Genomic DNA, 144,179 nt, shown 5'->3' on the forward strand with positions numbered 1-144,179 from the left:
GTGCTTGGCCGAGTGTCTGAGATCCCGTTTTGCTCCAATCTTCAAGCTGCTGCATTTCAGCGACATCACTGCATCTCAGCAGTAAACAATCTGCAAATATTGCTGCCTTCAGACAGGTCACTCGGCACATTTTAAAGCAGGCTCCTTGTTTACTGCTCAGATTAACTGCAGTGTGCTTTTCTGCTCCTCACAGTGTCAGGACCTTATACACAGTTTGCAAATATTATGCAACAGAAATAATTCACAAAGGCAAACAATTACTACCGAGCATAGAACAAGAGAGTGGCTGGTGTTGGGAGAGCAGGGCAGAGGTTTGGTGTCTGTGTCTGTGTGTCTATAAAGGGTTGGAGGGGGGAGGAATGGGGAGTAAGGAAAAGCAACTGTATAAAAGAGCATTTTTACCAGACAATGTCATAGCCTCAGTGACATGTAATGATGTTTAAATACCTTTGCCATTTTCCCCTGGTGACTGCTGCACTGGGTGTGTTCTGTGGGCCTATAGAGATATGTTTTTCAAAAATCAGGATGGAGTGAATGCCGTTCGTTGTTCTGGCTGCAAAATGTCAAACTGCAGTGGAAAGAAATACAGCATTGCAGTGGTGGTGCACTGAGGCCCCCGGTAGGAAAGCAGGAGCTATTAAGTGGAAAATTCCTGCAGAGGACGTGTTTCCATTTCTAATGCGAAGAAAGAGGGTGTTGTTTGAGGCTGGCAGGTCTGTGGAAAATACAGAAAACACAGGGAAGATGAGAAAATGACCTCATTGAACTCTGAGAACTTAAGCAAACAAACAGCTTCGGCCAACATACCACATTCTTCTGCCCAAACAACAAATTGACCTGTAAGTTATATAATCCCCCACAAGCCCCCGTGCCTCATGTAAATGTGGGGAGGGAGAAGGGGGCTGTTCACTGCAGGGGCGGGGAGGACAAGCAGTAAAACCTGCTGCAGTAGTAAAGACTCTTGGGGTGAGCAGCCTGTCCTCCCCACAGCACCACCTTCCACCCCAAATGGAGTCCTCACATGAGGTTCAGGTTAAATTGCGCTCTGAATACCAGCAGAATGATGGCACTAGTTGTTTATTATAGTATGAACTATTTCAGTACAGCATAAATTTTCCATTTCAAAGGATCCTGAATGCCTTCAGGGAAGGGACTAAGTTTTGTGAGCAGAGGGTGGCCTCTGTAAAAGTTGGTGGGGGGTTCGTCTTAGGGATGGTTAAAACCGCATTGTTGGAACCTGATGGGGGGGACTCTGGAAGGCTGTTTAGGGGCTGTGTTTTCCCCTATAGAGGCCCCCTGTAGTGTTGACTTGGACTGCCTGCGTTACCATTTTATATCAACTGAACAAATCCTAGTGTAAAAATGCAGGGGCTAACCAAAGGCCATGGTTCTGCTGGAGTTGTTGTTGTTCTGTTGGCAAAAAAGGCAGATGTGTGCCAGCATCCCCAGCATCTGACTGTGCTGAAAGGTTTGATTCATTGTACAACTGCTGGCCTTGGTGATTTTCCAATAACTAATTAATTGAACATAATAGAAAATTATTAATAGGTAGAATAGCAGATAAACCATAATTCAGAGTTTACAATAGTAGTATTTACAAATCAGCAAGAGCTTTTCTGTTTGTTAATAGTACATTTTCTGTGGAAACTTGTTCTCAGCTACCATGTAATTCCAATGTACCCTTTTAATGGATAGACTCTTTTTTTCTTGTTTACATTGTTAAAATCCTGTTGTCTCCCACTTGCAGTTGCTTTTGAGCACAACCAGAACCTGCTCTACCATCCAGCATTTTGCATGGACTCAGCCTCTGATAGATAAAGTTAGCTTTGAGTGGTCCTTGCAGCTTTAAAGTCTACATGCTTTAAGGACAAACATAAGTGTAAACAGATAAAGGGTTTGATCTTGCATCTTTAAAACATATGCATAGAAATGTGGGAATATGCAAGGTTCAAATATTAGCAGCAAAGAAGCAGCTGACACAAGATTCACAAATTACAGGTGCACATTCAAATTTCATGTAAGCTGCTTTTTAAGACTAATGGTTTGATCCATTCTGTCATTAGGCACCAGTGCCATGAATGCACTGAGGGAGAATTAAGAAAACCCCAGCAGCTCTAAGGAGCTGATTAGATTCAGTGCTCACGTTCCCTCACCAAAACATTTTAGAGCAAGATAAAGTGAATTACAAGATAAGTGCTGAAGAGAAAGTGAGACCATCCCAAACTCAATTCAAAAATGCAACTCTTCCCTCTTGCAGGCTTTGAGAAATGTAAATAAGCATTCTTTTTTTTCCAGTTTGACATCTCCCTGCATGTGGAGAAGACAAGGCAAAAAATGACAGAATTATATACTAACAAAAAAATCTTTACATACAAGACTTTCAGCATTATTTTGTAGATATTATAAGTTGCTTGAAGAAAGATCAAAAAAGGTGGCTGAAGATGGGGGCATGTGTCCATATCAAATTTAATTCTCACACAGCTGTTGCGTATTGCTTTTCAAGGCTCCAGTTGCCACTTATTTCAGGTATGGAGGAGATAGTGTTATGGTAATATGAAAAAGAAATCATTCTGATCTGTGCAGCTCAGATCTGAAAACCAATTTGCCCAGAATCCAGCACCATTTCAGTTTAACCCTAAATGCCTTCACCTCTGCAGCACAAGGGCCAAAAGACATTCAGGAGCTCCGCAGCGTTGTGTTATTCCCTTTCTGGAAATGTTTAACCAGGGCAAACTATATAGTGCAGCATTTCTGCATGGTGCCATGGATTCTGTTTCTCTTTTCCTTGTGCTGTGTAACTAAGGGGCACTGTAAGGGGTGCATAACTTACAGACTAGAGCAGCTTTCTCCTCCACACTCTGACAGGAAATAAAAAGTGCCCAAAAAATGAAGAGAAAAACAAACTCTATGAATGAAAAAAAGAAACACTGCCAAAACAAAAGTTTCCTGCACCTAATAAAAGGGAAAAGTCAGATTTTTGCTCATCCTCACCTTGTGGTTGCAAATGGCAAAGGAAGAGAGGTAAGGAGTGCCCCATCTTTAGAGCTCTGGAGTTTAGCACCCATTGCAGGATTAACTCTTCTGAGGAGTGCAGGGCTTTGGTTACATTGCTTTTAATAGGGTTTTTAATAGGCTCTTTGTCTTTTACATACTGAACTCAGCTCATCTCGTAGCTTCTGTTTTGCATTCAGTTTACAAGACCTGAGAATACCTAAAGAGACTTCTAAGAGACTATTTTAAATAAAAACATAGGCATATCTGGGTGATGAAGTACAAACCTGAGCCAACAAGATTGTAGGCAAACCACATTCAGCTCCTGCCAATGCACCTCAGTGCTGCCCTACATAAAACTTTCAGAAATGTGCAGAAGTGCCTGGTCAAACTAATTTGTGCAGGAGGTTCAGAAAGCAAAAAATAGATAGTAGAATAAACAAAAAAAAAAAAATGCTTGTGAGTTGTCCCTCTTAGCATCACAATATTAGAAGTCATGGAGTTAAAGAGACACAGAAATCACTTATCAAGCTTTGGCTTTTATTTCTTCATTCTTTTATTTTAAATCATAAGATTTCATCCCAGCTGGGAAATGTGTGGTGCCAGCATTCCCAAGCTTTAGCGCTGTCCTCTTGTTCTAATCCTAATGGAAACAGGACACTTGGCCTCTGAGCACTGAGGAAAGCATTGACTCCCCAGGATTCTGCTATCACTGTGTCCACTTTCCTAACTTTTATAAATCTAAGATCTTGAAAGAAGTTTTGAAATCAACTGGTAGAAGACCTGATTGTGAACCAGTCTTCCTCAATGTTTTGCAGTTCAGGTGACTCCTAGTGTGGACAACTGGAGGATGAGGACCCCAAGTCATGACAAAGACTAAGCTCACTGTTTTATCTGGAAGCAGAAGGAAAGGCCCCTTGGCCTGTAGATCAATGATTTCATACTGAGAAAAGGACAACAAAAAAGGAAACATCACAAGAATATGTGTACACAGGACTTTTGTGGATAAAAGGTGTGTAATCTGCCCCAACACTGACCAGCTGGAGACCTTCCTCTGTCTCAGGATTTCTGCACCTCAGGATGTGGGTCCTGCTTAGGAGGCAATAAGAATTATCAGGTGTTCAGAAAATGTGCCTTGAGATTTTGCACTTGAGGGGCAGCTGCAAGGAGAAGGAAATCTGTGCTTTCCACATCTATTGCAACTACACTTGGTTCAAAGAATATTAAGACAGAATTATTAAAAATCTTATGTTGAGTGATAGGAGTACAAGCTAAAAGTGAAAACATTTCCCTAAATGCAAATCCTCCCACATACCAGAAGAAATACATAAATCAGCCAAAGTGTGGGTCAGTTTGTGCTTGGCAAAATGTTTGACTCAAGAAGAGATGGCATGCTGCTCACCTACTTTTGACTCAACTGAGTGCTGCCAACCAGCTATGAAAAAGCCATGGTGGTAGAATAGGCTAAACATTTGGGAGTCATGGCCCAGTGGAAGGCTTTGGAAGAGTTGTTCCCAGGTTCTTGAAATATCTATGGCACAGCTAATCTCTACAGATATATTTAGGTATTTTTCTTACAGCAATTATCTGGCAATAAGAAGTGCTTGATTAGACTTTCTGCAGACTGATGTGTTGCAGTGCAAGAGCCTGGCCTTTACATGGAAACAAGGTTAAAATTTGGCTCTTCTGTTGAAATGGTCATTTGCAACAAAGGCTCCTCCTGCTTTACACCAGTGAAGAAAATGAAATGCCATGTGAGACAAAACAATACCAATACTAAAGATCTGAGTCAAGATCAATCAATGTCATGATTTCTCTTACCAAACTCTTAAGGAGATCTCCATGGAGATCATTAATTTCTATAATATGCATAAAAGAAATCCACAGGGTTCAGGGAGAAGCAAGAAGGGAGACTTTTAATATACCCCTTTTTTCTGCTTTTGGTTGTGATTCTCCTAAGTGATAAGTATGATGTTAGAGTCACTTTGTCCAGCCTGGTGGGAATGTTACCCAGTGTCACTACAAGTATTTAGTCTGATCTGCCCCATAAGCCCCCCTCCACCACACAGAAATGAGTTGTGAGGATTAGGGCACACCAAGACACTCAAGCTCCACTCCTGTGGGTTTGGGGAGAAACAACACATTTAAACATTCCAGCTACAGTTCCCTTGGCAACGTACATAACAACAACTCAGTAACACTATGGGTTTCTGTTTTCTTAACCCTTCAGGACATTGACTGAATGAATACTTCCTTGAGGAAACTGTTCAGTCAACCAGATATACTCAAACACACTTAAATCCAGCAGGTCTTTTCTCTTTAAAGAAACAACAGCTGTTGAATTCCATGTCAAACTGATCTCCTCCCCTAGCATTAAAGGGTTTAATTCAAAGACACACATATACCATTAGCAAATCCTCCATGGAAGTCTGTATGAAAAAAAGACAGTAAAAACCAATCCCCAAATGTCAATGTTTCATATCATTATGAAGTTACTGTGGAGCAGAGGACACAGAGAACAATACACGACATTTTATAAAGCACATAAGTACTCTTAAGAAACAAAACAATATTAGCATCTGTGTAGATTATAAAACACAATATTGTTCCTGACAGTAATAGGAATAATAATGTCTATAACAACTTCATAATTATTTCTCTGGGAATTTAAAATACTTTGTAAATATTACCTAATACTATCAAATAATAAGATTTACACCATCTTTGTGAAATACATGAGATATGCCCCTGAGTTTGTTCCCCAGCTCAATGAACTGGAGCTTTCTGTGATGTTAAACACATCTGCTCCTTAGCAGTGACCATTCCTGTTGTGCAAAGGTTTGGAAGAGGAACCACCTGCTGAATACTTGTGCAAGGTCACCAGAACTCACCTGCCCTCACAAAGAGCTGCTGTAGGCTTTGGGCAGTCATTAGTAGACAGAATTAATGAACATGCTTGCAAGGCCTCAGTTAAAAGCTGCAACTGTTATGGTACTCTGCAGATTTCTTTAAGAGACTTATCTGTGCACTGTTGTCTTCCTCAGAAGTTTAGATTTATGAAAGCATGAAAACCTTTACCTTGCAGACCTTTGCCACAGGCTGAGATCAACAAATGATGTGTAGCAATTGTCTGAAAAGAACTTACCTTTCTTTCTCAGTATACAAGAAGGGACCTGACCTAGCTTTTTAGGAGAGCAAAAAAAACATCAGTACCTATGTCAAAATTGTAACTATTCCTTAACTAGTAGTGTACTGATGCACTTACACAAAGGAAGAGATTGAAGCTACAAAAGTAAATCAGGGATCAAGCATATGTTAGTGCAGCCCAAACCAATTGCAGTCCATGACCCAGGTTTTTCATCCTTTCTCTCTGCAAGCTTTAATTTTTGTTATTTTCAAAAGGGGCCTGTGTAATCTTCCCTTGGATCTGTTCTGTGATGATGAGGCACCTTGTCACATTTGTAGCTTCAAGCAGACAGAAGAAAGAGTTAAGTACAGCTGCAAAATGAAGGCTCTTTAGCCTTAAACATCTAAGGTTCCATTGTTCCAGCACCGCTTTCTATGGAGAGTGCTTACCTTCTCTGCAGCAGCTCCTGTGTAAATCTCTGGGAAGCAGACCTCCCTCCTCAGCACACCCCCACCCCTAGCCTTAGCTCACAACCATTTGTTAAAAGTTATGCAGCATCCTCACTAACAAACATGTGGTTGCCAGGGCATCCTTGTTCCCCAGCCAACTACTATACTAAGGCTTCACTGGCAGCCATCCAGCTGTGCCTCATTTAGGAACCTCTGCAGCAGTAAGGGATGTGTTTTTCCTGTTTACCAGAGAAATAAGTCAGTTTGTTGATTGTCTCCTAAAGACCTGAATCATTTGGGGAAGCAGTAATTTTTCACAGCAGACTGTGAGACAGAACATTCCTCTATATTCTCTACAAACCAGAATTTAAATCTTACTGCAGAGAGCTGGGATTTTTGCACAAGCCCAGCTAGAGTAGGTCCCAGAAAGGTTGGTGTGGCACTGTGAGCAGCACAGCGCAGCACAGAGCCTTGCATGGCAGTGCCCCACACAGCTGGGCTGGTAACTCAGCACAAGTTCTGCAGTGGGTGGTGCTGTCTTGCCTGGGAGGAGAGAGTGAGTATTAGCAGCTACAAACCCCATTTCACTAAAGCTTTTACAGCATCACAGCAACATCAGTCCCAGAGAATCTTCCTCTCAATGTCAAGTTTTCTTGGGCCAACTGCATTAAAGAAGAAAGGATAGCTATGGAAGGGCCTTGCTCACTATTTCATTTAGTGCAGGTGACACCTAAAGATGCAGCAGTGCTATGGCTGATTCCAGGCTGGACTTCTGCCTGCCCAGCAGCCTGAGTGGGCATTGGTCACAGAAGCTGATGGCAGGGGCCATGGTGCCAGCAGTGGGCATGAGCTGCTGCCATGATGGGAGCTCATGTCCTGGGGAGAACAGCACCCAGGGTGAATGAAATGTCACAGGAGGGTTGCACCAAGAGGATTGACAGATTTTGTTGCTCATGCCATGATTCTTCTGTCCTTAATGCCTCCAGGGTGTCACTGCTCCTTCATTTCTCATTCCTAGAACAATTAATGAGCTGCATTTGTGCCCTTAGCACTGTCTCATGGTACCTTTACGGTAGCATTCATGTAATAAGAGCTGGATGAAGAAAGGAGGGGAACATTCAGATGGAGAAGGGATGTTTTGGATTACATATTCCTGCTGTCCCTAGAGGAGAGCAAGGTTCCATACACTAAGGAAAGTTTAGATCAAAAAATCACTGCAGATGTCACTCATAACTGGTGCTTACATACCAGACCTTTTATCTGAGAATTAATTAAATCTAAACTAAATGAACCCTAGAGTAGGCAAGTGGAAAGGGCAATGAACATTTTCAAGCTCTGTATTTTGAAAAGGCAAGAAGTAGATCCCTGTGCTTAAGACCATCAGAGCTTTACAAATTCAACTTTTGGAGGTCTCTTTACAACACTGGGCAATTTGTTTTAATAGTAACTATACCATTGTGCTAATTTGGGCAGCAGTTTACAGTCAGATCCTGGCACCCATTTTATCCATACTCCTTATGTGTCAGCTTACACTCTGGCTTTAGCCTGGGAGAAGCCAACAGGAAAAGTCAAGACAAATTAAACACTGGGTTATATTTAAGGTTTCTCCCTGCAGGATGGATGAACCTCACTGAAATCACTGTTCTGAGACTGCAGGCACAGCTATTGAGGACAGCCCAGATGCAAGCCAGGTCTCATTTCCAAAGCACAGAGTGGATTAAAAGGTATGATTGCAGTTCTAGTTAGTAAAACTTTAACATAGCTTGTCAGAAATGAGCTAAGAAAAATATTCATTAATAGTACAAGACTTCTGCACTCTAAGGCTGCCTTTGCTATTGCTTCTGTGTGCTGTGTAATAGAAGTGGCTGATGCCAAAAACACATGCCCAACTTGTTAATAGGCTAAGTTAGGACATGGTCAATGTTCTACAGCTTATATATCTATAAAAATACATACACATATAAAAATACATCAAGAATTACATATGTGTAGTGCTCCTGGTTGATAGCAACTGAACTATTTATGCTGTAGTCTTGTTGGGGGAAAGGACATTGTGTTTGCAATTCACTATGTCCCCAAAGAAGTAGTAAACATTGTATCTATGCTATGAAATAAATATATAACAGGTCAGAAAAGCAATGTAATTGCAAGAGAAGAGATGGCAGATGAATCACAGACCTGCATCAAGCCTTACCCTGATACCACCCAAGAAGGTCTGAGCATCAGAATTCAGGCCTCAGGACTGCACTTACAGTTTTAGCATTTCAGACCTAAGGAAAAGAAAGAAAATAAAAGAAGGCAAGAATGTAGCTTTTGTTCACTGTGTGAAAGGGAAGTGTGTAGCTCCTCACTCAGTCCCACAGGACACACAGAATGCAGTGACTGCTCTATACAACCTTTCACTGGAAGAATGTGCAGGCAGCAAAAGTATTTGTGATACTAATTACAGATTAGAAAATACTCATTTAGGAAAATGTCCCTTGGCAGGGTATTTCAAAATAAACTAAACATACTCCTCTCCAAACTGATGGAAAGGGCTGTATTCCTCTATTTAGTTAGAGAAAGGGGAATTAAAAATGCACCTCATTTGGGATGAAATGGGTTATAAAAATGAAACATAAAGCACTTTACATCAGTGCTGACAAAAGCCCAAATTAAAGAATTGTCCTTTAGTTCAAAGACTGAAAAATATCAGACATCTAGATGGAATAAAGGTTCATTTAACATAATAATCTAGTCCAAAAATTGGTATTCATCTTCCTAAAATACAGCAAAGAAAAAAAGTCACTCTTTTTGTCACAATTAAAAAATAAAAGAAATTAAAATGTTATAACTAATATTATGGCTCAGTGGAATGCCACACACAGTTGCAGCACAGATTTTGCCACAAGATAGACTTTTAAAATCGAGGCAATATTTTGAGACCATATTGCATCCAAGCCTAAAACTTGGAGCATTTTGACTGAATTTCATTTTGCATGGGCCATATCAGAGTAGCAAAAAACATCAAAGGTAAATTAATATCTGGAAATTCCTGTGTAACTTACAGTTTTGCTGAGGAAAATCCATGCACACTGCATGAACTGGTATTAATAAGTGTACAAAAGAATGCATTATCCCTTGCAGTGTATATATATAAATGTTGGCTATACCTATGGGTTTTTTGGAAGTAGTGTTGTCATGGTTACCATTCAGCTGTCTTTATGTTTTAATATGCCTTGTTTTGTAAGGTTGAGGTTCATTTCAAGTTCATGTGAAGCAAATCAACTGAAGTTTTCAGACATGGTCCCTAACTTAATGTGCCTTGTTTTCTGAGAGGCCAACTTGCAATACTTTTGGCATGACTTTAAGAGATGTCAAGCACCTTCAGATGCAGCAGAAGCCAATGCTCTGTATGCAGTGACTGAGTCATGAATAATCTGCCAAGCTGCACAATCCGTGACAGTGTTCTTTTCCAAGGCTATAAACCTGCTTCAGGTGGTACAAGAATGTTACTGTTCTCCTACAGGCTGAACCTACCACTGTTAGACACTAACTGAACAGTGTGTCATTCTCTCAGCAGCCTTTATTTATTTGTCTGAAGCTACAGGAATGCTTGACTGTAATGTAAAACATAAGCTCAATTCCCATGTGTAACATCAATATTCCAGTACCTTTGGTCCATTGAAACAGAAAACTCCATTTCCCCTTTCCCTTTGCAAATTTCCTCATGTTCAAATGTTGGGGATGGAAGGGTGTAATATGCCATTTGCCTTTGGTAGTTCATTAAAAAGCTGGAGTTTCAGCTCCAGCTGCAAGAGAGACTCAGCAATAAACTAAAAAAAAAAAAAAAAAGAAAACTAAAAAGTAAAACAAACAAACCCCCAAACAAAAATAAATAAACAAACCAAACAAACCCAAAACAAACAAAACCAAAACAAACAAAAAACCACCTCCTGGCCAGGGTAATTGAGCATAATCTCAGCTCTATGGGGTTTGATTGTCTTCTGCAGGAAATCCCAAAGAGGCAAACTGACTGGTATATGTAGTTTTTTGCTTTTCTATGGAAACAGAAGAACCTGCTCTTCAAAGTAGCCATTTTACCTTATTAGCTTTAAGAAAAACCTTTTTACAGCCTGCCACCTGGATTTGCAGAAGAAATCCAGAAATGGCTCTTATTTTTTCTCAATTTACCTTTAGCTGAACAACCTGGCAAGGACATGTTGATCATTTCTGTGGTGCAGTGCACAGAAGTGGAGGCTGCTCATAGGGAGCTTTGTGGTAACACTCCAGTATAGCTGACTTGCCTACAAGATACTATACCCAATTTAAAACTAATTTAAATATTGTCTACTTTTGTCTTTGGTATAAAATTGGGAAAGAAAGGGGCAGGGGAGAAAAAGTTCTAGAGCAGTGCTTCTGTGTTCTAGGTTCATCTCATACATAGTCTTTCAGCTTTTAGTATTTTTAGATTTTGACTCCTGCTCTCTCAGGAGTGGGCACAGGCAAGCTAGCTGCACACACTGTGTTCCCCATGGCAAGTTTTCCTCTCTCTTGAGCACTCACAGAGTGCTAGGAGTACTCAAAGACTGGTTTATTTTGCTCTTGATTGCTTGGCTGGTGGTGTCTTTGATTTGCTTTGTTTCTTTGGGGACATCCCTCTGCAGTGGGGTGCAGAACCATCTCTTTTCAGATTGTCTCTATGCATTCACACATCTCACAAGTGCATAGGAGGCTAAAAAGCTCTGCCCTTTCCAAGAGCTCCAGAAGATTTCTGAGGCACCAATTTAGCTAAAAAATGTTCAACATGTAAGGTACAAAATGCAGCATAAACCACAAAGACACCCAGGTCTACACGTGTGTTGTACAAATCTGTGCCCGGTCCCCACACACCTGTGTGTACACAGACATTTGGGTATGTAGGAGTCACATGTGATGGCAATGCCACAGAGGGACATAATGAATGTTATCATGGGCTGTGAAAACACACTCCCACCCTCTCACCTGTGTTTATTCAATTTATTCATTTTTCATTCTTCTAGCTTTCAGGGAGCTATTCAGACAAATAACTAGTTGATATGTCATTATATGAGTGTATTTGTTATTAGAGATATGCAATCATATTCTTTTTTTATCAGACATCTCAACCTTTTTTCATTATTTGATTTCACAGTGTGAATTCATTCTGGTTTTTCACCTGTTCTGATACTAAATGGTCTAGTAAATGATAAGCTTTATCTCCTAAACCCTACAGTTAAGCATCATCAGAGAGTTGAAGATGAGTTGTAAGCAAATTGGACTGAAGGAGGCCTCCCTGGCCCCTGTTTCCAATTCCAGGGTATGTTCAGGTGAGTGGAAAATGTTTGCTGCTAACCCCAGTGCAGAGCTTCCAGTTCATTGCACAAGAGATCCACTTCCATACACTTGATGCTGTGGTCTGTGGTCTGTGGGAGGAGGAAGAGAGCTCTGAGGAGCATCTATTTGTTATGCTGTGGGCTCTGGGGCCTGGAGCTGTGCAAAATAGCATTTGAAATGTCACTTTCTAGGTCATAGCAAGAGATGGTAGTGCTGACATCTCTAACCAGGCTGCCTTTGAGGAGCAAGCTCACCTGCATTGCACTGTGTTAAACTCTGAAGTGATCAAGGGCTGGCACTGCAGGGTCAGCCTTCTCCTCCAGTGAGTAAGTTCAGGTCTCCATGTGTGAGAATGTTTTTTATCACAAACCCTAGCTTTTTAACAGGTTATTAGCAAAGCACCAGCAGGGGGTCTGAAATAATGAAAACTACTTTTTGATTTGTTCATTAAAATCAAATAATTATTTATAGTTGAACTGATCAAACTCTATAGTTAAAAAAAAAAAAAGGTCCTTATTCTGCCTGCTTGATATTAAATGGTAAAGCAGCACAGGAGTGAAAATACCCTGGAGCCCTTTATCATCTTCATTATCTTCACTGGTGAAGTGAGTGAGTGAGTGGAGAGGTGTGAAATTCCAGCAGAGAGGAACATGCTGTTTTAAGAGGAAGTGCTGACATGCAGGCTACAATTAGACAAAAAATGACTGCTGACATTTAAAAATCATTACAGAGAGGAAATTGTGAGTGTAATTATGTCATCATTGACACTGTTCAAGTGTGCTGATGCATTTTTGCTGATCAAAATCAAGTGTTTATATTTGTAAATAGAATGCACTTAGCAACTCTATCAATGGAAATGTTCTAGCCAAGAACTACAGAAAATGAAGCCAAGTTGCTCTCACAAAACTTATTTTTTCCTTTTTATTGATTTTCAGTATTTTGATCTGAGAATCATATCTTGGTAATAGAATTGTTTCTTGTTATTTAGTATTTTGGATGACTGTTTGATTGAACCTTCTTTGTAGGGTTGTTTTGGTATGGTTTTTTGCACAGAACAATAGGAATGGCCATTCTGGAGCAAGTCAAAGGTCCATTTTGCAAATGTGTGTCCTGTACCAAACAGTGGCCATCACTGGAGGCCTACAGGAGGCTTTAAGACAACAGTAAATATATAATTATATTAGGTATACCAATGTCACAGTTTCCAAAATCTGCTGGTCACAGACTTCAGAGACTACTCCAAAAAATCAGAATAATGAAGTCTCTCTGACTTTAGAAATAGTGATACTGGAGTCAGTGCAAAGGGAGACATGATGTCAGCAGGTGGCAAAAATGTAAATGTTATCATTTACTTGGAGGAGTTTGTTGACTGTGCAAATACTGGATTTTTGGCACTGCATTATTTAACACAGTTCTGCCTTGAGCCCTGTCACAAGACCTTTACCTATGACATATGTCACTCAATGACAGGGAAAAGTGACCAATCTATGATAGATACAAATGCTCAGTGCAGAATGGGCAAAATATGTGAAGGAGTATGTTTCTGGCTGATTCCAAAACTGCATTTTTTTTTTTAATCTTGGAGATTTTGAATATTATATATAAATACACTTTATAAATGTGCAAGCAGAACTGCTTACAAAGGCTCTTGATGGAAGAAAAGGTCTTGGCTTCTAAATTGAAATGTCCCCCCAAAAAATGTCTAAAATTGCTAGTTCTCCTGTGGATGGCATTTTGTTCACAGTATTCTGGAACATATTTATGATGGAAATTAAGGAAAAGACAAAAAGTGTGAACAAGATAAAGGATGCTTAATAAGGAGGTTTTCTACAGTATCAACACAGTTATTTTTGAAGGCTGTGGCAGAAACAAAAATATGAACATTGAATGTCAACTACTCAGGTTCAAATTAACTATTTCTCAGCCTGCATCTACCTAGCTCCAAAACACCCCTCAGTAGGTCTTTGCTATTTTTATAGGATTTGGTTTGTCTGTGCATTTTCTTTCAGTTTTTGGGGGGGCTTATTCAGTCCTCACTTTATTGCCTTTACCTTTTAGGAAAGGGGTTTTGCAATCCACCTATTAATTTTCTGGGTGTCCTCCTGCATCCAGCTTTTCTTCTTTTGACATTGGGTCCATCAGTTTCCATCAGTGTCCCTGTTGTCTGGATGTCAAAACACATATCCAGTCAAACTGTGTTAGCAGAATAACGTCAAGTAACTCTATAGTCACCACATCAGCGAAAGAGCTGCTTTCATGATGTCACTTTATGATTGGCTGAATACTTAATTCATTTTTAGAGTTATAAGGATTTCCCTGTCAAAACACAGAATCCTTTGTGCCATTGAAATGGTAGAAATCAGTAGTTAGGGAACAATCCACACTGTGTGTCTTGGGAGAGACCAGTCCCACAGGTATTTCAGATGGCTGCTTATTGCAGCAGGAAAGACTGAAGAGCTCATCAAAGAGGGGGCCACAGAAATATGTAATAGGGCTTCATTAGAGCATAAAAATATGACAGAAAGGACAGTGTTATGTTACTGTGATTTCTATTATAACATTTATTTATAGGCTACTTTCATCTTTATCTCCCTTTTCACTAATTCAGGCCTTTCTAGATTTATTTTTTTCTTTGGAATCATTGTTTTCCATATGTCACCTTAGTGGAAAGCTTATTTAATTACAGATTTTAACAAGCTAAAGAAAATATAGTTTCCCCATTTTCTGCTTGTTTTTGAAAGACAGAAATCAAAAAATTCATCTTTCTCTGCGCAGTAAACTGGTGCCACATAACTTATCTCTTTAAAAACATCTTTCCAGAATGGCTGAACTCTGAAACTCAGCCATATCTTATAATTAGTGGTTTTAATTTATCTCTAAGCATATTTTAAAAACATCACTTTGTCTGAAATTTTGATAAACATAGGATTGACAGAGCATTGTTGAGTATCAGGACTGTCAAGTAGTTAGATCCCCACTCCTACCAAAGGGAGGCAAACACAAATCAGTACCAGTGAACCATGCTGAGCCCACCCAAAAGTGGGGAATTCAGCAGCAGTTCAATATCTGACCCCAAAAGCAGTAGTGGAAGGGCCTGCAGGAGACCCTCTGGATTCTCATCAGTGAATCAAATTTGCATGGTACCTTTGCTTTTAACTTAATGATGGTGGGGTTTTGTAGGATATTTTATTTTATTTATTATTCTTAATTTTAGGTTTTTGTTAAGACCAGGATGGGTATTCCATAACATCCAGATAAAATGTATCCACCCGCACTTCTGGAGACCTAAAGTCTAACCTGAATCTTCCTTGACATTACCTCTTTGAACACTTAGAATCTTTCAGTCTCTGATGTTAGCCCCTACAAAAGCTCCAGGCCTCTATAACACAGCAGTCCGGGCTCCCTTTGCATCACCTGACAAACAAAAGTGGTGTTGGGCTCAGAGTCTTGATGGGTGCTTTGCATGAGGCAGAAGGGAAAATAATCCCACTTCCCAAATAAGACAGATATCAGACATATATCAGCACAGATATTAGAAAAAATATGGTAAGCAATAACAAAATGCAAGTCCTTGGAGACTGGAGGGTGTCTCCTTATATTGGCTGCCTTGCACAATATTCTGTATAGTTTATGCTTTCATTGCAAAATAATTTGTCAGCGTCTTATTTGCCAAGACATTGTCAATATAACATAATGCAAGTCATGAGCTGCTGTCTGACAGCCCAGTCCTGTAAGCTGTGTCCTTTTATGCATTAAGGACTCCTTCAACAACAAAAGTAAGAAGAACTATTTTTCCAGCAGTTCCTCAGACCACTCACACAGTGAGGTGTGACCTGCAGAAGTTCCATGACAATGAGTAAATGTCAACATTGAAAGACACCTGCAGTGCTGTTTTCTTGCATTAACAACAAAGTCAGTGCAAAGCAGTAACAGTGCTCAGAAGAGTGATTCTACTGAAGGACTTTGGGTTCAGCAGTAGGAGAGACCATGGAGCAGTTACAATAATCACTGCCATCTCTTATCTGTTTTGATTACATAGAAGGATCTACCCTGTCATCTATCAGACAGGGACCAAATTTTAAGCCCTTTAATCTCCTTTGTGAGTAAGTATCTATCAAAGCTGTCTTCTTTCATCACAACATCAAGGTAGATATCTTCCAATACACTTAAATAAGACTGGAAAATCATTAAAACAATGGAGCTCTACTGCTTCATGCTATTGCTACATGTTCAGTAATAGTAACAGAAAAGGGTGTTGCCTGGTTTTAGTAAAACATACTCTAATAAGAATTATTGTTTGATCCATTCCATTTTGAAAAGCTTCAGCTGAGCCTCCAACTAAGTTACACAGTCATAAATGAGACTACAGCAGTCTCCAAAACTGTTCAATCTTACAAATCCATGCATGTAACATGCTCTTCCTACTATACAATGACTTAAATTAATATACGACCAAGGTGTAGATAAGAACATGCAGCAGCAAGTACAATGGCCACTGTGGGTAAAAGAGAAACAATTTAAAATGGAACAATATGGTTTATCAGCAAAAGATCTGCAATTTTTAAAAACTTCATTCTTTTCCCCTACAGTAAAGTACAACCAAAAAGAAGATCTGGAAATCTGAAAATATGGAAGCAGAATAACAATCCAGCAAAGAATGGTAAGAAAAGAAAAAGATATTATCCAAATTTCATTGTTGAAACATTTTTGATTCTGAAACTACTGGTAATTAGCACACTTAAGTTTTATTAATTAAACTTCAATTGTTATACATGTGAAATGAATTATGCAACCTGTAAATCTTAATTACATTGCTAATTGCAAGAACATTATGATCATTTTGTGATGCCTTAAATCAATCAAACATGTTTCTCAATTTTGGAGTTGATCAGAGCTGATCGCATTTTGAATATAACACACTGCTTGTACATTTTAACAGAATTTATATAATTAATTATAATATTTTGATTAGAGTTTTAAACACTAGTATCCATAAACCAGAAAAACACAGTAGTATTTGGATGCAATATGATATTAACACTTCATGCAGCAAATGCTTCTGGTTAAACAATTGGTATTAATTATGCAAACACGCATCATTCATGCACTGGGGGTTTATGTCCATCACAGCAGTGAAGCAGCTTCAGATTGAGACACGGATGCAGTTGGCAGAAGCAGCACCTGTACTGAAACAGCTCAGGAGACTCAGGTGTTGTCATGCCAGGGCATTTGTAAACCTGCTCACTGTGCTCACATAATGTAAGTCAGTATTATTGAGAGACATTGAGACACTGCATCAATTTTATGCCAGATGAGTGTCTGGCTTCTCTTACCATCAGTTCAGCCTCAAGTAATTAATTTAATTATATCAAGTAATTCATTTAATTATAAGTAGCCTCAGCTACTTACAATTAAATGTTGAAAGCAGTCATTGGCATGTCTGGTGAAAGCTGCCCTGCAAGAGGGACTGAAAGAGCCATCGGTGGCCCAGGGTAAGGCTTCATCTAAAGTACCAGGGTCCAGGTTGAGCACATGAATTCCAGAAAGTTGTTAAATGACAGGACAGATTGCTGTTAGAGCTCTGAGAAGAACCAATAATCTAGAAAACACAGCTTAAAAGGTAAAATTGAATAATTAGAGATAATTAGGGTGAAGAAGGGATACTTGGGATAACAGTCTGCATACACAGAAAAGGCTGGTATAAAATGAAGTCATTAGCTTGGCAGAAAAGAAGTGAAAACAGCATCACTGGCAACAAGAAAGAATTGTACTGGACATTATTAGGAAAAGCTTTGTAATGCTAAGAACCAGCCCTTTGCTCTTTGTGAAGCTATGAAGGTGCTCTGTCACCAGGGTTTAACAACAGACTGGACTAACATCAATCTGAAATGAAGCAGATATGGCTGGGCCTATGCTGGGGCAGTCCTTAAATGACATTTTACCTCCTCAGCACGTTAAGTTTTGTGGGATGCAGAAAGTGCTTCATATGCTGCTAATCCAGAAATTCTTGCAAGAACTGGCTTTCTGTAATGCTCTGCACTATAGATGGTTTTCCTGTTGGGACAATCCCCAGCTCCTTAAGGATTCTGCTGAATTGTGGCACTTCCCTGGGCAGTGGCTGCTGCCATCAATCTCATACCTACATCCAGCATCCAGCTCTGGATTATATTATTAAACAAGGGTGTAGTACAAACCTTACAAACACCTCAATCTGAGTCAGACCTTACCATGAAGTGTGAGCCACAACTTACAAATACAAAATGTTATTTTCCATCAGCTTTAGTGGTATCCATTGAAGTTTGAATAGTTTTCCAACTGACTAAGGCATGAAAAGGTCGGATTGTCCACTCCTCACAGAAAGATAACTCATAAGTGACTCCACACAAAAGTGTGCAGTCTTAGACAGAGACAAAGCTGGTGTAGGTGGGTGACCTTCACCAGAGCCTGTTTGCTGCTGTGAAAGGGTGGAACACAGCAGATCCTTTGCAGCTCTGGTTATGGTGAAAGATTTCATTGTGCTCTTCAGGTTTGCCACTCCACAAGGCAAAGTTCAGGTTGTGCTTCAGTGAGATCTGGGAAGCCAATTTATGCACTGTGCTTTGTGTCTATTTTAAGATCTCTTCCCTAGCCTGCCTTACAGCACTGAGCCAAATTCCCTTCAAAGCTGCATTCAAATGTACCTCTTAGGCTAAAGGGTCTAGTAAGCAAAATAAATTAAAAAATAAAAAAAAAAAGCAAAGACAAATTAATAAGAAAGCTTCAAAATAAAAAATGTCTTTGTTTTGGTTTGTTTCTTTTTCCATCTGCATTCAATTCAGTATTTCAGGAGACAGATTTAGGGTAGAAAGTTTATAGGTAGTGCAAACAATTCCCTGGCACTTCTCTTTTTTCTTCATTGAGAGAATGTCTAACTTCCTGCTTAGTAAAACAACTCCAGAGCTGATCACAGGAAAGATCCACCAACCTACTCCTGTTGCTGGTTGGGTGATCCCATGCTTTATTTCCCTGCAGCTGAACAACTCCATCTTCCTCAGATGCTTCTCAGCAGCCTCTTTGTACATGAGTTTATAGAAAAGCTTTTCAAATAATTCAAAAGCAAAGTAGGAATATGCCATGAGTGTACTTGTAGGTAAAATTAAGAAATATTCTGGTTTGATTTCTGAAGGTTGGCTACAAGCCCTGCAGCTGAAGTTCTCTAAATATGCTTTCAAAATAAAAAATACTCACTAAATGCCTCTTGAAAGAGTAAATAGTCAAAGCAGCTTTGAGCTTCATTTTGTGCTTCACTTGCAAATAGTTATGTGACCCAGCCTCACACCTCAGTCTCTAACTCTGCAACAGGTCACCCCAGCATAGTGTTACAGGCTTTAACCTTGCCCTGCCATTCATGCTTAATGCGGTCACGGCTTGATTTCTCATGGCATGCTAGGACTCCTGGCCAAATTTCATTGCTAACAGGGAAAAAAGTCATGCTGACAAACTGAACATTTCCAGTGCAATTACAGGAAGACAGAGTGGCTTTTCACTCCAAAAACACATATATCCACACACATATACATGTGTATATAGACAGACACACTCATATATGTGTATAATACCTTGCCTTTTTGGTGCATATAAGAGTTACAGTGCTCTTCGGAGAGAAAAGCAGCCATTCCCCTTGTCAGAGAGCTGCAACTTTGCCAGTCAGTTCAGTCTGAGAACGCCAAGTGAGCCATTTGAGACGTGTGATCTTTCAGCTGCACAGCATCCCATTCATCAAACGCTTCAGCAATGTAATATGTAAAGCTGGAAAAAACAGAAGCTGCAGATGCAAGAAAAATCAATTAGCAGGAACGCCCATGTAAGAAAAAAGGCCTGCACAGAGCCACCACATTGCCATTCTGAATTTCCTAAAGCTACCTCCTCTCTTCTTTTGGGTGATCTTGGAACACATTCTGTAATTAGGATGAGAGGATAGGAGTGTTCTAATCCCCTAATTAGGCACTGATAATTTAATAGAACACTGCAGAATTTAATGTCACTAGGTAGCACTAAGCACAAAGTTGGTATTATATCCTTTTCTCCACTCCCCTGCCCCACCAAAAATTTCAGATATGGCAAGCCTCAACATTAGGAAAGAGGCTGTTATAGTTTGCAAATAGTTTCCATCTGGAAGAAGGCGCACCCAACAGAATTCAAAGAATGCACACTGCAATCTCAGTTACAGTGGCATAAATTAGGATCAATTCCACTGAGGTCAGAACAGTTATATCTGGGAGACACGTGAGGATTGAGGCTAACTAACTGCAGGAGAGTCAGTTCTCATCTCCTCTCCCATAAGTCAGGCTGGCCCTAGTTTCCAGTTGGACTCTGTCCACATAGTGGGCCCAACCTGGCTTTAAATTTCAAGAGAATAAATGTGGAGATACTGATTTTACTGGAGCTATTCCCGATTACAGTAGTGCAAAGTTTGACCCAGAGATTATTTTTATAGATCCAGGCACTGAGCAGTGGCCAGCAGTTGATGTCCCATTGCACTCTGGCCTTGCTGGACTGGAACATTCAGAGTACAAAGACATTTCTGGGTGATCTGGAGCACCACGTTTCAGAGACCCATGTTTGATCACAATTATTTCTCACTTGGATGAAGGCAGCAATTCCCAAAATAAAGTGCACATGTGGAACACACTTACCTACCCAGTTCCTCTCCTCCCCAGGAATATTTTTCAACTTGTTAACTACTGGAACCTGATCCTCATGTAATACAGGAAATGTGTAAGGGTGATACCACCAACCTTAGCAAAGTGCAAGCTGTGAATAGCACTGCTGAAGCTGAGCAGCCAGAAAAGATAAAAATGTTGGTATGCCAGCTGTTGACTGCTACTGCAGGTGAATGGCTTTTAGAAACATTTAAACCAGTTGGAGTAAAAACAGGCCAACCCTCACTAATGGTGAAAAGGTGAGAGAGAAGGTTATAAAGCATAAGAAGTGCAGTGGCCACATATAGTGACGTGAATAGCAAAGAGTCTGCCTTTGATGGGAGGAAGGCAGAGCTTAGCAAGAGGCTACAGAACACTGGTGTGAGCTGTAAGGCTCATATGGGTACTCCAGGAGGAGGACTCCCCCAGGTGTCCTCTCCCCTTGGAGAGGAGGAAGCAGCTCAGAGGCCTGAGGTCTGTCTTGCCACCTCTTCTCCCAGAGGGGTAAATGTGGCTCTGCACAGCTGAGTGCCCCTTAGGGCAGCAATTATGAGGGGAGTGAGAATGGTAGCTGTATATGAACAAGGCCCTATTAAGAATTCTCTCCCATTATTTAAGGTTGAACTGATGCAGAGTTTAATGAACCACTGCTGTCTGACAAATAATAAATACACCACACAAATGAATTTCAGGGTGAGTGAGACTCTTCATGAATTTGAATGGAATTTAGCAAATAGTCCCGGATGAAACAATGCAGAAAAAAATCTAAAATGTCAAAGCACTTCATTTTAGTATTCTCAAAATGGAGTGGTTCATTTTAGAACTGCCAAAACATTTTCAAAAACTTTCAAAACAAGCTTTTAATCTGTCCATTTTTAAATTGCTCTAAATTTTAAAAGGAAAGAGAAAAAGCTTTTAAACACATGAAACAGCTCAAAACCAAAAATGAAGCCTTTCTTTTGAAGTACAACTAAATATTTTGGACTGAAAAAAATAATACTTTTCTTGATTTTTTTTTTTTACTTTGCCAGTTGTATTTCAAAACTCAGTTTGACCAAAACTAAAATGCAATTCTAAAAAAAATAAAAATAGTTGTTAGAACCATTAACAAATATCTATAGACTCAGAGAGTGGTTTGGGCTTGGAGGGACCTTTAAGGGCCATCTATTCCAACTCCCCTGCAATACACAGAGACTTCTCCCACAAACCAGGCTGCTCAGAACCCTGTCCAACTTGGCCTTGAGTTTTCCCAGGGATGAGGCACCTCTTTGGGCGACCCATACCAGTGTTTTACCACCTTTGTTGTAAAAAACTTCTTTCTAATCTAAATTCAAGCATTACCAAGCTTCTGTTCTTGGTCATCTACTGCCTAATTAATGTCTCTGAGTTTAATGGAGCAGAGTGAGTCCCATTACTTTCCAAAAACTATTTAAGCTTATTGATCTCTTTTAAATTGGAAAATCAGAAAATATTTGTTTTTATAACAGTAAAATAACAAAGGTTCCATCTGAAAACTCACAGTAAAAAACATTAACCATGCAAATAGTAGGTTTGGGTGCTTGAAAATATGACTGTTCTCTGCATCAGAATCTGTATCTGCTTAACCTGATCCTGGAGCTTTTTTCCAGCCCAAGGTCCTTGAGCATCCCCAGTGCCCTGGCTTGCTTGCAGGCAGATCCTACTCTTGCAGAAGGAGTGGAGTGGGATATCAGCTCCCACCCAAAATTCTGTTCCACAGCAGCGCTGCTGTCACATGTGCTCCTGTCCCGCTCAAGCTCAGCCACGCAAGACATTGAAAATGTGGCACTTGCGAGCCCCTCACAAAGAGCATGGAAATGAAGCACCAAACTCCCATCCCCCTGAGAGGATCAATACTTTCAGCCAGAAATATTTGGCTTGCAGGTGTTTGGCTGTCTGATGAATAGCTCTAATTTTCTACAGAAAGCAGATACTTTTTTTTGTGGAAAAAATATGCTCACAAAACTCAACTTTTCCTTTAAGGAACAGATGGAGATGAAAACGTTTAACCTATACAATGTAGCAACATGTGTGGTTTCCACACACCCCTCAATCTTTTCTGCATGTCCACTGACTTGCCTTGCTATAGGGAATTGCACTAAGGGTGATTGGCTTTGAACCGAAAACATTGCCCAGTTTCTCAAGCTCTATCAATGGATCTATCAATGTTTCCATGTGTGGACCTTGACTTTTCTCAAATACCAGTCCTGTTAGAGGCAGAACAACATGCTACTGTACTGCGTGTCACTGGATATTATGATCACATTCCTATGCTGGCCAAAGGGAAGAAAAGGGTGTTTGCAAGGCCTGTAGGCACAAAGAACCCAGAACAGTTCCCCAGGAAAGGGGAGTCAGGTTTTGTAGCTATCTCAGAGGCATGAAATGTTTTATTACCAACACACATATGCAGACATTCTAGACTTTATTTGCTTCCAAAATAAAAAGACATATTATTGCAATAGCAAAAGAAATTCATCTGTGTTTGAGGTTTGTTATGATTTGAGCAAAAGGAAGGAAATCCAGGGTCAGAGATCACTCCTTCCCTACTGTCTATCACAACAGGTTACCATCCTTAATTTTCCCCAACTTTGTTATATTGGAGGCTTGATCCTTAACTTTGAAGTTTTTCCCTTTTCTGGAATTAAGCCAGAACCACAAAATATTTGAAAACACAGGCTTAATGGAATTGAATATAGTTTTTCTCTGTGAAAGTAAAACCAAACTGAAAGTGTTTGCCCTTTCAAAAGATGCCTTTAAAATTGACATGTTTCCTTCATATTTATATTGGCTCTGGTTATTTGATAAAAACTGTAGGAAATGTATTGCAAAATATTATTTTTAAAAGACAAATAAGGAAACTTTAATTTTTAAATTTTTTTCAGATATATCCTACATTATTTTATAAATGCTTTCCAGATTTGGCTTGACACTATTACGCATTTCAGGATTATCTGAGAGTTAATTCAATGATACTTTACTTTGGCTCTCCTTTTTAGCATTTTGATGTACCATTGTTAATTGATTTTAGTGTTCTCTTCGGGAATATTTGATATAAAATCACAGGTTTGAAGATAAAAATTAAAAATACATATATACACAAAGGTAAAAATCTATATGCATATATACACTTATACATACATATACCTGTGCATACATATGGACACATATATATGGAGCCCACAGAAATTACTCATAAAAATGCAATGTGTTCAAGCAGCCAACTACAATAAGCACATCATTCATTACTTTAGAGTTCTATTGACTTTAGCGATAACTTTTCCTGAATAATGAATGTACATTCTAGACAGAGTAAAACTTAAGGAGTTTAACAAAATATTTTAAGAGAGCTATGCTGGAAATAAAGAGAATTTCACAGAGGGAGGTTTCAGTGGCTGATATGGAGGGAGGAAATTTTCATATCAATAAATATGGTGGCATCTGCCAGGTAAAATGTTGTAATAATCCTCTGGGTGCTACTTCCCTCCCACTAATGTGTTGGACAGTTTAGATCAACACCATATGCCTGTACATAGAAGGAGCTGGAAACCAATGTATACACAGAGAGAGATCATTTTGCAGCCCTGTTTTCCCTGTACTCCTGCTATCTCTGGGATAGGGGTTGGTGGTATGCACAGAATAATGGAAGAGGAGGAAAACAGCCCCAGGAACAGGTCAAAGCATAGAGGGAGAAAGCACTGGGGGGAGGAAGAGAGAAGGCAGGGAAATATTTACAGAGAAGCTCTTGCAGCTTCTTTCTGATAGACTGAGGTTTTCATTCTCGTCTGTATCCTCTTCATGTCCTCTTCCCAACTTCTGACCTTGCCTTGCTTTGACCTCAGGTGGGAATTGTGCTCCTAAGGCTGAGCCAGACTGCTCACCCACACCTCACCCTGTCCACTGTGCTTCTCTAATATGGGCTAGCAGCAGTCCATGGCAATGATTTATTATAAACTATGTGCAATTGAAGTTCTCTTGTCCTTTGGGAAATATTTGTAGATAGAGATCGTTATGTAGCATCTGTAGTTTCCAAGTATCCATATGCAGGATAAATTAGATGAAAAATTATTCCCTGACTCTGCATTTACACTGGAGTCTTCTTGGCAGAAAAGATTGTTTACTTATTTGTGGCAGTATAGCAAGACCTTTCCCCTATTGTTTGCAAGCTTTGGCCAGCAGATGAGAAATATAAGTGACTTCAAATTAATATTTGTATCAAGCTCATTTATGAGTGAATTAAATTACTGCTTCCAAAATGAATGTCAGAATTAGCTTGCACTGTGCTTCACTGGCACTGTTGTATTAACATTTATGGTGTCAGGCCTATTCATTTTGACATACAGAGCTCTCCTCTGCTGTCACCAGACAAGTTACTGTCTGTAATACTACAAGGCATGTGGACACGTAGTGAGATTCAGGTGGAACTCCAGAAAATTAGCTCCAAACAATTTCTATGGATTACTTCTTCAGATAATGGGCAGTACTGAATGATGCATTATAGCAGAGGCAAACGTGTTTCTGTGAAAAAATACTAAACCACATGAATTGTCTTTTTTCTGCATGGACAGCTGTATAAAGTCTCCTTGCATTGTTTTTTAAGAAGAGCTCTGGGCTGGTCTGTCATTTGTGAAAATGGTTCCATGTTTTTTCCTCATAGCCTTAGGACTAATACCATTATGTTTTTCACCCTTTAGTGAAGAAGTATGTTCCTACCAGAGGAGAATTCTGGAGTAAATAGAATAAAAATAAGCAAAACATTCGCAGGTCATCACATCGGTTATGTTTTTTTTAAAAAAACTTGGGTCAGAAACATTGTGGTCAGATTTATTGCAATACATCCCTAGTAAAATAATGAAAAAATAATCACTCAATTAAAAGTGCCAGAATTCAAACTAAGTGTTATTCATAAAAAATGGTTCAGTTAGCTGAATCCATGGTGTGACAGTGACAGCTATAATAGAACTCAGCCATGCTGTGCTTTTTTTCCTCTCAAAGAATTGACAATGTGTTTTTAATTAGAGGGAATCCAGTTTTCAAAACCCATGACAGGTTTCTGTGCCACCCGTCTGCCATACCTGGTCCAGTAATGCCAGCATGATTTAAAAATTACAGGTGGCCATGAGACCCAGGGCTTCAAACCCCAAGCCAGGGATAGTTTCTACTCCACCATTTCAGGTTTTCCTGCAGGAAAGGTATCCTCAAATTAAAAATAGTTGACTAGACAGTAAATGAGAAGGTCTAAATAATGCCCAACTACTACAACCACAGAAAGTTGCCAGGCTCAGAGCTGAACTGTGTGGCTTTTATGCTAAAATTGTAAATTTTTTCCCCCTCAAAACCGAAAGAGGGCAGGGATTCAATATTTTCCCTTATATTTTTCCGAAATAAAGGAGATTTCCAAGAGTTTAACTTCAGTTCTAAGTAGACAAAAGGAAGTGGGAAGCATTTTCTAACCAAACTGTGCAGTGACATCGTGAGGTACATGGTAAAGTTAAGCAGTTGAGTCAATTTCTTGGTGCAAGATTCCCATCTGAGGGCAACTTACCTTATTTTGGTGTTTCTGAAGCCAGCAGGACTGTTTCCTAAGACAATGAATGGGGTAAGGCCTTGTTCATGAGAGATTCACAGAGTGTAGAGGCTTCTCTGACAACAGAAATAGCAGCTGAAAAAATTATTTACATTTAAACAAACAGTATTTCAAGAAATGCTGAGAGATTTGCACAATAATACATAAAGTAATTTACAATAGGTAAAAACAAAGAAGGCTTGATTCTAAATTTTAATCTGTTTACTCTTCCTTACAGCTAAACTCTTCTTGCTCCACAACCACAAGTCCTCAATGTCTATGTTTTTACAAAAGGAAGCATTAGACTTTAGACAGGTGTTGGACTCTGGGCTGATGGTTCCCAAGCAAAGAAAGTTCCAAAGTCAAATGAGGGTTTCTATCTCTGTTTTTAGAAAGTGCAGAAATAACATTTCTAATTTCTCATAAAGTGAGAATTTATAGCCTAGAGTCCTACATAGTGTCTGTAACTGCAGTACTGTTAGGCTATGACAGAGTTTGTCCCATGGATAATGTTATTGAATTACAGATGTATAGACATACATAAACACACACAAAGCAACAAAACTGTATTCAACAGATAACTTCAAAAATGGAAGAATTGGATAATATAACTGAGATCTTTTACACAGGACTAATCCCATTTACGTCAATGGAATAATTTGCTATGACAAGGGTTTAGAGGGTCAGGTCTGTGTAACAACCATCTGTGCTCCTTAGGTTCTATCCTCAGATAACATTATTCTCCAGCAACAGAAAGAAAATGCCATGCTGACAGGTAACCCAACCTATTTCCAAACACCATGCCAGGCCCCTTAGTGCTTGGATGTGACATTTGACTGCAGTTGCTTTCACACTTTGATTTATTCTGTGCTCTCACCATTGCCCTGTTCCCCCTGTGCAAATTCCTGCAGACATTAGCATGGACACTGTCACCCTGCTTGTCCCCTTGTCACAGCTGAGCTCTGAGCTCTCCAGCCAACACCCTGAGACTGACCCCAGCCAAGGTGGGGGCACTTCATGGTGCCCTGTGCATGGAAAATGGGGACTGAGACACTCAGGGCTGTGGCAGCTACTGCAGCAGGCACCACAAACCCTAATTGTTACTGGGAACATACTTCTGTGTTAAGGCACCAAATGTTGAGCCTTCTGCAAATGTTTTAAAGTTATGCAAAATAACCTTCACTACAGTATAATATTGCTGCTATTATTATACTTAAGAAATTAATCAATTTTATGTATTTTCCCTAACAAATGTTCAAAGGAAGACTAGGACCAGACTGCAGGAATTGGCATTACCCGCTACCATAAGTTAACAGTGTCTTTTTTAGGCAATATTCTGTCTGTAAAACAGACAGATGTAAGAATTTATAACTTAATTCTGATAAAAGTATTGCAAAATCGTGATATAGTTAAGAGTTTTTTTAAGACACTATGTATCAAGCTTTTAGTTTTATTTTTAATAGTTTAACTTGCAAACCAGAGAGGCGTTTTCTTAAAACCAAAGAGAAAACATGTCCCTTTTGCAATGAGCAGTACCGAGAGAGGATAAGAAAGCTTATCAGCAATATTTGCAAAAACTGATTTAGGGTCAGCATCAGAAACTCTGGATCATTAAATGTCTTTGCCAAAGGCAGGTTTCCCCAAGAACATGAGAGGATTAGATTTCTAGAAAAGGATACCAAAGAGAGTAGAAAAAAAATGAGATGTCAGTGGATGGAGAAGGGCTTTAGGGACATCAGTATTTTTTCTGAGAAGCTTCTCAGATGTGAACTTTCCCAAGGAGTAACAAATCTGCTGCAATGGGAGAGGATTTCAGAAAGACTGGCAGATTCTTCTCAGTCAGAGCAAGAACATCCTCACCAGCTGAGTGCCCAGAGCCCCTGGCAACTGGCAGTCCTGGACAGGGAACCAAGCTCTCCACCTGCCAGAGCATCTCAGCCTGCTCCGAATAGCAAAACAATCCCTGAACCAGACAAAAGAGTACTGCAAACCTATTTGGTAGGGGCTAGGGCACTCTCTGGCATCTGGGAAATTGTGATCCAAATGCCTGTTCCAAAGTGGAGTACAGAATGTGTAGGGCACAGAAAATGAGAGTGTAGTAAAGGCATGAGAAACCAACTCAGCCACTCAGGAGCTTCAGACTTGAGTCAGAGCACCTAGAAATGAGAGCTGATGGTCACCTTTGAAGCCTGATCCACAGGCACCACATAATTAAAAAAAAGGACAGTGTTACCTGTGTTGATGTACTGTGAATCCTCAGCAGTGTCATCCTGACATGAATCCTCATCTCTTGCAGGAGGATTCCTGCTGCTTCCCAGTAGTGCTGCTCCTAAAGTGACTTAAAGGAAAAGATTCATCAAGGAGGGGAAGCAACCGAGGTGAGTCTAGAGGAAGACATCTTCATCACCTAGTAAAATCTGTTCAGTCAACTCCAGCTAATGTGCCTCCCAAGCTGTAAAACAAAAATGGATTATGTGTAGTAGTACTATAAGATCAGCATGATACTCCAAGTAGTTTCCAATTAGCATAAATATAAGGTTATCATAGAAAAATGTTGCTGTAAATCTTCACAATCTAGCATTTTAACATTCTTCCTAATGCTTCCTATGAACAAAGTGATGAAGGGAAGAGATAACTCCCATGCTGTGCATGCACACTGCAGCTAAGCTTTCACTGTCAGATCTCTATGGCACACAAGAAGAAAATAAACCACCAGGAAGTATCAACAGTGACTTTCAGAGGAAGAAATGCAGCATGAAGCCATGCAGTTTTGCTGGAATCGGGTGAGCTGGACACAGAGTTATGTGAAGCTCAGAACTTTAGTTTGGTTTTGCTTCAGCAAATTGTGCTAGGAGGCTGGTTTGCTTTGCTCAATTTTCCAACAATGAATTTTAAATTTTTGTGTGCTGGAAAATCAGAGATAGTGCTAAACCTAGGCAAATTCTGCCATGTTCTCTCTTCCCTTGCATGTTATCAGCTCAGAGTTGATATGCTCTCTGATAATGTGGAGGTACAGTAGTACCATGTATGTTCAGAATCATCACACAAAATGTTTCAAGAGCAAACAGAAGAAAAGGCCTAGTGCTGGCTTGATATCACCCATTGCCACAGTCCTTCCAAGATCACTTACTATCCCTAGAAAGAGAACATAATTATTTTTCTGGGTCAAGGACATGCATGGCTGGTGTGATCTTGAAAGCTGCAGATCCATGCCTGCCAGCCATCAGCTTTGTTTTGTAAATACATTCCTTCCCTCTATGAAACAGCAAGCCCAAATTTTCAGGTTGGGTGGGACAGAATCACCTGGACACAGGGCTGTGCCAGGGTAACAGAAGGTGCAATACTGTGTGCTTAGTGAAATTGGTTTTTGCATGGGAATTCATGTAATGATTTAAACCAGAGTTATGGTGGTTCACACTGGGCTGGACCAGGTGAGATTATCATCAGTGCCAACTCACACCACTGCACTGTTGTAACAGAGTTGTTTCAAGTTAATTCCTCACAGTTTCTGTGGATAGAGAATTGTCCCAGAAACTTCTAGTCTGGCTCTTCTGGCCAAAAATATGATTCAGGGCTGTCAAAGTGAGACAGAGTGGCTGGTGTAACACAGTGTTCTGACAGGAGCAGCACTCCATGTTCAGGGATTAGCACAGTATAGCCTGAAGTGCAGGCTTTGGTTTCCCAGCAGAGACTTTTGATCCACCCCTTCTTCATGTGCCACACTCCCAGCCCTATATGACCAAGAAGGTGCTTTTGGAAGAACATTCTGTGTCCCAGTGGTTGCCTGTGCACAAGGACTGTGGTTACCAGCCTTTACAGCAGCTTCAGTAATTAATGGCATTTCAAATCTTCATGCTACTTTTTGACAAATTACTATATCATGCATTTGGCTTGTGTAAAAAGTACAGTTCAGTCAGAGATCTAACCACAGAAAAGAACATTTTTAAAAGAGTGTTTATATTTTGTAAGGATTAAAGAAACTATATGACATTTTCCTGGATCTATAAACAACACGAAGTAGAATGAAGCATTGGGCCAATAACAATGTCAAAATCTTGTAGAAAAATGAACATGAAAGCTCAACTTTACCAAATAATTCATATTTCAATTTTTCTGGCTTTGTGATATATCATTTATGCAAGAGAATAGTTGTTATTAACTGCTTTTTCTGAAAATTAAAAGCCAAAAGATGTTCACAGGTAAGCAAATTTTTCTACATCTTTGCTGTCAGAATTGAATCCACTGATTATATTAAATGCATTTTCCTGGCTACTCTCCCAATTCAATTGGAGAACAATTCAAATCATGTTTCTTTGAACATTTAGCAGCTGGCAATTGCTGGCTGCAGAGTACCTGCCAAGAAGACACCATGCTACAAACAAAATTATACACCTACTTACATGTACACACAGAACAGGTCGTGTTTATCCTGCACTAATACCAGCTTCCACAGTGCTGGAATGAAGCACCTTCACTAGGCAATTGCTTCAGCAATAAATTTGCCTCTATTATTGCTTTGCAGGATACATTTCTTGGAGAATGAGCAGTAGCTGCCAGTATCTTTGTCTACTGTGAGTACAGCAATAAAAAGAATTGATCAGATGAGTACTGAAAATGCAGTTCAAATGTAGAATAAGTTTCTACCTTGACCATTCAAGCAATATAGACAGGATAGATGCATTCTGTCTGTCTGATCACCCTCAGGATATGGATCTCCTACTGGCATTCTTCTGGTGGGAGCAAGAAATAATTACAATTGCATTTGTTCTGCAGTGGCATTTTCTTTCCTTATTGCTCCTTTTTACCCCACACTGAGAATGGAGATTGCAAGATCACTGCAAAGCAATGCTGTGGCACAGTAGGCATTAAAAGGCCATAAATGTATACAGGGAATTATCATTTAATGCAGTGAATACAAAAGTGAGCAGCTATGAGTCGGAGGATGCCTAAGGTAACATCATTGAATTCTGGTTACTGGAAAACAACAGCTAGGAAAACCTGCCAGATGGCTGAGGAGCTGACAAATACAGGAAAGTCCCAAGATTTGGAAAAAGGGTTTGGAAAAGGGGAGAAATCTAAAACTTATCCCTTGAGCTTAGCTAGCTTTTGGAGACAGTGTCAGGTCCCTCCTTTCATGGGGGCCCCACTCGCAGAGGGATCTTCCTCACAATATTAACACCATGGCTTTGTGGTGGAGACAGCCTAGTCCAGAGCCACATCTAACCAAAATTCTTTTTAGTGTTCTGACCACTCTCACTTTGGAGTATTCAGGACCCTGGGTCAAGGCTAAATGGTGGTGGGAAATGTGGCCTGCTCCAGAAGTGGTGGTGGAAGTCACTGCACCTGAGTACCTGCCTGTCCTGGCTGCTGCTCCAGACACTCCAGGGTGAGTGTATTTGACTGTCAGGCTTCTCTGTGCCCTTAGAAGCTGCAGTTTGCAGTGTGCCCAGTGCTGCAGTGCCCTGCTCTGGCACAGCTGGCAGGGGCTCTGCCCTGCCGGACCCAGAGCAGCAGGGCTGGCTCCCACAGCCAGCTGTGGCACATCATGGAGACCAAACTATCTGCAAAGTCCTTGGTGTCCTTGGTACCCTCCCCAGCACCTTGACATGTGCTAGCCAGGGAAGCTGTGATTTGGACATGGCTTGGTACTTCAAACTGCAACAAATTGCTGCCAATAATAATTAAAAAAGGAGTTAGTTAAATGCACGGTATGAATGGGAAATAAGATTAGAGATGACACTCAGACCAGGAGGCCGTTTTCAGGCTGTGGAAAAAAATAGACCACAGTTATTTTTCCCACAGCCTGGAGAAGGCCTCATGTCCTAAATGTCATCTCTAATCTTGCTTTCTATTTCTAGTGTATATTACACTGCTCTGCCAGTGCTGCCATAGTTAAAGTGGTGTCAGTGTTTCCATTGTAAACCCCTATTTTCAGAGGTTTGTAACTCAACCATAAAAATTTTGCTCTGGGCTGAAACTTAGAAAACAAGTTCTAGAACTAAAACATATTTAATTTTTTTTTCTTCCTGTTATTAAAAAAATCATATTTTAAACACAAAATTTTGTAAGCCATTAGCCTATAAGAGAAACACAATTTGTGAACTTTGAAATTACTCCAAAAGTAATATTAACAGTTTTTTGAGGTAATCGTGAACTTTTTTTTTCTTTTTTTTTAAGAATGAATAGCCATACAAACAGGTCAAATAATTGGAGTTTTAAAACATTGAGTAAATATTTATAGGACTGGATCAATAATCTGCATTTTATAAAGGCTCCTAAGTACGTATTTATATAATAAAATATAGAAACAATGCATCACAAATAGTCAATAACATGCTTTTAGAAAACTTCATAAATGTAGTTACACAGGCCAATAGTCTGCAAGGGATTTTTTCCACATGAAAAGGGCGTCTATTTAGCTAAGAAAACCTTACTCTTGCAGAAATACTCAGATGGTGTTCATCCATCTTTCCCTTTTCCTTGTGCTGCTGCAGTGACAGAGCTGCATATCCAGTTTGGGTCAGGCAGGAAAGGTGCCACACACACTGCTGAGGTTTGCAGAGCACCCCAGGAGGCTGCACAAGAATCATTTGAAGTGAGACAAAGGGGTTCTGGCAAGGATTTTAGTAATATCATTGACTTCTGGTTACTGGAAAACAACAGCTAGGAAAACCTGCCAGATGACTGAGGAGTTGACAAATACAGGAAAGTCCCATGATTTGGAACATAAGAAATACTGAAACAAATAATAGAAATATATATTTGACAGGGAAGTACCACTAGAAGCATGGCTTCAATCATTACATGCACTCTGCCCTTATTTTGTGTGCTGAAAGACATCACTATATTAACAGACAAAGACTTTGATTTTGCAATTGGATTTTCACCAGTGAATCCTATTGGAAAGTTTTTGGGAAAGGAATATCTGACTCAGAATGTACATTTGAAGAGCAAAAGATTGCTGTAATTTTCCTCACTGAGATCTAAATAAAACCCGTGGATGGCAATCACATTGGGAGTTTTGCAAAATTAGTTCAAAGGACAATCCAGAAGTACTAATAAAATCAGATCATAACTTTCTGTTCACACCAAACTAGATATATCTGGGTTAAGGCATCCTTAACCCAGATATATCTAACCATCTGTATATTCCATTGACCTCTAACACATAGATAAATACAATACCATTTAATAACAAGGAAGACAATTATCAGTATTCTTATTCATAGTCTGGCCTGAATTTTGTTGTAAATACTAGTATTAGTCTTGCTTCAGGTATTGTACCTAATTTATTTATTACAGATGACATTTTTCTAATAATGCTTCAGTTCAGTTCCTACCTTTATTTTATAACCCCAATTTAAACATTACAAGGCTTGATTTTATAATCCCTAGAATAAAGTCCATTAAAGTCACTAAATCACTTGAAACCTGGTCCAAATCCTGCTGAGGTGAATGGCTCTCTTGCAGTCAATTAATTTGGAATGATGTTTTACTCCCCCTAAAACTCCAATAAAATCTCTGTTAATGTTTATGGGAATTGAAAGCATACATTCCCTTTACTTAAATGGCTAAATCATCTTTCCTATCTTATAATTTAAGATATACATGCTTCATATATAGGTAGATCTTGTGATAAGTTTTATTCAGCATAAAGATTCCAATGTCCTGGCAATGACAGTAGGACTTTGTTGTCCATCTCCTTATTCCCCAAGGTGTCAAATTAATTTTAGTGAAGCTACTGAAGTAAGGTACAACATGGAGAACAATATTAGAGCCTGATCATCAATTGTAATTTAAAAAAAATTGATATTCTTCTATCATTATATTAAGGGAATACTTATTTAGTGTTGGCTAAATTTCTGACTCTTACAGGAAATGTTGCATCTATTTCATAATTGACCTGACTTGTAAAGTTATAAGTGGGTAGCTACTAAAAGACCAGAGAGGCTATTTTGGAAAATGTGACTGGAAGCATATTTTCTTTGAGAAAAGGGGAATGGAAGACTCTAATCCAAATATAGTACAGAGAAAGAAAAAAATAAAAAAAATCTGGGAGATTTCAATGTTTTAATATGCTAAAACACAGGAAAGTATGCACACTGTGGCCTAAATTCCCATTACCTTTCTCATGCAAGAAACATTACTGGGTTCATAGGGACCAAATTTTTTTATCCTTTCATCTTTTTTTTATATCTTATTCACAGTTGCAGTGTCAGCACTCTGCAGGATTCACTTTAAGCACTGGAGCTTTCAAATGGAACTTCTCAGTCTTTCAACATTTAAGCAATTATTTGTCTAAATTTATGATTGTTTCTTTGCCAAGAGAGGAGCTTAGAAAGAGGATGGACTCCTCCAAACACACAGTAAACACTCAGCAAATGAAAAGGCTCCTGACACCATGTTTTGTTAAGAAATTTACAGCAGGTGACCTGCCCGTTTTCATGGTGGCAGCAACTGTGTTATTCACTCCACGTAATGAATTGGGAGGTTATGCTAATCTGAAGAGGGAAGCTATCAATTGTATATGTCCAGACCATCTCTCCCATTGATTTTGTAATTAATGATGAATGTACATTTTGGGAGGGAGAGATTGCTGAGGAGGGAACTTCACATGCAGAATAAAAATGTTACAGTAGCCTAATCAATTAGGTATGGCTGACAAATGGGTGAAGGATGACACAACAAAGCACTGTGCTTTAGCAGTGGTCACAGAGAAGGTGTCATATGATATCTGTATTAATCTTTCCACAGGTTAAATGTGATCCCTTGCATCAGCAGGACCATGAAAAAAACTATTTGGTATCTCAAAATCATGTGTCTTTGATGCTGACTTGAAATCTGCTTGCTTTGTTTACAGACAAAAACATTGTAATAATGCACTAGGTGCCAAGATCATTTGTAATTTGAAGCCTGGCAACAGGCTTAAAAGCCACTTAGAATATAATTTTAGGTAATTATTAGCACACTTGGACATGGGCTTCACCAGTCTGAAGTGTCAGGAAAAGAAGGTATGCCCTTAGAAGTGGGCAGTACATGCTCTGTTGGATGCAGCCTGTGCAGAGGTTCATCCCTGCATCCCCAGCAAAGGCCTCCCAGCCTCTCACTGCAGCAGCAGCTGCCACAGGATGAAGTGACAGTACATGTAACCCACTTAAATATGTTTGGAAATACAAGGCAAAACAAGACTGACTTTGGAGTGAATAAGAAACATGTAGGTCAGTTCCTAATTCAGCAAGTGCTGGTTTTTATACAAAACAGCACTTCCTTTCCTGTAATGGTTCAGGAAATTCAGTTTTGTGACAAAAGCTCAAAAGCTAAAACATATTCTCTTCAAGGCAAGACTGGCTTACTGAACAAGTCCAGTAAGCCAGTCTTGCCTTGAAGAAAATATGACTCTTCAAGTCTTCAAGACTTTTACCTCACTGCAAATTAAATTCAAGCTCAGCACACTATTAAGAGGAGAAATCACTTCTTTCTGCATAAATCAGGGTTAACTTGCCTGATATGTATAGTATCCTAAAAAGATCCATCCTCATGTAATTCACAGGGCCCTTCAGAGAACTTGCATTGAAGGTAAAACTGAAGGAGCTGCACAACAATCCTCTGCCACTGCACTGTCCACCTCTGTATGTCACAAGTACACCAGAAAGAGTCATCTCTCAAGGTTTGGTGCTGGAGGGGTTTGGGTGGATGGAAGGGCTGGTGTTTGTTTGAGAGGCATGGCCATAGCAGCCATTCCCTGTGCCACACAGGGAGCAGAGCAGTGATGTGCACACACAGCACCCCACAGACCCTCACCAGTGAGCTCCTGCAGGAGCCCTCCCACCCAGGAACACTCAGCTAGGAGATCAGATCTGTGGGAGCCCCAGCTTTGCTTAACTCACCTTTCAGGGTGCACAGGGATGATGACTGCTCTCAGATATTGCTTACACACACCTTGGACCAAGAAGCTCTGTACAATTTATAACGACTGCAACAAGCTGCAGGCACAATATAAAAATCTGGATTTCAGTAACTGGAAACGTTAGGAACATTAGTAATATCTTCTAAAGAGAATTTGTGCTCCTTAAATTAGAGCTCCCCCTCACTTCAATGCAAAACAGGAGTAAGCCATTTCAGCATAGTGCTGTACCCTCATTAACAATAAGCATGAAAAGGAGCTTTGCCACTCCATCACAGTTTAAGTTCTTGTCACATAGCCTCAGTTCAGCACAACATAACATGTCATTATTCTACTTACTATCTCCACCTTGGACACCAGCAATCTTTTCTAATTATAGGCAGGTAGATTCCTGAAATGGTGTTTCTTTCTCCTAGGAGAACATAAAAATGGTATGTGTGGTTTTTTTATCAGTGAAGATGGCTGGAAAGGTTATTAATTTTGGTAGTTAAGAGTAGGTTTTCCAGTGTGTAAAGGTCAAAGAGAGTAAGTTGTATTCACTTGAGGACTTGCATTGAGCTATGTGTTTGTGGGCTGGAGCTGAATGGGAACTGAAATGTTTTGTGGTTTCCACTGTCCTAGTTCTGTAAAAAAATTACTGGTTTCATTGGATACAGATAGCTCGGGGAATGTGGGGTTTTTTTTAGTTTTTCCAAGTACTTTGTTCACATAGTAATACCCCTGTGTCCTAGTAGGTATTGCAAAGTAAGTTAGAGTGGGTACTAGGGCAGGGAAAGAAGGAGAGGAAGCAAGGCTAAATGTCATACTGAAGTTTAGGAGCCTGGAAGGCAAGAGATGGACCATTACAGGACCAAACTCTAGAAAAATCTTTACCTGTTGTTCAAAAGTGCAAAGCACAGCGTACAACAAAGACATTTAAGATGATTTGTCTTTATTTGCATGAATGTCTGTTCTGTGAGGTGTATAAGAACAGCTACAGGATTTTCCTAAAGGAAATAATAATCCAAATATCCAAATTCAACTTTATAGGGGAAGAAATCATAAAACAGACAAGATAAATACCATAATAAGGAAGAAGGAACTGTATTGGTGCACCTTTTCACATGGAAATTTGGGTATGGGTGGAAGGAGTTCATCATTCGTTTTACAGTTTTGTCTCTTGAGCCATTTCATAAACAAACTCCTATAAGATTACAGTACCCACCTTAGTTCTGTCTCTGGAGAAAGTTTGTAAACCTTTGTTTAAGTGTTTCATAAGAGCTCTGTGCTATTTCAGTTTCCTTAACTCTATTAAGTTATTCAAATCCATTTTGACTTCTGAATTAAGCACAGGAGTGAACTTGTTGGGAGTCCCAGCTTTCCCTACAACTGATTTCAGGTTTGGGATGCATTGTCTGAGGTACATTCTCCAGGGGGTCCCTGCACTTAAAAAAAGGAAGTAAGCACATTTCAAAGGGTAAAAGGTGCCAGGGCCAAGACAACTCCAGGTAATATATCATGGAGGTGGAGGAAATGGGGGGTAAGAAAATTTTGGGAAGATGCTTGTAATGTTCCCTGTATTTTTCTTGTATGGTAATACTTTATTGACATCAACTACAGCCATCTGACACCACCATTAAAAAAGAAAGACCAAAACCACAAGAATAGATTGGGCCTCTTCAAGACCTTTTAGCCTCTCCTTAACAGTCTCTCCTCAAATATAAGTGTCAAATATTGTCCAGACATTATTTTATTGGTATTTTGAGACACTTTATTTTTCAGGACTGGGCACTTTTCCAAAAGCCACACTTCAGCTTGTGGCTTAAATAATTTTGTGAATTTCTATGGCCCATTTTATTTATAGGGTCAGAGAAAATGATTATAGTCACCTCTTCTGTCTCAAAAGCAGAACAACCTTAAACTAGCCAAGAAATCAATGTTTCAAGTGACAGAATTCTTTTTAATGAAATATCTCAATAATCTAATTTTTTTAACACAATGACAATCAGAACCTAATGGAAGTTCCCTTTGTCTTTTCTTAAGGAACACCCCCTCCAATAATGTGTTTTGTATCATGGCAGATATGTCTTCCCTGAAGACAGACATTTTGCAACTGGAGTGCCATAAGTCAAGTTGCTTTTCTTTATTTTGTATAATTTAATTATTTTTGTTATTTGGGTTTTTTTCTTCAACTGGGTAAGTTTTGGACATTTTTCATTTCTGTCTTCAAGATGTAAGGAATCACACTTAGAAATTCAAATAATTTCATTCTACTTGATTGTGGGGTTTTATAATTCAAGTGTCCATTTTTTTTCAAAACATTTCTCAACACACCCCATGAAAACCAGCATCTCTTACCATAAGCCTTTCCTTATTTCTATCTCTGGACTTTATATTTACAACACAACTAAAATTGCTGAAGTTGAGATTTTAAACCAGTAAAAATGAAGAATTTAACAAACATGAATTCTGTATTACCTGGTCCAAAACACCAAAGCTACCCAAATCTTCCAAACTGATTTAATGATGAAATAGAACATAACAGCTGTATTTTTCATGTTATTTCACACCAGGTTAAAACTCTTTTAGAATCCAGAATGTTAATTTGCTGCTAATGTGCTGGTTTCTCTGAGCCCCAAGAGCAACACTGCTCCCACCACTGCCTGCACAGGTCCTGCACCATTGGTACAGTTTACACACTGTCCTTTCTTTGGACTTGTGCTTTAAAGGTACAAATTCACTAAGGTACATTTTCATTCTGCAATAGCAGTATATTGCTGTAAATTAGGAACGAGCAATCAGAGCTCATCTGATTTTGTTCAACTTGTTTTATAATATCATTTCTGCAAAAGCCAGATTTTTATCCTGCTTTGGTCTATCTATGAAATATGAGAAATAAATTCACAATGAAGGAAATACTATCACAGTTTCTAATAGCTTTTCCTCATGGGCAATATGAAAGACTTTTTTATTTGTTCTGGGGTATCTAATAAGACTCTGGGTCTCTCAGGTCTGTCAACTGTTACATCTACTTGCTGCAGCTTTGCCCCATACAGCAGAGGTGTCTCATTTTTAGAGCATAGTTTAAAATTGTGCTTTTTCTGGCACAGCAGGTTTGGTCAGTTAAGGACCAGGTGATCATCTGCTGGCTAAACAACAGATTATGTATCACAGCATGCAATAATGGGAAAGAAAAAAGTGTCTCATTACCCCCCAGCCCTTCATACACAGCCCAAACCTCTTCTGACACCAGTAAGGCACAAGAGCAGTGGTGTTAGAATATTGAGATCCACAGTGGATCATCTCAAATGCCCACTAACCCCAGGGTTTATCTCCAGCAGGGTTTCCAAGGAGCTGAGCTGGGAAAAGCAGAAAGAGGGCATGTATGTATGGCACACAGGTTGTCCCACAGAACAACTATTTTTACCTGCTGGGATTTTCTGAGTGGTTTCAGTTTCTGCAATGTAATAGTTCTTACTTAATTTCTCATCCAGAAGGTTGTGCAGTCTTTCCTTGAATCCATGTAAAGTTAGAGCAGCCCCTACATCCTTTGAAAAAAGGTACACATCTACTGCCTGCTGCATGAAGAAACCAAACTTTATTTGATTTCCTTTGAACTTGGCTCCTACAGCCTTCATTCAATGGTTCTTTTGCATCTTTTGCATTAGAAGAGACAGCAAAGACCCAGCTTTGCCCATTGTGCTCTTCAGTAAGTCTGTCACAGTTTTAAACTGAACAGTCCAAGCATCCACAGATCATTCTTATGAAGTAATTCCACCCTGCTTGGACTTGTTTGAGCATGTCCCAGTTGTATCACATTCTGTTTGAGGTGAAAGGACTGGAATTATGTGCACTCTTCAGCACGTGGATGAGCACTGATTCTTAGAGCTGCTCTCTAGTTTTTCCCTCATTTAACACTTGGTTAACATTTTGGCTGCCTCACATCATAGAGACAATGTTTTAATAGAACAAACTATTATAATTCCAGGATTGTGATCCTGAGTTGTAAAGGTCAGATCAGAGTCTATAATTTTGTATGTGAATTTAGGATTGCTTTTTCCCACATGCATCGGTTCAGATTTGTGCATATTAAATTTCATTTGCCCACATGGTGTCCTAAGGTACTTCTGTGCTTCCTGATAGGTGGCCTTCATATTCTCTACCCTGAATAGCTGATTTCCTGTTGTCTCCAAACTGTCTCACCTGTCTGTTCACCTTCTTGTCCCAGCAGTTTATGGCGTTTTTACCAGGACAGATCCCAGCACAGGTTATGCAGAACTCCATTATTGAGTTTCATTCCAATTTCTCTTTATTTCCTTTAAAATTCTTTGGCAGAGGACTTCATGAAAAGCCTTTCAGAAGTACAAGTGTAACAAGCAGCTCACCCTTATTCACTTTCTTATTGGCCTCTTCAAAGACCTCTGATAGATTTGCAAAGCACAGCTCATGTTCCATCAAAGTCTGCCCTGGTATGAAGAGTTTTCCTTTTTATTTCAGTCATATCCAGAGAACAGTCAATAGATCACAACCAGACTAACTGGAAGCCTCTCTGCTTAACAGATTTGGCTTATTTTAACCAAGGCAAGACTGGGCCACTGAAGTGCCAGCTGCTGGTGGGTTTCTTCTGAGTCTGATTTGCTCACTTGGGATGCTGAGAGCCACTGCACACTGTGCAACAGTGACTGCCCTTGGAAATGAGAGCAAGGGGGCTGAAAAAGACCTAAAGAGGGTTAGAAGCTCATCAGCAGCCCCTAATTCTTTAGATTTCTTTAGAAATCTCAGCCAAACTAGTTATCAATAGGAGATACTAAATTAGGATCCCACTGACAGGGAGGACTGGGGAGTGCTGAATTTCCTGTATCCATCATGTCCTTGTTTCAGGGAGATGTCACATCCTGCTGCTCAGGACAAGCACACCAGCCAGGGAAAAATGACAGAACAACCCATATTTCTGTTATTCAGAGAATATTTGCCACTGTCTTCTCTGTAGGTTCTGTAAATGTCCAGCTATGACAGCAGAAAAGAAAATTATCTACAGCCTTCATAGCTGCCAAAGCTCTCAGTCACAATTGGGCAATTCTGTATATCCCTTTCTCTATGCAGAATTAAATGCCAAAAAAATTAGCTTTCTCTAGCCCTTCCCCCTACCCACCATGCAATAAGCTGTGTGTAATAACATAATATATAACATATATTTATTATTATTTTATAATAAATAACAATTTATGATAACATGGAAGGACATGGATGCATAAGTTTTGAGTGAAACAGGAGAACAGATTTTGCAGAACTGGAGCTTGGTGAACAGGAATGTGATCTCCGTTCTGAGAACATAACCATCAAATGAGAAAAATACTTCCAGGAATAAGGCAGAGGCTGTGCTGGTATCAATCATGTTGCTGTGCAGCACAGGTACAATGCAAAGAGCACTGCAGAGAGCAGTAAACAGATGGGCTTCCATTCCACCACGTGCTTTACTGAGTATTTGGACACTTATATTAACAAAAAGGAGAATAAAAGGTCTTTTGCTCTATTTTTTACTAACGTAAATACCTTTTATAGAACATGAGTTTGCCTCTCTTTGCCCTTCTGTTTAAAGGGAGAAACATTAAATTATAGATTCTGAAAAGGAATAAACAAAGAGTATGAAAGCAAATGTGGCTAAGTACCCCAATTTTCTAAGATTTAATTATTATCAGTAAATAGCTCCCTTTTAAGAGTAGCCCTAATTGGCTATTAACAACAGTAGCTACCAATTTCAAGGCAATTAATATTTTAAAATAATGAGATGGCTAATATATTACATTAGAGCATACAGTAAGCAGAAGTCGTGCTAATTATATATATTATTCTCCCTACTTTACTTAATGAAGGTGTCTGGCTTGTAGATTAATTCATTCTTGCTCTGGTTTTTATTTTTTTTAATCAGCGTAACTAATCCTCCTACACACTATTGTAGCATTAAAGCAGAAAGATGTGGATGAAGTAGTGAAAGAAGCACAAAAAAGAACATTAAAATGAAGATTTAGTTTCAAGTTTCAGAAGCAGTTGCCCAAAGTAAAGAATTAAGATGTGGGAAATTAGAGAGAAAAGGCAGAAGCCTGAGTCAACACTTATTTAACACCTTCTACCTAATGCTGAAAACATAAACCTCTTCACAGAGGTAATCACACCCAGATCAGTTTGATTTTCAGAACATAGCAATTCTTCTGACAAAGATATTACCTAGCTTAAATAACTGCTTTTCCTGTTTTCTCCAATGCAGAGGCAGGAGGGTGCCTTGGATAAATGGAGATTTCTTCCAAATTGAGAGCTAATCTCCAGGAAAGAATAGCAATGAATGATTTGTTTACAGTGAAAATCTTCTTTTGTATTAGTCTATAACTACATTTCACTCTCAAATATTTGTGTGTCTTTATGCTCAGCAACTGTTTGCTGCTCTGATTGCACAGGAGAATTGCCTCAGACAAAACCTGGAATAGACAAGTTTTCCTGTGCTGGGTACCAGAAACACACTGCACTTTTACCTCTAGGCTCTAGAAACAAGTCCAAACTCCCTGGGAAAATGATGCCTGCTTTGAAGAGAGGGAAGTGGAGAAAGCCCTTCCTTTGGTGTACCCCAGGGAGGGTCAGGGCACTACCATGTCCCAATCTCAGCCCTGCACAGCCAATGCACTCACATCATCAGCCAACCCCACAGATACAGCCCAGGGTCTCTGCCTAGCTCTCAGAACAGCCTTCTCCAGTTTCTCAGTGAAGCCCAAGCAGTACTCACTGGCTAAAATATTTTAACACTTTGAGGAAATGTGAGGTCAACCTCCACTTAATCACCCTACTGCATCTCCTACTGCTCTTCTAGTGTGTGCAATTCTCTTTAGGACCCAATAGGAGCTGATAGCACACAGCAAACAGGGCAAAACCAGAAGAGAAACTCTTTCAGTGTGGCAAGTGTCTGTCAAGCATCAGACCAAGGTTGTGTTTTAACTGGGAGCTTGCTGGTAACTTCTGTACCATATGATAAAAGTCACCTGTACTATGGGATATAAAATGGAGCCTTAACATCAACAATGCCTCATTAGATTTGTCTATTTGAGACACAAAGCAGCACAGTAAATGATGATGTCTGTTAAATAAGTAAACATTTGTAGACATTCAGAAGACATGTAAGCTTATCCCCAAAGCAGCACACCCCTAAATTAAGCATAGAGCAGCAGGTATGGGGTCCCAGGCAAGCACACAGCAATAGTTCACACACTCACAGCTTGCAAATTGTACACACTCAGTGTCTTTTGTCCTGGATCCCACCCATCAGGGGAAGCATTCTTTTTCCAACTGAGACTTGTCTCAGTTATAATACTGTTCTACCACTCTTGTTTTTCACATTGTAACCATGACAGTGGATGTTGGCTCTTGGGAAACAAGACTCAAGCAGGGCCATATGAGGCAGGTTTAATAATACATGAATACATCATGTGCATCCCAACTCTCTGAACATTATTTTATAGTTTTGTTTCTGTGGTTGCCAGTGCACATCGATACAACCTATTGAAGTTCTCTCACTTTTGGGAAAACTTTGTGCACTCAGGTCTTGAGTTGTTCAAAGTATTTTTTCCTGTAGTGCTGTGTAGCAGATGACCAATTATTTTTCTCATCAGAAATATAAGGGATAGTAAATAATATTGTAAAAGGCATTTAAAAGGAATATTTAGTAGCAAATTCCCTTCTAGCATCTGTAACAGTTTCTCTTGGGTACTAATTTGTCTAAGATCTTTTTCTTATTTCAAGTCACTGGAGTAGACAAGACTAACATGAGACATTTAAAATACACACCTACTTATCAAAAAATAAATATATTACCAGTTTGTTGGAACCTGTTGCAGTACATATCCTGCAGCAGAGATAAAGACTAACCTTGGCCCACGAATCATGTGATAGCTCAACAAACCACTGCTTTGTGCTTTATCTATCTTTAGTACCCACACATGGGTCCTGAGCTTCAAGTCAGCTCCCTAACTTTTCCACCATTACAGGAAATAAATTTTAAAAGAGCAGTAGAGGGTTCAGGCAATTCAGGGTTCAATGGCCATTGAGTAAGTGAGCAGCAGCTTCCTCAAGTCAAAAAAAAAAAACACCTGCTTTAATATCCAGTCTCATTAGGGTCCTTTGAGGGTTGCTGTGACAATGGGAGAGGGGATAAAAGTGCTCAGATATACAACTGAAGATTTATTATATACACACGCCTATGTATAGGATATCAGTCTGTCTTTATATCCTACTCCCACCCAGAATGAGCAGGAATCCAGTGAAGACAATAAAAGATGGATAAAATGATGATGTCTCCCATCACTTGGCAAATGCTCATTATGGAGCTGCCAGTAGAGAGCAGAGACCTCATTCCCACACCAGCCTCAAGGACTGACACGGGCCAGTGAGATATTACCAGCTTCTCTTTAAGCAAAACCTGAGAGAAGGATTTTATTCTTCTACCCCTGAGTAAAAGGCACCAGGGCAGGAACACAGACTTTCTTGTGGGCACAGAGGGCTCTTTTCAAACCACGCAGAGGAAATGTCAGGTTTGGTGTTGCCAAGTACCTGATTTCAGGGTTCATTCTGTTACTGCATAGAAATGTCTCTGGTGTGTGTTTGGCACGACATGTTATCCTAGACTGATCATATGTTCACAGATTGTGGAGAGTGTGTGAAAGCCTTTTTTGCTGTAGTTATTGGGCGAAGTCACGTCTGTTACCTGGTACTCATGCAGAGAAATCTGTAATCTGGGAACAGATGGTCGGAGTGAGCGAGAGAAAGAGAGACAGAGAGAGACGCTGTCTGGAAGACTGCAGAGTTTTTCACTCAGAGGAGATGAAAGAGGAATGAACAAACCCACCACAGCATGCCAAAATCATGAAAATATAGAAGAATGTCAGTCCTGAAGGTCATTCCCTTAGAATTCACCAACTGTCTCTGTACCATATGTGCATATCAACACACCAAAGAGAGCCCACCATCCTGTTGCACAGAGCTGGAGGTGGCTTACACAGCCAAAAATTGTGGAATCATAGACTTCCCATTTAGAAAAGTGACACACTGTAGTCTAAGCATACAGTCTGAGCAGAATCTGAAAAAATGTATAGCAACTCCTGCTCTGGATTCATTACAAAATTTGATTGTAATCGGCCAGAACTGGAAAATTCACATCCTGTTCTTCAAGCACTTCCTTTGTGGGATATGTTTGGATCTGAGACTTTCTCAGCAACTTGAGGCATGTAGTCCAAGCCTCTGGAACTGGTGACACCTGCCATCAGGACAAGTCCATCCTTCCCAAGAGTTACATGAAACTGACTATTGCTACCAAAAGGCAGCATTGCATTACTCCCAAATAAAATGAATTGGATCTAACCTGTCTAAAAATCTTATTCAGCCTTCTTGACAGAGGGGTTTTGGTAATTAGCAACCTATCCAAAGGTACTGGGTGCTGCCCTGCCCGTGTGAGTACCCACCTTGCTGGTCTGGGAGCCCACATCTCCAGGTGGGAGCTCTGATGGCCTGAGGTGCTGTAGTTCTCCCAGGAGCAGGAGCACATCCAGCCAAGGCAGGCACGTATCACACTGTAGCTGTGACAGCACACAAGCTAAGGTGAGAAAGCCCTGGCTGAGGGACTAAGAGTCCCACATTAGCAGAATCCCAGTGATCCCTGTGTGCCCAGGCAGTTTAGTGCAGCTCTGTTCCATCCCCTCAGCTGCCATCCCATCTTTAGCCACAGAGGACACACACCCCAAAAAACAGACCTCAAATGAAAAGCCATGACCACACCAAGCCCCATGTTCCCAAAGACATTGCTCAGGACATTTCATCCAGAATGCAAATGAAAAATCTCCTGAATGGGAAGGCAGGACCCCAGAGATGCAGTGACAGCACAGCCACAGCCCTTTGGCATGGCAGGGCCGTGTGGAGCAGGGCAGAAAGGGCAGCAGAGGCATCAGCCAGTGACATTTTGCTCCCAGAATGACACTGTGCAACAGGTATTTCAGTGGTATTTTCCTCACATAAAAGTGATTTGAAAAGATAATCAAGTCCTAATCGAACAGGATGGTTTCACCAGAAAGGTGAGGAGTTGCAATCTCACCAAGTGATTGTAGGAATGAGTCTGAACTTCTAGCCCTTTCAGCCTACAGCCAAAATCAGATGAAGCTGATTTTAAGAACACTTCAGTTTTTAGCCAGGACAAGATTTTACATTTGGGTGCTATCCAGTACTTCAATTTTTCACAAGAAATCTACATTGTCAGATATAGACAAGCAACCCTGTATTTTACTATTTATTCTTCCAGCAATGTGTCAGTCAATTTGCAGAACTAATTTCCAAATAGGACCAAACATTTTTTGCCTCTCAATAAAAATGAGTGACTTCAGCAGAGCATTCAAAGGCAAAATTCCTCTTCCCTCTCCTCTTTCTATCCTGGCAAATGGCATCAGAGGCAGAGCAGAATAACAAGATCCAGAATTAAGCATGTTGCCAATGGAATAAAAAAATCCATTCTTTGACAGTAACAAAGTGAGCTATCATACCTCATGCCTAAACTACAGAAGAAGACAACATCCTTTTGGTCAGTCTCAGTTATTAAAACTATTTGCTTTGAGCCAGAAAAAGCTGGCTAAGGCACTCTGGAATAGTATAAAGCATCTTACAGGAGAAATGAAATACAATATCTCATTGTGCAATACAAAACAAAGGCTTTGACTACAGCTTTATGCATTTGCCAATTCAATTATGCAGATGGTGATCCTGCAAACATGCAAAAAGGGCAAATATCAACTTAAAAGCCCAGAACAAGCATCTTTGCTCTTCTCTCACTCGCAATTTTTTACCCTTCTGAGGCAGGATGAATTCATATTGCATGGGTATTACAAAGGCTATGTACCTTTCTTTTCCTTCTCCATATTGTAGAAGTTGTTCCTTCTCCTAGTTCTGTCTTTAAGGAAGATGTTTCCTAGAGTCTAGAAGGTTAGTAAGGGTACAGGGAAGTTTTATTTTACACACAGTGCAACAGATCTCTTGCAAGAAGTTTAAAGCCCTGCACAGCCTCACTGAATACACCACACGGTGCTCAGTGTAAAAAAATGTATTTGTTGTCTTCTGCCTGGGAGAACAGAGATTCTGAAGCTTCACAGAAGCTGCAGCTTCCAGAAAATAAGAAAATTACTTTGAGTTTACATCTTAAGGGTATTTACATACCTCTGTAGTGTCTTCCACTATTTCCTAAACTCTTTAGGCCCTTAATTCAGACAACTGAGTGATGTTCACCCTCCACCTGCAAGCGATGGGTGTCTGCAAAGAGAAACCAGTCACACAACAGAACAATGCAGAGAAAGGGTTGATTCAGAAGCACTGCAATGTTCTTGGTATTTTGTTGTTAATTAGGCAGTGGGATTGCAGCCATCTGAGTATTGCATACTCAGAAATGAAACAACAACAAGCTCTAATAAACAAAGCTCTAAATAAACAAAAAGCACAAGGAAGCAGAAGAGCCATTCTCAGCTAAAGCTGAGCAGCAAGATCCAGTGTGTTTTGGGATGAGCAGATGACTTGGATCCAGGAAAAGAACTTAGAGAGAAAGCACAAAAGGACCTCACAATAAGTCTTTACATGCTATTTTAATTTGACAGACACTTGTCCTGCAGCCTGAGTGAAAGCCATGAAGAGTGGACATGACTGTGTCACCAAGGATGTGACAGGAGTCCTTAAGGAATACACAGGACTGAGGGGAATGAGGACAGCCCTCCAAGCAGCCTGCAGGTGCAAACACAAACACAGGCCAAGGCCAGGCCTCTTCTGTGCCACTTGCAAAGAGTTTGTACCTGCCAGCACAGACACAGGACCAGGGGACAGCTCTGCTACAGAAGATGAATGTGCTATCAGCCTGAAAGCAGATGGGGCATTTAATATTTTTAAGTTGGCCACTGGTACAAAAGCCAACAGATTTCAATTATGTGAATGAAAAAAAAAAATCACTAGGAGTAGATAAGAAAAAGGCAGACTTTTTATGGTGTGGCTTAGGTGTATCGTCCATCCTCACAGGGAAACTAAAGGTGTCTCATCATCTCAAACCACTGTTGTGAGGCAGGTGGAACATATTTTGGAATAGCATGAGAATTGAAAAATGGCCGAGGAAGTCCACCATAGGATCACAGAAATTTAGTGAGATTACAAGATGGAGTTGAATGAGCTCAAACTGCAGTAGGGACTGTGTTGCATATAGGTAAAACCTTATTTTATAAGGTCCTTGATACCTTTGTAAAATCAAGGCTATAGTTCCCTTCACACTCAAATCTTCTGATGTAAAGGCAATTCTTCTAAGGGTTACAGTAGCACGACAAAACACAGTGTACATAGAGGCCAAAAAAATACAATTAAAACTCTTAGTGCTTTCACAACCCTTAAGCTAAAATACAACTTAATAGATATAAATTGTGCAGGAATTAATAGATCACACCTGAGTAACCTCTCAGACACTGCATGATTTTATCTGCCAGAGCAACTGGCAGATAAAATCATGCAGTAGTGGTGGTAGTGATTCTGATAGATACCAATGAAGGAATAACAACAGCAAGTGAAGCTCTTCATCTGTGGTGCCAGTTCAGCACACACAAACATCCTGCAAGAACAGACACACTTGCTGAGATCAATAGTCATTGTTTATAAGTTACTTGGCTCTGAGCATGCCAGCTCTTGGAAAGGTCCTAGTGAGCCTGGAATCTGTAAATGGTTTTTTTTATTGGTGCTGATGATAGGGATGAGCTCAATTACATAAGTTGGAATTGCTTTTAATATTATTCAAGGGGAATGTTTCCAAAGAGCCCAGTGTTGCAAAAGCCAACAGTAATTTATGCCTCTTCCAAAACATTTGCCATTTCAGAGAACTCCAAGCTGCCTCTGTTCAAAGTGCAACCATTTCTTTTAAGAGAAAAGAATTTGTGTTCAGTGTTGAGCAATATCTGGAGTTCCCAGAGGGGCTCAGCACCTTACAAGGTCAAGCCCTAAGCAGGTTTTTTGGACACATTTGGAAATTAACAGTAAGACCAAAGAACCAAACTTCTGCCCAGATTTCATTTAGTGTATGTTTGCACTGAAAGCCACACTAAATCCATCAACAGAACAATTTCTTTCTTTACTGCACCCTCTTTTTTCAATGGCACAAGCTTCTCAGAGGCCCAGCCACAAAACAAGTGTTCTGGTTGCTGTATAAACATGGGACACTGTGGCCATCCCAGCTAAAAGAAATATTTTGTACACACCTCCAAGAAGAATCAAAACAGATCATCATAAGCAAACAGGTGATCACAGATTCATGTCCTCAGCAGTCACACACTGCTGAGTTAAAGGGCAAAGTGTCATGAGTAGGTGCTGGATTTCATGGGGTGCTACAAGGGGTTTCAAACCTTTATGGAACAAGTAAAGTCCTATACGTTTTACCTAAATTCATGTAATTTAAGTCAATATAATCCATAAGAGATTTCATTCTCCACACTGCTGTGGAAAAAATTCAAGTATAAATACACATCTCAGCAACAGGAATTGCCTCATACTTAGCAAAAGCCACCATTTGTAACAGTTTGAACAAATATGCATTTCTCAAATTTCCTGATTTTACATATTCCCAAAAGATGACCATAATAATCTCTTACTCAGACACAATCCATTACTCCCCAGATTACAACTGTTCTTATCAATAGTGCATGGTATCTGTTTGCTGAAACATGCCAAACTGATCACGATAATTTATTTAATGTGCAAGATCTGAGCTGCTCAAGAATATATTTATCAAAGTGAGAACTTAAAAACAAAGGCAATTTTCTTACCTGCTACACTGTTCCCTCTGGCGCTATTCCTGTTCCATGAGTATTGTGAAATTGCTTCTGCTACAGCCAGGACAGCTCACCACTTGCCTTGATGAAAAGTATGCCACAGACATTGCTCCAATCTCTAAAGTCACACCTCAGAATCTTCTACTTATGAACAGTGCCAGCTTCTCCCCTAGGCCAAAGTTTTGGGGGTTTCCATTTATGGGTTAAGTTTTATTCCCATCCCCTTTCTGAAAGCTCTCAAAGGCACACCTTAAAATGCAGTGGGTGAAGAGATCTGCCTGTTCATGTCTCAGGGCAGAAAAGAACATCTCCTGCTCACAGCCCAAAAGGATGGTCTCATGCTTGGTTGCCACTCTGCACAGCAGCAGCAGTACAAGTGAGTACCAGCAGGGCTGACTTCAGAGGGCCTGTGAAAGCAATCACATGTAGGGCAGCATTTGAAAAGTTGAGAGGCATATGGACAAAGCCATTTAGAACACAGTTAAGCACATTGAGTCTTTCTAGGAATATTCCACTGACTTTATTTGTATTCATAAAATTGCCACGAGTATCTTTGATCCTAAAAACCTCTTATCTGTAGCCAATCTAACAGTGTGACATCTAGTTTATCTCCACCCCCTTTACATTCCCATGCAAAGGGAGTGGGATTCCTCTTGTGCTCAGAGGAGAACTGGGTGAGACCCAGGGTAATTCAGTGTCTGAGCACACCCAGCCCATGCCAGCCCTGCAGAGCCAGCAAATGCCATGGCTCTGAAAAGAGGTGTTTAACCCAAGGGATGTGACCAGCCACAGTCACTCGGTATCTTGCAGAGACTGTGGCTCCCATTCAAATCATGACAATCTCTATCCCAAAACTGACTCAGCCCAAAGAAAGGAAAAGTTTTTATAACCCAAATGGTGCCAGGATTGCACAGAAGGCTCCAACTAATTCTTTGTTATGATTATTTTATTTCTATAGCTCAACAATGCCCACTGTGGGAATACACAGAGACCCATTCTGAGTTCCCCTACACTACAAGAGTCAAAGAAGCAAACTGCCAGTGCAACATGAACTGGCATAACTGATAACTGTACTAACATGACAATCATTTATACCCAGGTAGCACGTCAAAGGTCCAGCCTAGACTGGAGCCCTGTCAGCTTGGCATTATACAAACATCACCAGAGACAATCCTTGTCCAGGCAAGCTTACAAACCAAACAGACAAAACAGGCTATGTGTAATAGGGAAAACAAAACCACAGGGGAATTAAATGTCTGGCCAAGGGTTACACCAGCCAGTCAATGGCAAAGACAGAAATAGAATCCAAGTTTCTTAGTCTACTACTTGTGGCAATGGGAACTCTGTGGCCCATCAGGAGCCTGATTAGTCCACAGTATTTGGCAAGACCTACTACAAGTCCTTCATTAATATTTAGAGACATCATTTGTTCTCTGCTCTATTTTGCTTGCTTTCTTTCTCCTCAAAATAGAAACTTTTTCTTTGGAGGAAACTGGAAGGAGCTCCTTTGTATGAATGGGGGAAGTAATGACTGCCACGGGATGTAGCAGATGGATAAATAACTCCCCCCAAAGCAATAAAGAAAAACTTCTTTATTGCAAAATATTATTCCTCTCAATGTTCATAATTGTAACTGTCAGTTACCAAAATTAGGATGGAAGCTACTGTATTTTTAATTGCACACTGGAAGCATGTAGAGCTAAACAGTGCCTATTAGTCCACTCAAACAGATGTTATCTAAGTCAATACATAGTTTTGAAAACAAGAGCCCATATTTAGACTCCAATTTTCTTTTTTTAGGCACTTGCTTGATTCCCAGGTGGTGGCTTAGGGTAGGGAGGACCATGGATAATGAGCATCGATTTGCCAGCTGAACATTAAACACCTAGGTTAGAGCCCACCCACATGCACACAACTCCCATTAGGGGCCCATATGTGGGCTTTGAAAAGCACTCACCATCCATTTAACTCTTCCTCTCTTCCCACTGGGCTTCTGTAACTTGAGGTTTCAGACCAGCACTGAGCCCTTCTGCAATCACACCTGAAAGGGATTGCCAAATGACACAGAAGCAACAACGTGAGCTCTGTATCCACTACTTGAGAACATGTCAAATCTCACAGTATTGCCTTCAAATATTATGCACATTTCCCAATTAGTATCTGACAAGTATTTCCTTTATTTACAGCTAAATTCTTGAATAAACCCATCTGCATTACACAGGAATTGAAAAATCAGCCCCTTTCCCCTATAGTCTATTAAGGATGTTAGAAAAACCTTCTACATCTTCTGGTTTCCAGTCATTTGCGGTAAATGAGATTTGAATTCCAGACTCTGGAGTGCAGCCATTTAGGATATGCAGCTTTGCAAAACATTTTCCACAATGAAATCTCCAATGATTTGAAGGTACTTCACATTAACCTGAAGTAATTTATTAGTGCAAAACCCTCTAAACTACTGACATATCTGGTCAAATTAAAACATGATAAATCTGATGCTGGGATTATAGTTATTATGCTGTGGTGAGAACTACATTTGGAGAAGATGTTGTTTTTCATAGCAGCAATGTTCCTTACTGTGCAAAAATGAAATTACAAATGCTTTCAAAAGAAAGATGCGCCAGCTCATTGCACAGCTTTTGTCAGTACAGGGTTGAGATTTGGAGTAGCATTTTTTGTGTGGAAGAACACAATAAGAAATGTCAATGAGCTATCTTGGAAAAGAGCTAACAGAACATGATTTGCAGAATTGGGTCCTTTTAAGCTGAAAGTATACGTGATACTTCTACAGCTGTATCTTTATAAACCAAAATCTCCATGAAGGAATATCACATTCTATCTTTTGTAGAGAGGAGTACAGATATACCATTAGTCTGTGAAAATTGAGATATCTGTGATTTGTGCAGCCAACAGCTTCCTGCTACCCAAAACAAAAAGTTACACATGCCAGATGATGCAAGGAATTCAAGCTACTGCAAATTGGCTGAGCCACAGTAACTGTGGATATATTCACCAGCCTACTGAAAGTTTAATTCAATCTAACTTAGCCTGCTATTAAAGAGGGTTATCCAAATTTTTATTCTCTTGCCTTTGCTGCTTCTACTTAAAACATACAGAAATAAATATGGTAACTTGGATGATGCATGGTATCTTGTCAATCTGCAGAATCTAAATTCATTTTTAGTTCCATTTCTTATCCTGTGTTTATGTATAGGTGTCACACGTTAACAACAAGTTGATAGAAGTCCCTAGTTACAACCTCTCTGGATTTTTTTTTGAAATCCAAATACAGAAATGCAAACAGATTCTACTGTAGCTTCAGCTCATATCTGATGTTTAACAAGCCTTCTATTTCCCACAGAGCTGAAAGCAAATCCCTTATTACTTGAAAGAACTTAAACAGATTTCACTTTCTCAGAAGCTATCTATTTTCTGTCACTATTTCTGACATTGCTGCCTTTGCTAGCTAATGCATTCTGTGATGGTACTTTAGAGAAGATTGCTTACTTAATTTTTTTAGGGGCTTCACTCACAAAGAAACATCCTTGTGTCTTTCAGAGCCGAGGCTGTTCTGATTTACCTTTGCAACTTGTAAATACCTTTGCAACTGTGACAAAACCAGGCATTTTTCAGTGCAGAACTCAGGATTACAGTAGGTGCAGCACAGGATGTGCCTACAGGGAGCACATGAACATACCAGCCCCACTTCTTTTTGATCATGCCCATGTTCTCATGCTATCAGAGGCTCAAAAGGAGGCAGTAGCTGAAAATCAATCCTTAAGATTGGCATTGTTCTCAATTCTCAACACAGCAGGGTAGGAGGTTCACAGGGTTTGTTGTACAGAGAGTATGCCCATACACACTTGAAATTTTGTAGTGTTTTCCAAATGTTTCATAAGTCACAAGCTATGAAACAACTTTTAGCCTTCTGGCAAATCCATTTATTCAAATTTCTACCAGTCCATTGAAGGCTTCAAGTCCTCTTTCAGGACTTCTCAGTGGGGGAAGAAAGGTGCAGACCTTATTAGCTATGTCTCAAAAGTTTTACCTTCTCTCTGTTCTTTAGTCAAGTATGTCAGGCCCTGATAGACATGGATCTTTCCATGTCTATCAGAACTGAATTCTGCACATAACAGGCAAAGGAGTTTTGAATGAAACATCACTGAAACCAACAGCATATCAGCATAAGAGAGTCAAAATGAAATCTTACTGTGCAAGAGCTCATTCCTGCTCATGAAGTCTAATATGAATGGCTGCTTGGACTTAAAGACACCTTTCTGTGGGCCAGCCTCAGTACATGGCCACAGAGAGGTCGTGTGACTTTCTTCTTGTAGTACAGCTGCTGTGGTACAGCAACTCATCCCAAAGTCAGCATCAACATTGCCAAGATACTTCCAGACCCTAAATCAAAATTTTAACTCCTGAAGCCTGAGGGGAAGAAGTCTCAAGCCATAGCCATGGCCAAAATCAAAGGAATGAACTCTTGATTGAAAGGAACATAGAACAAAGCACTGCATAGTCATGCATTTTTTGTATCCCACTAAATTAACAACCCACTGTAATGGGGTTAACCAATGCTCAGAAAAATTCTGCAGTTCTTCAGCTCAACCAATCTCTTCTGAAACCAAAAGGACTTTTTGCTTAATGCCCATCCAGTTTCCCTGCTCTTTGAGAGGAAAGAAAAAGCAAGGTTTCCTCAGAACTACAAAAGGAGAGCAAATCATCTGAGGGACCCCGGTCTTTAGATAGAGCCTCAAAAATGCCAGAGGACACTTACCCTAACTAGGTTTTCTTTTTTTCTTGGTATCTCTTGACCATTATAAGCAGGGGAGAAAATAATTACTCCTCTCCACATTATCAGACTTGTCCAGATAAAACAAATATTTTGTGTGATGCCCTATTGCAAACTCAGTCATGCTATAATTAGCAGCTGTGAAGAATCAACTCAACAGCTGCCAGCAGATCCATCTCTACTTTCCAAAGGGGTTTGTTATATGACTTGGAAAAATATGGACACATAGGAATTCTGACCAAGTTATTTCAGCTCAATAGGAAATAGTCATCTGATGAGAATACCACAGTTCAGACCTTTGCAATACTTAGCTGTAGCAGGCCCAGTTTACAGCATCTAAGTATTAATTCTAAAAAAAATCCTTATTGCTTTAAAAGTTTCACTCCATCTTTTACTGATGTCTTACCATGATTTTGACTGAACATAATCACTGAATTTTTTTCTTAAAAGTATTTTGAAAAACTAATGTAGAGTGTTAAATCTTACCCAGAAATACATTAAGTGATGGATAGAGCATTACTGGATTGAGCTGATCTCACTGGTAAGAAAGTTAAAGGTATGAATTAGTTTGAATTCCAGGTGTTATTTCTTTGTTGTTAGAGCAGTTGCTGTCCTCTGAGAAATAATCTGCTCCTAAATGTGTTATTCTGCATTACCAGTAGAACACCAGAAGTATACACGGTACCTTACAGGCAAGCATGAGAAATGGACTGTGGCAGAGGCAGCTATGGTTTAAATTAGATTTGAAACAGAATATTGGGGGCGTACAATGGTGGCAAAAGCAGGAAGAAGAGTTACATTTCATCAATAATGAGGCAGGCAACTAGACTGAGTCTTGGACTGGATCTCACTGCACATCATCCTCAGGCCTTACTTACTCTTCTTGAAGGTCTGTGAACACTACAGAGGTATTCTGTGATTCACATAGCCTGTGACTGCAGTGAGACAGACCCAGCATGGCTGTGGGACAGATACCAGTGAGGGCTCACCCAGATTTCTACATGGAAACACTTGTTTGTGTGCAGAGTATGTGTGCCATACCAAAACCTTGAGGCTCCAGCAGCATCTGCACTTTGGTGCTCTAAGTGCCCTGGAAAGATAAATGCTCAGTGCCTGTGATCCCTGCAGTTATCTTTGTGAGCTGCATTTCCAGTCTGGCTCAGCCTCTTGCCAGCCCAAAGAAAATGTGGCAAACAAGCAGTTAAGAACACTCAACTTTAGACCAAAATCCCCAGCTCCACAATGTCTGAATCAGAGCTTTTTCCAAGCTTATAAATTTCAATCATTCATTTCACCCAGGAATTGACAGTGTGTTAGGGAAGTTATAAGACCAAATAAAGGGAGAAGGAAAAATAGGAGCACAAAACACCTGTCTTTGCAGCTGGTCACCAGGCAGACCTTTAATGTGCTGCCTGCTGGGAAACAGGGATGGTCTCATGTTACACTGAGGCTTCAGCAAAGGACGGAGTTTGCAGAAAGGAATCCTGCAACTAGAAGATGTGAGGCTTGGGCTCCAGCCAAAAACAATGGAGAGCAACATTAAATGAAAAGTTCCATAAATTCAAATGCATTCAATCACTGAACAACACACAGCTTTATGGTTTGAAAGAATTTAAAAAAGAAATTTAAATCATCACTGTAGAGCTACCAGTTGTTTCTAATTTTGAAGAACAATCAGTATTTTACCCTTAACTACCACCAAATGCATCCCAGAGTGACCATAGTCACCCATAAAAAGACTGAATGTCTTCATTTAGGAAGAGCAGACCAAACCTGATAAAAGCCTATATGCTACTTTGAAAATTGCTTTACTGCCTGAAGCAGAATTTCATCTTTCATAGGCTAAATCGACCCTAATAAGTGGCACCAGTTTTGCTTTAAGTCACATCCTTAGAAGCTCATCGACTACAATTGAGAAGTCATTGAAGAAGAGTGATTCCAAAAGATTAGTAGAAAAATATACATAATGGTATTAAAGTAGACATTTAGAGGGTATAATCTCAAGAATATAAATGCTGTAACAGAGAGCAGTAGAATACAATCTAAAAAACCTAGAAGTTGGACTGAAAATCTTGAAGCTCTGAAATCTGCATAGTTTTATTCCTGAAGTGAAACAGTGACAAAGTGAGGACAGGACTACAAAATATCTAACAAAAAATGATCAAAGCACTACATAACCATGGACTAAAATACACATTACAAGCCAAAATGCCCATTTTTATATAGTCGCAATAATTCTGAATGCTATAAAGGGATAAAGGCATTAACAGGTGCTTAAGGAGCAGATCTGTAGTGACCTGCATTTTCAGCAGTGACCTCTAATTTCAGTTTCATAGCACAAGACAAAGAAGAATCTCTTTCTGAGGGATCTAAAATATCTTAAACTCTTCCTGATTTTGGTAGGAAATGAGAGGACAGTAACCTTCCCTGATGGGGAAGTGAGAAGGGCGTATATTGCCTGCAAAATGTTGCTGAGAAATGAACTGCTGGAATCACAATTTCAGGGACATAACATTAAGGATTGATGAAAGAGCTATTTAAATGCTACAATATTTGAAAATTAACTTCTTGAATGAAGCAGAGTTTGAAAAAATAGTAAATATTCTAGAATCATACACAGATACAGTTTATACTGGTCCTTCAAGTGAGGGGTGGGGTTCACATTAACAAGGGTATTTGATTTGGGTGTTTTTTTTAATCTTCTGGCAGCTAACAAACCTCTGCAAAACAAAAGAATCCATAAATTGTATTTCAGCTCTTTGTTCTTAGGTTCATTACTAGAGGTTTAATGACATAAGATTCCTTTAATCTCTAATTTTATTATTCTAATAAACAAATTATAAATAAAAATTTCCTCTAGACATACAGAGGGAGGGAAAAATCACCAAAATATTGGAAAAGGATCCAGGTTTTCAGTCAGTTGAAACATCCCTAATTGGCTGGCATGGTTTTTGCACTTATTACAGTGAATGCTGCCATCTGTTTCTTACTTCAAAAGAAATAGTCAAAACGATTAGCAAGCCAACAGAGAAGAAAGTCTTATCATGCATATAGAATATTTTAAAAAACATAGTATCCACTGGCTCCCCGTGGATAGAATATTTCTAGCCCTGACATGATGATTACTGGTAGAATAATATTCGACCATCTTCAATTTGTGATAATGGGACATGTGGAGATGAGAGAATTTTGACTTCAGGTTTTCCATTTCCCACTTTAGGAATTGCTTTTTAAAGATCCTGGTGAGGGTGTTTGTGGTGAGCCAGGCTGTGCTCTGGATCACAGTTTGGTGGCTGAAGATAATGAAACATTTGCCGGTGTAAAATATCATCTTTAACAGCCCAAAGAGAGGCCTACAAACAAGCAAAGAGCACGAAGGAAAGCATGCACAATGTTAGGGGAAAGAAAAGGACACAAAAGAGACAGAATTCCCTTGCACTAGACTGGTAATGTATCATCAACAGTGCCATCATCCCAACTGTTCCAATATACATCCCATGGGCTATTTTCCTAATTGTTAAGCATCATATTGAATTGCTGATATTTCTGCACTTCACCATTTAATTTCATCAACTGCTGATTAACCTGATGACTGCAAAATTCATGCTTGCAAAACCAGTAATGTTTTTACAGATACCTTACCTATACATTAATGTAGGACATTTACTTCCTTGAGTGATTTCAGATTATTCAATCCATTATGGGAATGCTGTAAAGGCAAAATTCCCTTTCAACCTGCATGGTCACAATCTGGAAAGCCAGGGAAAGGGAACTATAGCAAGAGGATGTGCAATAAACCAGGGTAGCTGCTACAGTCAAGAAGCGACAATAGAATAAGTATGAAATACAGGAGAGGATTCACTCCCATGAAGCCTGTTAGGTATGTTTTCACTCTATCAGTGCAGTGGAGAGTAGCAAGATTCATAACTTCTCTCCATCCTGTTATTTTCCTATCTAACCAAAAGGAATCCAAATCTGGGTCTCTCTGAGATAGGAGAAATAAGAGCTTTTTGCTTTCTGCCTTTCCCTCTGCTACAGGGAACAATAATAATTTCCAACAAAACCGCTCTTGTATCATCTATTTCTTTGCTTAGCACTTCACAAAAAACTTCATTAATTCACTTTTAGGCTTTGCTTTTTCTTCTTATGTCAATGACAGTACCAATAGTATTTCCATTTAATTTGGAATGTATTTGTATTTGATTTTACAACTGCCTGAGTAATAGAAGCATGAGACACACAGGCCAGGGCTGAGGCACACCACCAGTGACCCCTGCCTTCACTCTTGTCTGTAGTCCACAGAAAGAAATAGGCAATTATTAGCAGGAACAGCATGCCAACACATTTTTTTTAATATGGAATGTCCAGGCTGTAGAGGCACCTGCTCAGAGGTGAATACAGCAAGCAGGCAAAAAGAACAGAAGACAACATGGACAGGGGTAGATGGCAATATAGGGAGGAGAAAACCCCAAAACAACAAACAAACCACAAAAAACAAGAGATTAACAAGTCATCCGTGAACAGTTGCTCTCAGCACCTGTGAACCAACCACAAATAAGAAAGAACATACAAACTTCAGACCAGAACAATGATTCTATCTCAGCTGATAAATGTGACTGGTGACTGGAGTTTGTTTATCTTCTATTTTCTTAGAAAAAAACTAAAAAAAAATTTAAAAAGGAAGGTATCCACACACAGAGTGTGGGAAACAGGAGAATGGCCATGAGCTGATGTGATAGCTGCTGGCTCTTGAAAGGGAAGTGTGAGAAAGTGCAAGAACAGCAGCACTTTCATCACACAGGCAAAGGAGCTGTCTGTGCTCTCACACTGGAGGTTCTGCTGCAGCCAGGGACTCAGCACAGTTCTCAGGCAGAGGGATCCTTGGAAACACAGATAACTTCAGGGGAGATATATGAGCCTCTAAAAAGGATGTAAAAAAGTACAGGAATTCAACCAACTCCTCTGTGAGCATTGGTGACTTCTACAGGCTTGATTTGTTTTAGAGAACTGTGCATTGGGATGTTTCTTAACCTAAAAAACCCCCCAAAACAAAAACAAAACAAAACCCCAAAAAACCAAACAAAACAAAACCATAGCTTGGATGGAGGGATATTTTTCTTCACCATCCTCCTGCCAAAAGGGAACATTTAACTGTTATCAATAGGCAAATTTGAAGTTGGACAGAGCTCCCTAAATCCACTTGTCACATACATGTCTACTGTGTTACTAGGACTGTTTTTTGACAAATGAATTGGAAACCAGCCTATTCATCCTGTATACTAAACAGCAAGTGCTGGAGGGTATTTAACATGCAAAGGGTACACACCACAGATTGCCGTGCTCACTGTATGACAGCCACTGAGGAAACTCGTTGGACACAGACTCCACATTCCTCATGGAAGGGAAGAAATGTCATTTAAGGTAATGTGTACAACTGGTCAAATCAGTGCTGACAAATACATTTGCTGACAACTTCAGCCCTTTTTCCAATTACCAGCTGTTTGCAAACAGACTACTGCTGTGTTTGTTATTGTAATTGTAGGACAGACAATTGAAGTGCCTGAGCCAAAGCCCCAGACTCTCATTGACTTCACTGGGCTATGGGAAAGGGCTGTAGATGAACAAACTTTATGCAAAGAATTTGTGAAATATTCACTTGGATGCTTTCCCACTTTTTATTTATGCTCTGTAACTGGTCATTCATATCATCCAGTTTTTTGGGGTTTTTTTCATCCAGGCTACATATCTGAAATCTTTTAATTAATAATTTAATAGCAAATAATTTTTACATCTGAATGAATAACCTTATTCACACGAGACTAAAAAATTGTGAAGAGCAGTCATCATCCAAATGTTTGTGGCAGTGCAAACATCCATGAGTGGCTGATACCAAAAGGCTGCAGTAAGCCTGGGATGAGCCAGGGCAGCACTTGCCAGCAGAGTTTTAGTCCATTCATGAAGCTACTGATGGATTATTAGTCTGAAGCAGGAGCAGTCTCAGAACAAACTGCACTGCAAGCTGATGCAGTCACTCAAGGCTGAAATCACCAACTAATAATCTGTCCTTCCACAAATAAAGAGGAGCTCAAACATGGGAATTAAACATGTACCTGCTTCATTTTTTAGGATCTGGAATTATACTGCCTGCCTCTACAGGGGGAAGTAGTTTTCTTTATAATTCAGCCTTACTTTGTCTGGGTATAGTGAACAATAGTAATAACATATCTGTTCCAAAGTACTCCAGAAAAAATTCTTCAGAGGATTTATCATTTAATGGTGAGATTATGATACACTTACCTTTACAGAATAACATCCTCTTTTTGTAATCCAACTGGATTTTAATAGCTTTGTTAGAAGACTCATGGGATGTGTCAGGTACAGCAGGATATCATAATCTGATCCTTCACTTCTTCTAAATGTGGTAAGCAGTATGGATCCTCTCAATTGAACATATCAGAAAGTTTCTCCTTGATATTCAGGTATGTCTTTATATGTTCCCTTCCTCACCTCTTTATAGAGCAATTTTTGTCCACCTTGGCCTTCTCCTATCAAATAGTGGGTGCTGAGCCTAGTTTCTTCTAAACAAGTCATCATGAAGCTATCAATCTTTTTAATGGGGCACTGAACAGAACAGCATAACCTGCAGAACGTACAGTGCAGAATCACCACCTCCCAGCGCTACGTGCATGTGGACATTTTGGACTAAGTCTCTTTTTTCCCCCTGAAATTCCTTCTCCTGGAACATGCCCAGTTCAGATATTCTGATTATTTATATGTTGTCTTGCATTGAAATTCCTTTTCAAGAAACACCCCCCCAAAGGCACTTTAACAGCCCAGAAATTCATGAGTGATTGGCTGAAGCTCTGAGCAACAAGACAACAGCTTGTGGCATATCACAAAGATGTTTTCCATCTTTTGATTACCTTATTTATTTTCCAAGTATTGATTTATAATGTTTACTACAAGGAGCATATAAACACAATAAAACCTGCCATCTTTTAACACAATAAAGAAATTCAAGCTATATATGTGCCATTTAATTTACAATAATTTGTTCCTTCTTGATAGCAGCAATTAATGAATGTGGAGAAGATAACATTGGTTTGAGTGTTCAATGTGACACACAGAAACATTGCTGTAAATGATTCTAAAAGCTCATGGAAAAGGAACTGGCAAATAACATAGGGTATGATGAGCTGAGCCAAGAATGTGATTTTGGACTGTTTCCATTGCGGTTTTCACTTCAGAGTAATTTGTATGATTTGGAAAGCCAGCAATATAACTCTGTGTAAGGATGGGTTATTTGAGGTAACCTCTATGTTTTAAGGAGGGGGTATTTTTATAGCCATGGACCAAAAATTAGGTCACATGCTACAGCTACCTAGAGCTAGGAAGACAGAGAATCCACTGTTTTTAATTCCTCACATTATCTTGTACCATACAGAGACATGTATTTTACTGTTCTTAAAATACATAGCTATTAATATGCTAATGGCACAATGAGCAAAACAGCACAGCCTAAGAAAACATCCTTTTAGCAGAAATATTAACTTTTCACATTCTTAAAGGCTACTTTTCACAATAAATTCCTCGGGAAATGCAGTGAAGTAGAAGGATAAGAGTGTAATATATGAAACTTCTAGATTATACTGTATTTTAGTGTATTCCAAGTCTATGTGAAAGCACAATCTCTTTAGTGCTAGATTTTCTGTGATAAATTTTGAGCTAATTTTTAGAAAAAAGCTGCATTTTTTAAGCTGCTAAAAGTTAAAAGTTGCAGTTTGTGACTAAAAACACAGCAATGGTGGGCTCAACAGAGTACATAAAGACAACACTACCATAACTGAACATATTTAGATGTGGGAAATATTTTCTCTTGCACAGAACATATGTAAAAGATTAAAAAAACCTTCAAATTCAAAAAACCCCTTTGAAATCAGCCACAAATTAAAATTTTACAGTGAGGCCTTTTAAAACCTTAGGTTCAGATCCCCCTTTGTAGTGAAGTTTCAATGGGGAAATTGAAAATACCTAATTTACATCAATGAAAAATTATGAAATCAGTATATAATGCCAGCTAAACTCTCAATTTACTCCCCACTGCATTGCTTGCAAAGAGTAAAACACTTCCAAGATTTCTACAGGACCAATCTAACATCAGTTCTTGAAATTATCTTCACTTACAGGGTGAGTTAGAGAAATATTCATAAGGTGAATGTCTTGAAACATCCTGATGTACTTGGCCAGAAGTCATGTGAATAAGAATAACCCAAAAAATGCAATTCTGAAGCATTGTAAAGGAAAATTTAAAGAATTATTGAACAGTACAAACTAAATAAAATCACTGACACTTAATAAACAAGGGATGTTATTCTTTCTCCCTTATTTTTTCAGAAAGGTTGAAATGGTATGTATATGATTGTTGTTTAAAAATATCTTCTCATTTATTGGCATGATCTAAGTGAGAACTGTGACCATCTTCTACTCATTCCAAGTTGTGAAAGCTCAGAAATATGGAAGAAAGTCCTGAAACTCACAGCCCCTCTACAAAAGAAATCTCTAGCATGGATGTTGGGCTTCTCTCTGACCCTGCTCCTCACAAGCCCACCCATGACAGAACTCCTGGGGGGAGAAGCAGCCTGCTGGGGCTGGTGGGACATTGGGCTGTCACACCATCAAGACCTGAGTACAGATTGTCCCCCCAGGAGCGTCCCAGGCTGGGCTATTGCAGATCCCAGAGCTAGCTGAGGTAATACAAGAAAAAAATCAACTAAAGAATGAGTTGAGGATTAGAATGTGAATGCACCAACACACACATCTTGGAGTCACCACATCATCTCCCTCCATCTGGTAATGGGCTAAGGCTGTGCTCTGGTCAAGCATGGGCTTGAATCTTGACATGACATCCCAAATCTGTGGTACTGCTGCAGAAGCAGTGGCTGCTTTGGCTAAAGCTTGACAATCTGTCTGCACTGCATGGACATTCTCTCCAGAGTATTCCTCCATGTCATTTCACTCCTAAGATACTAGACACCCATGACCACCCAGCAATTTCTCCTTGCTTCCTTTTATTTCTCACACATTTACTATTCATTAATGCTTTTCTCAAGTACTCACACCTATTTTGGCTCATGTTCCACATTGAACATGCTCAGTTGTCTTTCATGTGGTGTTGTGGATCTCCAAGACTGTTTCTACTTTTTCTCATATCCACTTGCAGAGACTAAATGGATTCTGGTCTGGACAAAAATATGTAGTTATGGTGACAGGACACTTTTATTATCAGACACTTATTAAAGCTTGATAAAGGTTTTATGAAGAGAAGAAAATCTTATTTTTACAGAGGCAAGCCAAAGTCTACTGGGTATTAAAGGTATTATGTTGTTCCAGAGGATGTTCAATGCAATTGCCACAGCTTTTGCTTGATGAAGATTTTACCACCTTGATCTGGACTGCTTAACTGACACTTAAAGCTGGAGACTTTCCTCTGGAAGACAAGCTTGGTGTACTTTTATAAAAATTATTGAAATTGGTTTTTATAGGTAAAGAAAGAGTTTGGCCAACAAAAAGATCAGCTGACAAATTTTGTGCCCATGGAGTGTTACCTAAGATAAGTAAAAGCACCACAGTGAGACAGAAAGGCCAGAGCATGTGCTGTGCCAGGCACAGCAGCTTCCTTTATCCCTCCTGCCATAGAGCAGTGCCACATGGTCAGCAGTCAGCACAGGAGACAGATCAAAGTCCTTGTAATCCTGTTAGGAGGCTCTTGATATCACCTGAGACAAGGGGAAATGAGATTTGTGGATAATCTCAGCTCATCCTCACTGCAAATGCCTACAAGGAAAACATGACAGTAACCTGCCACATTTTACACACACAAAAGTCCCCTTGTCTCTTGCTCTTTTCTGGTACAATGTAACTCAGACAAGTGGAAATACAGTGGTGGTTTCTAGTTCACTGGATTTTTTACAAGTGCAACAGTACAAATAAATCCAGTTTTTCCCCCTGACTGACCCCACTGGTGGGCTGTGCAGAGGTGTGCTACTAAACCAGAAAAACCACAATTCTGTTGTGATTAGAAATCTTTGGGATGTCAAAATGTAGCAACATATTTGCACTTCAGCTGTTTGCCCTAAAGGTTTACCTTTCATTTGCAAAGCTGGTGCAGGAGCAACCAGAAAATAAACCCAAACTGTCCAAAAATGGGCAGGACTGTGAAACAACACAGCACAAAAGAGGTATGCTGCTTTCTCTTCATTTTATTTCCCATGGAGCCAATAAATAAGAAGGAAAAAGCACAGGCTGTAAAACCTGGACAGAAGAGCTGATTCAGTAGGCAAGCTCTGATCTCCAGCATGTTCACTGAAAGTTCTGGTTTTTTAAGGAAAGTTGCCTTGTTCTTACATAACCTTCGACAGTTCGCTACAGCAGGGTAAGTGAGGGAACAAGATTAACAGATACGAGATATTTTTACTGCTTCACCCAAAGATTCACAGAATTTTCTGGGAATTTTAACACTTTTTCAAAACAATGTGTGATTCTTCATGTTGCTATCAGTGCTAGGAGAGACTTTTATTAGCCTCCAAGTGATTTGTACTGAGCAGTCTAAGAAAATTATTTAACATCCTTCTTCAAACTAATAAATCTGCTAAATTTAATTTTGATAGGAACCAAAATTCTGTTATTAAATATACATGCACTGTCACTGCATTATCAAAGTGGAAATCAGGAGGCTGCTACTCCTACCAACTGTTGTGTGTTACCATGAACTTAGCCATGACAAATGCTTTCTGAGTTAACTTACAGGAAATATATTTGTGTCAATTAGCACAGATTGCATGATCAAGGAGCAAGGTCAGTGAAGCATAATAAATGTAAGTCAATATCTGCCCTAAAATATGACATCTGTTTATCTAAGTGAAATATCTTGGCTTCATTTACTGTATCACTTCCTGCTTCCCTCCTTTTGCTAAGCACTTATTTTAAAAGAGACTGGTGTAAACAAAGCACATAACAATTTCAAATGAACTTACATTGCAATGCTGTTCCATCAGTAGCATTTGTTTGCCTCCCTACCATGAAGATCCACTCCTGATATTTTTACCAGCAAGTTCTCCAAACAATCACTGACTTCAGGTCACAAAAGATCCACCACAGATGCAAAATCCAGAACTATTTCCCCATATTCTGCAGCTCCACCAAAGTAGAAGCTGAAGGTATGATCACATCTCAACAGTCAGAGGAAGCACCAGCTGTGCAAACACATGGCCCAGCCGGTGATAAAATCCTTTTTCCTTTCTACAACAGCTGCAACAAAGTCAGGGCTCCTTGGATACAGAAAATCACTGTAATTTCTCCAGTGGCAGAAAACCAGTGAAAGCCCCATAACAAAGAGCATCCCAGGCTATTAGTTAGTCTGGGATTCAAGAACATCAGCATTTCAAAGTCTTCTGCCATGCAATAGGCACCAAAATCAGATCTTCAGCCACATCTCCCTAACTTCACCAATAGCCTTGAAGATCTGAGACTCTCCTGCTCAGTGCTGAGACCTTGAGCAGAGCTTTGCATCCAGCCAGGCCAGCAGGGCTCTGGGGGGAAATTCTCTCTGCAGAGGGAAACAGAAAAGCTCTTGTGCAACTCTGCCAGCAATGCTCCCCCATCTTGAGCTTAACACCAGAGCATCTGCTCTCACTGCCTTTAGCAGGGCCAGGGCTTTTACACAGGCAACTGAATCTGAGGGGTGAAGGACAAGATAACCCTGAAGATGGGCCTTGGGATAGGAGGAACTTTGCCTTAGAGACAGGACCAAACTCTAAATGATAAGAAAATGTGAGTCCCAGAGTTCTTCTGCTTTCAAGCCAATTCTCTAAGCATGCTGCTTTATTTTTTATTCTTCTGTTATCATAGCATTAAAAAGCGTCTTCCTTTGAGCACACCTTTTGAGATGTGGGCCTGATTTTTGAAGGGGGAATGCTCAGCACCTTGCAGGACAATCAGGGAAAGGATTTAGACATAAACTAAATGGACATACCCCTAATCACCAAAAACTTGAACATTTCTCCAGGGCCATCAGCTTCCATGGAGATATGAAAAGATAAATTAACTTGGCATCTGTTCTGCAGATTTTGAAGAGATGATCACTGAGCCTTTCTTTTCAGTTTTGGTCTACTTGATTTTTAGCCATTTTTAACTGATTCCCTGAATGAGTTCCAGGAACAAATATTCTACAATGCAGCATAGAGATGAACAGTTTTCACTTCACTTCTAGTGAGCTAAGAACCTTATATCTGAGCAGAACCCTCAACATCTTTAACAGATAAAGATATCATCAAAGCAGCAGCAGCTGCTGAATATTTTCCATCAGGATTCTTTGAGACATTAAACTACAGAAGTGCTTGGAGATGACCAAAAGGTTTTGGTAAAACCAATAAATGTTGCTCAAACTCAACACAGAGTTTCAGACCACAATTGATTAAACCAAGTGTTCATCTGATTCCATTTTCATAGAGATTAGGAATTAGAAACTGAATTCAGATCAGCCAAGATTTTTGAGCTTTTACAAATGTTTCCCTGAGCAGATTGTGTAAAAGACTTACAACATCAAACTCTTTAACTGAAATACTTTTCATTTCTTTCTTATATTTAATCCTCAAACAGAAGTACTTAGTTTGGGTCAATCAGAACATTTGCACTTCAAGTTTGAAAACACTTCATTTAAGTATTGAAGGTGTGAGGGTTTTTCATTATTGTTTTGACTGCTATTAGCTTCAATTTCAAAGGCAACAGTGGTTCCAAACACTACAAAGAGATTTTATTTTTTGCAAACTTTTTTCAACTTTCAAAAAATTCACCCACTGTGGAAAAAAAAAGGATGTCTTTGCCTTTCCTCTGAAACCTGTTAAGTCAAGAAATTTACGTCCAATCAGATTAAAGACAGTTAGAACTTCCACATAGAACATCTTAAAAATATTATAACTATTATGAATCACCAAGCAAAATATTGATAGATATTTTTCTACATTATTACAACCCACTTCCCTTCATAGCCATTAGAATCAGTAGAAGCAGGCTACAGATTGCATTTTCTCAATTACGAGCTGCACAGAAGAATTTTATTCTAAGACAAAGTCTTTTGTAAGACCCCTAAACATGCACTACTTAATCTTTTCCTGGAGGTAGTCAGGTTTGGGACTAAAAAGGTAATGAGCCAGACAACAGCACTCTCAAGTAATAAGGATGTGCCTTTTAGTAAGTCTAAAAATTCAGTTCAAGTTTCAGAACCTAATATATTCTACTCATCTACCACCTCATCCTGAAAGCACCTAATTTTCTTGTGAACACTAACTGCCTCTATCCATAATCCAAGCCTTGTAGTTTTGACATGGCTGAAACTGTTCCTTTCTTATTTACCAGCATCACTACTTTTGACTTCAGAGTCCATATGCTCAGGCAGGATCCAGATGACAAATAGAAAAGTGTTCTGCAAGAGAACTGAAAATTTCATCTTTCCCCATCATGTCAAGACAAGGCTCTCCTCACAGGACCCTAGCCAGGGCAGGGTACTCTCGGGCCTTCCTGATGGAACTTACATCCAGTGTTCAATTCATCCCATTTATTAGCTGCAATGTACCATTTACTATAAAATATTTTAAATGCAACTCCCTTTTTGTAACCAGTTCAGCAGGTTTTTTCAACACAAAATTGCAAACACAAGTAAACCCTGAGTGCTCTTGATTCTAGACACAGGATTGGCAGGGGCTCAGACAAAGCCTAGGTTATATTATGTGTACATGGAGGAAGAAGGGGTCAGAATTATTTTGCACTGTATGCTAAGGAGTGAATGCTTTATGCAGAGTGTGTTCCCTTGTCAGAAGACAACTCCTGTGACAACAGAGTTTGTTCCTCCTAGCACGAATATGATACTTAGGCTTTAGGAATAGTTTAAAAGTATCCCTTAACTACTCCCTAAGAAAAAGAAAGCAAGCTCAGGGAAGTGCAATATTGCCACTACTCAACCACCCCTGGAGAAATGTTGTTACAGAATCATTTACCACTAATAGGAAGAATGAGTTCAGACAGGATGTCCAGGCTTGTTACAAGCCTCTCAACATCGTTTAAGAGCAGGGATAGGCAGCAAACTGCTGTCCTAATCATAGTGGAAAACTATTGGATTTTCTTCACCAGCTTTTGCAGGGTTTGCTAGAGGTATCACACCATCTTTAATGCTGCAGCAGAAAAGAGAAATTGTCTACATGGATTTGACGGCCTTGTTTCTTCTAACCAAACAACCAAGAAATGCTCTTAAGAAAACTCTCTTGTCTTGCAAAAATATGCACCCACACATGCATTTTCTGCAGCAAAAGAAGTTTTCATGGTTGCTTAGTGCTGCACACAGATTGCATTTCAGAGATAACTGAAATGACAGCCCTATGCCCCCCTCCAGAGCTTCAGTGGACACCATTGTGTCTTCCTTCAGTTTTTCAAAATAGTTCCACAGTTCTTTCTATGAGAGTTATGCTATTTGTAGCTTTGAATGTGGAGGCATGGTGATGAAATTTCACCCTCTATAACAGCACAAATACCAGCAAAGAATTTTACATATACAATATTACCAGCTGACCAAGTGCACAGCATCCTTGCATGCTTTGACTTTACACCAAGATATCAGAAGTCATAAGAACAGGCTGGGTAAAAAAGCTCTGATGAATTGAAAACTGATCTTAAAAAAATTCAATTCAGGTTGTGAATCTAAGGGACAGTTACACAGTTAATTTCAGAAAACAGGTGGGGACTCTCCTGTTTCTATGTACATTACAGGTCTATTAACACTTCTCAAACAAACCTTAGCAAACACATATCTGACAAACTCCTATATACAAACACCTAAACGTTCACCACATCCTTTCTGATGCACAACTTTCCAGTCTTCTCTGGGTTAAGTGTCACAGATCAAGCTGTTAGCTGGGAAGCTATTTAGAACACTCAGAGATTTCCCAGTTATCTCAAAAGAGCTTAACTGTGTTCCTATTTTTCCATGGAAACCAAACTCCAAAAACCAGACACAATTCAGGGTATCCAGTCCCTACTGCACCCTCCTGTTCAAAGAGTCAATTCTCAGAATGCTTCTTCCTAATTTCTAGAGGCCTTTTCTATACCTTTTTTTCCCAGATGCCTTCCTCACATACCTTCCTCAGCATAACAGCTATACCTGAGAGTGTCCTCCTCAGTATATTGGCAAAGTAAAATTCATATTGACTTTTACAACACCCATTTATTTCCTGCAGAGCTGGGTACAATTCTGAGGTCTGATAGTCAGCTTAGAACTATATATTTGATAAACTGTCATGTCAAGGGTCCCTGTGCATGTCAGCCATCACAGATGGAAAGGGTAGCAAAAAGGAGCATCACAACTGATTGAAATATTTAGTTCTGTATGCACAAACTCACCCTGCAGACCAAAGCTCCATCCAGCACTCCTCACACAGATGAATTGTGTGCAGGTGCATTCCCAAGGCCTGCAAACTGCAGAGCAGAAGTCACCACTGCCTGGGGGGCATCCTATGCTTGTGCAAAGCTCCCAGTGGAAATCAAGGTAGTACCAGTTAATTGCTATGTGTATTTTATAGGAAGCCAGGATAATTTTTCTCTGGCTAACAGATGGTGCATTCTGCTATGACATGGTAGCTAGACTGCCACAAATCTTGTTCCAGTCTTGGGCAGGCGGGTTGGGAACCTGGGGACAGTGAAAGATGGGAGTTTGTATTTGACACAAACGTGTCATTTGTTGGTTTTAGGCATGCCTGTTCCCCAGAGATCATCCACAATCCTTCTGAGGGTCACCACTTCCATTGTCTTCACACACCACATCTCACAAGTCTTCTCACAAAACCAGAAATTTACCTTTTATGGACAATTACATTTTCTTGCCCCACAAAAGTACTCGAGCATGCATACAAATATTTTTTCTCATTTGCAGCCTAAATGCATTTATGATCAATCCATATACTTATTCCTGTGCCAGTGATGTCTTTTAGATTAAGCAGTTCCTTCTTGTCTCTGATTCTATGGCAAGCTGCCTTGGTGACTTATTCTCTTGTTACAAGGAGGTGGAGACCACCAAAGATAATTAATACCTTAACACAGAACCAAGCTCTTCTAATGTGCATTTTATATAAGCATTTTCCATTGAACTGTGAAAAGTGAAAATTGGAAATTTTGCCAATTTCAAAATTAAAATTAAATTATTACCTGTGAGAAGTCATAAAAGAGAGGGAGAGGGAAATGAATCTGTAAAGGAGAGCAATATGTTTTTGAAAAAGTATTTCATTAAGTATCTTTAGGCTCAGTTTTCTGCCACTGTGATCTCTGTGCCAATGCCGCTTATTATTTCCATTTTTCTGTGTTTAAATTCAGTGTTAATTGATTTGGGTTGAGATTTACTCCAAGTGCAGTCAGAGAACCCCATGCAGAAAAGGTACAGGATGGACCAACCCAGTCATCACAGCCATATTCTCAACACATTCCTGTTGGGCCATTTCACAAGATGTGACCCAGATGGGGACTGGCTTGGACAAGGGGTGATGATGCTCAGAGCTGGTTCCAGCTCTGGTGTCATTTCCCAGCCCCAGTGAGCCACAGAGGAGCTCTGCAGCAGGTCTGCTCCAAGTTCAGTTTATGGAATATGGATTTCACCCCCCATCTCCTTCTTTACACCATTTAAAGAGAAGTGTTGTCTCACTGTGTGTTTGTCTTTTCTTCCTACCACACCATTAATGCTATCCTGGATTAACTGTTCAGGAACTTGTTCACTGTTTTGACAGCACAAGTGCCACCTCTAATGAATACAGACATCTCTGTACATTGATATAATGCATCACCTTCACGTACTGGATTTCATCAGTGTTTCCTTAAATAATTAGAAGTTACCTAAACAAATCCAATTAGTTGATTTTTTTCTGCTAAGGCTAATTAATTTATTGCCACCAAGAAAAAGAAGCTTAAGTCTTTTTGAGACCTCAGATCATAGACACTTCAGCTCTCCACAGAGTTGTCATAAACAGTAAATATTTCTTGCTCAGGAGAGGTTTTTCACAGGACAAGTACCTCGAAATCCCATGCAAATTGCTAGGCCTAATACACCTGATCCAAAGTGAGCAAGTGAATGAGAGAAATAGTGAGAAGACATGTCAGAACCAAACTTGAGTGTATGAAGGTCAGAATATGGAATTAGAGCATGAAAGAGCTAAGTTTCTTCCCTTGCCTTTTCCTCAAGGGTCTGGTTAATAGTACTTCTAAAATTACTTGAATAAAATCCATTTTTACTCAAACTTTTCATTTTAATGGAACTTTATGTTTGCAGTTCCTTATTTAGCACTACTGAAAAAACCATCAAGCATATGTACCTGCAGTAGACACTGTACCTACCAGTAGAAATCTTGTGAGCCCTCAGCCTTTTTGGCAGGTAGCAGTCAAGGAGCAGATAAAAGAGGACACAATGAAGGCAACTAATCAAAGAGATCAACTGAAAACTCAAATCAACAGTGCAATAAAATATCTCACCAGTGCATACTTCACTTCCTTAGAACAAACAGCAAAAGAAAACTAAAATACCAAAGTGCTCTATGATCTTAGTCCTCCAGTTTACAGCTGAAGTCACATTCACAACACATTCTCCCAGTACATGGAAAGTTCAAATCAATGCTATGGCTGAAGAGCACATTGCAGACTGATAGATTTACAGGTTCACCAGAATGTACTGGGGAGCAGCTCTGGCTCTGCACTGCCAGGAGAATGTGGGGATCAGAGCAGGAAGCTGAAGACTTGGCCATTGCCCAGCCTGTAGAAGATGTTTGCATCCCAGTTGTACCTCCAAAGCCAGAGAACTTGCAGCTCAAAAGGGCAAGTTTAATGCAGAGGCATCTTGTAGGTGCTTTTCTCTTTTAACCTGGTGTAAAAACAGCCTGGAACACCAGCTTTTAGATAGTTAAAGGTGAGGAAGAGAAATCCCACCTTCAGAACCTTCTAAAGATCTTATTTTCAGCAACACTGCTACAGGTTCATGGGTTTCATCCATTTACTTATTAGCATTTTATTCTCCCCCAGACATACTGACTACAATAAAACTGCATCCTAAACCTCACTTAATTGAGATCAAGCATATAATGAACAGCATAGCATAAGAAATGCTGTTTCTTAATATTGAGAACCACTTTTTATGGCCTTTGACCAGCAGGAGCAGTTTTCCTTGCATTGGATGGACACACACTTCGAAGGACCTGAGGGTTTTGGTGTTACTGGGGATTTTTGGTGTCAGGGTATTTTGTTGGTTTCTTCTTAAAAATCTATACACAGCTTGAAACTCTATTTTGTTTCGTGCACTCCAGTGCTCGAAGAAAAATACAAAGGAAATTTAATGGAAAAAAGTTCTTACAGGCTTTAAGGCTTATTTTTCAGATACATCTGTTCTAGTGCATTGCTCCAGAAACAGAGTAGGGAAAGAATAAGAAATAGAAAAGTCATTTGCAGAATTCTAATTCACCTATGAGGATGATCCTATTAATCAGCTTTCATATTGTTCCCAGTGACCTTTTCCTTCCTGTCATACTATTATTACCCTCCTGCTGGTTTTAAATCTTCCTTCCTGCATCACTGAATAAGAAGAAAGTTAGTTTAGAGCAGTCCATGACCCCAAGTACATGAGAGACAAGTGCTGACTAATGATTCATTTTCTCTGAATCATGTTAACATTACTCTCCAGATCCCATCACTTCAAACACAACTGATAAAAAATACTAGAGTGTAAATTCAGGACTTTTGCAATAGCAGTTTTTCTTAAACCAAAGCAGCACATGCTTCCCCTTCCATTCGTGCCATAAAGGTGTTTCCTGGCAGACCTGTCAAGAAGACTACAGATTATTACTATGAATATGAGCTTGAATAAGTTCTGAAAACTGAAACAAAAATATCTTGCTAAGAGGGAAGAGATAATTTTTTATTTCCTCTAGCTTTACAATATGTTTAACTGCAGAGGGAATTTTTTTTTTCCAGTATCAGGTGCTGAAATATCCCTCAACAGGACCAGCAATTAGTTTTTCTTGGTATACTTTTAAAAGACTAAGCTGGAGAGTCTACACGAGATTTCTTTTATGTCCTGCTGGACTACACTTATAACTTTACATTATAAGTTTTCAGCACATGAACCAATTTTTCTTTGCAGAGGTGAGCAAAATATTTCTTCTAAAAGTGATAAACTCTTACATTTGACTCACAACAGAGGTATTACAAATTCAAGTGCTTAAGGTTGTGACTGGAATTGAATTGACTATTTCCAGTGCCTCAAGTCCCTAGGAGGTAAAATAACTCAGAAAATCCAGTAAAAAAAGGAGTTTACCCTTAATAATTCTAACTTCTATCACTTTAATGAATTGGTTGATTTTGTCTAGGTCTTCTTCCTTGCCTAGTTTTGTAACCAGATGTAGAGCAGTTTAATTTGGAAATGCAAGAACTAAAAATAAAATGGAAAAGAAGAATGAAGAATCTTGGTTTAGAGACCACATAGACTTCTATTCCATGGGGTCCATTGTCATGAAGAAAAATTCAGTAGACTAGAAGGTATTATTGTTTCCAAGATTATATCATGTGTTTTAAATGGGCATCACTGACAGAATAATAGACTGGCAATTGTGAGGAAAAGTGCCAGCATGGGATCTTCAGATTCCAAATAAACTTGAAAAAAACTCAGAGTTTCAACAATGCAATGAGATTAAGTTGCCATTACCATTATTTCCTCGTGGTCACATTTCTAATAACAGATCTAGGAGCCCAAGCCTGAAAAACAATTTTTCCCTGAGCAAATGCACTTCACACAGCCTCAGCTAATTAGATTGAGCAGGATAAACTGCATATCAATAACTTGTGGGTTTCTGAGCTCTCTGAACCATGTGTAGAGTGCTGTAGCTGGATGGATATTTGGGAGGTGTGACTTGACTAAACCTGCTGTAAAAGCATTGGATTCTAAGCAAACTCAACAGGAATTCTTGCCTCCCAAATCTGGATGTGAGGTGCATCTGTTCCTCACATCAGCCTTTTCTTTATCACTTGCCAGCCTCTCTGACACAAGCTCGAGTGCTGATCCCATGCCAGGGCACTGAGTGGCTGCAGCACAAAGGCTGTGCCAGAACTCCCACACCAGACTAGCACTGTCTGTGCTCAGGCTTTTGCTTATTTCCAAATTACATTATCCAAGTGAGCACACACTCCCTGTCCTACAGAAATTCATGATTCCAAGGGGTGTCTCTAAAAAGAAGTATAAGAAGGTTAGATAGGTGATCAATTACAGCTTCCACAGTTATGCTGCATGAATGCAAATAGCTAAAATATTAATAAAACCCCTAACATTTTATATCAGAGGTGTGAGCCTGTGGGCCTGCAATGCAGCTATAATAATGTGTCAGGGTGTGTATGTGAAGGGCTGGAACTGACAGTAGCAATCAATGCCTCCATGTCAGTTGTCACCCCTTACCTTTCAGACCCTAGTCCAAAATTCAATCAAGTCTGCTGCACAGGGCACTTACAGTCCCTAAACTGTGCAGGGAAGAAGTGAGAAAATGACAAAATAATCCCCTGCACTAATTAGGATACAACTGTTCCTTTCAAAAGCTGATGCACTTGATTCTAGACTAGAAAGGAAACAATTGTCTTTTACCAGGATCCCCAGACTGAAGATTTGCTCTCGGGTGCTAACATTAGTCCTTACACATAACTTATGAGAAAATTGTGGTCCTACTTAAACACAATCTTTAGAAGAAGTTGTGCCTCCTTTATTCAGAACCTTCTCTCTACCACTGCCTTCTCCCATTCAAATCAGGGCAAGGACAGAGAAACCCATATTTGCTACCACACAACAGAGTGCTCAGGCCAACAGGTTTTAAGTGAAGATGCACATGCAGAGAGGCACATGCACTGAAGAGCCCATACAATGAAAATGGATCACAATGCTGAAAGTTGTGAGTCCTAAGCCAGTCTGGGGCAGTTCTGGGCAAGCAAAACAGCAACTTAAGAATATTAGGAATGTTAAAATCTCCCTTACCATCTCTATTATTCAGAGATCTTGATGATTATCAGACATCTTCCTCATAATCCCATTAATGTCATCAGGCAGCAAACACATGTGAATCCCAAACTGATACACACTGCAGATCATTTTCAAACTTTAGGGCTGCTGTTGTTAAACACCCACATCTCTGTTTAGTCACTGAAGTAAAAGATATGTTAAGTACCAGTTCATTTGGAGATCCCATTACATTTGGTGTGAACTGACACTGCTGCTTACCTCTGAAAATCAGATTACTTGGTTAGACTCAGACCTTGCAAATTAGCTGTGCAGATTTCAAAACACCACTCATCATGCTTCTCATCAGGTTCAGTCTTATTCCCACTGAGTTTCATGATAAACAGCTCAGAATCAATTAACTCTATGATCCTGAACAACTGATGATATACCAGATCTTTCTAATCCTGTTATTTGATAGAGAAACCTCTTACACAAACAAAGAGCACTATCACATACAACAGAGCATGGCTGTGTGTCTCTTTTGCTCCTTTGTATTTAGCTTGTTAAACCTCAAAAGGCTTCATCCAGTTCAGAAACATGTACAAGCCAATTATACAGACTCATCCAGGAACACAAGAGAAAAATTACACCTTACATCTGAACCATTGTCCAAAAAGCTACCACTTTGCATTTCATGCAAAAATAAATGTGTCCATAGATACGTGGTTTTATATTTCAATGATTATATACATATAAATATATATGCTCATATGTGAATAAAAGCATAAATATATGAAGCATAAGGTAATACCTCCAGAAATCTGACTACACCTTATGCTTATAAAAACACAGGGAAGCCCTTCTGATAGCAGCCATGGTACAATATTTTACATGTAACAACTTCACAAAACCAAAGTGATGCAGTACCAGGGGTAGCTTAATAGCAGTCAGATTCCAAATAAAATACAGCTATTTTACAATAATATCATGAAACACAAGCATGACTTTCAAATGAAAAAAAGCCACCTTGTCAAAAAGAGATATGTAAAAATATGTTCTAGACAAGGCCCTTTGATAAAGAAAAGCTCATATAGACCAGAAGTAACTGCTACTTTTTTAATTCTCTGCCTTTAGTTGTCTGCACTCTCCACTTGAGCTGTTGTAGCTGGTTTACACCATACGTCTCAGGCCCAGTTGAAGGCAGCCCCACTTCTGACCTTGGGAGGGTGAAATCCTTTTGAAACTCTTCTTTTTAATCAGCTATTGATCATCACCAGGAACTTGAGTTCACCTGTATATCTGGTACCACACAAACACTAGCACAGTATTTTCAGCTTCAGCTAAATAAATCAGAGTTCTCAGTCATGTCTGTTTTTTACAGGTACTTCATATGCCTTTCTTAAATCTTCCAGCTGTGAAAAGGTAGCAAATAAACACTTCTAGTGATAGAAGCATATTCTTTTCTGCAGCCTGTATGATGAAAAGAAATGTGTTTGCAAGCATATGCTTCTGTATCTGTTGGTATGCAATTGGGTCCCTGGTAAAGGAGGAAGCATTTGGCAACACCCAAACATTTTCCATGCACTTCCAGAAACCAAAACAACTCAGTTTGAGTGTGTGTGTGCCCAGGGATGGCAGGTACAATCCCACAGATGTGGGCTCAAGCGCAATGACAAATCCTGGCTCAAGCCACAGTGCTGGGTAAGCTGAGCACTGCAATCTACACTCATTATCACCCAGGTGCAGCCCACACCCAGCTGATGCTGCCACGTTCTGAGAGGCACACACTGAGGTATTCCTAAGTCTCAATATGAACTTCCTGGTGTCCATTAATCCACCCATTCCCTCTCTACACAACATCCCCTTTTTCTTTGCCTTGGGCAGGGGTGTTCCCTCAGCTTGGGCCAGCAGTTTATAACACAGGGAGCTCTTTGGTGCGCTTTGTCACATCCACACCTCCAGGGCATGATCCCCTCACTGCTCACAACTGAAAAGCTCCTGCTGACTAAAGCAGATCTGGATCCTAACCTCCACCTTCAAGGAAGAACCTGTGTGACCACCATAAGATTGAGACTTTCTAACCAAACTCTTCACACCTGCTTTTGATTGAAATGGTAACACATTTTTCAAAGAATAGACTTTTTGATACAGTCCTCCATCATTTCCTCTTTATTATAAAGAGTGTGCGTGCATACCTTGTATCATGAATGGGAAAACCTTCCTTTGGTGAAGGCTATCAGACACATAAAAGAGTGAAATTAGATGACTAAACCTAAATTACCAAGATGCAAACCAGTAAATATAAATGTGACTAAAGCCAGTCCTAGCACACTAGAGGCAGCTATTGTGCCTCCTGTTCAGCCCATCCTGTTTCCAGGAAGAATTGCAACCTTTCCCAGCCATGCAGGAAATAACACCTGAATTCTAGTCCAGGGGCACAGCTGCAGCATGACATTCTAGCCATCAGATTTTGTTCCTTTCAGTCAGCCCTACAGTCCTCTCAGAGCTTTTTGTTTGCATTTAATCTCTTCCTTTTATTGCTACTTTCATAATAAGAAAAAGTTGGGATTGCTGACACATCCATAGCAGTTTCTTTGGGCTTAGCATATCAATGTAAACAACTTTTTGTTGTTATTTACAGAACAAATTCTGCTCCAAGTGTCACAAAATCACTCTAAGTTTTGCTTGTCAGCATGCCCCAGTCAGGTTTCTGAGGATCACCAACATGTACCTCAAAGCAGACTTCAAATTTACTACACACATATCAACAGTAGTTCCTGAATATTTGAATCATTAAAGAGCATATTAAAGCCTGGGGGTTTTGTCTATTGATTTGGGGGCAGGGGTATTTATTGCCTTGTGAGGGGTTTTGTTTGTTTGTTTGGGGTTTTTTAAGACAGTGCATCGCTTATTTTAATTGCAAAGGGCATATGGCAGATCTTCCACTGAAAATTTTGATAGAAACCAATGTAAGTAAAAGACTATTCCAAGATGACTAGTGTGGTTATTTTGGCAAACAGTATACTGCAAAAAAAAAGTTTTTAAATGCAAACCCAATTTAGCAAATTTTTCCAACTGTAAAAAAGGGAATACAAAATAAACCATTTAGGCTTTTTGTTTCAAATGACCTTTCTAACAAAAAAAAAAAATTAAAGGGCAAAGCAATAGGAAGATGGAATGAAACATTTAGTTTCATGACAAATTAAATGTTTCAAGTCAACCCAGAAATATTTCCAGGCCAGAAACCAAACAGAAATATCCTGTAATCCCATAAAACTTATGAATAATACCAAAATAGGTATTGGTTATAAAGATTAATAAATTTCTAAAATGTGACACCATACTATCCTGCATCCATTATCTTGATTTACAAACTGCAAACCTGCATTTGTGCTCTATCCAGATTGCAATTTGGCTCGAGTCTAAGGCAACTTTCCATTGAAGTATTTGAAAACCTTATTATAGCATAACACAAAAAGCAAAGAGCCAAACCTGAGTTTCAGAAAATTATTTTTAAAGCAAAATAAGACTAATGGTTATGATGGCTTAAACAACTGACTGCTTGTTATTGCTCTACTCTGGACTACTGGTGAGAAGTGTTACTACTACCAGCTAGTCAGAAGGCAAAATACTGCTAGTATTAGGAGTACTTTATATCCCAGAAGCTATCACTGCACTTGGAAAAGCTGTGACCATGGAAGGGTATGAAAGAGAATCAAATCCACTCAAAACCTTTGTGCTGCTGTTCAATACAAAGAGATGAAAAATTCTGGGAATCTTTGAGGGAAAGCACCAAGGTGTCAGTAGTGGCTGCAAGACCCCAGAGCAAGAGAGGGACTGATTGGAGGCACAGGATAGAGCATGGACAGCTGGGAGGTGTAAGCACAGGAGGAGACATCTCCACCTGTGCCCCTGAGAAGGGAGATTTATTTCACAATATTGAAGAAGCAAGCTCCTGTGATAAGAAAGAAAAGACACATATAAAGGGTTCTAGTTTAGCAATACCTAGCTAAATTACAAAGTCATAGAAACTTTAGGTTGGAAAACACATTAAGATCAAGTCCAACTGTCAACCTAGCACTGCCAAGTCCACCACTAAAGCCTATCCCCAAGCACCACATCCATGGACAGCCTGTTCTGATGCCTGATCACATTTCAGTGAGGAAATTTTTACTAATATCCAATCTAAACCTCCCCTGGTGCAACTTAGGGCCATTTCCTCTTGTCCTGTCATTTGTTACCTGGGAGAAGAGCCCAACTCCCACCTAGCTACAGCCTCCTCTCAGGGAGCTGTAGGGAGCAATAAGGTCTCCCCTGAGCCTCCTTTTCTCCAGACTAAATACCCCCAGTTCCCTCAGCTGCTCCTCAGCACACTTGTGCTCCAGACCCTTCCCCAATTCCTTTCCCAGCACCTCAATTTCTTTCTTGTGCTGTGGAGCCCTGAACTGGACACAGGATTTGAGGAGTGGCCTCACTGGTGCCCAGTACAGGAGGACAGTCACTGCCCTGACCCCACTGGCCACACCACTGCTGCTACAGGCCAGGATGCCATTGGCCTCCTTGACTAACCTTAGCTGACAGGCCAATATAGAGCTGGCAAACAGACAAATGGTTCTGGAAAATTCAGCCTCCATCCGTGTGCAAGCTCCAATGGCGTAACAGAATTACTATAAGGATGGCATAAGACAAAAAGGAGCTTAATGCAAAATTTATTTTTTATTATGTATTTTATTTTTATTATTTTTATGTATTATTATTTATTTAAATTTTTATTATTTTATTTATTATTATTTATTTTCTAACAGCTTAATGCTGTTAGAAAATAAATAAACTATCTAGGGAAGAGCAGTTTGGACTTCACTGCATTGAATTGTGATACACATGAAGTAGATGAAGTAGCACGAAGTTGATATTAGAAGAACTCCAGACCCATGAAACACTGATCACTTTTAAAAGTATGGAAAAGAAAAATCTTTAACTATAACAACTGTAATGAAATACCGTAAGTATATTCCAAGTGTAGCATACATGGCAGGAGGAAATGTAGACTTGAAAGACAGAAATCTGTGAATAAAATTTCACATCAGAACCACTACAGAATTATTCAGGGAAAGTGAAATCCTGCCTGGGTGTTCTCAAGTCCACCACCCACTTCCCAAGGATTGAGTGAATCCTTCCCTCTGACTCAGCTCAGAGCATGAGATTGCTGCCAGTCCAGTTTGTCTCTGTAGTAGAATAAGGTAAGCAAGGGTTTCATCTGCCATGTTCCTTCCAGAAAATCTTCAGATCCCTGTCATGTTTATGCAAACCTACCCAGAGCTGCTGTGACACTTAGTTCCACATTAGGAGGGAGTAGAGGCTCCTCATTTCATGTCTTTCCTAGCTACATCCAAAGCAGTTGTGTTGGACCCACCTTGCTGAAAACAACAGCCATTTTGTCAGAAAGCAAACGTCATTCTCCAAAATAAATTCAGTCCTGTAAAATGCAGTAGTGCACACTCTGCCATTGGATGTTTGCTGAAGACATTTGTCAGAAACTCTATGCCTAACACAGCAATCTGATTTCACCCCTGAGAAGCTCATTAGAGATAAAAAAGAAAATTCAAATGGTTTGGTCTTTTCCCCGAGACAAGTCCATAATAGCTCTGCCTTCCTGGGAATGAGGAGACCAAGAAAAACAAATACCAAAGGTAGCCTGGAAACTGAGGAGCCTCAGGGGAGGTGCTGAGGTGGAGTGTTATCTGACAAGGCAGCAGGAGAGCTCAGGGGCTGGAAGTACACACCAGAAAAGATGGGAAGCAATTGAACTGGATTCTGGGCATCCACTGAGAGTGTGAAGTAATGGGAACCTCAGAAGGTTATCAGCTAGGAATGGCAAACAGCAGCAAAACAGAGCTATGGCAACAGAGCCCAAGGGCTGAGCTGGGGGCTCACCAGGAATGTCACACTGGAGGACATACACAGTCCAACAGCTTTGTCCAAAATGAGTTATTGCATACAGGGGGTAGAATGACTCTGTGGGTTCTGCCAGTGAAATCCAGGCTCACAGTTTCACTCTCATCTCTTAGGACATGTCTACCTTGTACATTTGGCCTGAAGCCTGAGCTCAGGGGCCTGGCCAGTCTCCTCTGGTTGCTGCTCAAGTCCAAATTAGAGCCAGCATGCCTCCCTGCTGAGAGAAGGCACCTGAGAGCCCAGAGGCAGAAAAGGGAAACTTCTCAACCCCTCCTCAGCTGGGTTTGCAGCCCAGCAGTATGACTGCTCCTCCTCTGCTCCAGAGCAGTCAGTATGAGGTAGCCCAAAGCCCTGTGGCCCATGGCAGGACAGAGGGAGTGCTTCCCTTCCTTCCACTGCCTAAGAGCTCAGAGGCACTGAGGAGCTGGGCTGTGCCACCTCTCAGCTGCTGCTCTCTGCTATTAAAGCAGATTCTTGTGTTGACATTGCATCAAAGCATCTGAGCACACCTCAAGTCCAGGAAAGCTGGATCTTTGCTTCTCAGAAGAGAAACCCCAGTGTCACTGACCAGGCTGAGGTCAATGACACTGTTTATTTAACAGGGGGGATGGTTGGTAAATGGCGACATAAACATTGATTCAGGCCCAAGTCAAACACAAAATGCAAACCTGGCCTGAGTGGGGCCCAGCTTACCAGTTACTTCATTCTGCCAAGAAAGCAGAGCAGAAATTCAAGAGGGATGAACGGACAGTGGAAAACCACAGGTAAACAAAAGGAGATGTCTGCAACACACCATTACTGCCTCAATGGAGGCAGCACTGAGGCAGCCTACAAAAACCCCTCAAATCATGAAACACTGCTTGGGTGCAGAGATGCCATGTCAGGATATAGCAGAGCTGGATTTGCACTGCCTGGTTCCACAAACTATTTAATAGGGATGGTACCCAGTAGAAAAACTGCAGATCTCACAGCCTTCCAAAACAAACCTCTCCAGCTTCTTTCTTCATTTGTCTTGTGCCTTTTGATGTGCTACCAAACAAGTTAGCAGGCAAGAATGTTCCAAATAAATAAAAAAAACAAACAATAGCTAAATGTTGGGAGAACACTGATACAAAGTAAATATCACATTAGTGATTATAACCATAAAAAAACCTGAAAAAAAAAACACAACAACATCAAAACCAGAACTTCAAGGAACACACTATTAAAAAAGGGGGGTGACAAGTAACATGCTCATTTGATTCTGGCCAAAATGCAATTTATTTCAGTCTTCAAAGGTTGTGATCAACTGTGTGTTGGGTACTGATGAAGAGTAACTCATTGAATAACAGTAAAATAAAAAGCCAATTTCAGAAAACCCTTATTTTTGTACAGGATTAATTAATAGGAAAAAGGCAAAAGTCATCAAGTTTTTTTTAGAAATTGTTCACTCATCCCTAGCAATAATAATTAATTACAAAATTAGCAGGCATAGGACAATAGACTGATTAGTTTATAGTGTGTCTACCCTAAAATGCAATTAATTAAGAAAAGACAAGTAGCTAAGTTACACAATGAAATTAGATCTTGTCTTTTAATTGTAACTAATTGTATCATCACCTGTCTGTCCAACCAGTATCTAAGCCAATCACTGGCCTGCAAAAGAAGAGACAGCACATTAGCTAAAAAGGATATAGAAAATAGTGATCCTTATCAAAAGAAACATACACTAAATCTAGAAAGAGTGCATGTTGGACTCTGCAGTGCATGTTAGAAGTCTTTTCCAACATAAACAATTATATAATTCCATGGCTTCTTCAATTCCCCCAGTGACTGTTACATACATTATGGATCAATAGCATTTTAAAATAAGAACAAAAATCCTATAGCTGAGGCCAGCAATTGTGTTAAGAATCCCTACCCCCAGAGCAGACTGCAAGGAAGGATGACAGTTGAAAGACCTGTATCTGGTTGAAATTTGGTCAGCTGTTATTAGCAATGTGCCATTTATCTTGCCTCACACCTGTTGAGCTCATTGACATGAAACAAGTTATACCACGATGCTTTCTCTTGCCAGGCTGACTCTACTTTAAGATTGATCATCTACTCAGTGAAAACTTTCTCTGCAGGTGAGGGACAAAGGGAAAATGCAAACAGTACCATGACATTAGAACTACTAAAATCAGGATCCTGCAAACTCTGGCAGAAGATTTTTCAGAGTTTTGGGTAGTTATAAAGTACTCCTTCCATGTACACAGCAGTGCCAAATAATGTGTGAACTCAGCATGTAGCCTTCTACATTGGTAGAAAATGTACAGGACAGAATTATGGGATCTTCTTTATATATACTCCTCTCATTTATTACACAAAGTTTTGAGAGAATAACATTTTTCTGATAACTCATCCCTTTAAAACTGAAATTAACCACAAAGTACAATATGCAAGCCATATTTCCTTAGGAAATCAGATGACAAAGAACTGTCTTGATCCACTTGCTTCTGATATTCTTACTCCATTCATGTGTCAGGCTTCTCAGTTCACTCCTGACAACATAGGCATGGGAATGTTCACCTCAAAACCAGGGGTTTGGGGTTCTGATCACATCACTAACAAACTTCAGAGTTTCATGAATACCAATGCAAACACAGCACTGTGAAACAAAGCAAATATTTGAAATGATTGCACTAAAAACTCCTCGACCAAAATACTCAATAAATTTCTGGATTGGTGCCATTCCTACATTGCAAATTCACAACTATTTTAGATTTGTGCCTTTTTTTTTCTTCAAGGCTATCAACTCAATAGTTTTGCTTCAGGATTTGCTCATTTTGACTTTTTTTTAAAATGTATTTGCCTTTATACAAATGTTGGATATCTCAGTTTTGCTTACACATTCAGTGCTCAGATGATTTGCTCCAATGGTGCCGGTAATCTGTGAAACTGAAATACGTGACAGAAAAGCTCATGCAAAAGCCATTCAGAAATAAATCTGAGAACTAGAACCAAGGCAAGGGATGATGACATGTTTGTATCCATGCCACATAAACAAAGAAAGCTTTGGGGGTCTTTAGTTCATCAGCACTCACATGTTCAAATATGGGAACCAGTTTCTAATCTAACCTCATGCAACTGCCCCAGAAGCCTCTAAAGATCAAAGGGGATCCAAAGTTAGAAAGAAGGAAGATAAAGATACTGGAAGTTTTACAGCAGCACTAGAACATCTGGTGCAATGAGCTACTACATCTCAAATTATCATAAAAAAAAAATACTGCCTTCTTTTCTGTGTTTACAGAAGGAGGAGGATGGGGAATAAAATCAAACTCACTCAAAGAAATGTTCATTAATAAAAACAAAATATAATGCAAAAATATAAAAAATTCAGAGAGCTGGCTTTCTGGAGAGCCATGGCCTTCTGAAATAATACCTGCATATTTGGGGTTTGGGGACTGTGATTTTCACCTTAAACACCATTAAAAAGAGAAATTGGTCACATAGGCACTGATCAATGGACATGACATCGATGAAATAGTGCAGCTCATTTTTCTGTTCAACATTAAGAGTCTCGTGATAAGCATGTAGGAGACAGGGTGCACTCTATAAATATTATGTGATGATGATGATTCTCTTTTGATAAATGTATGAACTGTGAGATTTGTGTATTTCCATAGCAACTTTAAGTCTTTGTTTGTCTAGTAAAGAAAAATACCATCAGTAATATCTCTGGCAGTCAGCTTTCTTTACTTGCATGTAGAAAGAAAAAGGGATGGAGAGAGAGTAATAAATATGAAGGCTGGCATACTTGAGATTGTTTCAGTACTGTAAATTGCTTTCTAACTATTTAAGTACAACAGTTACATGCTCTCTGTTGTACTCAACTTAAAAGTTCCATCCATTTGCTGATGTAAAAATTAAACATGTGTAACTTTTCCTCCATCTTGATTTGCTAATACACATTCAAATACAGTTTCAAGACTCAAAACCCTACGCGCTTAAGAAAAAAGAATTAAGATATCATTAGCTGCATCCCAGGTCCCTGAAAACCCCTCCTGTCATGGTCCATTAACTGCAGCACTGAAGATACAGATTACTGGCTTCACTGTACACTGTGCTACAGGTAAATAAACATTATCTACAAGGAAGGTGCAAGATTTTTGAGATTCAGAATAAGTGAAATATGAATGATCAGGAATAGGAGAGCATTCAGTCTCTGCTTTAGCAAGGTCTAATTTTCACTTGGAGTGAATTTCTAATAAATAAGTATATAATGGTACAATGGGTCTGGAGTGACTGGGACCAGGGACATTCATGTCCCAGGTATTAAAGTGGATTATGCCCCACAGTACAAACTTCCCCCTTGCCATGTACAGATCCTGCTGCTTTGGCTGGCTGTAAAGGAATGCCTTGCCATAAGCAAAGCAATGTCTTTAGCAGCTGAAATGTTCTAGAATTTATCATTCCTGCTGTGGTAACATTCTGCATGTGTACATTTCTATTGGTGATTTTTTTTCTGCAGAAAGGATCTTAGCAAATATAAATAATTTCCTGTGCTGTGTGATGAGCATGTTCATATTATTCCATCAAGAGTTCTGTCTCCTGCTTGCTAAAGGATCCATACACCTGTTATATATTTTTTGTAATGATATTTTCTACAGTTTGCCATATGAGCAGTTGTCAGCTTAGAGTAAGATCTGTTTCCTGCCAGATTTTCTGTTCTGCTCCACCTCTCACTTGTTTATGAACCTGATTTGTTATGGGTAGACTCCTCAAGGATATGCACTACGTCTCTTGTTAATTTATTTTTCAGCAAGTGTAAAAATTTTTTTTGAATACTTTAAAAAGTCAAATAGGTCCAAGTTGTTCAATGGTTTACACTAGCATCATTGTGCCAGGCTTAACAGAATAGTGATTATTTAAACCAGCTGTTTATTTAGCCCATAAAAGAACTGAACAGCAGGTAAAAGTATTAATTACTCATTGTGAAAAATTAAAACAAAGTTCAGGAGCTCAGATTCTGCCCTTTAAAACCAATAAAAACAAAAGCCTACTTTAGGTACATTTTATTAATAATGACTGAGCTGACTGAGGTACTACTTGCACCATTGTAGATGATCACAAAACCATATTATCCCTGAAAAGGAAACCAGCACAATATCACAGTCTGTCTGTGGCTCAAGAGAGGGAAGGAGCACACTACAGTAAGCAGCCTCTGGTTTGGCGGAATCCCCACATTTCAGTTCATGGTTTAAATGGTATTTTTTGTATTCTGCAAATAATTTTCTGTATTTTTTGTGCAAAAATGCCCAAATTGATTTTGGAGCAACAAATCTCCTGCTTCCTATATAAGTACACAAAATATCTGGAGGAGAGTAAGAGACATTCTTTCTCTCTGACCTAAGGAGTATGAAGCAGGAGAGTTCTGAAAAGAGAGGAGGAAAGAAACTGCTGATCCTCAGCCTCTCTGTACCAAAATAGGTTTGAGCCTGCTGGACAGAGCAGCTGAGCCAACACACTTTGAACCCTCCTGGGATCCAATTTCAGAGTTTGCAACACAGGGCAAGGGCTCCATCCAGGACAGATTTACACGGAAAACTGAACAGGTGATCTCCTTATTGCCACTTTCCTCTCTTGCCCCTGGAGCTTGCAGCAGCTGTGCAGTTTGTTTCCCCTCACATGAGTCACTGAGGATGCATCTTTCCCATTGCTATTCCAAGGGTAGCTGTTTGCAGAGCAGGATTTGCAGATCCACTGTGGTTTGTGCAGAGCCTTCAGTTTGCTGAATTTTCAGCAGGCAGGTGAGCTGGGCTCTTGCACATCATCAGATGTTTCACTTCTGTCAAAGTACAAGCACCAGACAAATTTCTGGTACCTGGCAGCAGCAGAGCTTGATTGTGGTGGCATAGAACAGTGAGTGTCAGAGATGCTTCTGAACATCAGAGAGAGAAGAGAGTTATACACCTCCCTGATGCACTGGAACTAGCATGGAGTTTGGAGAATTGCATTTTGTGGTTTAACAACTTAAACTGATGTTCAAAGGGATGCCTCACCTTTAAGCTAGTGGAAGCTTAGGCCCTGACTTTGTGAAATAGTCCCAAACAAACCAGAAGTAGCCACTATACTACACTTGTTCCACCTGAGCCAATTTGCATCTTATCTCAAGAAGATTTCACACCCATACATTTGTCCTGGCAGGCAGGCATCTTTACCACCAGGCTATAACTGTTTGTTGTGTCTCTTCCACCTCCTTTTCCTGAAGCTGCTGTGTAAGCATTTCCACCCACCACTCAGACTAAATTAGACACATCATGCTCTGTGACAGAAGGCAAAGTACCTTGCTGTGATCCCAAAAGCTCTGCTCCAATTCCTGCTAAAGGTTTGCTCACCTGAAAAGCTAATCCCAATTGATACCTGGTTATTACAGGTGACCACATACCATTGCTCTGGGTGGTGTTAACCAGGATGGGCCATGTGTTCTAGGGTGGTTCTTTGAACTCTGGAAAACCCCACTTGCAGCTGCTCCTCACCCCTTCATGGGGTTACAGACTTTTTTAATCCTTTTGCAGAGTTTTGTCCTTAGGGAGCTACATTTTGTCTGAAACATCTGTATTGCCGTGTTTATTGCACAGTCAATTGAAAATACTGCCTGTTGTTCCAGAGAATAACTTGGATTCAGACAGTAGGCTCCATAGGTCTATGATACCCAGGGGGATGAGCTGAGATAAGCAAAGAAACCATTTTATCTGAAATTGGTGAAGTGAATGCTGTTCACATGTTTCTGTGTCACTCATAAAGAGTTACATATCTGCATTTGTTAATTATTCATGAAATGACATGGACTGTTGCAGGGGAATCTCTTCATACCATCACACTGCTGATACAGACACATCACTGTAACAGCTATGAAGTCAGGGCTCTAACTGAAAATTTCCATCAGCTCAATTAAGTGCTGTTCATGGTCTCTGCAGATGATCAGCAGTTTCTGCTGGACACACAGGACAGTTCATGCGCTTATAGATCTGTTAGAGCCAAACACAAACACCAGCAGTCAGTTGAATCCAGCAGATTGCAGATGTTCTTGGAAAAAAAAAGCCTTTAAGATGCTATGCAGTGATGGCTACTTACTACAGAAATGAACCAATGTGTGCATGGTGCTCATATATGAGGCTGCAGGAACATGTCCTCATATTCCTTACTCAGAGAAGTCTGACAATCATGTCTCAGCCTGAAAACCTCTTAGAAACACTGATGAAAATTACTTTCCATCATCAAAAAAGTATTCACACCTCAGCAAGAAGCCAAATAAGGACACTGTTTTGGGAGTGTCCCAGACACTGAACTATTGTTTTTAATCCTCTTACTTAAATACGCACAAGCACAGAAATCTCCTAAGGTGCTTAGCACTGTATTTGACAGAAACAATCCATGCCTGTGCAAAGGTAAGGGAAAGGGAGCTGGAGCAGACATGCCTGCAGCCCTGAGCAGGGAAAGTTCATGGCCTGGGTCAGCAGACTGCAGGCACAGAGCAGATCAGCACAGGGTCACAGGCATCCTGCCTGCTCCTGACAGGAGGGTTGCCCATGGAGGCTCTCACACAGCCCAGATTTCAGATCCCCAGGGTACTGGGTCTCATGTGCAGTGCTAGGCTGGCCCTTCCCACCAAACCCACTCAAGAGCCACAATGTGGAAGGAGATCATCCTATGAAGTAGATTCCAGACTAACAGGAAGCTTTCCTTTGTTTTGTTTCTCAAAAGGGTTGTCTGAACCCAGCAGAATTTCTGTTTGCAGTCCCTGCTACATAAAGCAGCTGGATTCACCCAGAGCAACTTAAACAGCAGCCTAGGCAAGGACAAAAACACTGTTCTGTACCTCTGGTTCCTTCTCTCCCATTCTTTTTGTTTTCTTGTCTCTTTTGTTCTCCTTTTTTCTTTCACCCTCATTCCTTACCCATTATTTTTTTCTTCCTTTTTGCAATTTCACTTCCACTGCCATCTGTAACTCCTCTTCCCTAACAGTGCAACTCAAGAATAGTTCATGCACACTACAGATCTGTGTGTTGTTGGTGCCACATGAATTGGAGGCTCTTAGCTGATAGAATCTGCTTGTACTTGCACTGAAAGAGTATTCAGGATTGCTGAGTTATAATAGGAGGAAAAAGTGAGACCAAACCTGTCTGTAAGACTTCAGATAATAAATATGGTTTGTTTGTTGGCTTTGGATTTTGGTTTGGGGTTCTGTTTTGCAGGGAGGGGTTGGGTTTAATATTACTGAAAGCAAGTGAATACACATCCATGAGAACTTAGAGTTAGGAAGATACAACTTAGGCAAAATAGGACATGCAAGACTAAGACTAAATGTCTATAAAAAATTCACTACACAATATTGTGAAACCTTGGGGGTGGAGGGCAGGACTGGCTGGTTTTAATATCAGATTTTTTTTGTTTCTAGGCCAAATTCTCATTATGAACATCAGAAACAACAGAAGTGCATACAACTAGGCACCATGAACATTTGTACAACTTTGAAAAATGTCAGAAATGGGGAGAAAAGTTGTGTGTGATGAGACCTAGAAAATCTGTTTGTTCCTGGTAGCTACTCCTTAGCAGCCATCAGCTCTGCTGTTAAAACAAACATCAAAGGTCTGAAATTCCACAATGACTTTTGATGTCTGCACAAGTTCAGTAGTTAAAGTTGAAGACTTGTCACATGAGGAGTTTATGCCAATTATAAAGCATAAAAAAGAAATCACACACATGCAGGCATATGTTCATTATTAAAACAACAAGTCCACCAACTCTCCTTCTCCACTGAATGTTTGGCCTATTTTATGAGAAAATAAAAATGAGAAATAGCTCCACTTTTCAAGGTAAAATACTTGAAAGAAACAAATAAATGTCAGTAGTAGCTTTCCCTGCATGCCTTCCTTTTTCTACTGAACTGTGCTGGTACATTCTTCAGCTTAACCCTCACATGCCCTTGTTATTTTTCTGTAATGGATTCCTTTTCCCTGTTCCAATACAGGAGTCTGGATTGCTACTTTTTACACCATTGGCCAATAGACAAGTTGGTTCTCAATGTCACCCAATAGGATAAAATAATTTTCCCTATTCATTTAAAAAAAGAAATTCGATTACAGGTTGTCTAAATTTTGTTTATCATGCTTGCTTTAGCTGCCCCTTAACACTGCCAAAACTTCACAAGGCTGTATTTATCCCCTAAAAATGAGTAAACAGACCCCAAATAGGTGCAAACTGGCATAGCTTTTTAAAAATCCTGTTCCAAATGTTTTCACAAGCACAAGCTAATAATATCTAAAAGCTTCTGGGTATATCAAGTGAGAGTGGGAATATAATCTACAAAGTAAAACCACAAACCAAATCGAGCCAAATTGCTCATTTCCCTGTCAGGTAATGGGGCAGGGAAGGGAAGACTGCTTACCTGAAATGATTTTTAATGGAGTCATTTTTAACTTCAAGTGAAATTCTCCAAAAGACTGTAACAATTTGATATCCAAACCTCATTGTCTTTCCAACAGGTGAATTCCACGGTGAAACAGCTTATGGAAGATAGTGATGTATGAATATCTCTCAGAAAGGGTGTGACATCTACCCAAGACAAGCAGATTCCTGTTGGAAGCACAACTGTGTTTCCTTCCCTTAGCCTGATTCACTGCTGCAAACCCACCTTCCCAGATCCTGCACTGGACAACAACCTTGCCACAATGACTGCCAGAGCAAATGAGAAGGATAATGCTTGGAAACCCTCCAATTATAGCTGACATATTCAGGGCTTCCTGATTTCCTCCACTGGTTTTGGAGCCTGACAGCCACCATAGCACCAACCTGAGCAACCCTTGGTACTTCAGGGAGCTTCCCCAGCTGCTTCTAACAGGTTGGGAGCTTCCCAGAGTGCCCCAAAGAAGCATGGCAGAGCCAGGAGTCAGAAGTTATGACACCTCTTTCATTTAGGAAAACTTAAACCATGTTTTCCCATTTTCCTTTGAGTGGAAAATTTTGAAATGTCGCTTTTTGTTCCAATTCAGTACAAAAACATACTGGAATTCATGTCTCCTCAAGCACAGTTCTCCATCATAAAACTTCTGAGTCTCAGCTACTTCTTCTGTCTTCAGTGCCTTTGAAAATTACCCCCTGAGCTCTCTCTGATGAAATCATAAAAGCAAATGCATGCTTCTACTTTATATTCAGTCAAATACCAGATGTTTAAATATTCTCATCATATTCAACACACAAATATCTGTTCAAAAGTTTTGTTTCACAATATTGTGGGAATTACTCTCCTTCATACAAATGCTAATATTAGAATGCTAGAGAGACAATTCATGCATAAATAATAGCATTTATGGCTATTCATTGTTACTGGGTGTTTGTGTAGGTGTTGGTGAGGAAGGGAAGAGCGACTGGCATGGTCTGGCTAGACATGTGCAGAGCGTTTGACATTGTTCCACACAACACCCTTGTCTCTAAACTGGAAACACAGATTTAGTGGATGGATCACTGGTAGTGGGTATGCAATTGGCTGGGCAGTCACACCCACAGTGTGACCCCACCTTGAGTATTGCACTCAGCCCTGGGGTCCCCAGCATAAGAGGGATGTGGATCTGCTGAAGCAAGTCGAGAGGAGGCCATGAAAATCCTCAGAGGGCTGCAGCTCCTCTCCTATGAAGACAGGGTGAGAGAGTTGGGGTTGCTCAGGCTGGAGAAGATATGGCTCGGGGGACATCTTACAGCACCTTAAAGTACGTAAAGGGGAGCTACAAAAATGTTGGAGTGGGACTCTTCACAAGGAGAGAATAGGGGATAATGGCCTTAAACTGAAAAATGGTAGGTTTAGATTAGATTCTTTACTGTGAGGGTGGTGACACCTTGGCACAGGCTGTCCACAGAAACTGTGGATGCCCCAACTCTGGAAGTATTCAGGGCCAGGCTGGATGGGGCACCGTGTAACCTGGTCTAGTGGGAGCTGTCTCTGCCCATAGCAGAGGGGTTGGAATGAGATGATCTTTAAGGTCTTTTCCAACCCAAGCCAGTCTATCATTATTCTTCTTGTAAAACAATTCTATCAAGCAAACAGTCTAGGATTTCTGTGACCAACATACAGTACACACAATGAACAGGGAATGAAACCAATGTAAGCAACAATCTGGGAACTTATTTCCCAAAATTGATTTGTAAACAGTTAAACAACAAAGTTACAAAAATAGTTGGCTGTACTCTTAGCGAGTACATACAAAATAGTGAAAGCTATCTTCTAAACACACTACTGCCATTTCTTCATCCACCTTGGTAAAAAGAGCATGCAGCACAAAGCAATTAGCTCTGCCATCTCTTCCCACTACCAGGGCATGCCCTGCTGCCTCAGCTGAGGAGGGGCTTTTCCTCAGCTGCCTCTGGTCTACTGCTGCTGCCTGGCCTGTGGGAGCTGCAGGACTGCTGAGGAACATGCCATTTGTGCTGGAAAGCGTCCTAAAGCTTTCGAAATCCTAGCTGCCACAAGCTGCTCTTGAAAACAGGAATCCATAACATCTTGGTGCAAAACTGTGTCACTGCAAAGTAACACAAAAGGGTTTTGTGCCATGGTAATCTGATCCCATCTACAGCATTCACTTTAAGACAAATAGGAAGTGATGAATGAGACTCAAATTCTTTTTGGTATGCAGCAGCAGCCAAGATTTCGTTAAGACCAGAGACATGGTTAAGGAATGCAGTGGCCACACTTTCTTTTCCTGTGAGCTGTTCTGAGTGGTCCTCTCTACAGTATTTCTTTAGCAATGAACTTAGAGCTGCTATTTTTTTCTGGGAAATTGGGTCACACAGACTAAGGGGAGGACAGAAGTCAGGTAAGATGCAGTATCACCCAAGGCATGTGAACATCACCCAAAAGTTGACATCCTGAGAGGGATATGACCATGACATCTCTGGGCACTCTGCTTCACTTCACCAATATCCATTTCTAGAATAGTTATGCATTCTTGGCCTCACATCTTTTGGGACTTCTGAAAAACATGGAGATTCTGTTGGCTTTTATAAACAGGTTAAGGGCTCTGAACAGTTCACAGGCTGTGCCCTGTCAAATACAAAAGCCATTAGCTATAATTTCTGTTTGCCATTAGCTATAATTTCTGTTTGCCATTCTTTAACATTCACACAGACCATATTCAAGGGAGGAAACTGCAGGGATCCCCTTGCACTGGGAAATTGTAAGAGTCTATCTGCTGGAGGCAAAGAGCAGGCAATGGAGACAATGAGCTCATGAGCTCCTCTGCTTCAAATAACACCTGAAAAGTCTTTATGGATAAAGAAGGGGAAGCAGAAATAGGATGTTTCTGTTGATCTTTGGAAGCCTTCCAACTTTAGCTTTTCAGCTGATTCAGATGCACTGCAGGCTACCAGCTCCAGAGTTTAGCAAGGACAGAGACAGTAGCAAGCTGAGAGGCTCTTTGGCCCCCTCTGTGCTCACCTGTCTGGCACAAGGAGAAACAGAGCACAGCCACAGCCCCACTGAGTCAGCACAGGCTCCTTTCGCCAGGGATCCTGGCAAGCATCAGTGCAGCCAGTGAGCTGAGGTCAGAGTGTCACAAGTTCAACTGCAGCTGAGCCTCCAATATCCCATAGGAAACACAAGCAAATTTCCTAGCATTCTACAGAGGAATACACATGGCTGTCTGCACCACAGAAGCCTCAGAGGATTACTTATCACAAATCAACGAGTCCATCCCAGAGCCACAGTCAGAAGAGCTTTGGGCTCAGCTGCAGCTCATTTTTGGCAACACATAAGCACTCATCCCTGTTTGAAAGACACCCTCAAACACAGTGTCAGTGTCACATCAAAGGTTTTGCTTGAAGGGGGAGGATAGCAAAACTTTCATGAAGACTTTCCCAAGAGTGGAATGTAGTGCAGGAAGTATTTTTGCTCCTTAGTATTTTACACACAGAAGAGCAGCTCAAGTCCCTTGGGAATGTACAGTTTAAGCCTTGGATTGTCACTGTGTTATCAAGCCAGGCATACAGTTGCAGCAGCAAAAATGGCACACAATCTGAAACTGCAAACTCAAAATTCAGGTGACAACCAGACCTGGTGGAACACCGTATGCTACTTTTAATTATATTATTCAGCAGATTTAATAACTCCACTGTAATATTTATTGCCAAAAGAATTGTCTGTTGACATGTTGTGCAAGTATTTTTGAACCATGTAATAATATTAGCCAAGATCAAAACAATTATTATAAATCTAATTATTCTAAAACCTGGAACATTAAAGGTCACTAAGCCTGGCTGTTGGCAACTACATTGATTTACTTTCTGTTTCTGACAACTGCCTTTCGAATACACTAAAGGTGCTTTTGTTTTCAGAAGTGTCCTGTAATGAGAAGTGAAATGTTCATTCTCCATTAAGGAGAACTTCTCAAAGACCATTAACAGTCCTTCATTGTTGAACACTAAAACCTCTTCTCCTAAAGGATGCTATGGTGCTACTTATTCACTTATACAGCAATTTTATCAATTTTTTGTGGTATTCTACTACTCACATTAGTGTTTTCTAAGATGCTTCCAAAGCAGAAGTTCCCTGTGGTCTTGGAACATTTTTATTAGCTACTCAGGAAGCCAATAAATTGGAGCACTTGGTGTAGAAAATGAGATCCTATGCCCTATTTGATATGTGTTTATGTTCTATTGGAATTAAGAGATGTGCTACAGATAGAAATTCTGTTCATTAGCTTGCATTTATTATCAGACTGCAGCTGCAGCCTTTGGGCTGGCTGACATACTTAAAGTGTTTTCTAATATAATAAGTACTTTGGAGGAAAACAGTGTTAGCATTATGAAGCCAAATTCTAAGACAGTTACAAAAAAAGCTACTCTTATTTACTCAGTTAACTTGCTCTAAGTTGAGCTGACATTAAAAGCAGGATTTGGGCTGCATACTTAAATATATGTTAATACACAGAAAGAGAGTGCAGTGCCAAGTTGTCTGAAACTGCACAGACTCCCACTAGTGAATCCACACCACACAACACAATCTGTCATGTCAGGAAGACTTAACAGCGCTGGTCCAACCCAATCCAGTTGGGACTAGCCTAACCCAGCAACCTCAGCAATGCCCATAGTTAGAGCCCTTTGCTGCTGGAATGCAGCACAGCCTGACCCAGAACTTGAACCACTCCTCTTCCACATTCATGCAAAAGGAGTCAGCTCAGGCTCATTTTCAGCAATTCATTTAGAGTCTAAATTTAGACTTAGTTGAGTCCTCAACTCCTAGAGGTGTGAGCTCCCATTTTGTTGTGCAGAGTAGTCCTAGCAAATAGTGACAGTTCAAAACACAACTTCAGCTGCATGTTTGCTGTTCATTGAATATTGGGGGAAAAATAAAGGGCATCAACATTTCAAGATAGGACTTTTCTATGATCACTCCCAGTATCTTGTCATAGTTCCTGGTTTCTCCTTTACCCAGGTACCACTCCATTTATCCAAAGTCTTGTCTCACCCTACTGTTTTCAGCTTATAAACTTCAACCCCAGCTCTCCAGCTCCTTGCTTGTTCTCACTTATCCCTCATTCACAGTCTTCCTGACCATGTCCTTTTCTTCCAGTTTACCCCCCACACTCACTGGTTCCCATTTGCAGTGTCAGCTCACTTCAGAAGAAGAAAACTTGCCTTGTGATCCAGTCTCAGCTTTCTCCTACCTTGCACAGCCCTTAAAGCCTGGTTGTCCCATCCTTGTCCTAAGTTCTCCTCCATTCTTATCATCTCTGCACCAGAAAATAGATATTTTCTATCTGATTTGCCCCACATCTGCACAGCCAGCAGAGGTGATCACAAGGAAAACACGTAGAGCACCTGAATGCTCTGGGGGTATGCTCAGAGCACCACTCAACCTAAAGTGAAGTCATCTGCTTCTACTGAGCAAATCTTAACCAAAATGTTTGGATATTTGGTTTTGATTAAATACACCCTAGGTCAATGTCTTGAAAGAACAGCAAAAGCAATCCCTGATCCCAGAACCACCTCTGACTTGAAGCTCTCCTGGAAGCACAAAAGCATATCAGTAGAAGAGAAAGTGGGAAAATTCCTGTTACCCTAATAATTTAATAATCTACTTGTAAGAGAGAGCTGCGATAGTGCTAAACAATCTCAAATACCACTCTTGCCATCAAGTCTGATGAAAAGATACAGAAGAGAAAACTGCAAATGCAAGAAAGCATGGAAACAGATACTACATAAGCTCAATAATGCATTTTGAGCAGTATGTAAAAATGCAGACACACAGATCAAAATAGGAATAAACCTGAATGGGGTTTTTTGGCCTTAGGCCAAATAAATAATTCTTCACTCTGGAATTCAGCATTAATTATTAATGGGTCATAACTGCCTCACTGCTTTGAAAGGGTCAGGTTCAAAAGGAAACCCCTGGGTTTGTCCATTGCCTCTATGTCTGACAAATGGCTGAGGGTTTCCTGGAGATAGAGAGGTTGTGCCCAAATGTTTGGTATTGAAAGAGAAGAGAGACCTGTAAGAATTAGCAGAAAGGTGAAAACTCCCGAGGCATGACCATGAAAAAAAAAAGCTGAGAAGAAATCAGATACATTAATATTAACATTGAACTAATTTAAAACAATTAATTAGTATTTCAGAGAAAAAACACTCATTAAAGATTTAGCTGAGTGTATGAAATCATAATAGTCATGTTACCTACACCCTCACTAGCAAAGAGCAGGTTTAATATTCCTGATGTTTTTCAGACAAAATTAATGGGAACCAGATGTTATTTTCCTCCTTCCAGGAGGGAAAATAACTAAAAATTGAGTACACAATTTTGTTTGAAAAATTATTTTCTAATCAGACACTTTTTGTTTTGCTTGTTCATAAGTAAGCTATTCATGCCTCTGTATTTGAAACACCTACTATTTAATTACTGTACAATAATTAGTCCAAAATTTACTTGAGCCCCCTGCCTCCCACCCACATATATATATATAATTTGTGGCAGAAAAACTTCTCAAGTGCTTTGTTTAGTTTTTTTTAATGGCTTGTTTCTTTTAGGTTTTTCTGCCCATAAGCAGAAATTTGGACTGAGAAGCTGATTTATTATTACATTTCTTATAGTTTAACCTAGAAAGGACCAGGCAGTCTATTATCCATATACTGATGTGCACAAACTCCTCTGCATGTGTAGCTAACACTAAAATCCTCATTTTCAGTCCTCAAATATAGGCAAGTGGTTGGTACAACAAAGTCAGCAAACGCTATTGGTGTAATAGTTAATTGAAGAGCTCTAGATATTTCATATAGAAATGTTTTGTATTCTGAAGGGAGGGAAGAGATGCAAAAGCAGCAGTACTTCAGTCAACAGTGTACAAGAAAGGAGCTAGACTGCAAGTATGGCTTCATCCTTCCCCTACAATATCTCTGGCCACAAACAGCCATGTGCACAAGCACTGCTCTCTCCAAGGGGCTCCTTGCTCTCTGAGTGTCCCAGGCCCTTAAGGACAGGCTCCCCTGTCCTCACCTGCCCTGGGTGTCTCTGGCTCAGCCTGGGGGCTCTGCAGGAGCAGTCCCTGCTGCCTCTCAGCCCTCTGCCTGTCCTCTCCCCTCAGATCCCTGTGCTGTTCCCATTGCCACATATGGGTGCAGAATAAAGCAAGCTTGCTGACACTTGTGTGTATGTCACTGTGATGATAGTGTGGCAGGAAACTTAGCACATTCGGAGTGTACTTGTGAAAATCCCAATCTCTGCATGCTGCCATTTGTATATGTAACATTTCAAGGAAGCCAATTTAATTACCAAGGAGAGGTCACAGTGCTCTGGGTACAGAGGCCCTATGTCCATGCAGAGCTACACCACTTTTTGACCTTCTTTGCCTCAGATGTTACAAAACTGCAGGAGTCTGCTATCTCATCCCTGTCACTGCCATCTGGAGCCCTTTTCTTCTTTTCATGTTACTCAGGAGACCCTCTGGTATTTTTAGGAATATCAATTTACTCTTTTTCAGAAAAATATCTATGGAAGTATGCCAAAGAAACACTCCACAAACCCAGCAGACGCATTATTGCAGTCATTAAATGAGGTGACTACTCTAAAGCCCATCACTTCCCACTGCTTTTCACATCATCATGATTTTTTGACCTCTTAGTCTATACCCTTTAACAAGGATTTAAATACACTAAAAAACAGCACAACACCCTCTGCCTGCAGTTTGCCTTAAATAAATCTTTTCCGACTTCCCACTGTAGTTTTCATTTTATTCTTTTGCTCTCATTTATAATGACTCCTTGGCATCCTGTTTCCTAACAACATGCTATTAGCACTTCTGGGTTGTAATCCCCTCTTTAGTTGCCTAACCCAACGCTAGCATTAGCATCAGCGTTATCGTGTTATCATGTAACAGAGCTGCATGAAAAATTACAACAGTTGTGCAGCAGTTACACTGTAATTATTTAGTGCCACTCAATGTGAAGTGCTGCAGTAATAGGTTGCATAACCAATTAAATTTCTGAATTCTGCTCACATAAGAAGCCACTGAAACAATGTCACCATAGAGGTTTCTCAACCCTGTCTGCGACTGATTTGTGCCTATTGTGTTCAAAAAGGAGCCAAAACCTGAGGTTTGCTGGGTTTTTCTACTACTCCCAATAGCAAGGAAAACACACTACTGTGGTCTTGTGAACTGCAACAGTTATTAGAATCGATGTTAATATGGGAGAAGAGTGCTTGGGGGGAAAAAACTTGTTAGATGAGTAAATTTACACTCCCCAGGGGTGTTCTTCAGCCTTAGACAGAGAAATCATAAGGAAAAAAGTAAATTACTTTTTCCAGCAGACTTTTATAATCATATTACTGCTTATAAATATAAATTGTATGCAAATGAGAAATGAGTAGGCATACTGATGCCTATTCATCTGACTTGTACAGTGTCCAGGCACATCTGGAGAACCACTGCAACAGGCTGATTTCATAAATGTGACAGTGTTCCTTTCTGAATAACAATGTTTTCCATTTTCCTGACATATATTTGTTAATTAACACCAGGGAATAAGTAAAATGTAGCATTAATTACAACACAAATGCAATAAACTTTTGCAACCAATGTTAATTGATTAAAATTTAACTATTTTCTTTACAGCCTAAAGCTGGCTACCAATTCTGTAATGTGCCTATAATATTCATATGCTTCACTCACAAAACTTAATAACAGTACTTTAAAAAACTTGAAAAATTCAAGTTACAGTTCCCTTTGGAAAGGCAAGAACTCCTGTGTATAAATTTATGAGTGCGCCTGCATCTGTATTTTGCTACTAGAAGATATACATACATACAAAAAAACCAAGCTACACGTAAGTTTTAGAAGACAGATACAGCTCTAAGTAACAACAAGATTTTCAGGCCTCAGTTCCTTCTGAATTAACCTTGGATTCCCAGTCAATGGCAGGAATGGAGAAAAGAGTGGAGATTTTACTACCCATACCAAGTAGATGCTTGAGATCTTTCCTTTTAAATTAGTACTTGCCTGATGCAAATTTCTGCAGCATTTCCTGGGCAACTGTCAAAGGCTATGAATTACATTAATCAATGAAAAATGTAGTGGGTTGTTTTCATGAAGTTGATTTTTCCCTTTTGCTTAGATTGCATCAGCTTCCCATTGGTTACTTGGTGCAATTCATTTTTTGGTCTATAAAATTTTATAGTAGACTACAATAATAAATCAATCTTGATCTCTAATTGATGCAATTCTGTATTCAAGACAATAACAGTAGCTTATACTTTGAGAAAAAGAAAAACCATAGTCTCTGTAATGCTATCCTATGGAAAACTTTATAAATTCTTACACACAGTCTCAACCATGTTCAGCTGAAGCATGATTGCTGTTACAGCTCTGTGATAGGAAGTTTGAGGCTGTTCTTATTTAACTTCTGCTCTCTTTGGGAACAGATAGAGAAAGAGATGACATTTTTCATTAATAAAGGGAAAGAAGTAGAAAACCCATTATCTACCAAATAAAAACTAAAATATGCACCTGTGAAAAGCTGCTAAAGCCAAGTCCCTTGACAAAAGTGGCATCAGTATGAGACAGACACCACAGCAGTGCAAACAAGAGCAATTTTCAAAAATCAGCAAATATGAATTTCACTTATTCCTTGAAGAATCTCTTGTGCATTTTTGCCCATTGAAAGATCCACTGAACTACCAATAACTGTCATGAGATGACTATTTCAAACTTCCATTCTTCCTGGTTTTTCACTCCTGTTGAAAGAAAATTTTGCACCAAGGAGATACTCTTCTTTTCCACATCAGTTAAGTCTGTCCTAAAACTCAAACTTGGTGCCAGCAATGTCTGAATTTAACACTGCCATGAAGAGACCAATGTTAAGATTAACTTAAAATCAAAAATTAATTTTTTTGAACCACTCAACTTCTATGTCTGTGCTGTACAGGACTCAATTTTTTTCCACTTTTTGTAATTACATAAGGAGTAAAACCATACCAAGTGATCTTATGATGTTGTATTAGACAGTATTTTAGAAGTGTTTAAATTTACTGATACCACTTCTATTTTGCTGCATGACAGGCAGAGTGTTTCCAAGGGAATCCAAAGAACAATATGAAAATTTTATGAAGTTATGAAAGAGCCCTACTATTTGAGCTCAGGGAATTGTTTCCTCCAAGCCACCCTGAGTTAACAACTCAAGGGCATCTCCTGCACACAATGTCTTTGGGCAGCCCTAGGTCAGAGGGAGGTAAAAACAATTCTCTGATTTGTTCCTGCTCACAAATCTGACTATCAACAAACATCAGTAGCAGAGAAACTCATTCATGTTGAAATTCTAGGTTTCAATATTCTTTTAAAATATTTTGCCTTTTTTGTCTGATGCCTAGGAAATGTGAAACTCTTGTTTCAGTTTGGCTTGATTTCTTTCCCTTTACAGCTATTCATGCCTATGCAAAGTGGGAGTATAAAGCCCTAACAAATTAGAACTTGCATTCCTTGAGAATATTTTACAGGTATAAGGTGGCAGAAATCAAGTAAAAAAAACACAGAGAAAATCAGCCCCATTAGTTTTGATGAACACTATGGACTTTTAGAATTATACCAAAATTCAACATCCATCATTGGTGCAGATAAAGGTATTACTATGTTACAAGGGCAGATTTCTATGACTAATATTGTGATACTAGGTTTTGGCTTCCTCTCATCTTTGATGCAAATATTAAAATAAATTTAAAACACCACCAAGAAAAGCAGCTTTCTCTCACATTGAAGTGTTCAACCAGAAGATCCCAAGAGGCTTCTATGATGGTTCATTTATAATATAATTCAACAAGAGCAGTTAAGTGATGCTGTTGTACAGTTTAAGTGCCTTTGCTAATTTTCCTGGCCCGGGGGGGGGGGGGGGTGGGTGTATCATATATTTCATTTGAAGCAATATAAATTTCAGAGAGCAATCAGAAACATTCCCTAAGGAGTGCAGGGGGACATCTGGACAAAGAACTTCCTTTTATAAATACACACCACACCTTTTTTGTAGCCACTCTTGCAATAATAATGTCTATACTCTATTTCCTCCACTTCTTGATGGGGATCCTGCTACAGACTTATATACTAATGCACACTTGTTATGGATACACAAACTTGCACTATTAACACACATATTTATGATCAAATACACATGCAAAAATGAAATGAATCATTTTCTAAGCAGAGTCTAAAATAGCAACCAGCCTTCCCAACTCTGTGAACCCCATGGCTGAAAGCCAAACACAGACAGCAGTGCCTCAGAGATAAGAAGCTGAGGAGCTGCAGGAGTGGTTTGCAGATTGCCCAGAAGATCCCTCATCTCACTGCAGGGTGGTGGTGGGTTGGACACACTGCTCAGTGTGAACAGAACACCCAGCAATATTGATAATCTCAACAACTCTCCCTGATTCCCCTCTTTCCAGAGGCAAGCATTCAGATTACCCAGAGCTCCCTGGTGCCCACACGTATTATCTGTGAACACCATGACCAAAAAGTTGTTGAGCTGGACTCCAGCAAGCATTGTACAAAAAGACATTCACCTGGGTCTTGTACTGGTGCAGAGTTACTCATTAAAATTTATGGCCATCTTCTGCAGTAGACAAGACAATCATTCAAACAGCTGTAAAATCTGCAATTGCATGAAAGACTAAACACAAGGAAAAGAGCAGAAAGTACCATAAATCATAAACACAGGTCCTTAGTGTAACATTAACAACCAGAATCTCCATTTCCAGTGACAAGGCTTGAAAACCACATCGGTTTCATGTTGCTGTGTCTTCTTTAGTGTGCTGGATTACCCAGAAGGTAGCCACACTACAGTCCTAAGCCTAGAGGACTCCTCAGGGCAGTAATGAAAGAGAGACAGGGAAACATTTACTTGGTTCATTAACTTCAAGAGCTCAGTGTTTTTCATATTATCTAAAGTGGAATCTTGTGCCTCCTCTACACAGGGTGGCCACACCAAATGCTGGGGGGCTCTGGGATGTGCCTTTAAAATATAGGAAGTTCTGAAGTGTTGATGCTTCCACTGAAAGGGCAAGGACATCTGGATCATTGGGCCTGACTTCTGTGAAAGGTTAGCAGATATTCCAGGTGGTAAAATTTGCTGCAGATACACAGACCTAAAGAAACTTAAATCACACAGAGGAGATGACATGTGCATTAAGGAGCCCAACAGAATCCAGCCAAGCACCGTGGCAGCCTGGCTAGAGACTGCTCCATGTACTTAGATCCATTGCAACTGCATGGGAGCAGATCTAAACAGAAGAAAACAAGACAGGAACATTTTTTTTCATCATTCTGTTAAAGCAACCCAATAGATCAGCATTATCCAAATATTAATACACACAGTAAATTCCATGTCCTTCTCTGCTTTCCTTTTAGACCTGTGGGAAAACAGATGGACCCTCCTGCATGTCCTCTATGTCCTCTAGGTCAAAAGATTTGTTGAACCACAGAAAGAAAATGCCAACACCCTTTAGCAGCTTTCTGTGCTTCTCCTCAGTATGCTGTATTTTTACTTCATCCCTTTAAAGATCTAGCTTAACAAGCCTGAAATACCAAAGTCTATGTAATTAAAACACATTGAAAGAAGGAATTTTTTTTCTAATACCTGAAATGTCATTGGCCTTTTTGATTATCAAGAGCCAGCATTTTTCTCAAGCAGCTGCAACATTTCTCTTCATCATCTCCCTTTCCCCATGGATGATACAGTGTCAGAGCAGCTGAGACCAGAAGCATGAAGGCTGAGATACCATGAGAACGGCTGTTCTTGCAACAGGAGTAGTAAAATGCATTCAGAAGTCACAAGAGACGTGGCAGCAACACAACATGTCCTTTTCCATTTAACAAGTTCATTGCTTTTGGATACAGCTGTTTCAACTTCTGGGAACTTCGTTGAACTGAATGTTTTAGTGCTGTAAAAAGTCTGTAGTATGAGCCAGAATAAAGTTCTTAATTTACTTTCTTCTTTTTGAAGTTTAACACTAACACCATTTCTGCATAAGTTGTTTTTAAAATAATTATTTTCATTAAATAATGGCAATTTGCTCACTGAAATAACTGAGGAAACCCCTGTGTACTACAGTAAGCACTGGCTGAGGACTCCAACATCAAACTCTGTCATCCTTAAAGACTTGACCCAGCACCATTAAACATTACTGGGAATTATGCCATTGGCTTCAAAGGGAGTAGGAACAGGCCCTAAATAAGCAAAACTTCTAGTTATTACTCCAATGGGAGTAATCTTGTCAGGCCACAGAATGTGCCTGCATAAGCCAAAAATTCAACAGTGCTTTCTCAATGATATACATACACTTCCTAGGAGTGTTCTGCACTTCTGTATGCACAAACCACTCAATGCATGTATCAGGTAATTGTACAGAGAAGCACAAGGGAATTCTAAGAGAGCCTGTGTATGAACCCCAGGCTGTTTACCTGATGGGTTCAGGGCTCTTCCCCAATATTATCCCTCCAAAATACACATGCACAGACAGACAAGTGTCACAGAGCAAATTGCCACAGCATGTCACAGGAGTTCTATAATTAAGCTCTACCCAACTTCTGCCTTACTCTGAAATGAAATTAATTGAAAGGGGATAGAATTTCACAGGAGTTTTTCCGTAGATGTGTTATTTGACTGCTGGCTGATTTGCTGACAAGTGAGGCAGACTGTGCCTTAAGCAGAACAGGGCAGAACAAACCCCATACCCAGATATGTGAATTGTCTTTGCAGAGTGGAACCCTAATACTGCAAGAGTTCTCATTCCTCACACAGCCACACATGGCAAAATACTGAGACAGGACAAAAATCTGTACTATTCATATCTGGTGCCTATGACTTGGGGTATTTGAACCAATATATGTATTTGGGATTTTAACTCAGTAAGAAAGCTGTTTTCAGTGCTTTAGAGAGTGTTCCAGTAAGCAGCTAAACTCAGGGGTGCCTAAATTACAGGATCACAGAATATGCTGACTTGGAAGGGACCCACAAAGGTCAAGTTCAGCTCCCAGCACTGCACATGACACCCCAAGAATCACACCATGATTATTGTGTACCTGAGAGTATTGGCTAAATTCTTCTTTAACTCTACCAGGCTTGGTGCTGTGGCCACTTCCCTGGGGAGCCTGGTCAGTGCCCAAAAACCCTCTGGGTGAAGAACCTTTTTAAACATCCAGCCTAAACCTCCCCTGACACAACTTCAGGCCAAGCACTGGTCATCACAGAGAGAATTTCAGTGTTTATCCCTCCTCTTCCCCTCACAAGGAAGATTTAATTGCCTCCTCCAGGCCGAACAAACCAAATGCCCTCAGCTGCTCCTCAAGTGGCTTTCTCTCAAGGCCCTTCATCATCCTCATTTCTCTCCTTTGGATGCTAAGAGCATCTTTCTTATATTGTGTGACCAAAACTGATCACAATACTAATAAGCATGGTTTAAGAATTACTACAGCTCCTGTTTTCCCTTCCCCCCCGCCACCCCCCACTATTATTTATGCCTCACCCTTCCAAGCCCAAAAGTCAACCAGGTCAGAAAGCTTTATTGAATAGGTTTTCTAAATTGCATTTAAATGCAATTTCCAGAATACATTATGCCAAAACAATCTAAGCCTAACACGCTTTTGAACTCAAGCATTGCACTTTGCTTTTCTAAATCAAATTACATTTACTCCACTTTACCAACTTCCACGAGGCTCAACACATGTCCACGCTTTTGAACCTTTAGCTTTCTTTGTATTTCACATTTTGCTATAAACAGCCTTTATCCTACACACCAAAGGAATCAAGGATGGATAGAGGCCAGGATAAACTCTCAAAATATCTCATTGTGGATTTTTCCTCCTCATTTCAGTGTTCATGACTGTATTTGAAAACCACAGATATGCAAAAGAATGACTCTTCTTGGTATGAAACAGTATTTTAGGTTTTAACCTTAATGAGTTCAAACCTATCCAATATGCTGAATGAGTAAAGAAAATCTTTAGCAATACAGTAGAAGATATATTTTTGAGATTATACACCTCTGCTTGGCAGAAAACAGGCAGAATCCTCAGGGACAGAAAGGAAATGCAGGAAGCTTGAACTCAGCAGCTCAGGAGTTAAACTTCAATTAAACAATGAGGTCCAACAAAGATGATATTAGCTACTAACTCTTGAGACACCTACCACAACAAAACCCATCCTTTGCCAGAGATTCTTGTTGGATTATTGATTCAGTGAGAGTGCAATTTTTAAAGGAAATTAAATCCTTTTGGAGAAGGACAGTTCCAAAACTGTTAGATAAGGATTACTGTAAAGGGAATTGAACACTGGAAAGGGAACATGCATCCACCCTGAAGAAAAGGGATAGCACATAACTGCCTTGAAGACAAAGAAAGAGGTGGGGGAAAAGAAAATATATTTTTGGATGTTATCTGAGACATGATGAAAGAAGTGTGTCCTCATCTGAGAGTTTTTAAAACAAAGAATATGATGGATGTGTGTATAGACTACTCAAAGCAGAGGGCCTCCTTTCCCTCAAAAGAACACTGATCTCCCCACCCACAGCAGTTTTATTTATCAATACCATGTGCTACCTGGCACAAGGATTGTACCAGCTCAAATCCCTTCCCAGCCTTGGGTAGATTTGCTCTGTTGGTAAGATGAAAGGTGAGGATTTCCCCCAGTAACTCTCCAGATGAACTTGCTGGAGGCCCCCTGTGGCAGGAAGTCAATTTATAGACTTGTGACACGCAGCAGCTGCTGCCGAAAGCTCCCCACAGCTTTTGAAGCCACACTGACCACTGCTGCCATGGCCTCCCTGCTCCAACAGGATCCTGAAAAACAGGAGTTTATCCCAAGGGTCCACAGATTTTCAGGGTTTTCTCTTTTCTACATCAGACTGCTCACATGGAGACTGTCAACAGAAACATGTCCTCTGCTCTATTACCTGTTTCACACTTGTGCTAAAGGAAGAATGCACAAGTAGTTCAAAAGTTTCTGTAAGGCCTGGAGTGCCATCACAAAACTAATGAGTTTTATACAGCTACTTGAAGCCACTTTTTTCTGAGCAGGCTGATAGCATGGTAGGAAGTTGGATTTGGTCCATTTAGTAGTTTTAAAACCAGACCACATAGTCTCCTACTTTGAAATCTACCCATATACAGGTAAAGAATTTGTTATGATCCTTGTATTTTATTGATAGCCTGCAGTTTGCATTTCTCCTGAGCCCCCACCATCTGGCATTTTCAGTGTACACATTTCAGTCCAGTACCACTTGCACTACTTTTTCAATTGTATCCTGCCTGCCACACTATTTCTCTTGGATGCAAGAAACCAAGGAATTCCAAGAGCTGTTAATGGCATTTTTCAGTTCAGCAAAAGTCAGGAAGATTTTACCAGTTGGCATTTTTTTATTATTCCCATCTCAAGGAACAGCTGCTTTTCCCCCCCCTCTGCTGGCATCCTGCCAGGAAAACAAAGCCATCTAGTTAAGACAGATTGTCAGTAACTGACTTGAACCTGATGAGGTAATCACCAAATCAAGTCCTAAGAACAATGATAAGGAACAGGGATTGCTTTTCTGAGTAAATGAATAGGAAATCCCCCTGAAATAATATAAATAAAATTTCTGGAAGTCTGAGAAAAACCTGTCCTGTAGGGCAGAGATTTTCCATGAAGGCAGTCCAGACTAGAGCTGCTATTCTCTGTGCCATGTTCAATGTGTCAATCAAATGAGAACCTGTTTTCTTTTCTCTCCTTGTGAAGCTGCCTTTTTAAAAGTCAGAATTTTGCTTCAAGTAAAATACTTATCCTGGACAGGTTCTTTAAAGAGCACTTTTTCACTAAAATTCTCCTGAAGAAGCAGGGAGAACACCTTAGCACAATGGATCAAAAAAATCCTCAAGACTGGCCTAAAAGTCCTCAGAAAGCACCTTAGGGTCAGGTGTGGGGGTGGCATGCAGCGTTACACCAACCAGGTAAATGGCCAGCCAATGCTTACGGCTCCCAAAGCTTTCAGAGAAATACCTACGTATTTTGCCAGAGCAATTCACTAAGCAAATGCAGAGTAAACTTAAATTTATAGTTGGATACTGCAAGCTAGAAACTCCTGGTGCTGTAGAGAGTCAACCCAAAATCATCCCAGAAAGACAGCAAGCCCCTTACATATCTTTTATGATCTTCTTCACAAATGTCTCTATGTTATCCATCCAGATTCCATTCTTCTATTTCCCATTGTTTTAAATCAGTTACATCCCTTTCTCCATCACTGTTTTTGTTCCTTTATCCTTCACTAAATTGAAAAACCAATTCCAAAATAGAATCCAGCTACTACTTTCCTTGGCTCTAATAATAATATTGTGCCACTCTAAGAAAGCAAATCTTTTCACCTGCATCCACTTCAGCTTCTTCACCAGTGAAAATGAGTACACAGCTTTCCAGCTATAGTCAGTCTCTGATACTTTTGGATGAGACTTGTTTGCAGTGCTATTATTGTAATTTATTACATCCCATCCTCCCTAAATACCATTTTCCTTGCTGCAAACCAAAGATCTCTTTTTTTCTGGCATCTAGCAACCCTGCAGTATCTTTGTTGACATCCTGCCAAGATCTTTGCAGGTTCTCAGCAAATCTGTTAGTCTCTGCTGGGGCCAGCTGCTGTCTACAACCCTCACATATTCTGAGTTTCATTCGATTAGAAACCCCCCTGAATATATTACATGCTTCTGACCTCAAGGGTAATCAGATGGAAAGACACTTCTGCCGACCACTGCAGAATCCTTAGCTCACTAGCCCTGAAATTCAATTTGTATAATATCACAATGGGTGAGAAGAGATCAGGTCAGAAGAAGAAAGGAGTTTTCATCCAAGTCTTCCTCCAAAAGATTCAATCTTGGCATCGTGTCCAGAGACATTTATCCCACCCTCCCAAAGAAACAGATGAAATCTCAGAAGCTGATGAGATTTGAACTGTTACCAACTTTTAAAATAAGCTTCAGAGTTGTCAGCATCCCAGTTCCAATCCTTCACTGACTGCAACATATTCACATGATTCAGCATTATTAGATGTCAAATTTTTCATACTTCAGGAGATTTTTTTGTAAAACTGGAGGTTGGAGTGGTTTTCCTTTAGTGGTCAGTTAGACTGCTTATTTTGTGAAATAAGATATCCAACATAGTATGAACATACACTAAACCCTCAGCTGTTTGGTAAGAGAGAAACACTAGGTACAAGGTGTGCTGCAGAAACACCTGCTGAAAGAAACAATGCACTCCTCAGGCCTCACACCATGCAAGTACATAATGTGCAGGTGGCATGAAAAGCAATGGCTCTAGGAATAGATGAAAACTGAACAGGACTTCAAGGGTCAGTATGGTGGATTGACATGTCAAACCTGGCAGTACAGGTTCTATATAGGAACCAGCCCAAAAGACCCACTTCTCTGAAATAACCATTAGAAACCAGGAATTTTTTCCACTTAAATCTCAAAAGATTGATCCCCAATAACTGAGGAGTACTAGGGGAAAAGACAAAGCTTCCAGTCATATGCAGACCAAGGAGAAACAAACCTCCAACACCTAGAAAACAGGTGCACAGCCACTCTCTAGCCACTGCCAGGGATGCCTAGATATCACAAATACACCACAGCCCCACAGGCTCAGGTTCAGAGGAACTGCAGGTTTGTAGCTGTTTCTGGACCCAGTGGCAGAAAGATGGCACATTTGTGACCTTTAAAGTGGTAATAGGCTCCAAGATAGCATTGGGGTATGCTTTTCAACTCCTTCCAGTCTAAACCCATGCAATTTTTACCCTCCTTGGATTCCAGGGCTGGGTCAGACCTTTGTGTCCCATGCTTTCTAGGAACTGGGGTTTGGCAGACCTATCTTACCTTCTGCTTATTTTGTGAGCATATGAAAAATGAAAGAGGCCATAAACACAGCAAAAGAAGGAAAAAGCAAAGCAACTGAGATACTGCTTGGAGCCACATGAACATACTTGTTGCAAGAGATGGTCTTTGGCTGTTCTGGTTTAATGTCTCAGTGTGAGTGGGTACCACATGATAGGGCTGTTGATATCACTACTGACTGTCCTTGTGGAATAGCAGTTATTGCACCCTCCAGCCCATCTTGGCTGCACTTAGAGGAGCACAGGCAGCACCATCCAGCTACATGAGGAGTTTTTCTCTGGTTTTGTACTAATGGAGAACCAGCAGGTGAGCATCTCAGAGAAGAATGCCACAAAAACTGCATTCATACACCTATCTCTTGGTCTTTTGGGAACTCACCAACCTTACACATCTGTAGAAATCTCCAACCAAGATGCAGTACAGTTACTGATGCAAAAGGCATCTTTAGTGAGCCTGCCTGTAACAATGCACAAGCTTAATGCATGGCATAACAAACTGCCCATCAATATGTGATCAGCAGCAGCTCTTGAGCTCTGCCCTGTAAGTGCACCCTGTGGGGTGCTGACATCATTTGTGCTAAATGCCAACTGAACTCCAGACCTCTGCTCTCAGCTGACCGAACAACCCCACAACAGATTGGGGGGTACCAAAGGACAGGCACATGCTCAGTCAACTCACAAACCTTGCTAACATGACTTCCCCTTCAATCCACATTAGTTCCAGCTAGACAGCATTTGTGTCACAGGAGAAAAAGGCAAGACAAGTAGATTAAGGGGAAAGGACTGTACTTTTCTTTAGCACTGCCATATTCATATCATGAGTGTCAATGCAAAAGCATTCCTAATCTGATAAGTCAGGTGCAAGACTGAGTATTACTTCTTCAGAGAAAACTCATACTGTCACTAGAAAATGTTTCAGCTACAATAGTGCATCTTACTTCAAACATTCCACACAAAATGGTACTTTCTGAGTAACTAGGAAAAGCTGCCTCTTCATAGAGATGATCTATTTCCAAATTAGAAAGCTCTAAGATATCTCTAAGACAAAACAAGTACACTCAGAGAGTAATTCAAGATCTTAGAATGCTGTTGAGGAAGTCTAATAACTGTCTAGAATAAATTACACTGCATCAACAATTAACTGTGAGAGTAGAATCAGATAATCACAGAATATTCTAAGTTGGAAGGGACCCACAAGGATCATCAGCCCAGCTTTTAAGTGAATAGCCCATAGAGGGATCCAGCCTGGGATCTGGGTGTTATTAGCAGTATGCTCACCTCTCAGACAGATAAAGACAAAGCTTGGAAACTTCATTTGAGTCTGACCACACCACTAGTCACACAGGTATTTTATAGGATCCATGTGGATGTTTCCACCCAAAAATTGTTCCTATTAGCTTCAACAGTATCTTTAAAAATCAAGATACTGTATAAATTCCTGTACAGTTTCCAGATATTTCCAGTTTTTGGAACTCAGAAAATGCTCATTTACATGTGTTTCACAGTTCTGGACAGCTTGTTCTGCAGTCCTAATCCCACAGACATCCTTCACCACACTGTGAGGTGAACTGGCTCTCAGCAGAGGTGCACACTCAGCAGCAGGAAGGACATGGCTCTTTACAAGGATTATCAACTCATTTTTTGGATTGATGCTTTGAATACTGGCTACTATTTTCCAAATTCTCTTTTATAATGATAGCACTATCCTCCTGGCCAGATATAAAAGACAATTGATTAGAGATCTTTTACACAAAATACAGAAAGTTCATTAATGCCTGACACTGGGGAAGGGGACAGCACTGGTATTCCATAAAAGCAAATCCCTGTTCAAGTAAACAATGTATTAAATGTTGGAGATTAACTGCAACATGGCTAAGGAAAATAGTTTTTAAGACATCAGTCCAGGCAAATTTTCAGGTTTCAGGCCAGAGAAAGCATCTTTGACATTAATTGGGGCTTTTACATATGCTAGATCCTTCATCTGGGAGAATTTCAAATAAAGCAATATATTTCTCTTCACCTCTTTTATGTATTTCTCTCAAACATTTAAGCACCTGCATTTTGTAAATTTACTCATTGGTGAAGCCCTGGCTTCATTTTTGTTCCTATGAGGTATGACAGTTTCTCCTTGGCCTGAGTTTTTCCACTTGCTTTAGCAATATTCATAAGCTAAGTTTACACATATGCTTAGATATACCTTGGACTGGGATTTAAGAGAAACAGCTCTGTGAATTTGCTTGCATATCCAACTTCTTTCCCTGTGCTGTTATCCACTCAGAACAAAAATGCTCAAGTTCCAAATCAATTGTTCCAAAGATTTGTAAGCATATTAGGAGGATGTCAGTCACACTAATTTAAGCCACCCTGCTGTGCAAAAGAAATTGTTCAAAAAAGTCATGCTCCCTTTCAATCACAATGTACTATAAAGTAATCTGGCATAACCAATTCAAAAAATATCAGACCCATAACTACACAATGTGAAATGTAGTGTTGATGATTTTTAATTAGAATTTAAAGCTCACTTGGCAGTTACTCCACAAGACCCATTTTCATCTTTGGCCACCAAGTATTGAAAATTAAAGATTTGCTGGATGCAGTATTTAATAGGTCAAACACAATAAAATTACAAATGTAGACAATAAGGGAGAATCCTTTATTCAGTGAGGAAAAAAAAAAATCAAAACTAGAAAAGAGTACATACAGAGTGGAATTGGTTGGAAAGCTTTCATTAAAATAGGTGCCTGCCCTGTTCTCCTTCTTGACTCCCTCTCAGCTCCCTCAGCAAATTAGAAAAACACTAGAGAAAAAGCTGTTCATAAAAAGTTAAGGAAAATGATATCATTTGAAATGATACAAACTATTTTATTTTCTAATCAAAACTACTTGAATGGAAAAAGAAGATACTATTTGTTAAAAAAAATTAAAGTCCAATTGTTCTTAATCAATTTTCTTCTTCACGCCCATTCTTCTCTACATGTAAAATAAGGACAAAAGATTTTTCACTGAGGAGCATTGGAGATGCTGGGTTTTATTGCAACTTAGGACACACTTGTATGTCATTTTTTGATAACTCTTTGCATTAAACTATGCATTAAATGTGTATTTCCATGAATAATATTTCCATAAATAAAATAATATTTCCATAACTAATTTGTTTAAATACGTAAAAATTGAATGAACTATTTAAGATGAGATGTATATCAGTTACTAATGTAATCTTCTTGCCCATTTCAGAACCATGTTCATTTCCTTTTTGATCAGGTTTTCTAACCCTGTCACTGACTAACTTCAAAGGTTTGTCTGGTCACAAGGTGGAATCACATTGAAACAGTGCTTCCAAAACCCATAAACATCCCAGGTACATGAAAAGAAATTTAAAATCTTGCTTATATGACAATTTTTGTTTTGCATTTTAATATAATAATTATAGTAGAATCCAACTTGTACATTGTAAAAAACAGGAACTCGAGAAATGATTGCTGAAGAGCCTGTTGTGACTTGGAATGAATCAACCATAGGAAATGTCATCTGGGGAAATGTGATAGTTTAGTCCTGTAGAAACAGCTCAAGAAACTCAGAACAAAAATTAGAACGTCCATGACATGAAAGAAAACCTTTACCTCCTTTTTTGCCCTTTCCATCCAACTGTACAGTAATTTAAATTAGTGGGAAAACCACTATTTTCATTCTTCCCTATTTGGTTCCAAATTATATACATAGGGATTTTTCCACCCATTTCCCCATTCCTCGGTTCATACCACACCCCCTTCTTACATCTTGGATGCAGGAAGAATGTGGAAATAAGAAAGAGAAAGGACCTAGACAAATGAAGAAACCCTCTTCCCTGATGAATAGCCAATGCAACTTAGTTAGAAAAAGTTTTTAAAAGAGAATGAAGTTTTGTATCCAAAACAATCCAGTTGGTGGGAAGGGAATCTTGCAGCTATGAAAATAGTTTTGTATCAGTGTTTCAAAACATTCAGAGGTATTTTTCTTACCCAAAAAAACCACCAAACAAAAAAACTACAACAAAAAAACCAACAACAAACAAAACAAAATTTAAAAGTAACAACAAAAAACAACAACAACCAAAAAACCCACACAAAACAAAAAAAATCAAAATCCAATCCATTAACTAAACACCAAGTTTTGCCCTGGTTCTCATCATTAGGTTTGGCACTTCACACTCTTCTGGGAAGTGCTAATTGTAGGGATGCTATGCTTACATCTGCACCTGCCTTTTGCAACAACTCCCAGCTGCTTCAGTGAAGAGAACAAAAGCCAATTCCCAAATTCAGCCACTCAACAATCTTGACATCTAAGGATAAAACACATTCACCTTTTATGAGCTGGCACAAAGCCCATGCACTAGTTAAATTTCACTTGAGTCTGTTAGGATTTTTGCAAGAACTCTTCTGGGTCTTTCCATAGATGCAATTTCCCTCTTCCCAAGTGAGCTCCTGTATATAACTCAAGCAACCAACAACTCTTAGGAAGATCTCATTTGGTCTGATTATATCAGAACATCACTGACTCCTCTCTCTGAGACTATTCTAGCGCTGCATCTGTGGATATAGTTAGAAAATATTGAAAACACCTAGGTCAGCAGACCTTTGTAGCTTTGTGCGTTGACTCACATCTTTCTTTTCAATTCTCTTCCCTTTTGCAACTTTAAATGCCTGTGAGGGGATTTTTGTTGAAGTGTGTCAGTGGCAAAATCAGGGCACCAGCTTGTTAAATAAACAATCAGCCCCCAAGCCATTCCAGAAAAAGGAAGAGATTTCTCATACTTACATCTTTTGTGAGTTAAGGTTTATTTAGGTTTTAAATCCCTCAAGGCAAGCATGCAATGTGTAAAGCAGAAACCCATAAGAGAAACACTTTACCCCTATTGCTTACCAAGAAGGAACAAGGCTTTTAGAAACAGATCAGAATGCCACACTTCATTAAACAACATCAGTCTTGTCTAAAACTTTCTCCTTTATTTTTCTATTGCATCCACTTGTATCTATTTTTAAAAGGTAGCTTATCTTCCATATAAACAAGATATTAGGTGACCAATGGCTCTTAATGCTTACACTGTAAGAGGAACATCCAACTGAAAGGAAATCTCTCTCCCTTTTCTATCTTTCTTTTGAGTCTAAGAATGCATGGATGTTACTCAAAAATAGTTCAGGCTGTATAGTTAAACACAACTTGTGTCATAGAGACACCAAAAAATTAGCAAAAGAAATCCATTGTTGTTTGTTAAAACATCCAGGATCTCACACATGTTAAAAGGTTTAATTTGTGCATACCTAGATACATGCAAAGATACAAAGGATGTTGATTGTCCATATGAATGCAAATATTTTCAGAAGGATGCAAAGAAACCTGACACCAGAAACCTTTCTCTCTTTCAGATTTGGTTGAAGAAAATGACATAATGGAGTGGCTGACTGAAGTTCACAAAGCTTGAAAACAACTCTGGACCTGTTCTCAAACATTCATAGTTTCCCAATGGCACTAGAGATGAGTCTGAAGTTTCTTCAAGCTGAAGGATATTCAGACCCAGGATGGACTGATAAGAGAAGGCCAGCAATACATTGAGGTTCTAAATTTGAATACAGCTGCATTCAAAAGCACTTGGATCCCACCTGTGTATAAGAGCTCCTTTATAAATAAATCAAAGATAAGAAAGCCTACTGAACTCTCAGTCTAGTTGGAATGCATACATGAGGTGAGTGGAATGAAAATATTTTGTTATTGGAGGAAAATTAGGGTTCCCTAGTGAGTCCCAGCAGAATTAATTACATCTCTTACCATGTTCAGTGGAAGTTAAGTGTGACCCATCACAACTGGGACCCAAGTACATTATCTCATGGTCAGGAGACTAATTTAACTTTTTCATTTTGCAGCAAATAGAGCAAATTTCACCTTAGGCAAATTTAATGTGCTTATAAAGGAGCAGAGAACACAAGTGGTTCTATAGAAAAAGAAAAGCACATCCATAATTTCACTTCTTTTGCTTATTAAAGAATAGCAAACTTTTCCTGAGGTTTCTCCATTGTCTCTTGTGACCACTGACTGCCTCTATACTGCATTATTTTGTGAAAAACAGAAAGAAACTTTTTATAAAGTTCACCACAATTTGTTACTGCTCAGCAGGAACATAATCTGGACTTCTTGCAGTGCTGTAACCCAATTTATTTCCCTGTCAGACCACTTGATGGATGTGTCTATAGAGTTCTCAAACAGGAGATAAAACTTTTTACCACTAAAGGCAGATAGTACTTTGCCTTTCACCTGCCATCCAGGGGTTCAAGCAGTACCTGCTCAGCAGGGCTTCACTAATTCAGTTCAATTTTTTGAACAACCTATTTAAGATTTTTTCATTTAGAATTACAGCAGAAATAAAATATAAACATTTCCATAGGTGAAAATCTCAAGTCTGGAGTTTGCAGCCTGAGCAGTGTGTTATTCCTTCATTTTAACTCACAGCAATGCTGACCTTAAATACAGCCAAAGAATGAATATTTAGACCAGCTGCACTGAGCCTCTGAGTGAGATGTGTGAGCCTGAAAATTCAACAGACACATGCACTCAAAGTTTTTCTAATATATTCTCCTTTATAAGAGTGATAAAAATATCTCAGCTCTCAATGCTGACTTTATCAAACTTGGAAAGGTAGAACCACACCTACACATGAATGGGAAATCCCCTCTGAAAATGTACAAAGGCACTATATATTATTGTTCTCTCCTGTGCCAAATATCTGTTTTTCTAAGCTTAAAGGCAGGCAATAACACACTGAGTAATGACATTATGCTATTACTTAAAACAGAGTATTTCCAATTAGTGTAGCAAACAATTCAACCTTTTCAAATGTATAAAACTGAAATTTTAGGATGCAATTTTCAAGAAAATTCACAATAGATTGGATATGTTTCAATGACCAATTTGTTTCAAGGGAATCACAGCTAAAGGCAACAGAATCTAACAGAGCTGGAGGACAGAAATATCTGGACACACACATTTTATATCCAAGGTGTCATATGATGATTATTAGCCACCATTTTAATTCTGTGAATGGTGAGCCAAGCATTGAGAGACAATCATTCTACATGAAAGACAAGAAAGAGCAAGAACAAAACAGCAAGAATTGTTTTAGGGCCCAGCAACACAAACAGTCCAGGACATAAAAATTCAACTGACTTTGTCATCAATACATTGATTGAAAAAAAGCTCTTGATTGCAAAAATGCAGAGATAACCACATGAAGAGCAAAGCAAGCTCATAGCCCACTGATTTTTAAAAGTCCACCTCAAACCTACCTACTGCCCCAAGCTTTCCTCAGTAACATACACCAGCTTTTAAACTCAGTACTTTTTCTTCTTCATGAAATTAAGCCCTTTTTCTAAGGACCCAGATATTCACTAAGGCTGGAGTAAAGGATATCAGCTTTTGCTAGGGGTCTGAAAATTTCCTGTCACAGTGTTCTGCTCCTCTTCCCCTAATCCTCCTCACAGTCCAATGTCAATATTCAAACTAAATGCAGCTTTAACACCAGGGATTTTTTTTTTAACATCCAAGAAAATGTGAAGCAACTATGCCTCTGTCAGAGCTGCATCTAGTCTTCTAAATCTAAGAAAACATAATCCATAGCTTTACAGGTTATTCTACACCATTTGGAATTAATGAGTCTGCAGTCCAGGATTCTTCACTGAGGGTTAGATCAGACACCACCTTTCCGCTCTTTTGGAACTGTTTTTTTAATGAGACATTTGCAAATATCTTCGTGAAAAATATAAAGCAGGCAATGGCTAATAAAAGAGAACCTCACTAAGACATTATTTCCTCAGCAACCAAGTAACTCCCTTCTGGGAACTATTGCAGAAACCAAAGTTATACATAGTGCATTCAGAAGCCAAGATTAAAGTTCAAAAATAATCGTATGTGTTAGAAGCACACTTATTAAAGAAAAAACATGTTTACTCAGAAATCCTCAGAAAATACATGCTTTATGCAGAGAATACTGAAAAAAACCCCATGCTTTATGCAGAGAATATCCTGAAAAATGTGCAGTAGATTCTCTGATTTTCATACCAAAGTCACAACTCCCCAGAAGAGCTTTTGCTGCGCAAGTAAATCATATTCAGCCGTTATGGTGACATTTCAGTGTCTCCAACAGTATATCTGAGTGTGCATATAAGGCTTTTGTTCCTCTTGTTCCCAAAAAAGAAAGAGTTCACTGCTTTCCATACACTATTTGTTTCTCCATGGGAATATCACCAATAGAGAAGCCAACCTATCAACAGCTGGACAATCTTCCAAATTTTCTTCCTGAGTCAGAAATAACACTGAGAAGATAGTTATGTCACCAGATTCATTGCATTAGAGATGATGTTGCATAATTGGAAAAACCTTAATCAATTTAAGTGGCTCAATAAAGTTTGACCAGCATCAAGACTGAAAAGACTATAAAATACTGGAGTTGCAGAAATGATGATAGCATTGATTACGGTATTAAGAATCAAGATTTCTCTCTCAGAACACCCAAGGGCAAAGTTGACTTAAAACAAAAGGAAAAAAAAAGACAGTATGAGATGGCAATTTGTCAGTTTTCTAGTGCTAGGTGAATTAGGTATGTATAACCTTTCTGTCTGCCCATAATGCCTCCATTCCCCCAAACCAGCCCTCTTTTAGCCATTTTCAAAATACTCTGTCTTCCACTCCTACTGAAGGTTCCCACTCTAGAAATCCAAACTATCTCTCAGTTCTCTATCTTCCTCTGAAAGATATTCCTCTAAGGAAATCACCTACAGCAGAAATTGCACATTATTTTCCCTCTTCATTACCTATGTCTTAAACCTGAATCTCTTAAGCGCCCCTCATCTCAGATGGGATTAAGTGCAGTACAAAGTGTTTGTCCTGAATGAAGCAGGACTAAAAGGCATCTTTTCATTCCAGGGTTGTGCTACTTCAAAAAGTATGAACTGCAGAACAGCATTAAGGGGTAAATTAAAAGATTTCAAGATTTTAGGTCAAACATTCACCAATATTCACTTTGAAACTATTAGGTAACACCTACCAATGCTATAAAAACAGCACTTGCTACCAAAAATATTATAAAAGCCTATAAATAATTTAAAGTTTGCTATCAAGTTTCCATAAGCATCTGTGAAATTCCAGTCAATCTAACAGATAAAACTAGAAGTTCTACTTCCACACTAATTTGAAAAGTCAAGAATTTATGATCAAGTTCTTAAGAGTTTAGATGTAATAAATCTGTGTTTAGGAAAAACATATCTATTTCAGATTTGAAATGCCTGCAAAAGCAGGTTTCTGGTTGTAAATAAAGATTACATTAAGCAGTTCAATATCCATCAATACACATGAAATTTATTTTAATCTTTTTCACAGAACTAGTTAAGAATTTAGCAGGTTTGAGGCTTAACATGGTTATTCCACAATCAACACCAAAATCATATTCCCACAATCAACACCAAAATCATATTCATGCTTTTGCAATGCCAACAACTATTGTAAGAAAAAGCTATGGTTACAAATTACTCTAACAGCAGGATTTTACAATAGATGAACACAGGAGTAATTTATAATGCATTTGTTGCTATTAAAAAACAAATAAACATTTATAGTCTGTGCTAATTAACTTTACTGCTGAATTAGTAGTATTCCTCACTCTTCTTAATTAGAAGAAATATTGCAAGAATGGCATTAAAGTCAAACCCTTCAGTGCAGTAAAGGCTGACATTTTAAAACCCCTCTGTCTCATCCTCTAACACACATGGAGCCTTTGGAGCTGCACACACCAAGGTCAGGACTGACACACTCCACTACACATGAACGTGTGATGGAGCAGTTTAAGGAGGAAATGTCAGAAATAAATTACCATAGTTTGAGCACAAAATCTAAGTGCAGCTATTAGTAGATCTGCCTCACCCATAATCAAGCAAGTGCCTCCTGGTCCAAGGCAGGGAAGTCAATATACCTAAATACCAGGGCACATTGTGCCTGCACATCTGTCCATGGAAGTGGAGATTCAGCTTGGCTGTGACTGCAATCTCCATCAGCTGTCACAAAGGGCATGAAGCATTTACATTGTGTACACTGTGCATCAATAAACAGTTCATGGATTTTTTTGTTTTGCTGCTGCCAATCCCAGTAGTACTTTGTGGCAAATCTAAAACCACATCCAGTTTGTACATGAGAAAAAACAACAAAACAAGTATATCATCTTACCTTTACTCAAGTCAGTAATGTCAGGATTGAGCCTGTGTGAAAGCAGTAAAGCATCTGACAGCAGACTCTCTGAAATACCCATTGGAATGATTCTTTTTCTTCTTGGTATTCTCAAAGGTCTGGGCTATGCTCAAAGGGTAGCAAAGGACCTGTCAAAAGAAAGAGAGCAACATGGTGAATGAACTCTGTTCCCCACACCCCTTTGAGGAAGAGTTCCTCAACTTCCTGAATTCCCTCATGAACACCAGCTGTCATGAATGCCAAGTCATTAGGTGAGAAATAATAAATTCTGCTTTGCTCTTCTCTAGACACACTTTTTGTCTTCATCTTGAATGAGAGGTCAGACTTATTAATTAAAACTGTTATTTTTCTTAACTATAAAGTAGTGAGAGTTTGTTACAATGCCTCATCAAATGTCTGCACAGTGTCTGCAACATTCAAGGTTTGAACTATAAGTTAATTTAAAATACCAACCAAAACAGTTTCTACTCCAGCCATGAAGTGTTGGCTGGTAATCTTATCTTTCAGGAGTCAGATCCCTGCACCCTATATTGGGTTTTAATTTCATGATTTAAAATAGAGCCAGCAGACTTCCTCGAGAATGACCATATTTCTGCTGTGCTAAAAGGCAGAAGAAAATCCTACCACAGACAAATACAAATGCCAGTGCTTACTGTGCCATAAAAGTATTCCAGGACTGGATAACATTTTCTTTAATTTAATTAAAGCAATAAAATTTTTCTCATTCACAAGTAACCTGATTTTTGAGAGCCTACCTATCAATATATTTTTCAAACTCTATCAGTGCCACTCAGCATTTTCAAGTTTTTTTTTTTAGATGAGGAAAAGCAATTACTACCAGCTTACCAAGCATATGATTCTCTAAGTACCATTTCATGAGCACTGAAGACCATGAGGTTGAGAACCTTGAAATTAACTTCTTGCTTGCTCTTTTCTGCATCTTCAGTTTCATGCCTTGGAGAAGGATGTTGTATTAGAGTTCTAACAATAAAGTTTGCTCCATTTAGTTTGGATATAATGGTTCTAGGAAGAACGTCAAAAGTTTGGAGGGCTTAAGTGAGACCTCAGACCTTGCAGTAGCCATGAACATGTGAATCAAATGCTTCAGAACTCTATCTGTACTCATATTATTGAAGCCCTTGTAAATGTTGACAGAAATAGAAAAATTTGCTTCTGAATCAGGCAAAGATGTATATTCCATGGCTTTTTTTTTAATAAGAGAAACAAGTGTGAGTGCACATGAGCATATTTTTACATGACCATCTTCAAAAGCTTAGAAAGTGTTTCATACATTAAGTTTTCCAGTGGTTTGACTGCCACATAGCCTCCTCATATTACAAAAGGACACACACCACTGCACTACTGGCATATTAGACAGCCTAATGCTCAGAGAAATAAATTGAGCTTGTTTATAAACTAACCATGGTTCTAAGTCTTTGCAACTAATCTAGTATTTGCTGCATTGCTACTTATTGGCTCAAGTGTGACTCAACCAAGAGTCCTGTTCACATGCCTGGAAGATTGACAAACACAAATATACCACAGACCATGAGACAAAGCAAGTTTAGAATTCCTTGTAGTGTTCAGCATCACAGTTCTACAGATGTTGACCCAGCCTAGCTGCAAAGCAGATCAACCCTTTCACTATGGTTAACAAACCAGAGGCAGGTGGGTGACAGAACAAGAGATACAAGCATTTAAGATGCCCAGACACATGGGGCTGGCACCACTTGTTCCTTCCAGGATATGCTAATCAATGCAAATCTATGCATTAGTTATAAGGTGTTTAAATTCCAATAATAAACATTGTGTGATTGATGAATTTTTCCCAGCTGTTGTGTATATAGCTGTTTAATTAGAGCATGCTGGCAGAGGCTGTTAATCCTTCATGGAGTAGCTGACTCCATGGCATTGCACTTTCTGCAGGGCAGGGTGACAGTTGGTAGAGGGACTTGGGTGGCTGGTCCGGGGACCTGACATTTGGCAAAGCATCAACGCATTAGATGACAAGCCAAATTCCATCAGCTTCCTAAAAATACTAGCAGGCTGAGAAACTAAGGGCCTTGATTGCTAGTGCTACCAACTTTGATGGACACTGAATCTAAAAGCACAGGAGTGTCTACTCCATGTTACTGGTGCTCCCAGGGAAGAGGGATGCCAGCCAACCATGAGTACCAGGAAGGAAACAAAACCAGCTGCCTTTGCAAAAAGCCTAATCTGCCAAAAGCTCTGGCATTTGCTTTAAGTATGTGACCTCCTGGATCCATATGATTCCCTTGCTGGAATACTCCATCAGGAAAGGGAATCCCTGGCTTAGGTATCATGTGACATTTGCCTAACCAGAGCCTTAGAGGTGGAGATTCCCAAATGTGTACAAAACAGGGGAGCTCACACTACTCCCTCACTGAAGCCTCTAAGGCCTGAGTCAAGGAATGACATCCAGAGGCCAGCAGGGTGCTTATTTTCATCCACTCAGTGCAACACAAGTGGCAACAGAGCTGCCAGTTGTGAAAACAGCTCCTGCACCGCACGTCTCTGTCCAGGAAAAGCTGAGATTTCCTAATTTACTCCACACACGCCAACAGTTTTTAGATGTTATCAAGCCTAGTAATATTCACACTGGTCTCTTACAGGTGAAAGCAACTATACAACTATACTAACAATTCCCTGAGCCAACTAGATGTTCAGGATACTGACCTAAAACAGAAAAGAGTTAGAAAGCTTCCTATTCTTAACCTTGGTTTTGTCTCATAGGGGCTGTTATAGATTAGACTCTTTACAGTACCAAGAGATTCGGAATTCAGTCATTAAACTGGGTCCCTGGAATCAGTCAAAATTAATGTCACAAACAAATAAAACCCTTATTGTATTCCAGCTGCAGGGAAAAGTTACCTTGCCAGCAGCATAATCTTTTATACTGAATGACAAGTTGTACAGAATGTACAAATTGATCTATGTGCATTTGCGGTGACGATGAAAAGTTGATGAAAAATTAAAGTATATCTGTTTAAGAATAACTAATGTATTATTTTTAACTCCTAGGTACTTAAATTTGCCACAAAAAGCTTTTGATCTCAACTAACAAAATCTCAACTGCAAAACACATCCAAAAAGCTTTCTCCGTTAGAAAAAAATGCTTATCCCTTTTTTCAACAGAAAACTTTTCAACCCAATTAAAAACGTTCATGATTTATTCCTTAATTATGTCATACCAATATACAGGAAAAAATACCTGTTCAAAAGATGACAGTTTTGGCAAAAGAGATTTAAGCCCAGTACCAGAGCTACCCTCATGGATTATGGTTCTTTGCATGCAGTAACTGCTTCTATACAATGAATTAAATGAAATATTATTCTCACCAAATCCTTAGCCACCCAGGTACTTAGACATTTTGTCCAAGGTAGTGCCATAGTCCCCTTATTTTAAAAGAAATTAACAGATGAATGCAGATTATATGGTTGTGAGAAGAGGCTTAGATTCTTCTCTCTTCTTCCTTGCCTTATCCCTAAATCTAAAACAAGACAAAAAAGTTTAAGTATTTGTGATTATTTTAAAGGAGTTACTTCAAAAGTTTTTTTTGTTGCCTAGCAGCTCAGCAGCCTAAAGGCAGCTAAAACAGCATTGCTCACTACTTAATTTCCCATTTATTTCTAAGAGAGTTGCAAAAGACAAAATTCATATCATAGGAAGAAAAGTCACGAAAGAGCCTGGCAAAACTTGCAAAAAATCAGCAGTGCCAAGTCTTACACCATCCTATTCAGCAGCTCTGCTGGATGCTTTGCTTGCAGCAATTCAAATTTTGCAAGCAGTGACATGGAGCTTACCTTATCATTTGTCATAATACTTTTCTAAAAGAAATTATCAACTTCACAAGCTTAGGAGAACTTTCCCTGCAGCTGTGTTACCTGGTGAACACTTTACTGAACTTACCAGAAAGTTGAGAAGAACAACAAGACAATTTTATAACCAAAGAAGACATAGCAAAGCTTTCCCTGGTTTTAACAATAGTAGGATTCTTACACAAAGCCATTTAACATTTCATACCTGAGTATGAGTTATACATGAAAGCAGAGCCTGACCCTGTAAAACAGTTACTCCAGAAGTTTAAAGTCTGCTTGGTATACTTTGTCTACATACTTCATGCTCTCATTTATCTCAACAGCTAAAGAAAAAAAGGAAAATACAAGGAGAGAACAGAGAGCTGGAAGAAAAAACAAAAAGCCCACAGAAGGAAAATGAAGGGGGTCACTTATTAGTTGGGAGTTGATCCCATGGAGGCAGCAGCCAGTTTCCTTGGCACCAGGTATCCATTACAATACAAAGCTTAACAAAGGAAACCTGTGAGTAGTGTTGCACATGCCTCACAGTTTTTCCATTAAGATCACAGGCTACTTGGAGTTCACTCTCCTGATTCCCATGTTGTCCTACTCATTTAATACACATCAGTATCTTCAGTCATAGTTTGTACCAGAGAAACTTCATTGTTCTGCACTAAGAGGTTAAATAAATTTACAGATTTTCTTTAATTACTTAATAGACACTACACCATATTTAAATTGAGCCTTAAAACCAAAGAAATCATCAGTTAAGAATATAAAACTAAAAATCTATACTAGATAGACAATTCAAAACATCATAACACTTCACACTACCTCTGCTGCTCTTCATCTCCACCACAAACATAGGTTTTAAAACTCCCACAATAAGTTACAGGGTGATGATTATTCAGTAGATATTGAAACACCATCTCCCATATCCTCTCTTGCCTTTTAAATCTGATCACCTCTCCAGAAACAGGTTTTTTGTCTGAACACCAAATTTTCTGCATAAACTAGTAAGTGGGTAAATGTAAAGTTTTTCTAGTAATCATTGCTATGAGCGTCTCGATGTTGTATTTTTCCAGCTGAAGCAGTGTGTAACTTTTCAACAGTGCCAGCTCTCAAACAAGCCCCACTGCCCAGAGATCAAGTTACTGCTGTGTGCCACTAGCCCCAGGACAGCCTGGGGACCAGCACCTTCCCACATCCCCTTCCTACTCCATGGGCACTGCCCTGCACCTTCCCTGGGCTGGAGCCCTGAGCTGCAGAGACACCAGCCTTCCCCAGGACAGGATTTCTCATGCCACTGAGGGCCGTTTTGTCACCCTGATCTGGCATAAGCCAGAATTGTGTTACTTGCCATGTACTGATCAAATGCAGATCATTCCTCATATCTCCTGATTTCATACCCTCACTACTGACCTAAAACAAAGCTCATGGTGATGAAAAAAATAGAAGGAAAAAAGCCCAAGTGTGCTATGTAACATTACAGAATGGTTAGATCTTGACATCAGCTTCACAGATAAGGAGAGGAATAATGCATGCAGAAGTCACTCTTGTGTTGTTTTAATTTTTTATGTCTATCAAGAAATAAAATCAAAGTCCCAATAGTTTAATCTTTAATGTAGTCAGACCTTTGCCTACTTAGTAGCTGTGTCCATTGAAATGTGAACTTTTTCCTCAAAAAGCACAGGATTACGGCACTGCGTAAAATTTGCAGAGAAGTTCAAGAAAAAAACCCACACAAACAAAACAAAAAAACTCCAAACCAACAGAAAAAGCCACTCTTCTTGCACATCTCCTGTAACACACAAAGGACTGGAGGCAGAACTTTGGAAAGTCTTTGCATGGTAGCCTTTGAAAAGCAGAGCTGAAGGCAGCTTTGGTGCTTTGCTCTGACCCAGCCTCTTTCTTTTTCTTCCTCATTCCTAATAGAATTATCCAGCTTTTGCTGTTTCCAACACAATTCACCATTTTTGTTAGGCAGGCTCAGATGACAGAAGATGTTCATCCATCTCAGAGTCTGGACAGCCAGGTTTTCAGAAGAAATCCCGTGGGACTATTAGGACAGCTGTTCCCTCAAGTATTCCCTTCTGTTTTCAGTTTCCTGCCCTCTTTCAGAGTCAGACAGGAAATATCTAATAACAATCCCAAATTCTGAAGTCCCAAAGGAATGTAAAACAGCCTCTAAGGCAAATTTATTAACAATCTGATCTAAACACCCACAAATCCAGAAACACCCTAATAACATTTTTGAGGAAATGAATTTCAGACTTAAAGACAGATTTTTGTACCAGCACAAGATTCAGAAAAAAAGCCTTAATGAAAGCAATTACTTTTCAAATACCAAACGACAAAAAATTGAGGCTAAAACAAAAGCAGGAGTTGATTCACTGAGATTTAAGCTCACCAAGACACCATGTGAAATCACAATTCCTATTTTTAAAACCTTGAGACTGACTCTAATCTTCAGTGCTGGACAAAGAGGGTGAGAGAAATGGTTTTCAGTCCACTTACAAAAGACTCCACAGATTTCAAGTGACTTCCACATGCACAATGCAGCCCTTCCTCCACTGGGCCAAGAACCTGCTCCAGTTACTATATTAGGTATCACTCTCCTGCCTATCAAAGAACTTTGGTGCTCTGACAAACAGTACTCAACACACAGATAACCACTTTGGCCCTGGATGCCCTCTTATATTATAGTTTAGAATAACCCTCATTTCTCATGGACTTTATTCAAAATTGCTGAGCTTTGTGACAAAACCACCAGTAAACGTGTAAAGAAAGTCAACAGCAAAGAGACTAACAGCACATAAATCTCAATTCCTTTTGGTTCAATGGAGTTGCTTCATACTTAAAACAGTGCAAGTGAAAACTGAATTTACTGAGCTAAAATTATCATTAAGTGGCCATTCCTATTATTCTCTATTTTCTCCAGAATAAAGCACTATTATTTCTTTGAATTGTTTCTATACACAAGTGTTCTTTCCATAGCCAAAATATTTTTTCTCTAAGAAACCATTATTACAATTTTTTCTTAATAGAGTTTTTCAGACTCATGGCTTCTAACATTATCTAAAATAACCTTTAAAAAAAGGCTACTGGATTTTCTTGGGGGAACAGAGATGCATTCTACTGAAAAGATGATGAGATCATCTAAAGATGTCATAGTAAAAAGCAAAAAAGGGAACATAGGAACAAAAAGTCAGCAAGAAAGAGAAAAGCAACAGTTACTTCTCACAATTCTCTATTATAATAGAACCTCAGTTCCTCAGTTCTAACCACTACCAAGTGCGGATTCACGCTGCACAAACTGGCAAAGTTGACACCCAAACATTCACCATGTTACAGAAAAACATTAACATACTGGCTTTCATGTACGTATTGTCAAAGACTTCCAGAAAAACATGGTTATCCTGCTGGAAGGAAGTGATAACTCAAAACCTAAAAACACAAATATTTTATTTACTATAAGGAGTTTATGCAGGTTTATTAATAAACAAAGGAGAAATAAGCAGTCAGAGCATTTACACAAACTCCAATGCTCACATGCCCATATACAGCCCTTTTTAGTACCTTTTTTTCCCTATCACTTCCCCCACCTTGTTATCTCTGGTCTCAACTGTATGCTTTCACCCATGCCATGTAGGATACTAAGGCCACGAGCCAAATTCCGCTCTCAGTTACACAGATTCAACCTTTAACGTCAGAAGATTCACACCAGTGTAAACCAATAATAGATTTTGGCTGCCCTTATAGACCCAGTTTTGGCAGGTGGATGGAACAGGATTGGAAAGTTGTATTTATTTACCTCAGGAAACTGGAATTCACATCCAGCTTAAGAGATTTGAAAGTTTTATGGCCCAAAAGGCTAATCTCTAACAGAGTTCCCCTCAGCATAAAATCACTATAAAGGAGAGCTCTTGCACAATTCATTTTTATGCCTTTAATTCTTGTTTAGAAGAGGTCCAGGAACAAACAAGCAGGATACTGCAGAGCAGAGGCAAGGTGTAATTGTAGCAAAGGCACAGGGGTAGGACTTGGAGCCAGCACTACTTATTGTCAGCCTGGCTGCTTGTGAAGGGTTGCCATTCCCCTGTGGCTTCTGAGAGCACTGAATTACAGATACAATGGCAGGGAAAGGGAAGGGAGGTAAAAATAAAGTGCCCTTTGAGAATTTTTAATAAGCCTAACAAAGAAATCATGCAACTTGGGAAGATGTAAATCACTTGTGAGCTGAAAAGCTTGCTATTTATGCAATATAGACAGCTATTTCAAAATTGCCATGGAAGTCATTAGGAACACAGTTTTTAATTCAGCAACAAATGCAGTATATGATGTATATAAATAAAATGTATAAAATTGGAGTGGAGACAGATTTTCAATGTCAACACACCATTAATTGCAAGCAACAGTCAAGCTCTATAGTATCATTAGAAGGTGGGCTGCTTCTTCAAATTAGGACTCCTGGGAAAGGAAATAAAGCATATTCAAAGAAGAAGCTGCTGGCCAGTGCACCCTAGCAGGCTCAAGATCAAGCAAGGGAGGATCACTGCAGCAAGGCAGAGCTACAGCAGGAACATAACATTACTGCACCAAAGCAGATATTTAACACTTGGCAGCCCTACAAAAAATGCATATGTTAGGCACAAGAAGAAATAAGCCTGTCTTTCAGGGAACAAACAGCAGAGCAGAGGAAAATACCTGCAGGACAGCAACACAGTAGATGTGGCTGAGAGGAATGTGTGGAATTAACAAGAGCACTTCAAAGCTTTGCTTTGAGATGCAATTGGCAGATATGCCATCCACAGAAGTTTAGTGTCAGGACTCAAATAAAGAGCTAATTAGTAGTACAGGGATGGTGACTATCACCCACTAAACAGAGAAGAATTGAGATTCAATGTCCAAGTCAAAAGATTTCACGTGGATTATGCAGATTCAATTCTATTGAGAAGGAGGGTGTGAAGTTGTTTAAAGGAACTTCTGTAAGACACCTCTAGCACTGGAAAAGATCTGGAGGCAGATTTGCTTGGCAAGGTTCTGCACCAAATCAAAGTCATTTAGCTCCTCAGCATCAGGAAATCCTGGTGCACTAAGAGCTATTTCAACAAGTGATCACAATGGAGCTTTTGAGTTCATTTCCATAATATTTAGGAAGCTCCCCTAGCTTCAAGCCACACAGCTTACTAGACCCAGGAAAACAAGAACATTTGACAGCAGAGCCAAGCCAAAGAGCTTAGCTGGGATCAACAAGCTGTTAGAGCTGACTATACACATTTGAAAAAAATATTACATAAAGTGATATGTATCTAAGGTCACTGGGGGAGCCAGGAAGCAGTGCCAAGACATTCCTGCAGGCTTCTCCCTTCCTTGGCTTGCCCTCATTCATGGACAGAGAGTCCAGCCCAAGCCAGGGCTCAGTGGAAGCTTCTGCTGGCTTTACCCACCTCTGACGACTGTCGGGTCATGTTGCAGAGTCATTTATATTTAGATGAACAGGTGGGCAGCCCCATTTCCAATTTAATCAAGTTAACACTTGATATTTCTTCATGGTTTCCATATTCTAATTAGCTCACTGTTGCAAACTAGGGAATGGGCTACTCCAGCCTGTCAGAAGTTAAAAATGCTATTTCTCTACAAACAAATGTTTTTCTTCTCTTTACAGGGAGAAGTTTTAGTGCACAAATTGGAAAGCCCATGACTTTTCTAACATCCCACATGGAGATTTAACAGTGAAAAATGCCCAAAAATCATGTTAAAATTGACAGAGGAGATGAAAATTTAGCATTATTTTTTTACAGAGAGCTATATGTTCATTTCTTATTACCACTGCCACTTTCCCGCTTCCTACTGAGAATTCTGTGGGATTATAAAACGTTCATAGAATGGTTTGGGTTGGAAAGGGACTCAAAGATCAGCTAGTTCCAAACTGCTTGCTAATGGAAGGGACACTTTGCACTAGATGAAGCTGTTCAAAGCCCCATCCAACCTGGCCTTGAACACTTCCAGGGATGGGGCACTCACAGCTTCTCTGGGTAACTTTTGCTAGTGTCTCTCTCTTCACAGTAAAGGATTTCTAGCTCATATCTAACTGAAATCTACTCTCTGTCCCTTTAAGCCTGTTAGACCTGGTCCTGTCACTACATGGCCCTAAAAAAAGTCACTCCCCAGCTCTCTTGGAACTCTCTTCAGATACTGGAAGGTTCTCTTGGTTCTCCCCAGAGCCTCATCTTCTCCAGGCTGAACAATTTCAACTCCCCCAGCCTGCCTACACAGGAGAGGCACTCCAGCCCTCTGAGCATCTTTCCTGGTCCTCCCCTAGACCCACTCTAACAGGTCCCCATTCTTCTTACCCATCTTCTCCCTACCAGAGCTGGATGCAGAACTCCAGGTCGCAGCTCACAAGACAACAGCAGCAGAATCCCCCCCTTGATCAGCAGGTGACACTGCTTTTGATGAGGCCCAGGATTCTGTTGGCTTTCTGGGCTGCAAGGGCACATGGCCAGGTCATCTTGACTTTCTCATCAATCAACACCCTCTAATTCTTCCCTCAGGGCTGCTCTCAATCCATGCTCTACCCAGCCTCTATTTGGATTTGGGACTGCCTCCACCCAGGTGCCAGACCTTGCTCTGGGCCTTGTTGAAATTCAGGAGGTTTGCACAGACCCACCACTCAAGCCCCTCTGGATGGAATCCCACTCTTGCAGTGGGCTGACCTCTAGAAATTTGTGGCCAACTTTTAGATGCAAAAACACCATGTCCTGCAATGGAGGTCTCAGCAAAGCCTAGAGAGCCCTTTTTGGCCTCCCCACTCCCTGTATCTGGAGATAAGCCCTGGATACTCTCCCCACAACACAGGAGGAATCAGAGTAACATTCCTCAATATATTATGTCACCGGGCTGGCAGAGGCCCAGGACTCTCCACCCCCAGGCTGCCAGCATGACACCTTTCACTAGCAGAGCTCCCACAACCCACACATCTTTCTCAGAGGTCTGGAGCCAGACAGCACAGCCAGAGAGTGACAGACACTCATCTCACCTGAGTGCATGACAGCAGACCCACAGGGCAGCTCTGTGCCTCACTTTGGGCCAGGTCCTGGTTTCTGTTCGGGCAGTCCAGCCCTGGGGTAAGTATTTACCTCATGATTATTATTGGAACAGAAATAGAAAAATGAAACTAAAGCAGCCTTTCAATGAAACCAGCAAGACATCCTAGTCTCTTCAAGGCACACCAGCTATTTATTTCTATTTCTATAGAAAGCAGAATCAGCTTTCTGGTCTTGGGGATTTTTTATGACACAATCTCAGATTCACCTAAGTCACTTATAGGATATCAAAGGTGTACATGCCCTGTGGGAACCCCAAAGTCTAACTGATGACTACTAGCATTTTCCCCTCTGTTTTAAAAATCTAATAGATTTGATCATCATAAAGTGTTGATAGAAAACCACAAGTGACAGTCTCCATTTTCAGTCATGTTTTATGATAATTTAAAATAACAGTGGTAGTAAATGTGTTCTTAAAATGACATGATGAGCAGGCAACTCCTCCCGTTGCCCTGATGACAGGTAGGGTTAATGTCAGCAGTGTAAAGGATAATTAATCTTCAGTCAGTGCAGCTGTTTCACATAATTTTATCCTAATAGTGAATATCACATATCTTTGCCAAGTCAATTTAAAGGAGTAGAAACAGAATACTGCATTCAGATGTAGTTTACCATGATCACTTCCACCTTCATTGTAGTGAGTTCTCTAAAACTCATGAATTTATAGCTTTCTGGTGCTGTTTTGTTCCTATGAACATCTGAATAAATTTGTTAAACTTACTGCCTCTAATGATAGGAGCCTCCTCTGGGCTTTTTCATAAAAGACATGGCCTTTGGAGCTCAGGGTAAAGAATCTAAGTTTTTGTTTGAAGTCTTTGCAGATATTTTTAAAGCAACATCCATGTGGCATCCAGCTTGCTCATACAATGAGAGACAGGACCTTTATCAATCTCCTACTCTTGCTGGAATATAAAGATGGACAGTAAAATAGCCAGTGAAACTGATTTCTAGCATGCAAATGAACAATCTCTAACTGCACCCACCATCCAGATGGAACTTTCCCCTAAAGGCAAAGTTGTTCCTCTATAAGCAGCTCCATGAGGGATAAAGGCAACTCATCCTCCATTTGTATCATACAGGCATATTGTTTAAGAGAAAATTGTAACAGAAAAGGTAGAAACATTGAAAAAAGCCTTTGTGATGGAAAGCTCATAGACCATCCCCAGAGAAGCTGGAAGAAGCTGCAGGACATCCCTGATTGCTGCTGTTGCTGTTTTGCAGAAATGCACATGAGACCCCCCCAGGTCCTATGTTCTCTGTGCCGTTCACAGAGCATTGCGTTCCACTTGGCAGCATATTTCTTTTCTGTTGCACAGTTTTGCAAAATACTGTGGCTAAAATAAAAAGGAGAAAAATAAACCTTTAGAAATGCAGCATACAAAAAAGTTTAGAAGGATCCAGAGGTGAGGAATATATAAAGGAGGCAACCTAATGAGGGTTTAATCTGTGTAGCTCCAGTAACTCTGCACAGACCTAGAGAAGTAGACAAGAAATTATCATCAAGGAGCCAGAAATAGAGGAACATGGAAAAGTGCAAAAGTATCACCCACTGGGTGGCCTGTGTCCAACTTCATGGAAAGCAGCAATCAATCAGCTTTTGACAGCAGCGTTTAATGTTACTGAGCTAAGTGGCAGACTCCTGAGCAAAAAGAGCTCACTGAGAAAGTGGCAAACTTCAACTTTGAAGACATTAATTAAGAACAAATCTGAGAAGCATTTTCAGAGAGAAGGTTGTGTTCAAAGCTGCAGCTTTGGGCATTGCCACCACAGGATTTAACACTGAGCCCGTGAAGAACAGTGCAGACTTTAACAAGTTTTTCCATAGGTATAAACAGGTGCTGATAGTTCCAGGTCCCAGAGCAGACATGAAACCATGCCTCCCTGCGTGAGATTACTTCCACAGTTGAATATGAGAACAGTCAACATGCTTGAAAATTCTGCCAAGTTATTCTGCCCAAATGTGAAATTTTCACAGCAAAAGAGCACAAGATTAGTTAGCACCAGGGTGTAGAAATGGCCTGACTGGCTCTGGAGTCTCACAAGTTGTTTAACATGCAAGAATGGAGTAAAAACAAAAATAAAATTAAAAAATAAAAGTATTTGCAGATATACATCTCCTGTTACTGAGAGTGGGAGGTAATGCAAACAAAAAGTTTGAACTTATGGAGAGAATTGCCAGATATACAAAAGGGAGACCAATTAAATGCTTGGAGCAATGCTACTGCAAAATGCCAGACTCAGGAAACTGAAAAAGCTCTTAAGGAAATACCTGGGCATGTCATTTGGCCTTCTAGAAGCAATTCATAACAGTAAAAGCTGTTAAATACATCCAAGGGCATGTTAAGACAACAGACTTTTTCCCCCTCCATTTTCTAGGACATTTAACAATTCAGATTTAATCTAGCAACTCTCTGCTACAGCTAATATTCACAGGAATATTTTCTAAGCTAATTACTGAGACAGAGGTATTGCCAGAGCTATCAATCTATCTTTTGGGGGTTTTTTAAACACATACTAGGAGCCCATTTTGCTTCCTCAAAGTTTTAATGATTTCCTGGTCCAGAACATAGACTTTCTATAGAAAAAGTGCATTCTTCTATTAGAAATGCACTCTGATAATTTCTACAACATATAGCAAACCTGTGTTCTAGAGCACTGAAATGGTCTAGGTTGGAAAAGGGTCTCTTATACACTACAGGTATCTGTACACAGAGGACTGAGACAGGAGCAGGTGAATGACTTAGCCAAGGCCAATATCACCAGCCCTACATACAGCTGGGGACTTGATCTGGAGCAGATGATGTGAGAAGGGCATAAATATTAGGTGAAGGATATAGGTTCCTTTTGCTCGACTCTCATAGCCAGTGTTCACCTAAATTGAGGTGTATATTTTGTTGCCATGTGCAGATTAACCTGGAGGACCCTCAGACCAAGAGATTATTGGGAATTATCAAGACAGATATGATGTAGATAAGCACAGTTACCATTATCCCTTTAAATATGATGAAATCTCATTTTTGAGGGGTTTATCAAATGTGAAGATGCTTCTTATGCCAGTGCATTTTTGTATATTCATGCTCAGAGTCATTGAACATTTCTACAATCAGATTCTCTGCTTCTCAGACACACTGGTACTCTGTTGGATACTGCTAATATTTAGATATCTCCCTTCACAGCAGTATTAGAGCACCTGGCAAACATTAATCACAGCACCCTGTGTCACTGTAAACACACTGCAGTAAGGAAATGAAGCAGAAGCAGCCCTCATCCAAACAGCAAATCCACACTCAAGTGGTAAACTGATCCACCTTATCTCAAATCTTCAGCCAGTTCTTAAACACTAGATTATGCAACTCCTAAGATCTTGCATAAACCACGGTATTTTTCAATGTTGAAAATAATTCTTTTGTTAACTTCACACAACAAGGACATCTTACAATGCTTTCATACATAGAGCAAACAGACTTTCAGAGAAAAACATGCAAAATGAAAATTATTTTCACAAAATTGAAAGCATGACATATTAGGAATTTGCCTGAATAATGACAATATGCTACAGTTTCCCTCCCAACATACACCACTTAATTGAAATAAACAAGAGAGCAAAAAGTATCTGACTATCAACAAACAAAAGTCAAATGTTTTTGACCAAAATCACAATAACTAGAATATTATGGAAATTTCATTGATCAACAAAAATGTTGATCAAACAGTTTTGCTTTTCAATTTGATACTAGTAGAATACTTTATCAAAAAAAAAAAAAGGCATTTTTATAACAGTCAGATTTTGGCCCATACATCTAGGGCAGTAAAGAGACAGCCACTACTCAAAGTCATTCCAGAAGGAAGCAACATCTGCAGCAATTGAAATTTCATTTTATCTGCAGCAGAAAAAAAAGGACAGTACATACATTAAAAAACATAGTGATCATCAGTAATTAAGAAACTAAATGCAGTTCACAAAGTAGTTTTTTTAAAACAGGAGAGACAAAGAAAGAAATAAAAGCAAGTTGAAGAAGGAAGTGAAGGCTGTGCACAGTAGTCTGTGATCTCACAGAGGAAATACACTTGGCCAGACTTGCTGGAATGCACACAGAGTAACATTATTACTTGAAAACTGCATATGAGCTACCAGTGTCACCCTATTTGCAAAACAGAAGCCACAAAAATATGAGAATTGCAGCCATACTATAAACACTGCACCTCAGCAGAGCTAGACAGATGTGTCTGGAGACTCAATAAAAAAATTAATCTAGCAAACAGCAGGGACAAAAATTCCAAGTATTTGTTACGTTATTTCTTTGTTAGTAAGGATTCTAGACCAAACAAAACCCAGTATCACAAAGACAGCTGTAGAAAGATATACCTGGCATGGACAGAACAGAGTTCACCATGAACCTATGACAACCACATAAAATAAATCTTAAGGTCACTGACTGCAGAGGTTAGAAAGATCTTTAGCCCTTTCTTTCTGCTATTTGTGACAAAGGAAAACTCCTCACTGAGTTGCACCCCAGGTTTCCTACGCAGGAAGCAAGGGAAGCACAATTTTCAGCTTCTTCCTCTTCTACCTAAACCTAAAAAAAATTGCAGATAGGGCTCCATCTTAGCTTTTGAACTTCAGTTTGAGCCTACTGGATGCTGATGTTGCCAGACCCAGGCTGCTTTCTGGTCTTTGTGGAAGGTCACAAATCACCTTTGATCTCACTACTCACAGAGAAAACATCTCCAAGAACCAGGCTGCTGCCTGCAGGGAGTCTGGGATAGGCTCTTTCCATTGTCTTGCTCAAAATGCTGCTGGGTCACCAAGGCAGATCTGGTTTTGCTCCATCTTCCGAAAAGATTTCCCAGCACATATCAGAAATCATTTAAGACAATTTCAGAGCACAAAGAAGAAAATAGGAGTGTCCACACACATGGAATAACTACATTTAACCTCATTTTGTGAAGGTAGGAACCTGTGTGCCTAATTTAAACCTTTTATTTCACATTTTATAAATACATATCAAGTCCAAGTGGGAAAAAATATCAGGATACACTCTCACTGTAATTAAAATTAGACTTTACCACTTCAAAATGCATCCTCTCAGATGCATCACATTTGCTTTAACGTTCATGTGAGAATCCTAGGGGACTTCTTGTTGTGGGCTTTTTAAACTAATATCATATGCAAATTTGGTTGATGAATAATATGAACTGACAAACTGCATACAAGATGTTGATAAGCAAAATGGATATTTAGAGTGAAAAAGTATCTGAACTTTGTAATGGGGCCTCAGCAGTTAAAGACCAAACCTTGCATATTCATGAAAGCAATTATTTTTCAAGGCAAAAAAAGCAAAATCACCTGAACAGCACATTCCAAAGGGGATGGAAATACATTAATTAGTTTGCTGTGATGGACAGGGAATAACTATGGCCTTGGAAGTCATGTTTTCTTTCCCATCCTTTAAATAACAGTTTTAAACTGCAAACTCAAATGACAAGAAATGCTACTTGCCCACAAAAGGAGCACAATCATCATAAGATGCCTAAAAACATGGAGAGAAAGGATCAAACCATTTCAGAGTTTCTTTTTAGTGCCCAGTGAATAGTGCCCTCTGGGTGCCCATTAGAATATTCTGTGGTACTTGTGTGGAAGCCTTAGGTGCCCAGTAGGGATTGAAGTCACTATCAATTCATTACCTATGGGATGGTCATCAACTTGCAGAAAGTAGCACTTGTTCTTGAAGCAATTACATTAGAGCAGATGAAAGAGTGGATATTCCCTTCTGAGAGAGCTATTTTTAGTTCTATCCTATGATAAAATCAGTACCACAGGTAAAGGGTGGATTTGCAAATTACAAAGTTCTGGCAGCAGTTCAGATCATCTCCCTTATTCAGCAACACATTTATTCCTGGGGTTAACCTTTAGCATGCTCAACATGCTTCACTGAATAGCAAAGACCTGCACAAGTGATAGAAAAAGTAAATGTAAGCATGCAGCAAGAGAAGCATTGCTACTGCACAGATTACTTTCAATTTCCTGGCTTAGTCTAAGATTTTAAATCAAAGTTCCCTGAATATAACCTGTGAAGTTATCCAGGAAAATTCTGAAGTTATTTATTGGAGGAAAGGAGTCTTAGCAATATGAGGCTATAAAATTTTCAATGAATGCTCATACATTCATATGGACATACTTAAATGCAATCAGGTACTAGAAATAATTCTTCAGAAAAGCAGGTGATTGTATTTCAGAAATGCTACAAGATTGATGCATTAAGAGAAGAACTAAAGGAATGTCAGAACTGACCATGAAGCCTTCTACACTATAATATTTTCCACAAATATCTGGTTAACTTTTTTACTCATTTATAAAGGGATGTTGGTGAACGGGTCTATTATCCCCTGGAGTAAGATGAGATGAGTGAAGTCTTTGAAAGAGGCATAAGGACGAGAACCTCCTATAACTGTTTAAAAAGCTCTGGAATAAAAGTTTTGTTCAGACCCCTTTAGAGACAACAGTAAAATCCATCCATCTAACTCCACTAACATGTCCTTGCTGCACAGCTTATAGGATAGGAACACAGATTACAGAGCTACATGTGTTTTCCACTTAGAACCACCTGTTAAACGAGCAGTTACACTTCCTCCCTTGAACTCTGTTTTCATAATATTTCTCTGCAAGGTGAAGCTAAAATTGTGATACTGAGTTAAGAAAAGTGTAAGGAAGCACCAATGCTTCTATTGGAAGCCACTAAACAACTGCCAAAATCCAATGACGTTTTTAAACAAAACCTCCACACTGAAGTGCTATCCTGAAGTATATCTGAAGATGCATCCTGTAGGTCTTGTAAGATAAAACTTTACAGAGTTCTAGGTAGCTGCAGGCCAAACAAAAGCTCTGCCAAGGCTGGAAAATGACTGAGTATTTCAGTCTAGCGATGAACATGTGCTATGATAACCTCCACAATCTACTCACTAACATACTTCTAGGCTTGTAGCTTGATAATTCAAGCCTGAATCTCCTTCCAAACAACCATTTAGAAGATACACTTTGTTTTAAACTGGAGTTCAGCTGTAAGAAGATGGCAGGATTAAACCTTAAATCTCAAGGCCACAGCTGGTATGCTATTCTCCTCAAAAATGAGCTCTACCTTTGTTCATTATTTCAGCACAGTTCATGCAAATATTGGGGTTTAGCCTCCAAGGATAGAATGACAGCATGTTTGCCCTGTAAACAGCCATGAATGCCTGTGATATTACATCACCTTCAGGACAAAATCTCACCAAGATAAATGTTTGTACAAAGTGGTTAAGTAAAACCTTTTTGGATGACTATTTTTGTGTAGTAACAGGAATTAATAGAGGAAATCATGTACATTGAGATTCAGATGTTTTGAGAAACTGCACCAGAACCAAACACATTTCTCTCTCTTTTGTGGAAGTTTGTCACAAAAAAAAGGCAAAAAAAATGTTATACATTTTTAAAATAATAAATTTAAATTATCTAATTTCTGTTAAAATAAATTCTTCATGATAGAGGCAATATTTTACCCAAGTGTTTTGTTCAATATTTTTGCTAAGTGCAGTAGAATATATTTGAGGTATTTCCTAAACGGCCTTTTTATTTATTTCATGCCTTTATTTAAAAGGAAAGGAAATATCTTGAACAAAAGGTAGGATGCATCACATAATCAACACTGAACACCATCAGAAAGACACTGGAAAGAGCAGCATAAAGCTGCTCCATGTCAGTTCCATTGAAAGATGCCTACAAGCAAGACAATGGAGTATGATGAACCAAAGTGTAACACCATTTTGTTATTCTGCCTTTCTTTGATGATTAACAGAAGTAAAAATAGAATCAAGGCATAGTTTTCCATAACATTTTGTTTACCTACTTTTGACTTAAAAAATTATTTGCCTCTGATGTAAAGTAAAAAACTGTTTATCTTTTAAACCAGGGTACAGATTAGGTGCTACATAAACAATTCCAAAAGTAACTCCTCTAAAACCAGAGCATTCATTTTTCTTTTCCTCTGGTGCCTACATACTGACAGATGGAATGACATGTTTTGGGTCAGGGGGCTTTTCCACCAAGCAGAACAAGTCAATTTACATTCTCATCAAGACCTAGCAGTCTGTGTTTGAGTTTCCTTTATTATATTGGTAAAGTATCCTACTTTAAAAAATACTAATTTACCCTGTGAAAAGTAAATACTTGAACCTTATCACAACTTTCTTTATAAGACTCTAGGCCAGACTGTCCTAACTAGAAAATTCTTTGATTTACTTAATCAAGAGCACAGCTGGTTTGAGGTTGCATAAACTCCCACCTAGATACTTAGTGAGTCAAGTACAGCTCACCCCCATCAGGTGCCAAATTCACCCTTCACTTGTGCTCGTGTAATGTCCCAGACAGGGGAATGCACAAGCCTGGGGAAGGCTGTTCCCTGTGGGCTCTGGAATTATCCATGCTGGATGACAAAGGAGATAAGTAACTGTGGAAAATTAAAGATGCAAAGAAAAAGGACACGTAACAAGTTCAGCTTGAAAAAATTACAACTTTCATGCAAAAAAAAAAAACAAGCTAGAATAGAGAAAACATTATTTTCTTGGTAAATAAAAAATGAGGTGGTGAAACTAAAAGTTATAAAGCAAGGGTGAATTCACCTTGACAGGGTGAATTTAGGACAGAGAATTAGCTGGCCATTGTTTCAGGAAACCTTCATGTCACCAAGAGGGTTTCATTAATATTTGAGGGGAGAGAGGCATTCAAACACATGGAGAGTTGTGGGAGTGTCAGGGCACAGAAGTGAATCTCACCCAACAAGCAGGATACATTTCTACACACATCCAACACTGTACTATCAAAGATACACTTACCCTATAAAACACTCATCAAATTTTAAAACATGGCCTAAAAGTAGCAAAGGTTTGTTATAAGGAAATTAAAGAAAATGTAAATTGGTAAATAGCTGATCAATCTCTAGAGGCTACAGGTGGCATGAGTTATTAATTTATTCTGGGCTTCTACTATAGCATTTAAACTGGTATTCCTACAGAGAGCTCACAGGTGTTCCTATGCCAATTAGAAAGCTCAATCTCCTACTTATCTATCATAGACCAATAGAGGATTGAGAATAAATAACCTGCAACAAAGATTTTTTAAAAAGATCAAAACCAGGTGGGTAGAGGAATTAAACCAATCATAACTTAGAAGTAAAAAGATCTCTCAAAAGACATTCTGACCTGTAGAAAACAACCCACAGGCTAAGATGCTACACAGAGGGGCACACAGTTTTGAGAAGTTACATGCTAAAAGCATATCAACTAATAGAAGCTGATTTTGTTTTGGTTTAGAGTTTTTTTTTCCTCTAGTGAGATATTGTAAGTAGGAATTGGCAAGGTCATCGGATGATCACAGTGAAAGTATTTAAGATAACACTGAAGCAGAAGAAAATGATAGCCTTTTCATTGGTGCTTACTAGAGAGGCCACTGGGGGATTTTTGTATCAGAAATAAGATGAAAGTTCTGCCTGACACCACTGTTACCATGTCAAACCCTAAATTATCTGCTCAAAATCACTGACTACGTCAGAGACAGCTTTTGTATCTACTAAAAACATGACTGGAGCCAAAGGAGCTGTTTAGGTGCCAGATGTGAAAGCTACCAGACACTAAATAATTGAGCTTATTTTCAACTTTTTCTTGTCCCAGACATGCCAGTAGAGTTATTCATATTTACTTCTTAAAGACTTAATTAACACTTCAGCCAAGAGTTACAAAAATAAAGTTTGGTTCTGTTTTACCAATGGAATCAGTGGGAGATTTTTCTCATTCCAAGACAACCAGACCAATCGAAGGGGTCTTGTCTAGGTACAAAGTTTGAAGAGAATAGCAAGTCCAGGAGAATTCAGAAGTGAACCTGGCAGACACAGTTTGTCAGGCTGACAAGTTGATGAGCAGAGTAGCCTGAGAAACCAGCACCACTCAACTATAACACAGGTCAATTCTTCCATTCTTAATCAACACAAGCCATACATCCCACGGCAGACAGAATTCACAAGCCCACACACCCTTTCCCCCACCCTCCCTCCTCCCAAGCCACTGACACCTGTAGGTGCTCCAGTCCCCACAGGCAGTGACAAACTGTGCCAAACCTCCCCATGGCATCTGAACTGCAGCATACAGTCACTGCCCAGCATGAAAACACAAGGCTTTAAAAATCAAAACTAGGAAGATACAAGTACATTCAAAACCAAAAGTGAGCCCAGAGCAATATAAAAGAAAAACACAACATATCTAAGTCAACCAATATGATTTATGTTGTTACCAAGAGCAGTAGCGCAAGACCCTCACTCCACAAAGCCAGAGCCTGATGGTCATTGAACAGTCTGACTTTGCCCCATGCATCACAATTACAGCAACACCTGTGGTAAATGACTAAAGCCCACAGTGCTCAATAACCCTTAACACCTTTCCTATTTTATTTTTTAATGCATGGGGGCAAAAGGGAAGGGTAACACAAACTTTTTTTCCTAGAAAATTTACCTAGAGACAGTTGCTCCAAGTTTCTTGGCTTTCCCTACAGATATTGATTTTCCAACTATCTGTCAGCAGATGTTTACATCCTTGTTGCATTCTAATACCTTGAATTATTTACTGTGGCAAGATTTGCTGTGTAGAGGCCTGATCTCATTTGCTAGACCTGCAGGCTAGGCAAGATGGGCAGTGAATATTTGGGAGAGGGCTCTGTTTTTTCTCCACATTGCCAAGATTATAGTTCAAGGACACTCTGCAAAAACATCTTCTTTCACCACCATTACCCAAATTCTAGAAGCTACATGAATTTTATGGTTTTGCTTGGCCAATGTCAGTTCTGCACAGAAAGTGGAACCTAGACATGGTTGTAGCCCAAAATTCTGGCATTGCTAAGAGATGACTGAGGCTTTATAGGGAAGATGTAGTAAGCCAGTTTGTTGTGCAGCTTCATGTTCTTCCTTGTCTAATACCAAATGCTCATTAGTAGGAGCAGACTCAGTGTATTATTTTTGAAGTTCGTCTTCAACAAATTCTCTTACATAAAACAATCATGATTGATGGAAGCAGAAAAATGGAGGAAACCGCAAAAGCAGAAGGTACCAGACCAGCTGTAGACAAACCCATTCTCTTCATTCTAACCAGCTCTGCGTTGTCTTCCAGTTGTCAGATCCATAACTTTAAGTAAAAACAAGACTGCTTTTTCTGCTGCTCATAATTCTATATTCATAAGAATTCATGTCCAGAAACAAAACTCACCTGACACTACTACTGAGTTTCCCTGTGGCCCTGAGAAGAGCTTATGCTTTGAGCCAGGTACAGCCAGCATTCAGCAATACCTGACTTGATTGCTGTCCCTGTGCAGGCTATGGCTGACAAAGGCAACTCACAGTATAAAAAAAGTTCCTGAACCCTTGCAGGCCACTCCAACCTGGCTTTTGTTTCTCACGTCTGTAGGAAAAACTCAGTAGCACACATTTCACACTTCCATAAATTCACGTGTGAATGAGAAAATGCACTTGTGAGAACTTTCAGATTGTTCTACCATATTTTCATCTAAAAACTTGAGGATCAAATCCATTGCACTGGTTGTTAATTGGAAAGAGAAAATTCATATACAAAATTCCCATAGGACAACCCTTTATTAAGTGAATGCAAAAGCAAACATTATTATGTAAATATTAAATGAAACAAGAACCACGAATACTGAAAATAAAAGGATACAAAAGGCATTGTTTTAAGGAACATGCATGTATTGTTCTGATTATGTTCTAGGCTATCCTTGTCTCCAGGGTTCTTTCACCCTCCAGGTAAGCTCTTCACCTGTCCCCACATGCCTATTCCCCATTCCCTTTGTCTCCTTTTACCTTCAATCTTCTTGCACCACCTGGCTGGGACTCCATCATCCAAGGCAGTGACATTCTCCTACTTGCCTCATCTGGTATTTGCTCAGCAGGGCAACAGAGGTGTGTGTTCTGTCACCACACACTGCCATGGTTCAACAATGGCTAGTGCTGGTCCTGAAGTACTTTTTCATTCCACTGTAGTGCTTTTTTTAATATTATTAAACTGTTCTGAGGAATGAATCCAAAGGTCTCTTGAATTACTCCCTCAGAGCAAAGAGAACTATTTAGTGTGAAATCAAAACATTTTTAGGAACAGTGTTTGTACTTACCTGCTTCAACCCAGATTTTTACTAGTGCAAGTGTTCTACTCATTTTTTACATCACTGTTGAATCTGGGCATGAATATTTAGCCCAACAGCCCAAAATTCCATCTAGCCTGTAATTAAAGGTCTCAGAGCACAGTTCCAGCTGATTGTCAAGCCTACAGTGATCACATACATGGGAATTAACTAAGCCCATTTCTTAAGAATATTAGATGTAGTGAAATTAAAAGTAGAAAACTCTCAAGGTATGGACTCAACATCATTCACAAAAGAAGGTGAATGTTCGAAAGCATGGTCTCCATTGCCAGGACACAGCAGAGGGGCTGTGAAGCAGGGGCCTCACACACAGCTCCTGCAGGTTCACATTTAAGAGAGTTCTCAGTCCTTGGAGAGAATTTGACACTCAAATGAGCAATACACAACTAGCATGAGAATTAGTCAAAACTCCAGCAATAAAATGACTCCATGTACTGTATGGGGAACTGAATCTGTAGGAAGGGAAAGTCTGAAGATTTTTTTTGTTATTGCTGTTGGTGTGTGTGGTTGGTTTGTGGTTTTTTAGTGGTAGTGTTGGTTTATCATTAATGCATATCAAATCTAAGGATGTATTACTTATGAGTAGCTCATGTGCAGTACCATAACTCTCACTAAGAATACTACATATTCAAAGGGTAACAGTTTTTCCACACTGACAGTCA

At 39.6% G+C, this 144,179-nt stretch overlaps 1 long non-coding RNA gene across 3 annotated transcripts; it reads left to right on the forward strand.

Annotated features, from left to right (window-relative positions):
• The first annotated feature begins 681 nt into the window (after nucleotides 1-681).
• LOC143694877 (uncharacterized) lies at nucleotides 682-95,393 on the forward strand. Of its 3 annotated transcripts, XR_013183613.1 has the most exons (9): nucleotides 682-839; nucleotides 3,810-4,003; nucleotides 8,183-8,291; nucleotides 16,491-16,561; nucleotides 28,460-28,541; nucleotides 30,686-30,734; nucleotides 31,403-31,549; nucleotides 35,714-35,830; nucleotides 91,217-95,393. It is a non-coding gene; the product is annotated as an uncharacterized LOC143694877 (long non-coding RNA). The 3 variants fall into 3 exon arrangements; XR_013183612.1 differs by lacking the exons at nucleotides 30,686-30,734; nucleotides 31,403-31,549; XR_013183614.1 differs by lacking the exons at nucleotides 3,810-4,003; nucleotides 30,686-30,734; nucleotides 31,403-31,549.
• The last annotated feature ends 48,786 nt before the right edge of the window (nucleotides 95,394-144,179 follow it).

The sequence above is a fragment of the Agelaius phoeniceus genome, chromosome 10, assembly GCF_051311805.1.
Source record: "Agelaius phoeniceus isolate bAgePho1 chromosome 10, bAgePho1.hap1, whole genome shotgun sequence".
Taxonomy (NCBI): Eukaryota; Metazoa; Chordata; class Aves; order Passeriformes; family Icteridae; genus Agelaius; species Agelaius phoeniceus.